The 144179-nt window shown below is 41.8% G+C and overlaps 1 protein-coding gene across 2 annotated transcripts; it reads right to left on the reverse strand.

Annotated features, from left to right (window-relative positions):
* Positions 1-19515: 19515 nt before the first annotated feature.
* On the reverse strand, positions 19516-99939 carry CANX (calnexin). Of its 2 annotated transcripts, none has more exons than XM_089654508.1 (15): positions 99785-99939; positions 77891-78124; positions 72795-72868; positions 71169-71227; positions 69913-70054; positions 63585-63666; positions 62124-62316; positions 54484-54673; positions 43917-44030; positions 43681-43837; positions 41893-42108; positions 39686-39805; positions 38972-39110; positions 37684-37763; positions 19516-21598 (listed from the first exon to the last, which is right to left on the reverse strand). In XM_089654508.1, exons 2-15 carry the CDS (start codon positions 78119-78121, stop codon positions 21545-21547), a joined length of 1851 nt encoding a protein of 616 aa, XP_089510634.1. In that variant the 5' UTR covers positions 78122-78124; positions 99785-99939; the 3' UTR covers positions 19516-21544. The 2 variants fall into 2 exon arrangements, with proteins under 2 accessions (XP_089510634.1, XP_089510635.1); XM_089654509.1 differs by having other exon boundaries at positions 99890-99909.
* Positions 99940-144179: the final 44240 nt, after the last annotated feature.

Below are 144179 nucleotides of genomic sequence, written 5' to 3' on the forward strand. Positions count from 1 at the left end.
ATTGCTTAGTTGCTGTGTTTGCTGATGCAGGGTGCTTGTTCCCCTTTGCATGGAACCTGGAGTGTGGTCAGTTCTCCTGCTACTTCCCAACTAGAGATTAAAGTGGTTCTAAAGGCTTATTTTTTCTTAAGTTAAAATAATAAACACATCATACTTACCTGTTCTGTGCACTTGTTTTGCACAGAGCAGCCCCGATCCTCCTCTTCTTGGTATCCTGCTGGTACATTTGGCCCCTCCCCCTTGCTGAGTGCCCCCAGAGCAAGCTGCTTGCTCTAGATGCACTCATGCGTGCTCACTCCCGAGCCACCTCTGTTTGTCTATGGGACACACAGAGCATGGCTCAGCCCTGTCTCCCACTTCCTCCTCACTGGCTGTGATTGACAGCAGTGGGAGCCAATGGTTGACAACACTGAACTTTATGCTTAAGGCTGTTGTCACAACATCTGAGCTGGTGGCTTTTTTAGATAACTGCCCCTTTCCCCAATTGCCTGCCTCTGATATAGCCACACTGAACTCCCCTATTACTATTGAAGAACTTACTGAGGCTTTGACAGCTGCCCCTTCTAATAAATCTCTGGGCTCTGATGAGCTCCCAGGTAAAGTATACTGTCGATATGGGGACATTATTTTACCCCTCTTTTTCTTGCGTTGTATGAAGCCGCATACACTGGGGTCCTTCCAGACTCTGTGAAGGAGGCAATAATTGTGGTGATTGCAAAACCCAGGAATGATAAATTATATCCAATCTCTTATCGTCCCATTTCTTTATTACATACGGAAGTAAAACTCCTTGCAAGGGTCATAGCCACCAGGCTCTCTAAAGTGATCGATAAGCTGATCCATCATGATCATTCAAGATTCATCCCCTGTAGGTCGACAGCCAATAATATTAGGCACTTGTTCCTTCACTTGCAGGTACCTGTGGACAATCCAGGAGGTAGGACCATTCTGTCTTTAGATGCAGCTTAAGCCTTCGACAGTGTTGAATGGCCCTACCTTTGGGAAATTTTGAGAGATGCCCCTTATCCCCCTACTATTCACCTTAGCATTGGAACCCCTGGCTATCCTGCTCTACAGGGACCCTTCTATTGTAGGTTTTTGCAGAGGCTCCGTAGAAGAAAAAATATCCCTTTAAGCGGATGACACTTTTGATGGAGACCATTATTAGATTTAGAGCCTTCTCAAGCTTTACCATAAATTGGACAAAGTCCATTCTTATGCCCGTTGATCCATTATCCTCCCCTCTGCCTGTGTGTGCAAGGTAAATCCCTGTAGTTACTTCTTTTAAGAAGCTTGGAATGGTGAACTCCCCCGAACCCCTCTATCTCCAATTAAATCTACAACCTTTATTAGATAGACAAAGACTAAAAAGCCATAGCTGGTGTAAACTTCCTCTCTCTGTAGTGGGGAAAGTTAACCTCATTAAAATGATATGGGCTCCTCAACTCCTGTATATTTTCATTACTCTCCTATGTGGATTTTACAGAAATGGTGTAAGCGGGTTGATTCCCAGTTTAGGGACCTTATTTGGAAACGGCAAAACACCCGGATAAGCTTGACTACCCTACAGTCTGGTAAAGACAGGGGAGGCATGGCAACCCCTCATGCTAAAATGTATTTTTTGGTTGTCCAGTTCCAGCAACTTGCTGGTTGGGGCTGTCAGAATAATTTGGATCCTATTATTTAGATGATCACTATCCCTAACCCAGATTTGCTAGCGATCTCTCATTTGGAAATGGATCTACAGGTCCTTCCCTGCTCCTGCTATACTGCTAATCTCTTGCTGAGAGTATGGAATGACAGAGTGGAAGTAAACTTTATTTTGCATCTTTTATCTACAGGTAAACTCCCTTTGCGCAATCAGATGGCCGCAAGTCGTGAACCTGGAAGGAAGACCAGTTGAAGATAGAAGGCTCGGGGAGCCATGACAGTGCTCTGTTGGAGGGCTTTGTTTTCAGGTAAGTCTTTCATAATGTGCTAGTATGCAATGCATACTACCACATTATGCTCTTATCCTGAAGGGAGAAGATTTTTTTTTTTAGATTTTTTTTCGCAGTTTACTAACATTTTAAAAGCTGCATTATTCATTTCTAGCTTCCTAGAATCCACCTCTATATGGCACAACCCTAGAGACCCAGAACTAAACAAATTAGAGGGATTTTCTGAATGGAGACAGAATTGTATTCTATATCCTACATTGCTCAATTGTTTTCAGATACTATCCTTAAGACTTATGATCAGTTAAGATTGGAGTTGTCATTAACCCACAAACAATTCTATAAATATCTGCAGCTTCAAAATGCAAAGAGAAAGAGAGTGTGAGTGTGAGTTCAAAATAATAGCAGTCAGACATCACTAACCTGATCAATCACTGTTTTTGGTAGAAATGATATTTCTACATGGCAAATAATTTACTAGCAGGTGTAGTAGAGTAATAGAAATCCAACAGTCCCAACCGTCATGACATGCATGCTGCTGATTCTGTGTAATTGAATCACTAATTGAAAGGGGCATGTTCAAAATAATAGCAGTGTGGAGTTCTATTAGTGAGTTCATTCATTCTTTGAAAAACAGGTGGCAATTATTACCCTTATTTAAGAAAGGAAGGCAGCAAATGTTGTACATGTTGGTTACAGTGCATTTCTCTCTGAAATTCTGAGGAAAATGGGTTGTTCCAGACATTGTTCAAAAGAACAGCGTACCTTGATTAAAAAGTTAATTGGAGAGGGGAAAACATATAAAGAAGTGCAGAAAATGATAGGTTGCTCAGCTAACATGATCATAAATGCTTTAAAATGGCAACCAAAACCTGAAAGACGTGGAAGAAAGCGAAAAACTACCATTCGAATGGATAGAAGAATAGCTGAAATGGCAAGGACTCAGCCAACAATCAGCTCCAGGAAGATCAAAGAAGGTCTAAATTTACCTGAGAGTACTGTTACAATTAGAAGACGCCTATGTGAAGCCAAGCTATCTGCAAGAAGCCTCCGCAAAGTCCCACTGTTGAAAAAAAGACATGTGCTGAAGAGGTTACAATTTACCAAAGAGCACATTGACTGGCCTAAAGAGAAATAGCGCAACATTTTGTGGACTGATGAAAGTAAGATTGTTCTTTTTGGGTCTAGTGGCCGGGGACAGTTTGTCAGACGACCCCCAAACACTGAATTCAAGCCACAGTACACTGCGAAGACAGTGAAGCATGGTTGCGCAAGCTTTATGATATGGGGATGTTTCTCATATTACGGTGTTGGGCCTATTTATCGCATACCAGGGATCATGGATCAGTTTGAATACATCAGAATACTTGAAGAGGTCATGCTGCCTTATGCTGAAGAGGAAATGCCCTTGAAATGGGTGTTCCAACAAGACAACGACCCCAAACACATCAGTAAACGTGTAACATCTTGGTTCCAGACCAACAAGAGTGACGTTATGGAGTGGCCAGCCCAATCCCCAGATCTTAATCCCATAGAAAAGTTGTGGGGTGACATCAAAAATGCAGTTTCTGAGGCAAAACCAAGAAATAGTGAAGAACTGTGGAATGTAGTCCAATCATCCTGGGCTAGAATACCTGTTCACAGGTGCCAGAAGTTGGTTGACTCCATGCAACACAGATGTACAGCAGTTATCAGAAACAGTGCTTATGCAACTAAATATTAATTAAGTGATTCAAAGGAAAGCAAAATCTTCAAACATTTTTCAGTTTATATAGTGAATGTTTGAGTTTGTAAAGAAGAATACAAACACTGCTATTTTTTTGAACAGTCTAATATTCACTTTTCTGCAATTTTTTTTAGAGGAGCAACACAAATTTGATATATTTTTCTGTTTTGATTTGGAATAGAATGTGTAGTGGTCCCAATGCATTTGTGTGTATGGAAATAAAAGCTATTAGAAGGATTTTGAGCTTTATTCACTTTTTTCAACACACTGCTATTATTTTGAACACAACTGTATGTATGTATATATATAGTGTTGATCTCCTCTATTCAGGATCCTGCATTGCTGAAATGTAGACCATAATAGACTGCAGATGTGGGAGAAATAGGTGCAGATCAATGGGAAATGGCTTTGGAGTCGGCCCCCGTGTCTTCTCTACTGGCCTCACATAAACTTTCACAATTTATTTTTCACAGGGATTATTGAACACCTATTAGATTGTATGAATGGGGTAGGAGAGATACACTAATATGCCCTAAATGTAGTGTACATAGAGGCAACTTTATACATATGATCTGGCATTGCCCAAAACTTATACGATACCGGGAGGGCATTTTGCACATTATTTCTTCACTCACCGAAGCTTCCATCCCGTGTGATCCATTAGTGTGTCTACTAGGGGCATTGGATACTGAATTATATCCAATAGGTACTTAGATTATGGTCATTCGCATTTTGTATCTAGCAAGCAATCGAATTGCTGGGTAATAGATGTCCTCCACATCACCTACTAGGAAACAGTGGGTGGATTACTTTAATTCTTTCCTACTTTGGGAACAATTTACCTACTGCCATTGCAATGCTATGCATACATTTGGGCTTATTTGGCAGAGCTGGTTAGACACCCCTGGCTTAGCCCCTCCATGGTTGGTAATGGATAAACTCCTACAGATGGGAGTGTTGATGGCTAACCTTATTAATACCAATAATGTTTATGCACTCACCAGCTGTTTGTGCTGTCCTTAATTTGACTATGTTTTTATGCTGGAATATGATGAAAACTTGATATCTTGCAGAAAAGGGCTGCATTTATGTTTGATTTGACGGTTTATTTTGTTTCTGTATAGTCATATCTAAACAATATCTTCTTTTCACTTGATTTTTGTGATGCCGGACATATATGTGGAATGATATGTTTCATTTTGCTCTTTACTCTTTAATATAAAAAAAAAAAGTTTTGATTAAAAAAAACAAGCAAAGTGCCAGCCGTTGTATCAAAGCCCTAGACCAGTAAAGCACTTTGCAGCTAATTAACACAATGAAGTTGATTTACTAAAACTAGAGAGTTCAAAATTTTGTGCAGATCTGCATAGGAATAAATGAGCTTCCAGTTATTTATTTTTTTTGTCACAGCTTAATTTTACAAGTGGACTTTAGAAGTTGTGTGGCTACCATGCAAAGCTGCACCAAGTTTTGTACTCTCCAGTTTTAGTAAATCAACTTCATGTGTTTAGAAACACCACAAGCAGCACACAGGTCCCAAAGGTCAGATTAAAAGCAGGCCCCATATCTTCATTATGGTGGGGTTCAAGGATATGCAGAGAAATAGATGCCCTGGAAAACTGCAAAAAGTGGATTTTTGCACTCACTGTAAAATTGTATTCTCCGAGTTTATTGAAGGACACAGTCAAACTTACTCACGGATGAGTTTGATGTCACCACCTTCAGGAGCAGAACACGATCTGCAACTTAAAACTAGAAGCATAGCCAAGGGGCAGCCCTCTGGTGGTAATCAAACCCCTTACCTGCAATACAGGATTCAATCAGGAGGCAGCAGCAATCAGGACAAGAACACCACAACAGTTAAAAAAAAAAAAAAAAAGACTGGGTGAGGCTGTGCCCTTTAATGAACTCAGAGAAAAAGTTTTTACAGTGAGTACAAAAATCCAGTTTTCTCCATCGTTCATTGAAAGCCAAACTTCGTCATGGATTGGCTGTCCCAAAGCAGTGCCAAAAAGACAGAAAGTAAGGGGTGGGCCCAAAACAAAAGAACAGTAGAAGAGAGAACTAACCCCAGGGGTTCTTTGGCTGCCAAGAATGTTTGATCATGGAGGAAGCAGAAGGCTTGGTGGTCTTGTCCTTGAGCAGAGAAGGAGGGTCCTGCCTTGCAATGGGAGTCCTTCAGTTTCCAAGCTTGAAGAAGGAAAGTTCTCCTAACCCCAAGTGATATTCTTGATGATGTCATCCACGAGGAACAGACTGTCACCTGCAAAAGGCATTTCCATAAGCACCTGCCCGGAAGACTGGTCACTTACAACACTTAAGCTAGAGCCGATGTCTTAAGAGCATTGCAAAGGTGATCATATGAGAGACCATCTGACCGGAGTCTACAGCTGCATTACATAAGTATTAGAGGCCCTGCAGTAGTTGATCTGGTAAGTCAATATAAGCAAGGGAGACTTGCTCAGTAGCCAAACACTGGCGTAGGAGCTTGGCCCACTCAGTCTGAGAAACCATAGCCAAAGCCAGGACCAGACGGATCAAGGCCCCAGAAGCCTCATACAGTGAGCATGCCGTGCTTTCCTTGTTGGAGGGATCCCGAAAGGAAAAAAGGGAGCCTTGTTCAGGTTAGTAATACAGGAGTCCAAAGGGGGGGGGGGGGCACACACATTTTTTTACAAGTGCTTCCTCAAACGGATAGCAGGCACAAGGGCAGGGGTCACAGCCTGGCTGGACGTGAGCATAGTTTGTAGATGAGATTGTCAAATGGGATCGTAAGGAAAAACTTTGGAGGTCTTTTTCCATTTATAATTCCCATAAGGGACCTGGGAGTCCATAGCAGGGGGCTAGAAATCCTCCATCTTCAGGGTTTTCTGGACCGCTGTAATAACATGCGAGACCAATTCTTTTTCACGTACCAAAGGCAGGTCCTCTTCACTATTCGAGGAGAAAGGATCTGCTATAGGAGAGTCTGGAGGGGAGGAATGGAGCAATTCTGTATCCAACTTGTCAGACGCAGATATGGGAAGAGGAGGACCCAGAGGAACCCAAAATAAGTGTAAACAGGATAGTATGCAGGAGCAAGGGAATGCCTACAATGAAAACCCAATGCACCCAGTCCCAAAACACAGGAGAATACTCATGGTCCTGAGGGCAAACCTGGGACTCTTGATTCCCTAACAAAGAAACAGCCAGGTTGGAGGGCAAACACCTCTGACCCTATAATAATCTGGGTATTGCGTAATATTCAAAGCCGTGATGGAAGAACCCGGTACAACGATTGTATGCATCTGCTAAGCAGTTGAGCCCCTGCCAGCCACCCTGCAGAGCAGAGTCTTCATAGTAGATCCCAATATAGTGAGAAAGGCATGTGCTTCAACAGAGACATCAGGGGTCATGCTCACTGTGCACTTCCTCTATAAACCTACTCTACTCTGACTCCTCAGTTTTGTAGCAGGCAATGCAGAGTATCCAATGAATGGAAGAGAGGGTGTCCTGTACTGTACTCCAAGATATGGAATTTACAGGTAAGTCAAACTTCCATATACAGTTGCAAGAAAAAGTATGTGAACCCCTTGGGATTACGTGGAGTTTTGCATGAATTGGGCATAAAATGTGCTCTGAACGTCATCTAAGTCACAGCAATAGAAGAACACAGTCTGCTGAACATAATACTACACAAACATTAGATGTTGCCATGGTTTAATTGCACATAACATGTAAACATTCACAGTGCAGGGAGGAAAAAGTATATGAGGCCCTAGCTTAATGACTTCTCCCAGAGCTAATTGGAGCCAGGAGTGAGCCAATCTTGACTCCAATCAGTGTGATGATATTGGATGTGTTGCTGACAGCTGTCCTGCCCTTAAAAAACACACACCTGTTTTGGGTTTACTGGTTTCAAGAAGCACTGTCTGATGTGAACCATGCCTCGCAGAAAAGAGCTCTCAGAAGACCTACAATCAAGAATTGTTGACTTGCATGAAGCTGGAAAGGGTTACAAAAGTATCTCCAAAAGCCTTGATGTTCATGTGTCCACGGTAAGACAGACTGTCTACAAATGGAGAAAGTTTAGCACTGTTGCTACTCTCCCTAGGCATGGTCATCCTGTAAAAATGACTGCAAGAGCACAGCGCAGAATGCTGCATGAGGTAAAGAAGAATCCCAGAGTGTCAGCTAAAGACCTACAGAAATTTCTGGCACAGGCTAACATTTTTGTTGACACATCTACAATAAGGAAAACATTAAACAAGAATAGAGTACATGGGAGGACACCACGGAGGAAGCCATTGCTGTCCAATAAGCATATTGCAGCACGTTTGAAGTTTGCAAAAGAGCACCTGGATGTTCCACAGCACTACTGGCAAAATATACTGTGGACAGATGAAACCAAGATTGAGTTGTTTGGGAAGAACACACAACACTATGTGTGGAGAAAAAAAGGCACAGCACACCAACATCAAAACCTCATCCCCACTGTAAAACATGGCGGAGGGAGCATCATGGTTTGGGGCTTCTTTGCTGCCTCAGGGCTTGGACGGATTGTTGTCATTGATGGGAAAATGAATTCCAGAGTTTATCAAGACATTCTACAGGAAAACGTACGACCATCTGTCCGCCAACTGAAGCTCCGCGGAGCATGGGTAATGCAACAGGACAATGACCCAAAGCATAGGAGGGTCAACCAGTTATTAAGTCCAAAGGTTCACATACTTTTTCCTCCCTGCACTGTGAATGTTTACATGTTATGTGCAATTAAACCATGGCAACATCTAATGTTTGTGTAGTATTATGTTCAGCAGACTGTGTTCTTCTATTGTTGTGACTTAGATGACGTTCAGAGCACATTTTATGCCCAATTCATGCAAAACTCCACGTAATCCCAAGGGGTTCACATACTTTTTCTTGCAACTGTATCCTAATCGTACAGGAGATAGGAAAAGTATTGAGACCTAGAACATCCCCAAGCAATGAATGAGAAGGGTGGCCAAAAACTTGGCAAAAGGAACTGTGCCAACAGGCCCAAAAGAAGGGTCAAAAAACCCAATTTCAGAATGCCACTGTAACAACCCTGCAGCCAAAAGCTGCAACCTCAGAAGACTGGACATCTACCTGGTAGAACTTTGAAAATGAACAGAGGACCAGGTGGCGGTCAGACCCTACTTAGACTGCCGCTGTAAGAACTTTGTGGCTGAAGGTTGCAACTGTAAAACACTGGATGTCAATCTGATCAAACTTGAAAAAGGTATGAACTGAAGACCAAGTGGCTGCCTTACAAAGCTAGGCTACAGAGGCCCGATCCCAAAATCCCTAGGAAACTACCACCAATCTGGTGGAACAGACATGTAAAAGCACAAATTTGTCCTTCAGAGTGTAACCTCTAGTAATCAGATTCCCTATCCATCTCACAATGCTGGACTTAAAAGCAGGTTGTACCTCGAGAGGTCCTGAGGACAAGGCAAATAGGGAATTCATCGGTCTGATCCAAGCTGTGGCTTTGAGGTAGACTATTGTCGAATTCCCTGATGCCCAACATTCAGCCCCCTGGAGAAGGGGGGGGGGGGTTACCTTTCACTGCCACTGACCACCAATGCAGGGGGGTGAGGGGGGGTTATTATTGCATTCACTGATATAATTGCTGTGGGTTATTATTGAACTCTTAGACACCAATGTTGGCAGGTCATTATTACATTCACTGACACCAATCCAGGGTTACTGTACACCAACTTGTGTGATAATGCTGGGGAACCAAATTATTTGGGCAGTGAAGTTCAAAGATGCATTGCTTTTGTGTGACTCTCTGGAAATGTCAGCGGCCACAAACGATGCCCTCGATCTTTTTAAAGCTGACCACTACTCTAATGGCTCAGACTACATCCAGGCAATTAAGAGACTTCTTTTGGATGCATCTGGAGCAGGGCATAAGGATGGCAGGACTATATTCTGATTGAGGTGTAGGACTGATACCACCGTGAAGAAAGGATGGTTTTGGGTTTAGGGCAAACTGGTCAATGTAAAGCATGAGGAACAGTCCTTACAAGAGAGCCACCAACTCAGACACATGTCTGACAGACATTATTGCAGCCAAAAAGGGTGGTTTCTGCAGGGCAGACAGAACCAAGTAGAGATCCAAAGAAAGCTGCGGGGTGCTGCAACAGCGATTTAAATGTGAAACACACAGCCCAGGTTCACATACAGTGCCTTGAAAAAGTATTCATACCCCTTGAAATGTTCCACAGTTTGTCATGTTACAACCAAAAAAGTTAATGGATTTTACTGGGATTTTATGTGATAGACCAACACAAAGTAGCACATAATGGTGAAGTGGAATGAAAATGATAAATGGTTTTCAAAATTTTTTACAAATATCTGAAAAGTGTGGAGTGCATTTGTATTCAACCGAGTCAATACTTTGTAGAACCACCTTTTACTGCAATTACAGCTGCAAGTCTTTTTGGATAGGTCTCTACCAGCTTTGCAAATCTAGAGAGTGAAATTTTTGCCCTTTGTTTCTGGCAAAATAGCCCAAGCTCTGTCAGACTGGATCAAGAGCGTCTGTGAACGGCAATTTTCAAGTCTTGCTGCAGATTCTCAATTGGACTTAGGTCTGGACTTTGACACATGAATATGCTTTGATCTAAACCATTCCATTGTAGCTGTGCCTGTATGTTTAGGGTCGTTGTCCTGCTGGAAGGTGAACCTCGACCCCAGTCTCAAGTCTTTTGCAGACTCTAACAGGTTTTCTTCTAAGATTGCCCTGTATTTGGCTCCATCCATCTTCCCATCAACTCTGACCAGCTTCCCTGCTGAAGAAAAGCAATCCCACAACATGATGCTGCCACCACGTTTCACGATGGAAAGGGTGTGTTCAGGGTGATGAGCAGTGTGTTTTCTGCCACACATAGCGTTTTGCTTTCAAGCCAAAAAGTTCCATTTTGATCAGACCAGAGCACCTTCTTCCACATCCCCCACATGACTTCTTGCAAACTGCAAATGGGACTTCTTATGGCTTTCTTCTTGCCACTCTTCTATAAAGGCCAGATTTGTGGAGTGCACAACTAATAGTTGTCCTGTAGACAAGTTCTCCTCCTTGAGCTGTGGATCTCTGCAGCTCCTCCAAAGTTCCCATGGGCCTCTTGGCTGCTTCTCTGCTTAAGGCTCTTCTTGCCTGACCTGTCAATTTAGTTGGACAGCCATGTCTTGGTAGGAATGCAGTTGTGCCATACTCTTTCCATTTTCAGATGATATATTGAACAGTGCTTCGTGAGATGTTCAAAGCTTGGGATAATTTTTATAACCTAACCCTGCTTCAAACTTCTCCACAGCTTTATCCCTGACCTGTCTGGTGTGTTCCTACATGATGTGGTTTGTTCACTAATGTTCTCTAACAAACCTCTGAGGACTTCACAGAACAGCTGTATTTATACAGAGATTAAATTACACACAGATAGACTATTTACTAATGAGGTGACCTCTGAAGGCAATTGGTTCCACTAGATTTTAGTTAGGGGTATCAGAGTAAAGGGGGCTGAATACAAATGCATGCCACACATTTCAGATATTTGTAAAAAATTTTGAAAACCATTTATCATTTTCCCTCCACTGCACAATTACATGCCACTTTGTGTTGGTCTAGATTTTGAGCTCGAAAGAGCAGGGCCCTTGAATCCCTCGTGTATTGTTTTGTTACTGTATTGTCTCATGTACTGTCCCCCACTATAATGTACAGCACTGAGCAAACCTTTTAGCGCTATATAAATACTGTATAATAATAATAAAATCTCAATAAAATACATTTACAGTTTTGGTAGTAACATGTCAAAATGTGGAAAATTTCAAGGGGTATGAATACTTTTTCAAGACACTGTGGATGTGGGCCAATTTTGACAGCGTGATTTCAGCCCCCTCCAGTGCAACTTTATCCAGTGGTTCAGTTGCGATTCAGCTGCGAATTGTCAAAATGGATAACAATGGAAATCACACCTGAACTGAGCTCAAAATCATAGCAGACTCCTTTGAAAAATGTGCTGCGGATGGCGTGCACATACATGAACCGGCTTCATTGAAAGGGATCTGCTGGGAAGTTCATGGTTAAAAATGCATCCAATTCGCATTTATGTGAACCGGGGATGAAGAAAAGTATTTACAAGGGAACGCAAAGCCAGAGGTCTTTGAATAAGAACGGACAAGGCTTAAGGCCAATTTCTGGCCAAGACCCGATTGTAGGAAGGCCAGAATGTGAGACACATAGTAATCTCTGGGAGTGATGTCCTTGTGAAAGAAACAAGTAGATCTTCCTGGAGGTGGCATTTCTTGCTTTTAGCAAGGCAGGAATGACAGACTAAGAGAACCCTCTAAGACCTTGGCTTCAATAGCCATGTGGTTAAAGTCAAAAACGGAGAAGCAGGCTGGAGTAGAGGGCCTTGATATGCTTCAGCTCTTGTCTGTTGAAGAGGTCAGAGGTTCTGTGCTAGAAATCTGAATGTCTGTCTTCTGGAGCAATCAGAATCACCATTTTCCCATTCTTGCTCTCTCTTTTTCTGAACAGACAAGGCAGCCTTTGCACTGAAGGGAAGATGTAGATTAGCCTGAACAGAGACCAGGGAGTTATCAAGGCATCCAAGTGCAGCATTGAGTATCCTTGGTCCTGGCTACAGAGGTAGTTTATTGTTGAGTCTGGAGTCCCCCATTTCTGACATATCAGATTGAGGATGTCTGGGTGAATGACCCATTCCTCTGGATTCAGACTGTGGTGGGTGCGGTAGTCAGCTTTTCAGTTGTCCACTCCTGGGATGTGGACTGTAGAAATCACTGAAGTGAGTTTCCGTTAGTGAGATTATCTGGCTTTCTTCCTTCAAGGCTGCATGTTCCCCAATGCTCCCTTTGTGGCCGATATACTAAGCCACAGTCATGTTATTGTCTCACTGCACTCTGGTTGGGTGTACTTGCAGAAGGAAGGGGTGGAGGGGGGGGGGGGGCAGTGTTTCAGAACCGTCCAAACTGCTCAGCTCCAGGATATTGATGGGGAGCTTAGCTTCCACAGGTGGCCATGTTCTCTGGACCGTGAGAGACTGGAACACTCCTCCCCGATCTGCAAGACTGGCAACTGTTATCACATTCCTGTGACAGGGAAGGAAAGCCTTCCCTACTGTGAAAGCTGAGCTGGAGATCCACTAAGTTAGGGAATTCCTTCATTGGCTGGACAGGTGCATGGATAAGTTGAGAGAAGGAACATGCTTGTTTCAGGTCAACATGATGTATTGGGAGAGGTCTTGAATGAAATTGGGTCAATGGTAGAGCCTTTAGGCTACCATGAAGTTTAAAACTCTCTTGCAGAACCTCATTGGGACATGTCCTCAATTCTCAAAATGAGAGCTCAGAGAAAGAACTTTTCTGGAAGGAAAACTTAAGATGCACCCAGGACCATACCCAAATATTATGGGTGAATGGGTTGGGTTGGGTTGGAGAGCAGTTTTTTTTTTTTTTTTGTTTACCGATTACCAAACCAAAGGTTTGGAACATCTAAATTGTCCCATGGATGTATTTGCCAACAGCTAGAAGGGAAAGGTTTTCAGAAGGTGGTCTGTGAACCAGTTGACCTGACGTCTAAGAGCAAGAAAAGGTGCGAGGACTTTTGTGAACCTGTGTTGTTGGTGTAATGGCATAACTACTCCCTGGGATAAAAGCATAGAACATAAGAACAGGGAATTACTTTGAAGGGCTTTACAGGTCTCTTTGTACCCAAAGGGGCAAGGTAAGACAAAAGGACAATCTAGCTGCACAATGCCAAAGCTTCTGCAATCAGCAGCAGTAAGCTTATCCATAATTAGCAAGCATATTGCATGAAGCAACACTTCAATCTGAGGAAGAATAATCTTTATTCCCTTCTGTGTCTGCCTCGTATAGGCCAGGCATATCAGGATACAACTCAGGTAAATAAATTGGAGTAGTAGATGCAAGGCATGGAATTTTTGAGCCCTGGGCCAAAGATGACTGCATTAAAGCTGCTATTTGTCAGAGGAATTGTGAGTTGGCTCCTGCTCCAGAGCAAGGGCTGCATCAGTTAAGATTGAGTGCTGTACAGGCCTTTGTTTGCCTGCTGTTTTGCAGTGGCGCTCTCTCTCTCCTGATCCGCCATAGCTAAATGTGAGGGTATGCCCCTGTGCAGTACTCACAGCGTAGGGTGTAGAATACATTGTGTTTCCAAAAAGAACAGCAACCCAAGCATAGATCACCCTGTAACAAATCCTCCTGGCAAAAGGGCAGGAGAAAGCACCTGAGTACCATTTAGAAGCTGTAGGTGGGAATGTGCAATCTGTGGTGAGACGTAACACTTGGTCATTCACCAGAGACTAAGCTCTGAGTGGTTGACTTTTAGCACAAATTTTGAAAAGCTTACATTGTAGTATATGAACTGTATTGTAATTGTACTGTCCTCCTTTATATTGTAAAGCACTGAGTAAACTGTTGGCACTATATAAATCCTGTATAATAATAATAAATAGAAATCAAATATAGCCCCAGGCTCATAGTAATGATCACAACTGCAAGGTGACTGCAAGGCTGGACAGTCTATAAAGTCAAGGCTCTGCCCGTCTATGTGGGCCTACCCCCACAGCAGGGTCTTTAGGGAGTGGGTTCCATAGGGATGGACCATGGCACTGAACCTGTACCCTGAAGCGGTCTATCTGGATTGCACTAAGTGCTATGGTGAAAGCCCATGCAAGATCCAGTGCCCAGAGCAATATTATAGGCTGTTCCCACAGCTTGGAGCCTGGGTATTATTATACAGAATTTATATAGCGCCAACAGTTTGCTCAGCGCTTTACAATATAAAGGGAGACAATACAGAAACAATACAGTTCAATACAAGAGGGTTAGGAGGGCCCTGAGCCTTGGAGCTTACAATCTAAGAGATGGGTCCCAAGGTTGCAGCAATCCAGATACAGGGCTTCTTAGTATTTTGAATCTCCTCACTGTTTTCTAATGCCCCAAGATAAAATAATGGACCCCCCCCCCAAAAAAAGAAAAAAAACTTACAACGCCTAAGGCCTTCTACCCTGATGTTGCTCTCAGTGTGACAGCAGGCCCGAGATCCTCTCCCTGCAGCTGCTGTCTCATTTCAAAAGCAGCATGGACGTGCAGGGCTGCGTCCACACGGCCATGTAATTCAGTTTCCTGTGAATGTATGAACTACAACTACCACCAGGCATTGTGGCTGACAGTTTGTAGTTCTAAATGGACTGTAAAGGTCACTGATGAGCAGCCTATGGCCGAATGGCGGGCGGCAAATGTCATCAGCGTTCCGGGTGGAACCTCCCGCACATGCACAGATTGCACTCCTGCAGAGCGGCGCAGCCTGTCACCGGCCGTGTACCTCGGACACGGCCGATGACAGATCTGAGTATCGGCCCAGTTGCTGGTACCATGTGACCTGCTGTGACCAATCACAGCAGGTCACATGACAGTTGTATACAATGGATGGCTTCATTCATGCCATCCATTGTATACTAGTGTCTAGCTGTGAATTGTCACAGCTAATCACATACACATGTCATGTGATTAGCTGTGGCCAAATCACAACTAAGCAAAAAAAAAAAAAAAAAGGAAAGAAAAAACCCTGAATGAATCGATGTCATTCAGGTACATGCTTGCTTATAGCAAAGTAATTCTTTGCTATAAGCAAATTGTATAAAAAAAAAAAAAAAAAAAAACACACACTGATCACTTCCCCAAAGTAGTACAATGTTACTATGGTAACATTGTACTACTTTTGTCATAGTGAAATATGAAAAAAAATCTTAAAGAAAAAAAAATGTAATAAAAAATAAAATATATATTTTTTTTTCATACTGTCACCAGTCAGTGTCCCTGATAACTGCCATGCCAGTTATATGATGACGCTGTACTGCACTGGTGACAATATGTAAAAAAAAAAAAAAAAAAAAAAAAAAAAAAAAAAAATTGTATTTTTTTTTTTGTCATTTTTCGGAAAAAATTAAACTTCAAAAAACTCGCCATGCCTTTTATGAAGTACGTTGGACTGTCTACTTTGCAAAAATGGGTCATTTGGGGGATACCTGTACTGTTCTGACATTCTTGGACCTCAAGAAATTAGATTGGCTGTCAGTACTTCAGGATTGATCAATATTCAGATCTATACCATAGTTTGTGAACTCTATAACTTTCCTATAAACTAAAAAATACATCCTAATTTGGGTTATTTTCACCAAAGACATGTAGCAGAATACATCTCGGCCTAAATTTATGAAGAACAAATTATTTATTTGCAAACTTTTATAACAAAAACAAAGAAAAACTGTTTTTTTTTTCAACATTTTTGGTCTTTTAATTTAGCAAAAAATAAAAACCCCAGTGGTGATTAAATACCACCAAAAGAAAGCTCTAGTTGTGTGAAGAAAATGATAAAATTTTAGTTTGGGTACAATGTTGTATGACCGCGCAATTGTCATTCAAATGTGAGAGCGCTGAAACCTGAAAACTGGCCTGGGCAGGAAGGTGTAAAATTGCCCGGTATTGAAATGGTTAAACAGTCAGACCACATGGAGGTATGGCTGAAACCTGCAGGAGTCTGGCATTGCACCCCTGATCCATTGATCAGGGGTGCAATGCTTTCCAGGCTCCTTAGGGAAAAAATAAATGCACATTAATTCCTGCAAAATATATACATGTATTATTTTTACCCAAAAGGTGAACTTATCCTTTAAGAGTGATTTCTTCATGAAAAAAAAAAGGGGTCCATCACCTTGAGACACTAGCACAAATATGAGGATTCACACAGTGGAGAAAGGTTATGTGGGAGGCACCTGGTAGTTGTGTCCTCAAAAGCTTGCCAGTGCCATTTACCCTATCGGGAACTACTGTAAAATGTTCCTACATGAGAATCAATTCCTGGACAGCTGGAGAACAAACAAGACAAACTACTTTCTATTTGGCTAATCATAGGACCTCTACTAGGACTGACTACATCTTTGTATGTTAAAGTACCCTCCTGCTCCTTTCCTCTGGCACTATTGGCTCCTTCACCTTGTCAGACCATACACTCTCTCGTTGCTGATTGATGCTGGGGGAAAAATTGTCACGAGAATGATACTGGAAACTGAATGAACATTTATACAAGACAATACCTATAGAGCTCAAATCTTGCAGGATTTGGACTCCTTCGCCACTAATGACATGGGCAGCATTAGGTCTTTCTGTCTATGGAAAACACACAAATGTGTTATTCGAAGAGTTAAATATTTACAGTGTTAACCCTTCTTTTTCAAGACCTCTGCAATTCACCCTGGCATGCTGTCAGTCAACTTCTGGGCCACATCCTGATGGCAGCCCATTCTTGCACAATTAAGGCTTGGGAGTTTGTCAGAAGTTGTGGGGGTTCTCAATGAGATTAAGGTCTGGGGAGTTTCCTGGCCATGGATCCAAAATTTCGGTGTTTTATTCCCCAAGCCACTTAGTTATCACGAAGGCTTTGTTCATCACCAAACTGGTCTTCGGTGGTTGGGAGAAGTTTCTTTTCGAGGATGTTTTTGTAATCATCCTTTATTCATAGCTGTGTTCTTAGGTAAAATTGTGAGTGAGCCTACTCCCTTGGCTGAGAAGCAACCGCACATATGAATTGTCTCAGGATGCTTTACTGTTGGCATGACACAGGACTGATGGCATCGCTCACCTTTTCTTTTCCGGATAAGGTTTGCTCCAAATGCCCCAATCAGAAAGGGGATTCATCAGAAAAAATGACTTTACCCCAGTCCTCAGCAGTCCAATCCCTGTACCGTTTACAGGAAAACATCAAGAACAGCCTGATATTCTGTAGAGTAGTAGCTTCTTTGCTGCCCTAACAATGTTAACGGAGGAAGAACAATGATTTCAAGCACCACCCTTCTTTTAAAGCTTCCCAGACTGTTATTCTAACTCAATCAGCATGACAGAGTGATCTCCAGCCTTGTCCTCGTCAACACTGACACCTGTGTTACTGAGAAAATCACTAATATGGCAGATGGTCCTTTTGTGGAAGGGCTAAAATGCAGTGGAAATGTTTTTCTTTTTTTTTTTTTTTTTTTTTTGGGATTAAGTTAATTTTCACGGCAAAGAGGGACTTTGCAATTCATCTGATCACTCTTCATAACATTCTGGGAGTATATGCAAATTGCCATCATAAAAACTGAGGCAGCAGACTTTGTGAAAACAATTATTTGTGTCATTCTCAAAACCTTTGGCCAGGGCTATAGAACAGGTGCATATGCACTCTCAGGCTCAACGGGTGGGGGAGCAGATCCAACACCTGCGAGATCAACTGCATTCTCTACTTACTGATAAAGCGAAGGCAAAATTTACCCGCTGTAGAAGGGAGTTCTATGAGTTTGGAAACAAGCCCAGAAGAATACTAACTAGCACTCTTAGGACCTCCACAGCAAGAAATATTTCACAAATTAAAACACAGGGAGATGTTCGAGTTCAATCATCACAGGTTATTGTCCAGGCTTTTAGAGGACTACTATGCTGCGTTGTAGAGTTTGGATGACTAGAGTTCCCCTTCCTTGCTGGGAGATAACTTCACAACAGCCAGGCAATATTTACATGCATTCCATAAATCTGGTAAAGCCACCATTCCTGATAGATATACCTTGGCTTATTATAAAAAAATTTTCAGACAAACTGGCCGACAGGTTCACAGCCGCTTATAGACTGATCAGGGTGTATAAAAGAAGGGATGTGTTGCAGCAATCAGGATTTATCCCAGATAGAGGGGAGAGAACACACAGCAAGTACTCAATGCCATATATTATTCTCAGGTACGAAATATGCCCTTAGAGCTACAATCTGCTGATTCTGGCCCTCATTGGTCATAATGCTATCTTGCACCAGCAAAAAAAAAAAAAATCCATAGTGCTCGTCAGCAACCTATAACTATGGAACATCTTGTTTGTACAGGAGAAAAAAAAAACAAATTGGGCAGCTTCAAGGCTACAGTTAACAAAATTGTGTAAAGCTGACCATGTGAGGATGGAACTTTAGCCAGCTCATCAGGGACTCACTGAAATTCCCTGAATGGGTGTTCCCTTTCACCCATCTTCCACAGGGCATCCCTCAAATGAAAAATCAGCTGGGCAGACGGTGCAAGATGGAATTCTATCCATTCTCCAATTTTCCTAGTCAACTGACCTCTAGTAGATTTTTGTGAAGGAAAAAAAGGGGAGTTCTTGATGGAGCCAACACCTTTAATGGGCTTTAAAAAAAAAATGCAGCCTGTGAAAGATATAAAAATATGAAGAGTGGGGGGGGGGGGGGGGGGGCGCGTGTAAAACCACAAAGCTAATAAAACCTTTGATGGGGACCTGTCACAGACCAAGTTCCCACCCAGCAGCTGCCACTATGCAATCCCCAGAAAAGTCACACATTCTGTGGTAGTGATGTACCATCCTCAGAACAGACGCTGGATCCAGAAGTCAGGCAGCGCAAGCACCCAGGATTGGATAAGAGTGTTGACTGTGCCAACTACCAGCCATCTTTACATGCTCCTTTAAAATGGCCCATATTTGGCTCAGAGCAGCATAAAAAGCCTTTTTTTTTTTTTAATAAAAGTTTTATTTTTTGTTCAGCTCTGAACCCTACATCAACAAGATAACTCATGATGCAACAACAGAAAATGAAAGAAACAAAAAACATGAACAAACCTTACATTGTTACAGCAAATTGGACTGTCAGCAACTATTAGAATCTACCCCAAATATCTGCTATGGTGAAGTTTTCACTTGCCCTAGGAAGCTCTTCCGCAGTCTCTCTGAATGAACCAAGTACACAGATGTGAAAACACAATGGACTCTGGAGAGGTCAATTATGAAAAGGTTTTATGGTTAAATAGTATTGGTAAAATACACATTAAAAAAAGAAGAGGAAGCTGCCACTGAAAGGCTTAATACATATGTAGAGTTTTCCCCATCCGTATATTAACGTGACAAGTTGTTTATGTTGGTCTCTACGTACCCTTTGCAGATATTCAGGTTAGATAGCAACTGCTGGGGCAGAAAAGTGTACCGGTTTATTACACACAGTATAGGCAGCAATTATATGGACTTGGTGCTCTAAATTGATAAAATTCTTATACAGTGACACAACTAGTGCAAGAGACATAAGGGTTATTGTTGCCCTTAGCAGCTACTTCTATATTTTTGAATAACTTAACCTGCTCTAGAATAATTACATTTTTTGACTTGTCATAATAAGCAATTGAAAGCGTCAGCTCACATGATACAGATTTTTTGTTTTTCGTAGATACCAGAAAGATGAATCGTTCCTTGCTTCTTATATCAACTTGGAACAGCAGTGGCAAGTTTTCAAAGTCTCCATGTCTTACTGTCTGTCAGGGCGGGTAGAGGGCTGTTATTCCTTATGTAGGATACACTTCGCTTAATTTAAAACAGACTATTGCAGAAGTAGATACCTTAGGTCAAGAAGAGCTAGGAATTCTTGCAAGTGATCTTGCTAATAGTCCAGGATACACAAAGCTATTTAGTTTGTGTAGCCCAGTAGTGTGTACCAGAAATATTACTTTTGATGGACTGACCCCTCAAATATTTTACACCTTAGGACTTTGTTTTAAGCCAAACTGAAACTACTACTATGTGTAAGTTAACAGTACACTTTACATGCAAATCATGACTATCACAGACCAACAGCAGGAAACAAACACTGAGTGTAAAATCAGTAAGATTGCAATGACTCCACTGGGCCAGTCCCTCTTAAATAACATCAAGTAACATACGAGATGTATGATTAACAGAACAGTGGAAACTCACAATAAAGAAAAAGTGCGATGGAAAGATTAAAAGGCCCCCTTCACACTATGCTGCACCGTTTGTGTGTTACTGTGCCTTGTATTACAAATGGCAGTGGAATTAAAACAGGACCTAAACATTTTTTTTAAAATGCAGTGCACCAAAATGCACTGTTGTAGTGTGCTACAGTGCAGGTCCATTGGTTCCTACTGTATTTGTGTGTTAGGGTGCCAGTGTACATGAATGATGCAGCAAATGCACCACACAGAGTACTGCATATAACACATGGCAACAAGCATGTTACAGTACAGCAATAGTGTGAAGCCAGCCTAAATGATGGTCAACTGTTGTAGAAGAAAGCACACAAAGCAAAAAGATATATGTATATATTTATATTTACATAAACTCACGCACACAGGAGAGGGACAAAATTCTAGAACCTGCTTCAAGTAGACCATTGTTTTTGGTCCATGAGGCCCACTTTTACCAGAGACCAAGGGCAGCATGCATGGAATCAGGATAGAAACATGCCTTAGGAACCAAATGAGAATGTACTGCAATAATTATGGGGATGGCTCTTGCTTACAAGAGAAAAAAAAAATCTACTGACATCTCAAAGAGGAGAGCGTTCTATTAATGTTGGTGGAAGGAAAAAAAAAATCTCTGCTTTTCATTTAAACATGGTTTCCTAAACATTTTCCTAATTGTTTTTCTAGGATTAATACATTTCATTACACTGACGTTTGGAAGATTTTGGCAATACTATATTGTTCTTTTAAAAAGCTCTTTAAAATCAAACAGCACAGTTAGTTTTCGTTACACTGCAAATCCCCACAGAGAAGTCAACTAATGTTAAATACAGAAAAGATGGATTTTATTTTGCTGCCACCTCGGTGACTGCAAATTCTAGACACACTGTTTAAATTCAGCTGCAACGCATGGGTGACAGCATTTCGTGGCTTCAGTGAATAGAGAACCAGGGTGATGGTCAGTTTGTTGCAACTCTGTAGAAACGGCAAACTTTTTTAATATATATTAACTTTGCCAAATATTCAAGTTCTAAGTTTGATATCCTTCCTAGGTGTTTAATCTCTTCTCGGTTTTCGATTTCTGGGAGATCTGTTCAAAATTTCTTCCTCCTATTAAACATAAAAACAATTTTAGATGTGGCTGCAAAAAATTTATACTGCAAAAAAAGAAGTGCATTTGTAATGAATCTACAATTATAAAACAAAGAAATTGCAAAGTATAGTTATATCAAGCTGACCGACAATTAGCAGTATCTGTCAATTGGTACATGAATCAAAGCAACATGAGTAGAGGTGGGAAGACCTGGGAAAAACAAGGAAAAACATTTTTTTCATAGCGGTTTGCTTTTTTCCAGAAAAGTTGGGGGGAAAAAAAAAAAAGTGTGGAATATTTTCCTTTACAATGATAAATATATCTATGACACTATATTCAAACTATATGACATGAAGACCTTAATGAAAGATTTCTGGGACTTTATGTACAATCTTAAAATATTGCAGGTTCCCTCCGCTGAAGACAAGGAAACCCTGGACCACAATTCAAGCAACACGGTACAGGGGTTGGACAAAAAAAAAAAAATATTAAAACACTACATGATTTGCAGGGTGTGAAAGTGACATGTTTTGTGTTGAAAGCGGAAGTGATGTAACATTCTTTGGTTCCCCTTGAGACACCTAGGTAATGAGGCTTCGCACCTACTTTTCATCATTCACTGTGTGTGCTCTGTTAGTAATTTAGAGTCATGTCAGGGCTTACTGAGCTTTAAAGAGGGCAAATTGTTGGTGCCTGCTTAACTGGTACCTCTGTGACTGAAGTTGTCAATTTATTTTCCGTGTCACTAGATACAGTATCAAAGGTTATGACGGCATATACAGTTTCTGGGAAAATGTCGTCCGATAAGCATAAACATGGTCGACATGGTCAACTGACTGAAACAAAAAAAGGACATTGCACAGGATTGTGACACTGAATTAGAAAACTGCTGCAAAAGTGAACACAAAGCTCAATCTCAGCCCCCAGAAGACAAAATTCAGACAAGAGAAGTATGCATTTCTGCCACTAGGGGAATGGCAGGGAAAAGGATCCAGTTTGGTATGGTTGTGGGCTCCATCTTGTACCTTCTACAGTTGGGTGATTGTTGGGATACAGTAGATGATAGTTTCTGTCCTCTCAAGCTTTCACTGACAGATAAGAGGGTACATTTTTCTGACAAATTATCTTATGTATGCATCGTTGCAGTAATTAATGTTGTGGGAGTGAAAACTGTTTTCATTCAGACGGATTCTTCAGTATAGGTTATTTTGAGTGAGTGAGGGTTATGTGTATTCAATTGGCAGTGTTCCGGGATACCACTGAGGCTGTTTAGCATGTGACTTCATGACCACTCTTATTGCAGGGGGTCATAGAAAGCTGGTAAGCGTGTACCCCATTAGCACTTTGGGTGAGGGTGTAAGTGGTGGCACTTTACGATGTCTAGAAGGAACGAATTTCTCATCTGTCAGCACCTTTTGAATGGGACTCTTTATATGAACTATTTTACATATTCTATATTATTTTACAACTTATGTACTAATATGTGTTTATGTTTGATTTATACATTTTGAACACATGCAATATTTATATATATATATATATGCAGCGCAACACATTTTACCTCCTTAAAATTCCAACTGCCTACTGCCAAGTGATAAACGAATGTATGTGTTCTTTACTGAATTGACTAATGATTTATCTTTTTTTTTTTGCTGTATTTACCTCACATTCAAATTTTGATTGACTTTGATTGACTCTGATATTTCTGAAAAATTAGTCAAGTAACCTCCATATCATATGCAGAATCTTTTAGCCACAGTTCCAAATCGCATGATAAGTCACACTCTATTGCCAGCAATAGAACAGTTCATACCACTGCGACTCACATCATAGCGATTATGAAAAGCATGCACTACTTTTTAATGATTTCATTGTGACTTGCATAGACTTCTGTTATATGAAGTTCTAATGATATCAGCAAATGTTAGTAGCCGAGTGACACGGGTTCTCCTTGAACTGCAGCCAGACAGAGGGAATGTACAGGATGAGCAAAAGATGAAAAACTGGCCTAGGCCTTTATCCACCTCATTCCAGCACAGGCTCAAAAGGGAAATAAAGTCCTGGTCTGGAAAAGCTGAAAGGTCAGACTCTCATTTTGCAAAAGCAAGGCATAACAGGCAAGAACCTCTTGATTGTGAAAGGAAGTAGAACTACCTCAAAGAAGTCAAAACAGCAGTTCTTGAGAACACAGAGAATCAAAGTTTGATCTCACAGAGTAACAAGGGACAAATGGGGGGGAAGAATATGGGAACCCTCAACACAAGATCTTAGCAAGGGATAGAAGATTAGAAAGAAAAGGTCCGGACTTGATAGTGCCAAGATCTGAGCTGTAGCCCAATCTTGTCTACAAGAAAGAAGACTGTTTGAGAGGTAAAGTTCCATGATAGCTCCTGTGGGAACTGTCAGTAGCTCTGATTCTCAGGACAGCACCAGGACAAAACTTTGTTACAGAAGAATAAAATAGCATTTTTCATTTACCTGTAAAATCCTTTTCTTGGTGGACATCACTGGACACAGGAATTTTATATCCATCACAACAGGGTTATGCTGCCATCTTCAGGCAAATGGACACTGCCATGAAACAAATTAAAAGGGGTGGGATCCCAGTGTCCTATGATGCACTCCAAGAATAGGAGTATACAAGTAAACCAAAAATTCCTTTAATTGTACATCCCAGGAAACTGGGTATCGTCATGTCCTCTTCAACAGGAATGTCCAAAAGCACCGAAAATGAGGTGAGGGCAACTCTGCAACAAGCCCCAAACAATTAAACCAGAACAGGTTAGAACCTCACACAGCAGCCTGCAAGATTCAATCGATGAAAGATTGCATCGTCAGAGGCTTGAACATCCACTAGGTAAAACTTTGGAAATGTCTGAACTGAAGACAAAGTAGTAGCCTTGCAGACTTGAGCTACTGAAGCCTGATGTCAAATACACCAGGAAACACCAATACTCCTAGTAGAGTAAGCAGTCACCGAAAAACGATGGAACATTGCTCCTTTAGACCCTAAATTCAAGAAATAAGCTGACAAATACATCAAGAAATGGTAGATTTTTAAGCTTCGTGACCCTTCCTTTGTGACGTTGAAGAAGCACAAAGAGAATCAGACTGACAAATAGCAGCAGCTGGATGAAATGCTAAGTTCACCTTTTGTAAAAAAACACACACACTCAGTATCATGCTGGATATCTATACTGATATGGACTGGGTAATGTGTTAGGAACGTAAGGATGCTCCATCCTTTGATGGAAATCAAATTGATCAACCTACACTGTTCACTACTGTAAGGACTCTTGTGGGGTTCTCTGTGGCAGTGCCGAGGCGGCGCCATGTTGGAGACTGGATTCTGCTCCTTCCTCTCTGTTCTGCCAGGCTCTGGAGGGACACAGGCAACTGTGGGTGGAAACAGAAGCCGATGCAGACGGTATTGCGGCCACGGAAAGGAGAATTCGAAAGATCAGCAGCGGGAGCTCAGTGAGGTGAATCCTCTCATGCTACGCTCGGCCACTGTCCTGCCTCCCAGCCCAGTCCGCCTCACAAGTTGGGTGCCACCACCTCCTCTGTTCCCCTCACCCTCCTGCCAGGCCCCGCTCCAAGCCACATTCCTGTCTAAATAATGTGTCCAGGTTTCAGGCGGACACATGATTCAGACCAACAGGGAATGGGCAATTTCTAGTCACCATGGCGACCTGGTGCCTGGGCTTTGTCGAGCCATGTGTATGGGTGTATATAGAGCTCCATTTACAGGAGACGGTCAGAGACCGCGGAGGGGAGGCAGGAGACGGTCAGAGACCGCGGAGGGGAGGCAGGAGACGGTCAGAGACCGCGGAGGGGAGGCAGGAGACGGTCAGAGACCGCGGACGGGAGGCAGGAGACGGTCAGAGACCGCGGACGGGAGGCAGGAGACGGTCAGAGACCGCGGACGGGAGGTAGGAGACGGTCAGAGACCGCGGAGGGGAGGCAGGAGACGGTCAGAGACCGCGGAGGGGAGGCAGGAGACGGTCAGAGACCGCGGAGGGGAGGCAGGAGACGGTCAGAGACCGCGGAGGGGAGGCAGGAGACGGTCAGAGACCGCGGAGGGGAGGCAGGAGACGGTCAGAGACCGCGGAGGGGAGGCAGGAGACGGTCAGAGACCGCGGAGGGGAGGCAGGAGACGGTCAGAGACCGCGGAGGGGAGGCAGGAGACGGTCAGAGACCGCGGAGGGGAGGCAGGAGACGGTCAGAGACCGCGGAGGGGAGGCAGGAGACGGTCAGAGACCGCGGAGGGGAGGCAGGAGACGGTCAGAGACCGCGGAGGGGAGGCAGGAGACGGTCAGAGACCGCGGGCGGGAGGCAGGAGACGGTCAGAGACCGCGGGCGGGAGGCAGCAGACGGTCAGAGACCGCGGGCGGGAGGCAGCAGACGGTCAGAGACCGCGGGCGGGAGGCAGCAGACGGTCAGAGACTGCGGGCGGGAGGCAGCAGACGGTCAGAGACTGCGGGCGGGAGGCAGCAGACGGTCAGAGACTGCGGGCGGGAGGCAGCAGACGGTCAGAGACTGCGGGCGGGAGGCAGCAGACGGTCAGAGACTGCGGGCGGGAGGCAGCAGACGGTCAGAGACTGCGGGCGGGAGGCAGGAGACGGTCAAAGACTGCGGAAAGGATACAGGAGACGGTCAAAGACTGCGGAAAGGATACAGGAGACGGTCAAAGACTGCGGAAAGGATACAGGAGACGGTCAAAGACTGCGGAAAGGATACAGGAGACGGTCAAAGACTGCGGAAAGGATACAGGAGACGGTCAAAGACTGCGGAAAGGATACCGGAGACGGTCAAAGACTGCGGAAAGGATACCGGAGACGGTCAAAGACTGCGGAAAGGATACCGGAGACGGTCAAAGACTGCGGAAAGGATACCGGAGACGGTCAAAGACTGCGGAAAGGATACCGGAGACGGTCAAAGACTGCAGAAAGGATACCGGAGACGGTCAAAGACTGCAGAAAGGATACCGGAGACGGTCAAAGACTGCAGAAAGGATACCGGAGACGGTCAAAGACTGCAGAAAGGATACCGGAGACGGTCAAAGACTGCAGAAAGGATACCGGAGACGGTCAAAGACTGCAGAAAGGATACCGGAGACGGTCAAAGACTGCAGAAAGGATACCGGAGACGGTCAAAGACTGCAGAAAGGATACCGGAGACGGTCAAAGACTGCAGAAAGGATACCGGAGACGGTCAAAGACTGCAGAAAGGATACCGGAGACGGTCAAAGACTGCAGAAAGGATACCGGAGACGGTCAAAGACTGCAGAAAGGATACCGGAGACGGTCAAAGACTGCAGAAAGGATACCGGAGACGGTCAAAGACTGCAGAAAGGATACCGGAGACGGTCAAAGACTGCAGAAAGGATACCGGAGACGGTCAAAGACTGCAGAAAGGATACCGGAGACGGTCAAAGACTGCAGAAAGGATACCGGAGACGGTCAAAGACTGCAGAAAGGATACCGGAGACGGTCAAAGACTGCAGAAAGGATACCGGAGATGGTCAAAAATTGCGGAAAGGATACAGGAGAGAGGGTCAAAAATTGAGGAAAGGATACAGGAGACTGACCATCTCTTGTATCCTGTTCGCAGGCTCTGACAGAGACTACAGACACGATACAGGAGATGGTCAAAGATTGCGGAAAGGTTACAGGAGATGGTCAGACTGCAAACATACTAGAGGAAAAGGTCAGAGACTCCGGACGTGATAAAGGATCAGTATACTGCAGAAGTAATGAAAGAGCTAAAATAAATAAATAACTCTGAGGATCAAATCAGACGGCAGGTTTGAACCTCACAGAGTCGACACCACCCCAACAAACCCCCCCCCCCTCCCCGCTTGAGCCCGCCCTCCCGCTTGAGCCTAGCCGAGACCGCCCTCCCAGCCGAGTACGGCCAAGATTTCCCCCCTGAAAAATGCCATCCAAGGCAAATGCCTTGTTTGCCATGCAGCAAATACGCCCCTGGTCTTGTCCCTGGTATCTGAGGCTGAGGACAGAAAAAAGCGAACACATTGTCTTAGTTAAGATGGAAAGAAGAGACCAACTTTGGTAAAAAGGACGGCTGAGGCCACAAAACTGTCCTAATGGATCACCAAGACAAAAGCAATCAATTCCAAAAAACCAAATGTTACGACATCTTGCCAACCAGGGACACTTTGCCCAGAAGAGCTCTTGCCAGCTGTTTACTTGATGGGAAGTTGCCCTGATATCCCACAAGAATGCATCAGGTCTAATGCAGGCCCATAGACTGTTCGTTTATCGGCCAATTTTTCGTCCGAAAGAATAATCGACCGATTTTCGCACAGGTAGTGGGGCAAAGGCATCGGCCAATTTTCACGGTTCCTCCTCATTTCGTTTATCGGTCATGCTAGAAAATTCGTGAAAAACGGCGGATTTTCGAAATCATTGGTGGCAACATCGGATTACAAAACGAACAATGCTTTGTTTTTCGGACGAAAAATCGACCGATAAACAAACTGTCTATGGCCTTCATAACACTGTGGCCAGCACCCTGGAGAACAAATTCTGCAGATTCATAGTGCGCACCTCATCAGAGCCAAAACAGCCTCCAAATTCTGCAGTAATAGCAGAAGACTGATTCCCCATCAGAGGATGAAACAACCCAGACCAGAAACAGTCACTGCAACCAATGATCCAGAAGCCCCTAGGACTGCAGGGAGATAAACTATAAACTCTGTGGGGGAGGCATGAGAGCACCAGCTAACACCTCTGCAGTTAGAGCCTGTCAGAAACTGGGTGAATGGGCCACAAAGTCTAGCATGACTATTATAGACCTCAGCTGACAAGTAGAGAACATTGCCCCACATGGCAGAGCTAGGGAGGACTCCAGAGATGAGGCTGAACTCATAATCATAGAACAGGATTCCAGATGTCAGCAAATTCAGAAGTCATTGTACAAGTGACCCCAGAAGCATTAACAAAATGTGAGTTGGGGGTCACCTACTGATTCAAGTCTGTCCTCTGTGTGACTAGATGCAAACAGGTTGTGGAGGCAAGACATCTTAAGCTTGGAGTATGAGGCAAGGCCTCAGTCAGTCACAAAACACAGACAGCCAGTAGCAGGTAAGGTTCAATTAGCTGGAGGTGACTATAGTCACTGTAGGTGGGCAGTAGAAACAACTGAAAATCAAAATTCCACATGGCATTTGGCAATGCAGGAGGAGCAGCAAACAGGGAAATACTGAATGGAGGAATAGAGCAAGGAGTGTACATGACATTCCACCCATCAGGTGATATCAGTGCTCAGTCCTTCTGTATTACCCTTTTTGCAGTCGAAACTGGCAGAAAGCAGGGATTTTAAAAGTGCCCAGCAAGCAAAACGAATGAGGTAGCTCACATCATCAGCCCAAATGGCCTACTCAAGAAGCAAGCCATCAAAGACAGGGCAAGCAGGGCGACAATGTTAACAGTTTTGAACGAAAAAAAGTGCTCTATGGCTAACTTATCAGAAAAGAGTCTGGAAAACACTTTACGTAGAACCCAAAGGTTTAGAGGGGTCAAGACATGGCACTCCGAAAACGAGGGTGAAGAAAGACTGTTCTGCATAGCCGCAACTGTAGAGACCAGTTCAAGCAGTTGTGTACAGTAGTCTGGATTGAAGAAAAAAACCAATGGGCTCAAAACATGGACGAAGATAAGTAACTTACTAAAACCGCATGTTTTAGGACACATCGGTGACTCAAAGTACTACTACTACAGCTAAAGAAAGCCAGACTAGCATTTTTTCAGGACGGCAATGGCAGCACCCATATTTCTGTTTCTTTCAATGTATGTCATTATGGCTATGCCGGAAAGCCACACAGGAGCACAGTTTATTTTGAAAATACCAGGGCCTACAGTACATGTGCAGCTAAGCATTTTAATTGGCACCGCTTCATAATGAAACCTGGCAAGTATTAGAAGCCATCAACAGTGCCACCTAGTGGGAGATTACAATAAAAGCACCTAATATTTTAGGGCAGGGTCACACAAGACCTTCCACAGAGATAAGAGTCTTAGTTGTGAACAAAATTTCACTTTTATTGCAGTGTGGATGTGCCAAAAATATTCTGTGCAGATACATTTATGTAACTGGAATGTAGACATTAAATTGCAGGAATAAAATTTGTATTCAAATGTCTGGCATTCTGCAGGTTTACACTGAGTAATATAACCAGTTTTTAAAGAGTACCTGGCCATGTTTAATCTGTTTGCTTGGACTATGGCTAGAAATGAAACATTAGAAATGCATTATGACTAGAGATGAGCGAAGAAATGAAAAATTCGATTCGGCTGATTCGGCGAATTCCAGTGTGAAATTCGATTCGATGCGAATTTCTCCGCTACGAAGATGACTTATTTAAAGGGTTTCTAGGCTTCAGAGAGCCTTTAAATTAGTGCAGAACACTGTACCTTTAATTTAAATGCCCTTGGAGATGAGGAAGGAGAAGGAGAAGGAGAAGGATGAGAAGAAGGAGAAGGAGAAGGATGAGAAGAAGGAGAAGGAGAAGGGTGAGAAGAAGGAGAAGGATGAGAAGAAGGAGAAGGATGAGAAGAAGGAGAAGGAGAAGGATGAGAAGAAGGAGAAGGAGAAGGATGAGAAGAAGGAGAAGGAGAAGGATGAGAAGAAGGAGAAGGATGAGAAGAAGGAGAAGGATGAGAAGAAGGAGAATGATGAGAAGAAGGAGAAGGATGATAAGAAGAAGGCTGAGAATAAGGAGAAGGATGAGAAGAAGGAGAAGGAGAAGGATGAGAAGAAGGAGAAGGATGAGAAGAAGGAGAAGGAGAAGGATGAGAAGAAAGAGAAGGATGAGAAGGAGAAGGATGAGAAGAAGAAGGATGAGAAGAAGAAGGATGAGAAGAAGGAAAAGGATGAGAAGAAGAAGGATGAGAAGAAGGAGAAGGATGAGAAGAAGGAGAATGATGAGAAGAAGGAGAAGGATGATAAGAAGGACAAGGAAGAGAAGAAGGAGAAGGAGAAGGATGAGAAGAAGGAGAAGGATGAGAAGAAGGAGAAGGATGAGAAGAAGGAGAAGGATGAGAAGAAGGAGAAGGATGAGAAGAAGGAGAAGGAGAAGGATGAGAAGAAGGAGAAGGATGAGAAGAAGAAGGATGAGAAGAAGGATGAGAAGAAGGAGGAGAAGGATGAGAAGAAGAAGGATGAGAAGAAGGAGAAGGATGAGAAGAAGGAGAAGGAAGAGAAGAAGGAGAAGGAGAAGGATGAGAAGGAGAAGGATGAGAAGAAGGAGAAGGATGAGAAGAAGGAGAAGGAGAAGGATGAGAAGAAGGAGAAGGATGAGAAGAAGAAGGATGAGAAGAAGGATGAGAAGGATGAGAAGAAGGAGAATGATGAGAAGGATGAGAAGAAGGAGAAGGATGAGAAGAAGGAGAAGGATGAGAAGAAGGAGAAGGATGAGAAGAAGGAGAAGGAGAAGGATGAGAAGAAAAAGGATGAGGAGAAGGAGAAGGATGAGAAGAAGGAGAAGGAGAAGGATGAGAAGAAGGAGAAGGATGAGAAGAAGGAGAAGGATGAGAAGAAGGAGAAGGAGAAGGATGAGAAGAAGGAGAAGGAGAAGGATGAGAAGAAGGAGAAGGAGAAGGATGAGAAGAAGGAGAAGGAGAAGGATGAGAAGAAGGAGAAGGATGAGAAGAAGGAGAAGGATGAGAAGGAGAAGGATGAGAAGGAGAAGGATGAGAAGAAGAAGGCTGAGAATAAGGAGAAGGATGAGAAGAAGGAGAAGGATGAGAAGAAGGAGAAGGATGAGAAGAAGGAGAAGGATGAGAAGAAGGAGAAGGAGAAGGATGAGAAGAAAAAGGATGAGGAGAAGGAGAAGGATGAGAAGAAGGAGAAGGAGAAGGATGAGAAGAAGGAGAAGGATGAGAAGAAGGAGAAGGATGAGAAGAAGGAGAAGGAGAAGGATGAGAAGAAGGAGAAGGAGAAGGATGAGAAGAAGGAGAAGGATGAGAAGGAGAAGGATGAGAAGGAGAAGGATGAGAAGAAGAAGGCTGAGAATAAGGAGAAGGATGAGAAGAAGGAGAAGGATGAGAAGAAGGAGAAGGATGAGAAGAAGGAGAAGGAGAAGGATGAGAAGAAAGAGAAGGATGAGAAGGAGAAGGATGAGAAGAAGAAGGATGAGAAGAAGAAGGATGAGAAGAAGGAAAAGGATGAGAAGAAGAAGGATGAGAAGAAGAAGAAGGATGAGAAGAAGGAGAATGATGAGAAGAAGGAGAAGGATGATAAGAAGGAGAAGGAAGAGAAGAAGGAGAAGGAGAAGGATGAGAAGAAGGAGAAGGATGAGAAGAAGGAGAAGGATGAGAAGAAGGAGAAGGATGAGAAGAAGGAGAAGGATGAGAAGAAGGAGAAGGAGAAGGATGAGAAGAAAAAGGATGAGGAGAAGGAGAAGGATGAGAAGAAGGAGAAGGAGAAGGATGAGAAGAAGGAGAAGGATGAGAAGAAGGAGAAGGATGAGAAGAAGGAGAAGGAGAAGGATGAGAAGAAGGAGAAGGAGAAGGATGAGAAGAAGGAGAAGGATGAGAAGAAGGAGAAGGATGAGAAGAAGGAGAAGGATGAGAAGGAGAAGGATGAGAAGGAGAAGGATGAGAAGAAGAAGGCTGAGAATAAGGAGAAGGATGAGAAGAAGGAGAAGGAGAAGGATGAGAAGAAGGAGAAGGATGAGAAGAAGGAGAAGGAGAAGGATGAGAAGAAAGAGAAGGATGAGAAGGAGAAGGATGAGAAGAAGAAGGATGAGAAGAAGAAGGATGAGAAGAAGGAAAAGGATGAGAAGAAGAAGGATGAGAAGAAGGAGAAGGATGAGAAGAAGGAGAAGGATGAGAAGAAGGAGAAGGATGATAAGAAGGAGAAGGAAGAGAAGAAGGAGAAGGAGAAGGATGAGAAGAAGGAGAAGGATGAGAAGAAGGAGAAGGATGAGAAGAAGGAGAAGGATGAGAAGAAGGAGAAGGATGAGAAGAAGGAGAAGGAGAAGGATGAGAAGAAGGAGAAGGATGAGAAGAAGAAGGATGAGAAGAAGGATGAGAAGAAGGAGGAGAAGGATGAGAAGAAGAAGGATGAGAAGAAGGAGAAGGATGAGAAGAAGGAGAAGGAAGAGAAGAAGGAGAAGGAGAAGGATGAGAAGGAGAAGGATGAGAAGAAGGAGAAGGATGAGAAGAAGGAGAAGGATGAGAAGAAGGAGAAGGAGAAGGATGAGAAGAAGGAGAAGGATGAGAAGAAGAAGGATGAGAAGAAGGATGAGAAGGATGAGAAGAAGGAGAAGGATGAGAAGAAGGAGAATGATGAGAAGAAGGAGAAGAAGGAGAAGGATGAGAAGAAGGAGAAGGATGAGAAGAAGGAGAAGGATGAGAAGAAGGAGAAGGATGAGAAGAAGGAGAAGGAGAAGGATGAGAAGAAAAAGGATGAGGAGAAGGAGAAGGATGAGAAGAAGGAGAAGGATGAGAAGGAGAAGGAGAAGGATGAGAAGAAGGAGAAGGAGAAGGATGAGAAGAAGGAGAAGGATGAGAAGGAGAAGGAGAAGGATGAGAAGGAGAAGGATGAGAAGAAGGAGAAGGAGAAGGATGAGAAGAAGGAGAAGGAGAAGGATGAGAAGAAGGAGAAGGATGAGAAGAAGGATGAGCAGAAGGAGAAGGATGAGAAGAAGGAGAAGGATGAGAAGAAGGAGAAGGATGAGAAGAAGGATGAGAAGAAGGATGAGAAGAAGGAGAAGGATGAGAAGAAGGACAGTTCTGTGACAGTTTCTGTCTATTTCTGACAGTTCTGGGACATTCACTCCATACAGCGGTTTCAACCGCTGTATGGAGGGAATGTCATGGAACTGTCAGAAATAGACTATTAATGACAGTTCTGGGACTGTCCTTCCATGCAGCGGTTGAAACATTGTATGTATTTGTTTCCATAAATGGATCCATTTATGGAAACAAATACATACAATGTTTCAACCGCTGCATGGAAGGACAGTCCCAGAACTGTCATTAATAGTCTATTTCTGACAGTTCCATGACATTCCCTCCATACAGCGGTTAAAACAGCTGTATGCAGTGAATGTCCCAGAACTGTCATAAATAGTCTATTTCTGATAGATCTGGGACATTCACTCCATACAGCTGTTTTAACCGCTGTATGGAGGGAATGTCATGGAACTGTCAGAAATAGACTATTAATGACAGTTCTGGGACTGTCCTTCCATGCAGCGGTTGAAACATTGTATGTATTTGTTTCCATAAATGGATCCATTTATGGAAACAAATACATACAATGTTTCAACCGCTGCATGGAAGGACAGTCCCAGAACTGTCATTAATAGTCTATTTCTGACAGTTCCATGACATTCCCTCCATACAGCGGTTAAAACAGCTGTATGCAGTGAATGTCCCAGAACTGTCATAAATAGTCTATTTCTGATAGATCTGGGACATTCACTGCATACAGCTGTTTTAACCGCTGTATGGAGGGAATGTCATGGAACTGTCAGAAATAGACTATTAATGACAGTTCCGGGACTGTCCTTCCATGCAGCGGTTGAAACATTGTATGTATTTGTTTCCATAAATGGATCCATTTATGGAAACAAATACATACAATGTTTCAACCGCTGCATGGAAGGACAGTCCCAGAACTGTCATTAATAGTCTATTTCTGACAGTTCCATGACATTCCCTCCATACAGCGGTTAAAACAGCTGTATGCAGTGAATGTCCCAGAACTGTCATAAATAGTCTATTTCTGATAGATCTGGGACATTCACTCCATACAGCTGTTTTAACCGCTGTATGGAGGGAATGTCATGGAACTGTCAGAAATAGACTATTAATGACAGTTCTGGGACTGTCCTTCCATGCAGCGGTTGAAACATTGTATGTATTTGTTTCCATAAATGGATCCATTTATGGAAACAAATACATACAATGTTTCAACCGCTGCATTGAAGGACAGTCCCAGAACTGTCATTAATAGTCTATTTCTGACAGTTCCATGACATTCCCTCCATACAGCGGTTAAAACAGCTGTATGCAGTGAATGTCCCAGAACTGTCATAAATAGTCTATTTCTGATAGATCTGGGACATTCACTGCATACAGCTGTTTTAACCGCTGTATGGAGGGAATGTCATGGAACTGTCAGAAATAGACTATTAATGACAGTTCTGGGACTGTCCTTCCATGCAGCGGTTGAAACATTGTATGTATTTGTTTCCATAAATGGATCCATTTATGGAAACAAATACATACAATGTTTCAACCGCTGCATTGAAGGACAGTCCCAGAACTGTCATTAATAGTCTATTTCTGACAGTTCCATGACATTCCCTCCATACAGCGGTTAAAACAGCTGTATGCAGTGAATGTCCCAGAACTGTCATAAATAGTCTATTTCTGATAGATCTGGGACATTCACTCCATACAGCTGTTTTAACCGCTGTATGGAGGGAATGTCATGGAACTGTCAGAAATAGACTATTAATGACAGTTGTGGGACTGTCCTTCCATACAGCGGTTGAAACATTGTATGTATTTGTTTCCATAAATGGATCCATTTATGGAAACAAATACATACAATGTTTCAACCGCTGCATGGAAGGACAGTCCCAGAACTGTCATTAATAGTCTATTTCTGACAGTTCCATGACATTCCCTCCATACAGCGGTTAAAACAGCTGTATGCAGTGAATGTCCCAGAACTGTCATAAATAGTCTATTTCTGATAGATCTGGGACATTCACTCCATACAGCTGTTTTAACCGCTGTATGGAGGGAATGTCATGGAACTGTCAGAAATAGACTATTAATGACAGTTCTGGGACTGTCCTTCCATGCAGCGGTTGAAACATTGTATGTATTTGTTTCCATAAATGGATCCATTTATGGAAACAAATACATACAATGTTTCAACCGCTGCATTGAAGGACAGTCCCAGAACTGTCATTAATAGTCTATTTCTGACAGTTCCATGACATTCCCTCCATACAGCGGTTAAAACAGCTGTATGCAGTGAATGTCCCAGAACTGTCATAAATAGTCTATTTCTGACAGTTCTGGGACATTCACTCCATACAGCGGTTTCCGGCAAAAAGTGTATGTGCAGAGTTCCTCTATTCTGCAGATACACTTAGAGGAGCTCTGCAGATACACTTAGAGGAGCTCTGCACATACACTTTTTTCCGGTTTGGAATTATTCTTATTTTCATCCTACTTCTTCTTCTTCTTCTTCATCCTCATCCTCATCCTCTTCTTCTTCTGAGGATGAGGATGAAGAAGAAGAAGAAGAAGAAGTAGGATGAAAATAAGATTAATTCCAAGCCGGCAAAAAGTGTATGTGCAGAGCTCCTCTAAGTGTATCTGCAGAGCTCCTCTAAGTGTATCTGCAGAATAGAGGAACTCTGCACATACACTTTTTGCCGGCTTGGAATTATTCTTCTTTTCATCCTACTTCTTCTTCTTCTTCTTCTTCATCCTCATCCTCAGAAGAAGAGGATGAGGATGAGGATGAGGATGAGGAAGAAGAAGAAGAATGAAAAGAAGAATAATTCCAAGCCGGCAAAAAGTGTATGTGCAGAGTTCCTCTATTTCTGACAGTTCTCTCACAGCTTCTTCACATGTACAGCGGTTGAAATATCTGTATCCTAAATGGAAACTAATAGATACAAATTGTATCTATTAGTTTCCATTTAGGATACAGATGTTTCAACCGCTGTACATGTGAAGAAGCTGTGAGAGAACTGTCAGAAATAGAGGAACTCTGCACATACACTTTTTGCCGGCTTGGAATTATTCTTCTTTTCATCCTACTTCTTCTTCTTCTTCTTCTTCTTCTTCTTCTTCTTCTTCATCCTCATCCTCATCCTCTTCTTCTGAGGATGAAGAAGAAGAAGAAGTAGGATGAAAAGAAGAATAATTCCAAGCCGGCAAAAAGTGTATGTGCAGAGTTCCTCTATTTCTGACAGTTCTCTCACAACTTCTTCACATGTACAGTGGTTGAAACATCTGTATCCTAAATGTAAACTAATAGATACAATGTTTCAACCGCTAAACATGTGTTCCTTCTGTCAGAGAACTGTCAGAAATAGCGGAGCTCACTGCAGGGACACTTTTGCCGGCTGATCGGGAAATGTTCGATTCGCGCACCCGAAGTAGGCAAAATTTCGGTTTCGACACGAATCGAATATTTCCTGAAATTCGACTCGAATTCCGGTTCGCCTAGTTCGATTCGCTCATCTCTAATTATGACTTATCTATTTTGGTTGCTACCTGTGGACCGAAACAACTAGTGATATCAGTCTCATGGAAATTCACTGGAAAGATTCTCCCTGGCAATACCCATCAATTTTCACAAGCTTTTTCCAAGGTTTCATCAGCACTTGGGGACCGTACTTACATTCAACACTAAGTAGCTCAACTATGTGCTCCTTCCCTGCTGTACTACCATCAATGAAACGTGATCTATGAAAGGACGACGGGTGGATAAAAGGTCAAAACCAGCCAATAGTACAAGGGACACCCCACATTGAATGCAAGTATCCTGCCTTGTGCTGACTTTTAATTATGCCTAAATGCAGGCTTTAAGAAACCCAGTGCCCCCAAAATGTGTACATTTTTCTGCACTATTATAACAGCATAAGAGCTCTACTTGCTGGGTTACTGCATACGACCAGCCATTTCTACCCTATTAAATTGGTTTTATATCTAAGACATGAAATCTTAACAAAGCACATATTTCTAGCGTTTATTTGCCTCTCTCCAAAGCACCAAGTGTCATTTTTTTTCTCTGTGGTCTCCTTCATGCATGTGTGTGGAAATGGGGGTCCATTCCTTCCAATCAGGGCTCTTGGTACAGTGGTTAACCTCAGCTCCCAGTCCACTGTTTTGTGAGTCTGAAAAATCCTTTTCAACTCTTGAGTTTTACAAGGATGTACAGGACAAATGGTTGCAAATAAAACAGCTACAGCTTATGTAGGAGGATTTATTTAACCTTTTTCACCTGAGGCTAGTCACTTCACTGGGTATAGGTATGGGTTTACAACAACCAAATCTCATAGGGTAGATCTTATTAACTTATGTTACTACGGGTCTACCTTAGTTGTGGACTCTTGTTCGTCTTCCTCCTCTTCGTCCTGGCTTCCTTGTCCAGCACCTTCTTCACCTTCTTCACATGCTGTTTAAACAAATTAAAACAACAAAATAAAAAAAATTGAAGAAAACAAGTCTTGTGACAAAATGGCTGCCAATGCTCACCTCTCCTTTGACAATACTTGCTTCTTGGCTGTTATGCCTACTCTCTGGCTTCAGTGCTCTTAAATTTCTGACAAGTACACAGATCTGGAAATCAGACTTTCCTAATCTACATGATTGTTTTGGGCCAGTGGCTGAAGCACTTTAGCACTGTGATGTCACCAGCACCTAGGCGAGTGGAAGGCTGTGGTCCAAGGTAAGTGTCTCTAAGATTTCTTTGGCCATGATTCTAACCTGTTGACCAGTGAGTATGCTGAAGGTAGAGAAATGACACTGCTGAATGAGGAAACAGATGTGTCCCCTGCCTGGCTATGTAGTGTGGTAGTGGTGTGCTACTACCAAGACTAGATGGCCTGAACAAATATGAATTTTACATGTGTATTTAGCTGTATGCATAGACTAACCCCGAATGTATAATATACATATGCATGTACACATTCAATATAAATAAGTATCAACATGAAAAAACCTTGTATTTGTCTAATGGTTGTATGCGAGCAGCTGCATTTCTTACATGCACAGGCTCTTCTTTCTACTCAGTAATTCTGCACGATTGCCTCTCAATGAAAGTATTAAAGAGTAGATGACAAAAAACCAATATAGTCGCTGTAGTTTCTAATGACATCAAATGCCCAATTGCTTGACTGGGTTTTTAGGTGAGCTGGCAAAGCAGCTTTTTATATACATGGCACACAAGTAGTATTTTTCTTGTCATAATTAGGTCATTTGCGAACACAGATATGTGCTTGTATTTAGTTTTGAGCAAATTTAGTGGCCTGCTTATTCAGCCACATTTTGACTGCCTTAGGTAATGCATATAAAACACACATTCAGAACAGCAGCAGTCTTTGTGAATTTTTACCTGGCTATTTGAAAGTAATCCATAGAGCCCCTTTCTCTGATCAGTATTTGTGCCAAGAGCTGCTCAACTCAGCTGCCTGGGAAGCTGGGAAAATGTCCACCCAGAAGGCTCATCTCCGGGTACCTCTGCTGAAATCTCAATTACCGAAAGTTGTTTCACTTAAAAACTATTTCTGTTTTGTTACAACTATATAGGAGTTTGTGGCTGCTTCAGCAGATCTAGAATACTGACATGCAACATTTAGTTTTGGTCTCTCAGCTAAAACTCACTCTGCTCCTCAGCCTGCTCTTCAATATTGTCTTGATCTGCTTCTTTGTTGGCCTCCTTCTCTTCCTCTTCTTCCTCCTCCTCTTTCACATCAGGCTGGGGGGAATCGGTTTTTTTGTGCCTTACATCTGCAGGCTGCTTCTGTAAGAACCAAGTCAAAGAAAAAACCCAAATATATTAAAAGGTTAAAATAAGTGAAACACTTTCCTTAAGTGCCAATAACTATGCTCTCTAAGATGTTTGGGCAATTCAATGCAATTACCTTGCATTTCAAATATACACGTTTAGTAGCAATTCACACCACTGCATTGTAATTTTGTGCACGGCAACGCACATTGTGAAGGGCCTCACAGTTCATCTATAAAAACACGTCAGCTGGCAGCACGCAGTGTTTTGGTGTGAATAAGCCCCCCAGACAAACACTTTTATGAAGAGTCGTAACCCCCCCCCCCCCCCAAAAAAAAAAACAACCCCACACAAACAAATGACTTGTGAACTATATCGACATCGAAAGTTTAGAGAAAGTCAAGGTTGTTTGAATAATGGATTACTAATTAAGTCTTTGCAGACTATATTTTCCAGCACTGCGGAGTGATAGGAACTTGGTAAAAGAGAAAAAATTGGAAACAAAACTGAGACGAATAAGATTCAATGTAAAGACTATTGTTCAGTACACAGCAATACATTCAATGTTTACAAACAGATCCTGTGCTTACCTTGCCTGAGCAGCAGAACAGAATGATGAGGAACACTGGCAAAGCCACTGTCAGGATGTAGACAATCCAAAGCCAGGGCCTCTCTTCAGCAGCAGCCATCATTTGACCCACTACGCTGGGCTGGAATAAATGTTTAGTAGTTAGCTACAGTAATATGTAATTGGCCCTCAGATATCTATGCTAATTATATATGTGATCCAAAGCAGGCAACTATTTTAAACTCCCATAAACCTCAATCATTAGGTCAAGACTTGAGAAATCCATGGGACCAAGCAGGTAAAGGTTTACACAAAGAAGCTATATATATATATATATATACATACATACACATACATACATACATATATATATATACACACACACATATATATATACACACACGCACACACACATACATATATACACACACACACACACACACACAGTTGTGTTCAAACTAATAGTGTGTTGAAAAAAAGTGAATAAAGCTCAAAATCCTTCTAATAGCTTTTATTTCCATACACACAAATGCATTGGGAACACTACACATTCTATTCCAAATCAAAACATGAAGAAAAATATCACATTTGTGCTGTTCCTATAAAAAATTGAAGAAAAGTGAATATTACACTGCTCAAAAAAATAGCAGCGTTTGTATTCTTCTTTACAAACTCAAACATCCACTATATAAACTGATAAATGTTTGAAGATTTTGCTTTCCTTTGAATCAATTATTTAGTTGTATAAGCACTGTTTCTGAGAACTGCTGTACATCTGTGTTGCATGGAGTCCACCAACTTCTGGCATCTGTGAACAGGTATTCCAGCCCAGGATGATTGGACTACATTCCACAGTTCTTCTCCATTTCTTGGTTTTGCCTCAGAAACTGCATTTTTGATGTCATCCCACAAGTTTTCTATTGGATTAAGATCCGGGGATTGGGCTGGCCACTCCATAACGTCAATCTTGTTGGTCTGGAACCAAGATGTTGCACGTTTACTGGTGTGTTTGGGGTCGTTGTCTTGTTGGAACACCCATTTCAAGGGCATTTCCTCTTCAGCATAAGGCAGCATGACCTCTTCAAGTATTCTGATGTATTCAAACTGATCCATGATCCCTGGTATACGATAAATAGGCCCAACACCGTAGTATGAGAAACATCCCCATATCATGATGCTTGCGCAACCATGCTTCACTGTCTTCACAGCGTACTGTGGCTTGAATTCAGTGTTTGGGGGTCGTCTGACAAACTGTCTCCGGCCACTAGACCCAAAAAGAACAATCTTACTTTCATCAGTCCACAAAATGTTGCGCCATTTCTCTTTAGGCCAGTCAATGTGCTCTTTGACAAATTGTAACCTCTTCAGCACGTCTTTTTTTTCAACAGTGGGACTTTGCGGGGGCTTCTTGCAGATAGCTTGGCTTCACATAGGCGTCTTCTAATTGTAACAGTACTCACAGGTAACTTTAGACCTTCTTTGATCTTCCTGGAGCTGATTGTTGGCTGAGTCCTTGCCATTTTGTCTATTCTTCTATCCATTCGAATGGTAGTTTTTCGCTTTCTTCCATGTCTTTCAGGTTTTGGTTGCCATTTTAAAGCATTTGCGATCATTTTAGCTGAGCAACCTATCATTTTCTGCACTTCTTTATGTTTTCCCCTCTCCAATCAACTTTTTAATCAAGGTACGCTGTTCTTCTGAACAATGTCTGGAATGACTGTTGGGTCTGTTGGATTTCTATTACTCTACTACACCTGCTAGTAAATTATTTGCCATGTAGAAATATGATTTCTACCAAAAATAGCGATTGATCAGGTTAGTGATGTCTGACTGCTATTATTTTGAACACAACTGTATATACACACACACACACACACACACACACACACACACACACACACACACACACACACACACACACAATATATATTTACACACATACATCACACGCTACTATGCCCCAAACAATAAAAGGGTACTGGTGTTCAAGTCATGAGGGACTTTGTTAGGTGACCCACACACCATAGGGTATGTTGCGAACAGTGGCTTTCATAAAGATCTATATGCTTTACAAGCTTGTTAAAAATGGCTCTACAATATACGCCATGATAAACATATGATCCCTGTCGATTCACCATTCTCCAAGTCACTCAGTGATCGATCACTTTCACTACCAGTCACTCGGTGTACAGAACAGGCATACATTTGCTAGTAGGTCTCAAGATGTACCTCAGCAGCTCCATCAGCAGCTTTCTTCAAGCCCCAGCCAGCATTTGCCCAATCATCAGCCACAGCTCTGTCACTGCACACAAAGAAGTTGTCAAAGAAGATATCAGAAGTCATGGACCACAGTTCCAGACCAATGGCGTAAAATGGAGTCATCTTGAAGGGCTCGAGATCTTCAAAGTAATCTGGATTTTGGATCTTGCGTGGTTTCCAGATACCCTGCAGTGAACAAAAGTAATGTTGGTCAATACAGATGAAAAATTACTTCTTTCCAGATAAGGAAGCTGCTTTCTTAGCCTTTGCTTGACCTGAAGTTGCCATGATGTTGCACATATGGTCAGGTATGACCTAAACCATTTGATGGCTTAACAGTTTGGTTGAGAGCAAAAGCAATGGTGACAATTATTCACAGCATCTACTGAATGCAACTTTTGGAACACTGTTAATTTCTGGGTTTAAATCCGTTACAAAACTGCCTTAACAATCAGCATTTCCCAGCAACCTACAGATTCAAGTGTTCAATCTGTAATGGTAGATTTCCAGAGCAGGTCTGAATTTGCAAAGCTGCTCTAGTGGAAAAGTGAAATTGCTTTAGACATCTCTTCTCTCAGACACTTTAAAGTCAGGCTGTCCTAACTGGCTTCTCCTACGTCTTGTGAATTCCTACTAACCAAAGAGGTGAGTCTTAGCTGCAAGCTCCAACACCATCATTAGCATGCCATGGCATTTGGCTGACAGGAAGGTTCAGAAGACTGCTGCATTTACCTCTAGGTGCATGCAATCTCATACCTGTAGCAGTTTGACCCCCTTATTCTAAGTGATAAGGTCTCTTTGTACCTACCTTCCTGATTGCTGTGCACAAATTCGCCACAGATGTGTACAGCTAGCAGTTCTTTTTATTGCTAGGAGCATGCTCACGTGGCACTCCAGCACTATAACAAAGCTGTCACGATAAAGCCAATCACAGTGATCGCATGATCAGAGGGGCTCCTACAGCGTTAATATTTATTTATTTCAGGTACTTCTATAGCGCCGTCAATTTATGCAGCGCTTTACATATATATTGTACACTCACATCAGTCCCTAACCGTCAAGGGGCGTACTAAGGTCCCTAACTCACATTCAAATACAAGGGCCAATTTAGACTGGATCCAATTAACCTACCAGCATGTCTTTGGATTGTGGGAGGAAGCTGGAGTACCCGGAGGAAACCCACGCAGTCACAGGGAGAACATGCAAACTCCAGGCTGGTGGTGCCGTGGTTGGGATTCGAACCAATGACCCTAGCACTGCCAGGTGGAAGTGCTAACCATTTAGCCACTGTGCTGCCCAAATATAAAATACCTGTTTAAGGGCGCACTCAGCTCCATGCAGAGCGGTTTGCGTACTTGTTTGTTTACAGCTCAGTGTTAGGGGGGAAAAAGGAAAAAAAAAAAGAAAACAGGCGGCTGAATGGGCTAAGTGTCCTTGTGAATAAGCACTAAAGAGCCAGCTCCTGCTGACAGCAAAAGGCTACGAAGTTCACAAGTTTATAAATTAAAAACATTTGGGACTTGCGCAAAACACATTTTTTGCCGAGAACTGGTTTTACACTCTTAGTCACCTACCAACAAGCAGTGCTGCTTAATATAGCCAAAATATACATTTTTTGCACATTTTTATTAAAGAAGCATATTCACTAATGCGCACAAAAATGTAAAGACAATCCTGCACAAAATCTTGCAAGATCCAAAAACTGCGCAAGAATTTGAGCACAGGTTAAAGGTATAACAACACTGTCAACATACAAACCTGGTAGCTGGGGTTGTCAATCATTGGTGCCTTCCATTTTCCTTTGTAGTTAGGGTTGTCAATTGTGGGGCGTTGCCAGACTCCACAGCCAGGTGCAGACTCACATTTGGGGTTTGCCACTTGAGGTGCCTCCCATTCTCCATCCATATCCTCATCCCTGTTAGATAGCAATAGTTGAATCTCAACAAAGCACAATTGTTTAAACAAAAGCACACTGGGAATTTAATTCAACCTACCAGTCTTCAGGCTTTTCGGCATCAGGGTCAGCAATGTACTCCGGTTCATCATCCAGCCAACCTTCGGGCTTTACTGCATTCTCATCAGGGACCTTTGCTGGAGCATCCTCATCCCTAGAAAGCAGACATTTCACAATTAGAAAAGCTATATAGGTACATTTTAGATATTTATAAACAGCATCATATCTATATTTTAAAAATCTTAATATACTAGAGAAGAATATCTCCATCTGGTAAAACCAGCTATGGTTACTTAAAGCGAAACTTAACCCAAAAGGGGAAGTTCTGCTAGTTTGTATCCCCCCTCCACTGCCACGTTTAGAATTTTTTTTGGGGGGTACGGGGTCAGTGGATACCTGGTTTTGACAGGTACCCACTCCCACTTCCGGTCAGATGCACTGCAGCGACCTGAGCCAAAAGTTCTGCCCCCTCCTCCTGGGATACAAAAGACTGCGGGTCCATTCGCACATGCGCAATAGGAAGCTGGATGTGTAGCCACAAGGCTTCACTGCCGGTTTCCATTACTGAAGATGCCAGCACCTGCACCTGAAGCCAACTGAAGAAATGGCTTGGGTGAGGAAATCGCTGGATCCCTGGTCAGGTAATGGCCTTATATTAAAAGTCAGCTGCTACAGTAATTAATTTTTTGGGGAGAGCCAGGAGCTCTGCTTTAAGCTGTATAAAGAGGAAGAAAATATAATCGAGTAGGAGTAAATGCTTCGTTTTCGTTAATGTCTCTATGAACGTCTTTGAATGACAATTATGCAGAGAAAAAGGTTGTATTATTGTTGTGGGACAGCACTGAAGCAATATCATGTGTCCCTGAGTCTGGGAGTTTAGCAGGCATAAGTGCTACAGAGGAAACCAGTCTGCCTGCAAACATATACTCATGTTTGTTTTGCTGAGCATCAGAAGGGGAACTGGAGGCCGAACAAAATCAGGCCTGCCATTGTGTCTGACAGACACAGAGCATATTAGAAGAGGAAAGACTGAAAAAAAATCAGGTCTGGATCCCATTTAACCAATTTCTGTCTGCCCTATAGCAGATTTACTGCTACAAGGCAGACGTTATATAAATGTTATTTTGCACTTCCACCATAGAGGGGGCGCCCGCCACCGTAGCACTGCATCTGCTGTGATTGGACACAGATGGAGCTGATCAACAGTTGCCGGCCAATGGATGAGCGTTGGCACCCGTTGATCATCGAGGAGAGTGACAGGACACAGTTCTGCCTATGGAAACAAGGCTCATCTGTGTCCTGTCAGCGGCAATCTGCTAGATTTTCTTTCCCTAAAAAGCAGGGAATAAAATCTAGCAGATTGCCTAGTAAAAACACCAAAACAGTACTCTAAAACTCACAGCTAGACACACAAATCATTTAATTGCCCTAGATGTTTAACCCCTTCCCAGCCAGTGTCAGTAATACAGTGATAGTGTATATTTTTAGAACTGATCACTATTAGTGTCACTGGTTCTCACAGAGTGCCAGTTAGTGTCAGACTGTCCGCTGCAGTATCACAGTCCCACTATAAGTTGCTGATCGCCATCATTACTAGCATAAATAAAAAAAATTCCAGTATATATATATATACACACACACACCATAGTTTGTAGACACTATAACATTTGCGCAACTTAATCAATATACGCTTATTGGGATTTTTTTTTACCAAAAATATGGAGAATACATTTTGGTCTAAATTTATGAAAAAAAATTAGATTTTTTAAATTTGTTTTTATTGGATGAGCAGAAAGTAAAAAAATATAGTTTTTTTTTTTTAATTTGTCTTTTTTCGTTTATTGCGCAAAAAAATAAAAAAAATAGCGATGATCAAATACCAACAAAAGAAAGCGCCATTTGTGAGAAAAAAAAAAGATATAAATTTAATTTATGTTCAGTGTTGCATGACCACACAATTGTCCGTTAAAAGTATCACAGCGCCATATAGCAAAAAATAGCCTGGTCATGAAGTGGGGGGAATCTTCTGGAGGTCAAGTGGTTAAAGCTGAAGTTTAATCTGCTTACTTGCTTGCCCTAGTTCCCCTTTCATCAAAAGAGGGGAACTAGGGCAAAAAAAATAAAACTAGGGCAATTAAAGAAGAAAAAAAAAAATTTAGATTTTTGTACTAATCATAAAATCTAAATTACCTTTCAGTTCATTAAAGGACACTTCATGATGAATGACTTCATGACAAAGCATTGCAAGAAAGAAGGTGCACCTAAAAAACCAAAACAATGAGGAACCACACCCTGGCACAATGCAGCCTATCGCCTACAAACCTTACTGGCCAAACACCAGCATCCACTGAGGCAGCCACATCCATCTTGTAGAACCTGGGAAGGCATGAATAGAAGACCACACAACCACCTAACAAGCTGACCAACAGAAGCAGAACGATGAAACATCCAGGACGGACTTAACGTCCTGATGGAATGTGACAGAGGTTTTGAGATAAGGCATATGCTTGAAACAGTTCAATCAAACCACCTACAAAGAGGAAGATGATGTCCTTTGCTAGGGACGACCGAGACAAGAAAGAAACAGTCTTCTGAATAGAGGCCGTGGAAGTAAGAAACTCATGAGAATGAGAGCACAGAGAAGATAAGACTGTCTTCAAGCAAGGAAAACAGATACCCCCTTTGGCAAGAAGGGCAACCAATGTAAAAGTACCACCGCACTGCTGTGTAGCTCCATAATTGGATAGTTACAAGCAAGAGGCACCAGCTGGAACACTTAATAGTCAGAAGTGATGGCCACAAGGAAGGCCACTTTGCAATACAGTGTAAGAGGAATATCACAGATTTGTTTCAGGAGGGGCTTTGCAAGGCTGACAAAAGTAGATTCAGGTCCCATGGTGGCAAGGAGGGTTGAAAAGCAAACTACCCTTGTGACTCCCTGGATAAAAAGTACAAACCAGGGAGAGAAAGCCAAAGGATGTTGACTAAAGAATGGCCAAGGCCCAGCATGGTTCATAGGGCCAAATGGTCCATGTGCCTGTGAAGAAAGGTCATGATACTAGCCCCCGAGAACCTGCAAGGAGAAACGCAGTAGGCGAAGTATGCTTCCCCAGTGCAATAACAGAGGAAACGGCAAGTGGACCTCCAGGCTAAAAGCACTGTGGAAATGACAGTCACTCACAGAAGGTAGTCATCCAACACCTGGCTTTGAATAGCAATGCAAAAAGCCAGCAACTGTGAGCAGGGTTGGAATTAGATCTTGAGAAAAAGATCTGGGCAGAGCAGAAGGCGCCACAAGCATTGGTGACCAACCGGATGGGATCTGCAACTCAGGCCCTGTGTGGCCAGTCTGGAGTCATGGAGTATAACAAGAAGCCCTCCCACTCCATGCTTGGCAACAACCAGAGAAGGCACTTCAGGGAAGGGAGGCATACATCAGGGATTACTTGAGTCACAGAGTGACCAGAAACATGAAACAACTTCCCAGGTAACCCTTGATATGGCTACAACAGGGAAACCTACCAATGGAGCGTAGATATAAGGAGATCTACACCTGAAGAGTGCCAGCATTGGAAAATCCATAGATGATATCCTAATGCAGTGACCAGTCTGCTTGATCCATGCTTTGGTGGTGGACAGTCCACTTGCCAGTAGACTACTCCTGGAATATGGACAACAGACAAGGCTGGGACTTGAATTTTAGCCCCACTGAGCTCCGAGACGACACCACGGTTACAGCAGAGCTCCTGGCGCCACTTGGGAATTCATGTAGGCCATAGTCATGGCATAGCTCGACAACACTCTGAATGGTCAATTGTCAAGCAAAGTTTCCCAATGGGAGCAGGAAGATTGACAACCTGGGTCCCAAGATGTTGATTGGGAGACCATTCGCTGCGGAAACATGGACTCTGAAGGGCCAATAATCCCATCAAGCCCCTCCCCAAAGCATAGACTGGCGTCTATGAGGACTAATTGCCAACTGAGGGGAAGAAAAGTCTAACCAGACAGCAAAATAGGGAAAAAAAGCCACCAGCCCGTGATGTCTTGTCAGGTGAGAAAGGTGAATAAGATGGTACAACAAACCTGGGACCCTGAGCCACTTGGCCAGAAACTCTTGCAGTAACAGTCAGCAAGTTGCATAAGCAAGCAATCCTAGAGAAGCAACCATGAGGCCAATAACCATGTGCAGGCATAAATAGATGCAGACCGAAGAGAGGACAGGTGAAGAACGAAGTCGCAGGTGCTGACGTTCCACCAGTGGAGGGAAACCCTGGCCACAGTGGTGTCCAGAACCAGAAACTATCTCTCCTGTGCTCTATGACCCAGAGCAAGGGTGGATGGATGGAACCAGAACTTGAAAAATTCGACCACCAATGCATATAAGGTTGTGCAGCTCTAAACAAGGATGGGGAAGCCCGACCAGTACTGCAAAGTGAAACAAAAAGAAAGCGCACCAACCTTGCGCATTACCTCAGCAAACCACAATTTTATTAAATTCAGAATAATATTCACAAACAACAAAGTATAGAGCTCTGATGAAGAAGGGACCCCCTTCGAAACGCATCAGCCGTACTCTGAGAATCTACCCCTATGATGGGACTCGCACAGGTTTCGCATTTCTAAAGTTCCTTTGAGGACTTACATGCTTGATTTACTTTGTTGTTTGTGAGTATTATTCTGAATTTAATATAATTTTGGTTCGCTGAGGTAATGCGCAAGGTTGGTGCTCTTTTTGTTTCACTTTGCAGTACAGTGGTGTCCAGAACCAATCCAAGTAAGGAGAAGGAAGGAGGAATGACTGAAGGTTCGGCATCCATTCCAAAGGCCTCCAGTGACTTGATAGTGAGGAATGAAGGCATTCCAGAACCTAATGCAAACTGTGTATGTAGAGCAGATATTCCAGACAGGCCACAACTGAATCTGGTGGTGACGCAGGAGAGCCATGACTGGAGCCAAAGTCCAAGAGAAGACTCACAGCATGTACAGCAGTCCAAGAGAAAAGGCCACAGACTCTCCCCTGCAAAAGAAGGCCTGAAGCTCTCCCCCTGCAAAAGAAGTGACCGTTCATGACTGTGGCTATGAGAACATGGGAGATAAACATCCTTGTTGTAAATACAGTATAGGCTAAAAAAAAATAAAAAAAAAAAAAAAAAAAAATCCCCTGATGAAGGGAAGCTACCAATGAGGGCACCGCTCCACCTGGAAAAAAAAAAAAGTGGGGTGGCAGCCCACACAAGTGCCGTGGTGTGGTTGGATAATCCCCTAATAGGGCCCGCAGTGGTCACCACCTCCCCCTGCCCATGTGAAATGAAACCTGAACTGCAAGTGCCTCTTGTGCTGCTACGCTGCAGCAGTGAGTGGGAAGGCTCTCTCCTGCAACTGAGTGCTATACCAGGATAAGCTGATGAAGCTCAAGCTGACCACTGCCCAGCTTCAATCTACAGCCATACGTGCGGCCTCGTGGATGGGGACACCTGCCTAGCCACTCCCGCTGGACAGAGGGAGAACCGCCCCTCCTCAAAGCTACTGGACCAACTCCAGGCAGTAAAAAGTTAAAAAGGGCAGATACCCACAGTAAGAATGGCAGCCGTGGGAGAGCTACAACAGCCCACCCTAGGCCACATGAAAGGATGCCTGGCACTGTGCAGCAGCTTCTGCCCACAGACCTTATCCTCTCCAGGACATACCCTGTCCAGTGGGAACACCAGTAAAATGACAGCCATGAAGTCACCAGTACTCTCCTCAGCCTCAGTGTCAATCCCAGCTGCACACAAGTGAACTTGCCTCCCAGCGGAGAACAGTCTTGGCCGAGGGTGGATTTGTTGGTGATATCGGAGATGGGGGGGGGGGCTGGTCATTGGGGGGGGGAATTTCTTTAAGCCACATACAAGAGCCGCCAAGCCACCCATACTCGCTGGGTAGAGACTCGAGTGGACCAATAGGATACCAAACTGTAAACCAACGCACCTGGGACCTGTATTCTTCTATTACTATATCAGAAATCCTGGGAGCTATGGCAGTGCAGTGAAAAAAATTGCTGCGTGGGGGAGAACCTAAGGAACTTTCACCTCAGGTAGACCCATGTTAACCATGCACCTACCCACAGGAGATCCATGCACACTCACCTATAGGAAACATGGGATCTGTAGTCCCAGAGGAAAAGACGAATACCTCTGACCCCAAGAGAATCGGGTGTTGCCAGCCCAATTGTGGCACGTGATGGAGTGATCAAGTCCGGTCATTGTACACATTCACTGAGGACTGGGGGGGGGGGGGCAAACTCCAGGGCAAAGGGATACTCGCATGTACCCGATGCACCCAGCACTCACCACAGGACAGTACTCATGGTAAATTAGACAAACCTGGACTTTTAGTTCTCCACCTATGAAACACCTTCAATGTTGGTCAGGGTGTCGTCGGCCCAAATGCAACGTTGCGTTGTAAGGATTAAGTCCAAATGGTGTACGTGTTCACTAAGGGGGTCAAGTTGCTCAGGGCCATTCCACAAAAGCAGAGTCTTCACAGCCAATCCCCCTAAGGTTAGGACAGCATGTGCTTGATGGCAATGTGGGGGTGACTACCCGTATTTATGATACCCGACCTGTCATTCAACACCAATAGACAAACATCCATAAAAACAAAAATATCTTCATCAGGAACATCTGGTCAAATCCATCGACCAGAACACAAAAATCCAACTACAGGTACAAAATTCTTGAACAAAACGGAGCAGAAATAAATTTCACACCCTACTCCTGAGACAAGGTATAAAAATCAGTAGGGGGCCGCCCCAGGGTGTGTTTAAACTTTTGGTTTCACCCAGCATCCTGCTCCCGCAGGTGGCGAATTAAAACCCATCCCTCAAGAAGTTAAGTGGAGTCCTTCAAAGGAACAAAAAAGAAAAAAAAAAAAAAAATTGGTTTTCACTAAATTCTTATTTAATATCATCATTAGTTTCTGGCATTTTCTATGCAATGCAGGCAGATCATGAATGATGGGAGGGGCCAGCAGCATGCTGTAGATTGCTAAAAATAACACAACAACCTGCTTCTGTACTCCTTTCAAGAGCCCTCGGAAGGCCGGGGGGCAGACTCCTGGGAGGAGTAATGCAACTACTAACCGCTTCAATACAGGGTACTTTCACCCTCATCCTGCCCAGGCCAATATTCAGCTTTCAGCGTTGTCACACTTTGAATGATAATTGCGTGGTAATACAACACTGTAGCCATATGACATTTCTAGCATTTTTTGAGACCGATAGAACTTTCTTTTGGTGGTATTTAATCATCACTGGATTTTTAAAATTTTCGCTAAACGAAAAAAGACTGAACACTCCCATCTCAAAAAAAAGCACAAACAAAAAACACAACCAAAAAAAAAAAAAAAAAAAAAAGTTTCTTCTTCAATGATGTACACTAATGATGAGGCTGCATTGATGGGCAGTAATGAGGCTGCACTGGTGAGAAGGCACTCATTATTACTGTAAACAAAGTGCTGACAGTCTTGCTGAGTATCGACTGTCTCTTCTGCACAGACCCAGCATAAAAGGAAGAGACTGCCGATAACCGACAAGTCTGTTTACATGTGATTGGAACAGCTGATCACATAGTAAAGGGCTGCTGTGACTGGACACAGATGATCACAGATCACGTTAAAAATGGCCAGAGGAAACAGTGATCGCAAAGCGTGCCCAATGTGAGGTGCGTTCTGGGAGGACATCTATAGATGCCCTCCCAGAAAAAGAGAACCACACTGTAGCCGTCTTTCGCCTTATTAGCGTGGTTAAAATACCCTGATGGGTAGATGTCAGTCCGGAGGAGTGGGCATTCTTAGGCAGGCCAAATTTCCATACAGACTGCTCTAGATATATGCCCATGTGATGCTGAATCACCATGACTAAAATACAACATAAATGGGGCCAGCCAGAGACATCAACGCTGAGGAAGAAAAGGCTGGATTGGTGCTGAATGTTCTCTGGCCAGCAAATGGGGTGCACTCTGACTTGCTGTAGCGTCGAATAAATTCTGCAATAAGCTCATAGTATGCAGTGATGCCAAGTAAGCTTATTTCAATACAAGAAGAGCCTACAGATGTGCAATAATAAAGGGTAAAGCTGCAGTTTAGCTCTTTTCTCAGTAAAGCAGTCAAAGACTGAACAGCTGAACCTCAAACACTGCTAGCAGGTCAAATTAAACAGAAAACAGCTGTGTACTGGGGGGACTAGGTATTTTTATTTTTTGTTTACTATAGGCATACATGTGCTTTAGGAACCAGGTAAAAAAGGACACTGAATTTTTATAAACAGTAAAGTCTGCATATGTATAAACACTTCAGCCTGGATGCTCTGCTTAAGTGGTGGTAGCTGGGTAGTCCCACCTCCCTGCAAACGGGTGATCAGTGCCAACTATGGATATTCACAGTGCAATCTGTAGACTACCCAAAATTTAAGGCTTCATGCGCACTGTATTCTATTGATGCTTTTTTCTCCTACAGGGAGTTTAGGAGCAGCAAAAAACGTGGAAAAAAAACAAGCAGCGTTTTTGCATGCACCTGGCATTAAGACATTCTACTGGCCAGAAATATGGGCGTTAGAATGCATTAGCGCAGGAATGCGCCATTACTGTGTGTCTAGATGGATGTCCTGAATACATTTTCTTCTGCCTCAAAATGCCCTGCTTCTAAACTTCTGTGTACATGGGTTATGCACTCTATACATGCAGGTAAAAAAAAACCTTAAGTGTGTAGCTCCACCTCAGCCCCTCCTATACTTACCTGAGCCCAATCTCAATCCAGGGATGTGCAAGAGAGCAGCGGCTCTCCCAGCCCTCTCCATTCTCATTGGCTCAGACACAATCAATCTCAGGCAGCGAGGAGGGATAGGGGGTGGGGCTGAACCACACTGTGTCGTAAGGCTAATTTACACATGCTTCAAAAATGTGGTTTCGGACATTTTTTTTTAAAAAAGCGCTTTGAATGCCAATCAATCAAAGCCCCTGTTACTAAATAAAACGGTTAGTTTACACATTGCTTTTGCCTCAAAAAATTATACCCCATGTCGCTTTCATGGTGCTTCAAAGTGTCTCTGAGGCCTCCATAGAAGCCTATGACAAAGCTTGCTTGCAGCACCTGCAGCTTTGAAAAGGCTTTTATTCAGTTTTAGCTTCACTTTGTTTTGGAAGTATTGCAGGTATAAGGATATCCCAGGCAACACTGGGAAATCTTTAAATCTGGATGGAAAGGTTCGATTTTTGCTTATAGAACCACTGATGGACTTTTAATTTCAAAATGTGTACTACTGAAAAAAATATATTGGGAATAAATGCAATAATTATATATATTAATTACATAAAAGGCTATCCTGTCTGTGTATTCTATTTCCCTTTTAACTCGATAGCAGGTTATGTTTCAGAAGTAACGTAATCTATTTCTAGCTCATACACTATATAGTTAAAGGTTTGTGGACACCTGACCATAATACCTAGATGAGCTTTTCAGACAATCCATTCCAAATCATATGCATGTTGCCACTATCCCCTCCCCACCCCTGCTTTGTGGCTAGAACAGCCTCCATTCTTCTGAAAAGGCTTTCCATGAGATTTTAGAGTGTTTTTGATATTGTACAACAGCTGGCTCTCATCTTAGAATGACGTCAGTTCAGTTGTATATATTTTGGAAGTGTCTGGTGCAGATGTCTGGTGCAGCAGGAAAGTGAGAAAGGTCTGGACCAGAGCGGAGCATACAACACACATGGTGTGCAACATGGGAACAATATAGTAGAAAGTGAGCGGGGATCCGAGAGAGAGGGCTGAGTGGCAGAGAATCAGCAGAGCTGGTGGACAGGAGCAGGAGAGACTACCAATGTCAAACGTGCTGTGCAGCATGGGTGCAATATAGTTGGAAGTGAGCGGGGACCAGAGAGAGGAGGAACAGCAAACCAGAGGATAAACAGAGCTGGGAGTTACTACTGAGTGGGAGATCAGCAAAGCTGGAGGTTACTACTAAATGGGGGATCTGCTGAACGAGGGCACCAATGAGCTGGGGATCTGCTAAACAGGGGTACTAATGAGCTGGGGATCTGCTGACTGGAGGTACTATGGAGCTGGTGCTCTACTGGGCTCCTTTAAAACAAACAAATGAGCTTTTGTGGACACACAGTCTGCTTGGGAGAGAGCACGCACGAGTGCCCCTGCACTGCAGCGAACGACCTGCTATGCGGGCACTCGGCAGGATCTTGGTGGGGGAACTGACAAAGGATTAGGACTGCTCTGTGCAAAACCATTGTACAGAGTAAGTACAACATACATGAAAATGCTCTAATGTAGTGAACAGAACTGAACAGTAGATCAAATTATATACACAGCTAAGAGGAGAGGCTCCGCCCTCTCTATTCTCAAAGGCAGACGATACTCCTGGGCAATATCTTTAGAAAATACAGGGCGGATGCTCTGTATTAAATATTTATAAACAACCATTTCAAAACTTGTAAAGTAAATTAAGAAAAATTAACAACCTGAACTGACCTAAAACCAAAAAAATGGCACATTAAAAACAAAAAATCCAAACTAACTGTATCAGAAGAAACCCCATTCTGATCCACCGATACTTACCAGTCTTCTGGTTTGACAGCGTCAGGATCAGGTATTTTTGGTCTTTCATCCCAGTCCTCAGGCTTCTTGTCGTCTGGGTCCTCAATCTCATTGGGTGGATTGACAGGGGGGTTAACGTCGTTTAGCAGGTTGCCACTGTTTACCACAGTTTGGTCAATCAGGATTTCAAAGCTGTTATCAGGATTCAAGACTGCAAGAGAATATATGCATACATATATTAGAATATATATATGTTATAAAAAAAAAAAAAAAAAAGATGTCACTGTCAATAGGAAAACCATTTACTTTTAAAACATAGTTAACATAGCCAATACTCATTTTCAAAACCAATTATATAAGCCTGGCATATTACAGAATTTTTGGAAAAGCTGCACTATCTTGAATAAAGCTGAACGTATACAGTAAGTAAGCAATTACTTTAGAGCTACTGTTCAAAGACATCAATTACTGATGTACATTCACATTTCAGGTCTCTTATTTTAGGCTAAGGCCAAAAGGGATAACTGGAAGAACTCCATTATTAAATATGAAAATAATTCATCAATAAACCCCCTTCAATCTAATAATAACACTACTACTACATTTTAAAAACGTTGCCCAAAACTATCAATTAATATACTTTTATTTTTAAAAAGGAGTCCGTAATCTAGGTTTTGTGGCCTTTCAAGGCAAACTGACCACAATCAATGGCAAAACATCTCAAACTTTTTCACTGAGGCCTAAAAGGCAATTTTCCTGTATGTCATATGTGAAAAAAAACACCAATTCAATTCAACATGGTAAAAAAAAGACAGACAACCACACAGATGCCTTGCAAACCTGTGAAACAGCGATAGAGCCTTGGCAGAATGAGCAGTAATGGGAAATGGAGGTTCTGACAAATCCACCAAGAAATGATAGCCGAGGCCCCTGGCTTTTATAGGATCACCTGTGACTAAGAAAGATCCATCTATCAAACAGATGCAGTATAATTCAGGTAAACCCTAATGGTCCAAACCACATCCAAAAAATGGAACGCCACTTCCTTGGAAAGGGATGGATTAGCAAACTGAGAATGCAAGACAATGTCCTCATTCAAGTGAAAATCCGACACAACCTTTAGCAGGCAAGACAACCAAGGAATAATTAACACCTTATCCCAGTGTAGTACCAAAAACAGTTGATTATAAGAAAAAGCCACCAGTTCGGACATCCTGTGCGCCACCAGGAAGGCCACCTTTTGCGAGAATGTTACTAATGGGATTTCCCTAATCTTTTCAAAGGAGGCTTTTTTTGGGGCCGACAACAAAGTTCAGATCTGACGGAGTCCGTGGAGGTTTTGGAGATAAAACAACATGTGTAACCCCCTGGATGAAGGTACAAACCAGGGAAAGTGAAGCCATGGGACGTTGGAAGAGTACAGCCAAAGCAGAAAACCTGATCCTTTCATAGTAGTCAGGGTGAAGAACTGGTTCACCACCTGCTGAAGGAAGGCCAAAATATGAGCAACAGCAAACCCGTGAGGATGAAAATTCAATGATTGGCACAAAGTGAATTAGACTTTCCAGGTATAATATTAAATGGGAGGTGGACTTACAGGTCTGAAGCATCATGGAGATAACAGAAGAAAGGCCATTGCACCTGGCTTGCAGCCGTCCTGTTAAAGCCAGAAACTAAAGCTTAGTGGAAAAGCCAATGCACATCAGCGATACGGTCCACTAATCAGTCTTCGTGCAGCCAATCGAGGACCACCAGAATTACTGGACTGCCCTCTTGCTCTATACACAACAATCAGGTTAAGAGCTTCAGAGCAGAAAAGACAAGAAAATGAGGATGTGCCTGTCCCACGGAGCCACTAGTGTATTTGATGAATCAGCCCAGGGATTCCCTCCTGCCCATGAACCTGGGAGGAAGGACTGCCTGACAACAGTTGAGGAAGAGCGAATCTACTGGGATAGGGAAACTTTTGTCAGATGAGAAAGAATACTGGTTCTGCCCAGAGACCCCAGAACCTTGTTCTATTTTGCCAGAAATCTCCTGATGTAGAATTCTGGTCTGATGTTATACATAGGCAACTGTTTTGAAGAAAGTGATCATCAGGCCAAGCACCCTCATACAACAGTGAATAGGGACAGTCTGGAGAGCAGACAGTTGAGTGATATGAAGAGGATGTTGCTGAAGATTCTCTGGTGGGAGAAACACGCTAGCCACTCTGGTGTCTAATATAAGGTCCAGGTACTCCCAACTGAAGTAAAGGGAGCAAGGCTGGCTTGTGAAGATTTAACATCTACCCATGTACTCCAGTGACTGAATCGCGATCAAAACATCATGTTACAGATACAGCGTAGGCTTCACTCGCTCAGATATGCCACAACTAAGATCCCACAGAGTTCTTATACAGGCTTTATATAGCACCAATTTGTGCGGTGCTTTACAAAATGAAGGTAGACATTACAGTTGCAATACAAGTTGGTACAAGAAGAAACAGATTACCCTGCTTGTTAGAGCTTACAATCCAAGAGCAAGGGTTGAGTGATACAAAAGGTAATAGCTAAAAGGTAATTATGTCAATATTTTTTATGTAAAAGGCAGTTTACTAGTTAGAAGCAGGATAGGCTTCTTTAAAGAGAAAGTTTTTTATAGTTAGAAGCAGGATAGTTGCAGTACAGCCAGCAGCTTGGTGAACACCTGAGGTGCAGATGCCAGACGAAAAGAAAAAAAGAACCATGAAGGGGTAATGAAGCTTCCTCACTACAAATCAGAGAAAATTCTGATGATTAAGGAACCAGAGGACGTCTGGGTAGGCACCCTTGGTGTTGAATGCAGCTGGGAGGTCCCCCTGGTGCAGACAGGCTTCCGCCAACCGCACGGTTTTAAATCCAAGGTCTTCAGATACAGAATGAGATGAACTTTTTTTTTTCAAAGAACACTAAGAAAAAAAAAAAGAAGGAGGACCAACTACTTAAAACCAAGCTCAAATTCCGTTGAGACCTCGATTAGAATTCCAATACAGTGTTCACCTGGAACAAACGTCTTCATGATATACCATCCCTCCTTAACATAGATCCCTCCATTGTACATCCCAATCATTGCTCCAGCAATCCATATGATCCACATCCATCTAAATCCTTCTCTGACACCTCTTTTTTCCGGAGTTGCTTCAAAAACAGCACTATCTTCCGATTCTGCACAGAAAACTACCTCTATTCATCCCGAGTCCACCCCGCATAAGACCAATGTTGAGGAACCAACTTCCAATGTCCCCCTCTTTCCCATAACCGATTCTTGACTCGGTGACAAAAAGCCCTTAAATTCCTCACTGATAATACAAATATTATCAAACCCGCAGTTAAAAGGTGGGGGTATAGTCCTCAAGACAGAACAGATTACATCACCAAGGCTATCCGATTACTCTCAGACCCCAATACCTATACCAAATTTAAAGATCCCTTACCTGAATTTCAAGTAGTAGCTAAATCTCAGGGAATAATTACAAAATTAGAAGCCTCTTTCTTATGCAAAACATTTAACAAGACCCCCTACTTCTACCATCTCCCCAAAACACAAGTGCCCTACAACCCCCCTGGTAGACCCATAGTTGCTTCTATGGACAGCATTACTAGCGGCTTTTCACACCATATTATGCCAATCTAGCCATGGGCTATTGGGAACACTTGTATATTTGGCACAATAACCCATTTGCAGCACATCTCATCTTTTTTGGTCGATACATAGATATCATCATTTGGGATGGAACCCCATCCCTTATAGAAGATTTAGTCGCCCACTGCAATGATAACCCTTTCGGCCTAATTTTCACATATGAAAAAAAACCAGATCATCCTGCCTTCTTAGACTTAGAAATGAGTCATGAAAATGGCAAAATCATAGCCAAAAATTATACCAAGCCGACATCAGGCAATTCTTTTTTACATTATCAAAGTTGCCACTACCCTACCTGGATACAAAACACATCTCAAAAAGTCAATTTTGCTGCTCCGGCAAAACTATACTAAAAAAACAGATTACACAGAAAGTATCACTCTCAAGAGAAAAGTTTGAGAAAAAGGGTATCCCAAAACACTTCTAGAAGAAGCCTATAACTCATATTTATTAGGCAAACCCAAAAACACTAGACCAATGGACAATTCCAACCACACAGTCAGATTCACCACCAGATTCCATAATAAACAATCGAAAAATGAGAAACATTCTACATAAACATCCTTTTGAAAGACCCTCACTTGAGAGATATTATTCCTTGTAAACCCACTATCACCTACAGAAGAGCTCCAAACCTAAAAAATAAAATAGCCCGTAACAAACTAAAATCTGTCCACTCCACTCCTGCACCTTCTTTATTTTCTACTCCCATTGTGGGCATGTACCAGTGTCGCAAGGCCCTAGGCAAAACATGTTCCTATGTTCAACATGGCCAAAAGGGTTTTAACCACAAAAACAAATACTACAAACTGAGTGATTTTTACAACTGTTCATCCAGTTTTGTGGTCTATTGCCTCACCTGTCCATGTGGCCTTTTTTATGTAGGTCGGACTACCTGGACCCTCCGATCCAGATTTGGCAAACACCGCCGCCTAATCGAAGGGGGGAAAGACTAACATAGCGTTGCCAGAAACTCTCTCGAAACTCACAATAAATCCACCATTGGACTTCAAGTTTGGGTTATCGTGGCTATGCCCACTGACCTCCCTCAAGCTGAGCACTTTCATAGGCTCTGCCACAAGGAAAATTTTGGATACATGCCCTTGATACTCTGTACCAACCGGCCTCAATGAGGAGCTGGAGATAGCTACTATAATCTAACAAATTATCCAACCTGTACAATATATCCATCTTTTTACTTTAATTCGGAACTATACACCCCCCCCCCCCTTTTTTTGACCTGGGGGTATTTACATTCTACTACCAGTTGGTTGATAGGTCTTTCATTTAAAGCACCACCAGCGATAGACAAAACATAGGATAATCTAATTCTAGCCATCTTATCACTCTATATCCTATCCTCCAATCTAATATTGAAGTGTACGCACATATACACAAATAGTCGACCTTATCCTAGATTCATGCGTGCGTGTTTATATGTGCACACATCTCTTGTCCTCAATGGTGTGTATTTATATTTCCCATCCATACTAATATTTATATCAGCTCATCCTTATAGCCAGCACAAGTATCTGTGATTTAAATTTTTGAGCTTATTCATTATTGTTTGTTCATAATTTATTTACTCATTCATTTATCTATCAACCTATCCTAGTATTGTGGATCGTAGAATATTAACCCAGCGGCATACATTATGTCTATCCAGTATCCCCGTTTATTATACCATTAGTATTAATGTAATTTATATGTACCCTCCCCCTCACTCTTGTTATGATTTCCCATTATGCTTTTATACATTATATTGTGTTGTGTTTTATGCATTGTTTTCTTATGTATTTTATTTTTTATATAGGATATTGAGACCATCTCCCCACATAACCAATTGTGATGCTCAGACAGACACCGTTTTTGCTATCTCTCTGTGGATCGTTCTCTTTCTCCTCCCTCCCTTTCCCTGTCTGTCACTTTGTTTTCCGTCCCATATAAGGCTCCCTTCTCCTATTACTCAAACTATGCCTGATGAAAGAGCACGCCGGTACACATCGGTCCCCATGCATGCTCAGAAACGCGTCGCATCCTGATGACATCAGAAGCCAACGCCGTAGCCCCTGAAACACCATAGACTCAGCCTGGCCTTCCATGCACAGCTAGCGCCTCCTGCTGACCGGCCGGTACTCACTCCTGCGCTGCATTCTACATCTGGCGATAGACATTACACATACTGATTCCTATGAGCCTTTTTGACTTAAACTACATGCGAGTAGTTAAGCTTACTTTTTATACAATAAACTGCCAAACAATCTGCACTTAGAGGCGCTGTGTCTTTTCTTCTGTTATGTCATATTCCAAAACTGATGACTACCTGGAATGTGCAGAAGTACAAGGTGTTGAGTCATGACCAAAGTAAGGAAGGCTGAAACCTGACCACCACTGAACAAGACACATAAGTTGAAATGTCAAGACTGGGAAAGAAATATCTGAAGAGATTTTTTTTCAAAGATTTTTTGGACGGATGAGAGGAGAGTGACTCATGATGGATCAGATGGATGGGCCCGTAGATGGATCAGTAACGGGCACAGAGCTCTACTTCTACTGAGACACCAGCAAGGTGGAGGTGGGGTACTGGTATGGGCTGGTATTATTAAAGATGAGCTAGATGGTTGAAGGTTTTCTTTAAGCAGTGGTACGGGAACAAACCTGCATCTTTCAAGAAGACCATGATATTTATGCAGGACAATGTTCTATCGTATGCATCAAAGTATTCCACTGTGTGGCTAGCCAGTAAAAGCCTTAAATATGAAATAATGGACATGGCCCCCTTCTTCACCTGACCTAAACCCTATTGGGAACCCGTGGGCCCTTCTTAAATGGGAGATTTATTGGTAAAGGAAAACAGTACACCTCTCTGAACAGTGTCTGGAAGGCTGTGGTTGCTGTTGCAGATCATGAAACTGACAGACTCCATGAATGGAAGGCTTAAGACTGTTATTGAAAAAAAGGGTGGCTATTTTGGTCACAGATTTTTTTTTTTTTTTTTTTTTTTTAATGTCAGAAATGTTTATTTGTACATTTTGAGTTATTATTCTCACTTTAACAGATGACAATAAGCAAGTGAGATGGAAAAATGTACGTTTTCACTTAGTTGTATAATAATTATGCACACTAATAGTTGCCCAAAAATTGTGCACACGTTCTCCTAATACAGACAAAACCTCACTTTTACTTTCTTAAAATATTCAGGTTTGAGGTTTATTAACATCCTGGATTGACTGAGAGCACTGTAGGTGCTCAACAATTAAATTAATCCTCAAAGGAGAGACTTGTTCTGAAGCCACACCTTGGCATACCAGTTTAGCTTATTCAGTGTCTGAGACACCAAAGTGGATGACAGAGTCGGACAAATGAAGGCTCCTGTACCTGTATACATGAAACATGCAGCACTTTCTGCCTTCCTATCTGATGGGTCCCTGAGAAAGGGAGACTCCTTAATCAGAATGATAGTGCTAACCAAAATCCATCAACAGAAAAACAAAAAAATTGGAAACAAAGTCAGAATTTTAGGTCCTAACTCCTCAGTACTAAGCAAAAAACTGGGCTGTGTGGTGCAGATCAAGGAGGGGAAAAGAAAAGGGGGGGGGGGGGTTGCGTTTCTCTACTCCTGCAAGTGGCATAACAAACCATCGGTCCGGATCTAAAGATCTGGCTGCATCCTTCAATGAACAGAAGCAAAACAAGACTTGAGGGGAACAAAATTAAAAAAAAAAACATTTCAAGACTTACTTTCTTATACAGAAGGCACATTTCACCTTCCTCAGAGGAAACTAACACCTCTGTGAACCCCACACTCAATAGCAATGTCTATTTTATCTACTGGATTAGTATTCAAAACACAGCCATCCTATTTCAGAACCAAAAAAAACCAAAAAACATCTGATCTAACAGTAATGCAATCAACCCCTAAAAATTGATTGGGATACGCCTAGCTCACAAAATTGCCTTTCATTGTCTATGGTGCACCATCCAAGTAAACCACCAACCTAGTGTGTAGAGATGAGTCTTCTTGTCAGAGAAGTAGGATTTCAAGTCGGTGTCAGGTCTCTTTGCGTGTTTCTCCTCATATTGTCCAGTTTTAGGGTTTTTGTGACGGAAAATGAAGTGCAACTTGTAATCTTCTCCACACTTGTCAGGACCAAACATAATGGTGTAAGGAGTTTTATCATGGAACTGATCCTGGGGGGAACAAAATCAATTTATAGCACAACTGAGGTAATGCAAAAGCACAGTTTTCCTGCTGTTAGATAGCATTGTGGCCATACAACAATAAAGACTAGTTTTATCTCTGCCTACACTAGCCAAAATTTAAAGAGTCTTGCCTATACATATACTTTTTTCTAACTATCAGTATGTTCTTGGGCTGCAAGACCAAGTCCTTGCTGATGGTGCCTGTTGAGAGTTGAATTCAAGACTATTTTCTGTTTGGGAGATATCCCTTCACGTCTTGTCCTAAAGACACAACACAAAGTAAGAGGAAATATCTGCAAAGAGATGTAAATTCCTCTCCCTAGAAGAGTGAAAAAGGGGAAAATCTTCCCATGGGGACATCAGTTCTGTTGACCCTGGTTACATCCATAATCACTTCACTTTGGAGGAAATAGCACTCATTTCCTGTTTTGTCTATGGGAGAGGAAGTGAAGGAAAATTTTTCCCAAAGACAGGGGTTATAACCCTCCCTTACTCTATAGAAAATGAAAAGAAAAGCTTTGCCTTTAGTTCAACTTAAACACAAACAGCGCAATTTCCATTGTACTTGCATACATTATTAGTAGACTAGTAAGGCTAGGTTCACACCTATGCAGTGTACGTTTGATCTGTTTCTGCATTGCGTTTTTGGCACATTTTTTATGTTTTTTTTTTTAAATTTGTTGCTAGGCAGATTTAAATCTCAAAACTCATAAAAAATGCAATATGTGCTTTTCTGCAGCATTTCCATTGAAGTCTATAGAACCAAAAGCACACATATTTGCATTAAAAAAAGTTCCTAAACCTTTCCAAAACGCTTTGAAAACGCTGAGATATGAACGTGTTCCATAGGAAATCATGTTAAATTGACTGTAGTGTGTTTCTGCAAAATGCTGCAGAATACACTTAGATGTTAACCCAGGGTAAGTGTGAATTTTACATGTGATACAGATGGTAAACTTACTGCTTATCCATTTGATTTGTTACTTGTGCTATACATATAAACAAATAGCCAGATTATTTTGTTGAAAACAAAATGTGAGTTGATAATATGAGTATATACACATGTACAACACACAAAATTGAGGTCAAAAGACACTTGTTGGCAAGTTGTGCCATAAAAAAAAGAAAAAAAACAAACAAAAACACTATACTTATGGATTTATACGTGCTATATACCATTTAGGACATAATCAACCAGTTTTCACTGAATTTCAGGGCTGGAATCGAGTCACGATACAGATAATTGATATACTAACCAGGTTCTGTTCAGGTGTCTTGGACAGCAGCTTTACATATGCTCCACCACACTCTATTCCACTCTGAAAATTCACTTCATACCTTTTAAGAGCAAACATATCTTATTATACAAACTACATCACAAGATGTGTAGACGCTATTAAAATATCTGAAAGTAAAACCATCACATTCCTCCATACATGAGAAAGGAATTGATCAGGCCTGTAAAATTAATGCTAGCCTTTAATGTAACCTTCAGTCTCAACCTACCCCAAATCTAATGCTTAAAGATATGACACCCCGTCCTTTTGCTAATTCGGGGGCCTTTGACACAAGAAAATCTTCCGGCAAAACGAGACTCTCCCTACTTAAAGCAGAGTTTCAATGCATATAAAATACAAAAAAAAAAAAGCCAGCAGCTACAAAATCTGTAAAAAAAAAACGGACACTGACTTGTCCCTCGATCCTGTGGTGTCGTCCCCCCCCCCCCCTCCTGTCCCCTCCCCCGCCAGTTTCACCGGTTGCCCTGTGTTTCCGGCATCTGCAGTGTGGGCACCTGGCTGTGACAAATCTTGTGGACAGGTGCTCGCTGCACTTTGTGAAGTCCCAGACTTAGGGAAAGGGGGTGGGCTTAACAACTTCTGTTTCTGATCGCCGCCTAGGCGACCTGTTAATTTCGAATAACAACTTCCCCCCCCCAAAGGTGCCAATCCTTAAAGGGGAACCACTTGCCCTCCTGAGGATTTATTCCCCCCCCCCCCCTCCTGACCAGGCCATTTTTTGCTCTTTGGCACTGCACTATTTCAAATGGCAATTGCGCGGTCGTGCAATGCTGTACCCAAACAAAATTTATGCCCTTTTTTCACACAAATAGAGCTCTCTTTTCGTGGTATTTGATCACCTCTGCGGTTTTTACTCTTTGTGCTATAAACATAAAAAGACCGAAATTTTGAAAAAAAACCAAAAAAAAAAACCAAGACAATATTTTTCACTTCTGGTTATAAAATATATCCAATGAACTCAAAGTTAGTCATAAATTTAGGCTAAAATGTATTCTGCTACATGCCTTTGGTAAAAAGAAAGAAAGAAAAAAATCTCAAAAAGTGTATATTAATTGGCATGTGTGAAAGTTATAGTGTCTACAAACTATGGTATACTGGAATTTGCGTAGCTCTTACTTTCTAACTGCCTATCACATTTCTTGAGGTGTTAAAATGCCAGGGCAGTACAACCTAAATGACCCCTTTTTGGAAAGTAGACACCTCAAGGATTTTGCAGAGAAGCATGTTGAGTCCATAGAAAATTTTATTTTTTGCCACAAATTTTTTGAATGACAATTTTTTTATTTTTTTTTTACACAAAGTTGTCACTTTAATGATATATTGCTCATGCATACATTCTTCTACTTGTTCTAAGTATGGGGATATCACATGTTAGACTTTTTGGCAGCCTAGCTACATACAAGCCCCCAAAACCCAAATCCATATTTCCTTATATCACTTCCTTACTATCTATCACAGTTTCGGAGGCTTTAAAATGCTAGGATAGTACAAACACTCCCCCCAAATGACCCCTTTTTTGAAAGGGGACACCCCAAGGAATTTGATAAGAAGCATGGTGAGTATATGTTGGGCATATATGTAACAGCAGAGAACACAGGCATATGATAAATTGTCTCTGTGGATCAACATGACCGCAATTCATTCTTTTCTGTAATGCCAATGTTGAGGGTTAGGCCCAAAAGAGTTTTAAATTCAGAAACCGTGATAGGTTTCCATGCGAATTGTCTGGATAGAGCTGAACTTGGGTTGGCGGCCATATATTGTTGTTCGTATTAATTACTTTGGCCCACAATCAATTGGTACAAACCTTCCATGAAAAACAGCAGAGGGGCTAAACGCTAGTGCTGGCAGCGAACGGGGCCAATCCTGCTAAGTCTGCATTTTTGTGGACACTATACAAAAGAGAAGTATACATAGTATACTTCTGTTCATGATCAATATATTGATCCGTACAAACACTAAAGTAGTAATGGCGGTGATCAGCGACCTATAGCGCGAGTCCGATAGTGTGCGGGCAATGTAACGCTAGCTGACCCTGGCTGGAAGGGATGCTTACTGACACTGATGCTATCTGATGTCGCTAGTGGCAGGAATACAGTGATCAGTGAAAAACTTAAGCGCCTCTTTGTGTTAGTACAGCCAGAGCGACGTACGGGTATTTCGCTTTGCCGGTAGCTGCAGCGGAAAGTGGTTGAAGCGTTTTAGTTTCGGATACAGTGGAAAGGTATTAGTACACCTGTCAGGACTGTATTGCTGCCCATGTCCACGTTAGTTCACCCTATTTGTTCGGTTTACCATTATCGCCCTGTACGGAGATCAACCCAAATGGCAAATTTTGGGTTATCACTAGAACAGGAATAGACAGGAAATTTTCTACTGCAGACAACCAGGGATTCCATAACTTTGGAGGGATTTCCACTTTGTTTTGGCTACGAGACAAAGTCCAGGGAAATCTCCACAATGGACCACATGAGAAAATAATTGACAGGGGTTATAAACTCTCCATTTGATTACCATCAAAAATGGAAAATGTTTTGCCTTAGTCGTACTTTACCTCTGTAACATGCAGCAAGCCATCACTTTGCTTTTTTGAAGAGCTACAGTCAAGCAAAAATGTCAGCATCTAACACACTTTTAGGTGCGTCAGACTGCTGCCTTACCAGCCTCCTACGTCACTGTGCAACAAAAGGTCCAGCAAAAGGAATCAAAAAGTGTGCATCTCAGAGCATGGGCATTGGACACTCCCAGAAGATGCAGAAAATCTGCAGGAAGCGGTAGTCCTTGAAAGCAAAAGGGAGGACCTGTTTTCCCACCACAGAAATGTGTAAAGTGATTAAAGGCATTCTATATGCATGAAGGTGAAAAACCTGTGTGCAGTGGCCCCCCAAAGCGTCCCCCAATCCCCAAGCACTGCTTGGAGGGAGAGAAGCCAGGAGTGCCAGCGGGGGACCCGAGAAGAAGAGGATCGGGGCTGCTCTGTGCAAAACCACTGCACAGAGCAGGTAGGTATGACATGTTTGTTATTTAAAAAACAAAAAACACCACACACGAGGCTTTAATACCACTTTAAAGTGTTACTAAACCCACAACAGTAAAATCAGTTGGTATATGCAGTAAAGCATGCTTGTTGCACTCACTGTGGAACCTAAAGGGTTAATCCTCTGGATTGTGTAAAAAGGCTGTTTGTTCCTTTCTTTTCTGCCCCTCCTCTTGTTGAAATGACCACCTGATACAGACTGAATCAGTAGTCACATACATATGCTCAGTTTAGTGTGTATTGCTAGAGAGGTTTTTTTTTTTTTTCTTTGGAGTGCATGTGACCAGCACAGGGCCAAATCAGCACTATCCAGACAGAGGGTTAGGGGGTTTCACGTCCTCCTAGAGCAGGAAAAAACCAGTGCTCAGCTGAAGTCACAAGACTGCTCTAACTGCTGATGAGAAAATGTATTTAGCAGTTTATATTTACTAAAGTTGCATTTCCATGTTCTGTGTACTCTGGGAGACCAGGTATAGTGAATGCAGGGTTATGGGTTTAGTAACACAGTCTGAAGATTCTTCTTTTGTATGCACCTTTAAATGTAAAAACCATCACAGATGCTTTAACTCACTCTTTATGTTAAGTTTATTCCAAGATTCAGTTTTAAAGTTAGCAATCTTCTTCAGCTACCTGCTCATTGATACTCCAGTGTGTGACCAGGGCAATGGTATCCACTTCAGACTGATCTGAAGCAAAAATGATCACACCTAAATGCAATGAATACAATAAAGGTGTTGGGAAATCTTTTACCTGTACACCTTTTACCAGAACTCACTTTTCAAGTGTATCAAAGTTATAGGCAAACAGTAAGATATATAGACGAGAGTAAGGATCTGAATAAATAACCAAATGTACTTATTTTCTTTATCCATTAAGGAGGAGACTAAAAAAGGCATTGGTGGATGGCTATTCTATTTGACAGGTTCTGGACTTCAATCATTAAAAGAAATATTCAAAGTAAACAGGTTTGACACATGCATAGCATACATGAACAATTTTTTTCAAAGCTACATTTAAAGTGTTACTAAACCCACAACAATAAAATCAGTCTGTATATGCAGTAAAGCATACGTGTTATACTCACTGTGGAACCTAAGGGGTTAATGCTCTGCACTGTGTAAAAAGGCTGTTTGGAAAAGGCATGCGCATGCTCAGTTAGGTGTGTATTGCTAGAGAGGTTTTTTTTTTTATTCCTTGGGAGAGTACATGTGATCAGCACAGGGCCAATCAGCACTGTCCAGACAGAGGTCAGGGTATTTGAATCCTCCTAGAGCAGAAAGAAAACTGCTCCTACAAGCTTTAGCTAGTGCTGGACACAAATAGAAGCCACAAGCCTGCTCCAACATCTGATCAAAGTATTTAGCAGTTTATATTTACTAAAATAAATTGCATTTCCATGTTCTGTATACTGTGGGAGACCAGATATATTGGATGCAGGGTCCGGGGTATAGTAACACTAACTTATGGCTAGAGAAGGGGATAGTTAAAAAGTATAAATTAAAAGGGATACCACCTAACTTTCTGTCCTGTCGACACAACAGAAAGCACGAGGAATCTCTCCAAAATAAGATCTATCCCTTAGACAGTTGTCACCAGAGTAAATATCACCATTGTAAGACTTGCCCTATAATCCTTTTCTGGTGAAAACTGCATTTTAGATTGTGCTCCCCCCACATTTTCTATCTACGTCACAATCGTGCAATATAAGGCAGCATGATTAGACAGCTTGTATCAGTGCACTAATAAACATGTAATTCTGTTTTTAAATGCTCAACTTTCTGAATACTTAACCACTTGCCGACCGCAGATAGCCAAATGACAGCTACACTGCAGCCCGCCAGTTCTGGGAGGAGGTCATATGATATCCTCTCAGAACGTGCCCTCCCGCGCACCCCCCGCGATCGCTGTGTTCTACGGACACAGCTGATCACGTGTGGTAAAAGGCCAATCACAGTGGCCTTTTACCACGTGATCAGCTGTGTCCAATGACACAGCAGATCAAAATAAATAAAAATAAAATTAAAATCAATGCTGTGCTGCTAATACAATATAAGATGAATAAAACATAAGTGTAATGAAGTGAAATAAAGCATAACTAATAAACAAAACATAAAGAGTCCACTGAGTGAGACAGTGTGGTGGCTGTGGAGTGTGCCAGGATTCGGGGATCACCCAGAAGCCCTCTGCTCAAGCTGGACGCCGAATGGTAGAAATCTCTGACCTCCAACCTCCTTAAAAGGGACCAGTCCCTGTTTTTGGCTTGATGTTTTTAAAAGGTGTCTGACCACTTTCATATGGTTGATGATCGGGAGAGTGAAGAGCCGTTTGCCTACTTGGTATTACAAAGCACAATTCTATTGCTCTGAGCTGTGAGTTCTGTGAGGGGACACCGTCTGCCTGTTTCATGGCACTTCCTCTGATGGGTTGGCTTCTGACCACATGAAGAAGCACAATAAGTTGTAAAGAATTATTATTGAACCACTACTGTTGATTTCACATTTATGGACATTCCAGTCTTATGTTTTGTTTATTATTTAGTTATGCTTTATTTCACTTCATTACACTCATGTTTTATTCATCTTATATTGTATTAGCAGTGCAGCATTGATTTTATTTATTTTATGGTTTTGTTGTGGGAACACAATTTAATGCTAGCAACAGCACCTTATTATCACATTGTTTTTTTTTACTTTATTCAGGTAGCGCAGGAGTTCTCTCGTTTCTGAACTCAACTAGCACCCTTTTTTAAATGTGTTGCATGTTGCTTTCAAATTTCCTACATAAAACAATTTTTTTTTTTTAAAGATTTTGGGTCTTGTTTGAGTCGCACACCATTGCAGTTGGAAATTTGCAACTCAAAATACTAAGTGACACTAAACACATCAGATCAATCATTCTAAAATATCAAGTATACAATGGCTCTTCTTTATCTTTTTAAAATAAGTCACTGACTGTTTTCAAGCTTTTTTTGTCACGTGAACTTTTTCTATCCCGCACTGATGCATCTCACTGCTACTAGTATACAGTGAGCAGTGCCAGTATTTCTGGTCACACACAAGGGGGGCATGGAGAATGAACATAACCACCACAGAACAGCAAGTTTGAGAACAGCAGAATAAAGCTTGCATTTGAGAAATGATGGGAGATAGAAGGTATATTCTACTTACATTTAGACATAATGCATTGATTTTTAAAAATGTAGTGTCACTTTAATCATTGTAATAGACAGGAAAAACTTGATGCACTTACTGAACAATCAAAGGTTTCTTATCAAAGATGAATGGCTTTTTAAGTTTGCTGCCTATAGCATGGTGTTTGGCTCTTGACAGCAGAACAAGTCCTTTGTCCCCAGGGAGTTTAGTCTCTTTCATCTCAGCAACTTCCCATTTGCCTAAACAGGAAAAAAAGTGTCAACAATAGCTTTAGTGTGTGCGCCTTGAATTGTCCTTAAGGTAATATGGTAACCATTATACTACTTCTGTGCTTTCCACATGATGAAAACTATTGTCCCAGAGCTACTCAAAATTAAAACGGACAATTATTTGAGCATATTTTTAGCTTTCAAAAAAAGTCATCTATTTTTAAACAAATGTAATACAGCCCTTCAGGGTACTTTCCGAAAGCGATATTTACTATTCAGTATCTGAGACATGAGAAAGTTACTAAAATTAGCATCCAAAATGTAAGGATATTATTAAAACTTCAATTAGCAGTTGAGTCAGCTGTGTCATTTAAATATTAATGTGATCTTTATAACTAAAGCAGTCAACCCCTTTTTAAAATTCTTTACGGAACAACTGGACTCTATTTGTAATAAACAGCTTGCCCTCAAACAGAAATGATCACATGTAACTTAATTTTTTTTTTTAGTTTTGTTGTCCCCCCAAAAGTTACCAACCCCTTGCAGAACATGGTAGAACCATCACTGCTACGTTTAGTTGATACTCTGAAAATGTATGATAAATACAATAGTATGAGAACAAGTAATGAAACATTTAGGCTCCATTCACACCTTACACACTCTAGGAACGCACACAGAATTATGCATTTCTTCGTGCGTTCTTGGAAATGTGGAAAAAACTTGGAAAAAAGCTCTTAATTTCCCATTGTTTCTTAATGGCTCCCCAAATGTGGGTGGAAAACACAATTTCTTGTCCAAAAATGTGCAAAGCTCACTGCCAAAAACGTACATGAATTACTTTGGCACGTTTGATGCACATAGGGCAGCCAATTCAAATGAATGGGCTGCACTATGCTGCAGTGCGACAAATGCAAAAAAAAATTTAAAAATGCACCACGCAGATGTGAATGGGGCCTTATGACTCTCCCAAGGCACGCAGAACCTGAAAATTTCAGGGTTTCTTTTGGGGGGGGGTCTACAGTCTTAGTTTTTAGTTTCATTAAGCAGACTCTGCAACCTGTATGGTCCCCTGAATGGCCCTGTGCAAGAAGCCTCCTTTTGTATTGGTACTTTTAAGGGGCTTTAGAAAGTAGAAGTTTCCTACCATCATATTTAGCTATCTCATCATCAGTGTCATCTTTCTTGGCTCTTGAGAGAATCCACCTACAGAAGAATTTTTTTGTGTCATTAGTACACCATTAAAAGTATTTGTGAACACATTGCATTAAAATGCCATTGTACTACAAGAATTACATTCATTTTCCATACATATACACTATATTGCCCAAAGGTATTGAGACGCCCCTCCAAATCATTGGATTCAGGTGTTCCAATCACCTCCATGACCACAGGTGTATAAAATCAAGCACCTAGGTATGCAGACTGCTTCTACAAGCATTTGTGAAAGAATGGGTCGCTCTCAGGAGCTCAATGAATTAAAGCGTGGTACCGCGATAGGTTGCCACCTGTGCAATAAGTCCATCCGTGAAATTTCCTTGCTACAAAACATTCACAGTCAACGGTTAGTGGTATTATAACAAAATGGAAGCCACTGGGAACAGCAGCAACCCAGCCACAAATTGGTAGGGAACATCAAATGACAGAGCGGGGTTAGTGCACATGGAAGCGTATAGTGTGCAGAAGTCACCAACTGTCTGCAGAGTCAATAGCTTAAGACCTCCAAACTTAATGTAGCCTTCAGATTAGCACAACAGTGCATAGAGATCTTCATGGAATGGGTTTCCATGGCCAAGCAGCTGCATCCAAGCCTTACATCACCAAGTGCAATGCAAAGCATTGGATGCAGTGGTGTAAAGCATGCCGCTACTGGACTGTAGAGCAGTGGAGATGTGTTCTCTGGAGTGAGGAATCAAGTTTCTCGGTTTGGTAATCCAACGGACGTGTCTGGGTTTGGCAGTTGCTAGGAGAACGATACTTGCCTGACTGCATTGTGCCAAGTGTATAGTTTGGCGGAGGTGGGGATTATGGTGTGGGGTTGTTTCTCAAGGGTTGGGCTTAGTTCCAGGGAAGGGAACTCTTAAGGCGTCAGCATACCAAGACATTTTGGACAATTTCATGCTCCCAACTTTGTGGGAACAGTTTGCGGATGGCCCCTTCCTGTTCCAACATGACTGCACACCAGTGCACAAAGCAAGGTCCATAAAGACATGGATGAGCGAGTTTGGGATAGAGGAACTTGACTTGCCTGCCTGACCTCAACCCGATAGAACACCTTTGGGATGAATGAAACCAGAGACTGCAAGCCAGGCCTTCTCGTCCGACATTAGTGCCTGACCTCACAAATGCACTTCTAGAAGAATGGTCAAACATTCCCATAGACACACTCCTAAACCTTGTGGATTGCACAAGTGTGATATATATATATATATATATATATATATAAAATATATATTTATTTATTAACACAAACACATATTGCCTTTTAATTTTCTAGGGTAACATACACTGACAAATTACAGAGAAGACTCTGGCCAGCTCATTTTGGTTAAACAGATGTTTAACTCCTTCACTTTCATAGCAATTTTTTCCCCCCTTACATCATAAAAACTGCAACATTAACAGATGTACTGCAAAATTTTAAAAATGTTATCTGTATTCTCAAACTGGCATTTTTAATTTGTGAGAATAACGAGCATTAACAGAATATACAATAGCAGCCTATAACATTTTACGCCAAGCATTGAAAGTCAGCGCAGACAGACATTCTTACCCTTCCAATGTGCCTTTGTCAAATGACTCTGCAAAATTAACATCACCAGTTGGGACTGGAGCTTTGTATGTAACCTGTAAGAAGAGGAGAGAAAAAAAAGAAAAAAAGTGAAACCATGCAATACAGCACAACAGAGCTAGAGATATTAAGGAAGTAATAAACCCAAAAACAAAAATGTAATATACTGCAGCCTACCAATCGTTTTCTTTTTTAAGAAAGGAAGAATCCTTTATTTCACCTATGATAGAGCCAGTAACACCATTCACATAGAATGCCTCTGGATGAAGTAGTAAAGCAGACACCTTTGGACAGCAGCATTGTCAGTCTGGGGAGAGGATAGTGTTAGACTTGACTAACAAATTGAAGTTGAAATCTAGCTAACACTTTAAGCAGTTAGAGCAAACAGTTTTTTCCCTTTTGTGTATAAGAATTTACATAAATGACTAAAAGCTGACCATTTTAAGTGTCCCAGTCAGTAAATGTTTTGTCTCAACCCAGTAACTGCTACTTTGTCTGGACAGCTGGGTCTGTTAAAGCAAATTGAAAAAAATAAGACTTCCTGGCTGGATCACCAGGTGAAAATCAATGGAAAAAAGCAAAAAAAAAAAAACTAATGGAGCCAACCACATCAAAGAATTGGTGAACTGCAATTTAATAAGTCTTTGTTATTGGGTTTATTAGCACTTTAAGGCTGCTTCTTGAAATGGTATTACAAAAACAATGAATGAGGTAAATGTAGATATATGCCAGAATATTTTATGGCTTAATTACAAGCGCTGTCACCGTAACCAAAATGACAATCTTCCCATCTGGGAACACACTGAGTTGGTGCCCATTGCCTCTGTGAAGGCACCCGGTTACCCAATCTGAAGCACAGAGGGACACGGCACCCACATGATCCAGCCAGTAGCAGCAATTCAAACCTACGGAGACCAATTTGGCCTTTACCATTGGTCCATAGCAGCACTTATTTTACTTCATGACTTGACAACAGGATTAGCGGAGTGGTAGTGAATTGGTGGTAATGTATGAGCCGCATCTTGCGGAGTTGCACATAACTGGAGACACTCCTTTTTACAATATAGGTCCATGAGATCTGAAGAAACTTGGAGCCCAAAGTCCAGTGTAAACAGCATTTCGTACATTCTTGGAATCATGCTTTCCACAAAATATATATATTCTTTACAACTTTATTGCTGCATTCTATGTCTCTACCTCCATGCTATTCACAGTACTTTACTTGAATGCTTTACATGTCAAATGTGGCTTTCATTATCAGCCAATGGATAACCAGGGACATTTGTTCTAATTAGAGGCTTGTTTACTTATTGAATGGGACTGAACCCTTTACTTGACATCAGTTTATAATGCCTCACTGACTCACACAGGGCCCGGTCCATAACGGAAATTGTTTCATGCCATTTAATGCTTATTGAGCTTTGAATTAATGTACCTTAATTGTTTTAGGCCTTATGGGATCACAGACTAGTATACAAGGGCTACCTTGATCTGTATGCGTTATACTCTTAGGCAGCATATTGCTGCGTTACGCTGCTTATATACTAGTATATTAACAAGTGTCCGGACGTGGATTTTTATTTATTTTTGAATGTCATGTCTGTGTTGTGTATTCATGTTGTTTACACAAATTGAACTCACAAAGTAAGTTGTCCTAGACCAGCAATGGGCAAACTACGGCCCGCGGGCCGTATACGGCCCGGCGGACCTTTTAATCTGGCCCGCGGAGCTAGGCTCCCGCTAGGCTCCTCTCACAGTCCGCCCTGAAGACCGGTGTAGCATGAAAATCTGTCTCCTATGAGGATCTGTCCCCCTCAACGTATCTGCGCATGTGCCGGAGATCGCCGATCGGCTGCTAATGCCTGAAACTGGCACATGCGCAGATACGTCGAGGGGGACAGATCCTCATAGGAGACAGATTTTCATGCTACACCGGAACGGCGCGGGAACACGGCGAGAGGAACGCGCGGAGCAAAGGTAAGTGAATTGACACAGGGGGGACTTGGGAACTTAATATGGGGGATGAATTAATATGGGGGATGAATTACTATAGGGGGGATGAATTACTATATGGGGCATGAATTACTATATGGGGCATGAATTACTATATGGGGCATGAATTACTATATGGGGCATGAATTACTATATGGGGGATTAATTACTATGCTTACTATGGGGGAATATTACTATACTTACTATGGATGACACATACACATCATTCATCTACTCTTGGTCTGGCCCCCAGGTCCAATATATGAACCCATTGCGGCCCTCAAGTCAAAACGTTTGCCCACCCCTGTCCTAAACCAAACCGTAATTTCACTTTCAAAGTATCAATACTGATAAACTTGATGTTTTAAAGACATTTGGTATCAAGGATTGATTTCTTAGAATCTCCAGCTCATATGATATCTGCCAACATAGCAACTACTTTTTTGCCCACACTGGGCAGTTTTCTTTCCATATTCTTCTTGAAATGGCCTTTTAGTAAATCAGTCCTCAAGATTCAGCTGGACCATCAGATTTGTACAAACTGATCATTAGTGAACCCCCATGTGAACTATATTACATATGTTAAATCTTTAACAGAAGTTCTCTTATTAGTACATAAATTGGATTTCCCTAGTCTTACTGTTCACTCTGAAGTATAGCGGGTAAAAGAAGTATTGAACATGACACTATTTTTCTCAGTAAATATATTTCTAAAGGTGCTATTGATATGGAATTTTCACCACGTCAGTAACAATCCATGCAATCCATATATACCAAAAAAAAACTAAACAAAACAAATAAGTTTAGAAATTAAGTTATGTGTAGTAAAATGGAATGACAAAATTTAACACTTCATACAAAATCCTTTGCTGGTAATGACAGCTTCAAGACGCCTCCTGTATGGAGTAACTAGTCGCATGCATTGCTCAGGTGTGATTGTGGCCCATTCTTCCACACAGTCTTCAAATCTTGAAGGTTCTGTGGGCCTCTTCTATGAACTCTGATTGTTCTTTCCATAGATTTTTTTTTGGATTCAAGACAGGTGATTGGCTGGGCCATTCTAGCAGATTTATTTTCTTTGAAATCAATAGAGAGTTTTCTTGGCTTTGTGTTTGGGATAATTGTCTTGCTGAAATGTCTACCCTCGTTTCATCATCATCCTGGTAGATGGCAGCAGATTTTTATTCCACTACCGTATGCGAGGAAATGGCCCCACACCATGATGCTCCCACCTCCAAACTACACTGTTGCTATGGTGTTTTTGGGGTGATGTGCGTTGCCATTTGATCTCCAAACATGGTGTGTATTATGGCATCCAAAGAGCTCAATTTATTTTTCATTTGACAATATTCTCCCAGTATTTCACAGGCTTTTCTAAATGTTGTGCAGCAAACTTTAAACAAGCTTCAGCATACTTTTTCTTCAGCAATAGAGTCTTGGGTGCTGAGCGTGCACACAGGCCATGGTGGTTGAGTGCATTACTTATTTTTTTTCTTTGAAACAATTATACCTGCTAATTCCAGGTCTTTCTGAAGCTCTCCATAAGTGGACAACTCTTCCAATAATTTTTTTCACTCCTCTGTCAGAAATCTTGCATGGAGCACCTGGTCGTAGCCGGTTTATGGTGAAAATGATGTTCTTTCCACTTCTGGATTATGGCCTCAACAGTGTTCACTGGAACATTCAGAAGTTTAGAACTCCTTCTGTAACCAATGCCATAAGTATGTGACAAGGGGCAGGATAGCTTTGTAATTACTGATAGATTTCAGCTGGTGTCTTGGCTTTCCATGCATTCAATACATTTTCCTTGTGTCATTCCATTTCATTACACATAACTATTTCTGAACTTAATTTTTTTTGTTTCTTTATACAAAGATACGGATTGCATGGGTTGTTACCGACATGTGGTGAACATTTCCTGTCAATAGCAGAAAATATATTTACCTAGAAAAATGGTGACGTGTTCAATACTTATTTTACCTGCTGTATCTGCAGCTGCTATACCCACATTTATATGACCATATAACCAACAGCCATATTCTTTTAATAACATTTGGTTTATATTAGCTGGGAGATAACCAACCCTAACGAAGGGTTGCTACAGCTTGAAAAATAGCAATCATTTTTTTTGCCCTGGTTTGCACTTGTGCAAACACAACAGCCCATTCATTTAAATGGGCTGCCGTGCCTGTGATTTCCACACAAAAAATGTGCATGAACCCTTTTAAAAACGTGGTAACAGGTGTGGCTCCCACACCTGGAAATGCGCTGCTGGCTGAGATGTGTGTGGGTGGCATTCAGAATGAATGGCAGCGCCTCACGTCTCATAACAGCAAAGCAATTTGGTTGGGAACAGAGGTGATTTCCCCACCCGCAAGCAGCCTGTACAGAGTGAACAAGGGCTAAGGCCTTCATGCAACTGTTTTCGATAAAGGATGGGTGAATGTCAGTCACTTAATGAAATTCAACTTAGTGACACGATTATCATTAAACAAAGCTACAGGGACTTCTCTGTCTTCCAATAAATCCTCCTTAGGTCTAGCTAAAGCAATTATTTTTGCCTGTTATATAAACCAAACCAGGTAACCCCTTCTTATTTGATTAGAAGAACAGTTCCTTCTTATTCCAATTAATTCACCCATTGAACAGATTTCCACGTGTGCAATGAATGACCATTAGAAAACTTTTAATGTAGAATTCCCTGTACATGACTTGTCAAAAGTGCACATGGATATAACACCTGCAGCCACATCACCACTAATGTGAATAAAGGAAATTAATGAAACTCATATTACACACACACACACACACACACACACACACACACACACACACACACGTAAAACACAAGGTCAGGTCATGTACATTAAAATACTGGACTACTGCTACTGTGACAAAATTGTTCCAGCATGCATATATCTAGCCTAAGGAACCCTAGACTAAAATGAAAAAAATATATATTAATTTTCCATTTTTCTATGGCTTACAGATGCCATTTGTGTAACTATCCTGAAGTTATACAAATGTCAGTTTGAATGTTTAATAATATGCAACTTTTTATTTTTTAAATTGAGGAAGGGACCCACCTTTGGAGCAGGAGGTGGAGTGCTGGTATCCAATTTTGACTCTTCACCTTCAACGATATCATCCAGATCATCTTCTATGTCTAATCCATCATCATGGTCGTGGTCGTGATCGTGGTCATGGTCATGATCATGATCGTGGTGGTGGTGGTGGTGATGGTCCCCGCCATGTGCCTTTATTGTTACTAACCCAAAAATTAGAAAGGTTGTGAAAAGTAGCCACTTCAGATCCATGATCTAAGAAAAAAAAAAAATATATATAAAAGTATTAAAGTCAGGAGATTAAAGCTGAAACTAAATCCAAAAGGGGTGCCACAGGCTCCATGCTATGCTATGGATAAAAACACTTTTCATTTTCCAAACATTTGTATGGTTTAGGAAGGTGAAAAATAAGTGATATGGGTTGGTCTACAGAGGACTTGGAAGAAAGTAAGCATAAAACGGTTCAGCAAATGATGTATCCTACCCAGGAAAACGACAGTCAAATATATACCTCTACATATTTAAACAAATCAATTATTATGAAATCCAGGTAAGATGTTGTACACATTTCAAACTAGTATCAATGGGTGGGTGTAAAATGGGAGCTTCTGGTAAAGGCCTGTGTGCCTTATGTCTAAGAGGTTAAAAACAACTGTTGAAGATATGGTTGGGGCTGCTCCAAGAGTCCTTTAAAGCTGAAGCATAGGTATGATCTTTATTGCCTAGTTACACTGGTCCACCTAGAACCCATCACTCGCTCAGCAATGACATTTTTTCAATGAAAAGATATCGCTGCTTCGCTTCTCAATCTTGTTCAATCAGAGACTGCCTTGTATTCATTCATTCAAAAAAAAAATAAAAAAATAAAAGCACAAGGCATTTTGTGAATGGCCGCAGAGGACCCGGAAGACTGCCGCAATCATTGTAGTAGCAGCGACTATTATAGCGAATGTCACCTTCCACAGTGCTCCCTCAGGTATGAAAATATGCATGCTTACATTAATCCAAGCTGAACCAATAATTATGCAATAAAGATCATACAGTGACTTCAGCTTTAAGAATTTCCTTCTAGGTGAGACTAGGGGTTGGACTGTTAGCCAGTGTCTGTTGCTGTGAGCAAAGGGAAAAAAGGGAATAGCAGTGACTTCAGAAAAGGAGGGGACAAGTAGGAAAGAATAAAAGTCTGTAGTAATATAGTAAGGCGGAGGAGGAATGAGCGGTGGGAAGGAGGAGAGGAAGCAAAGCAAGGGAAGTGGCATCCCCCTCTACCACCAATTGACAAATTGGAGGAGGAAATACACTAATGGTTTTGTCTGTATCCATTCAAGAGGTTTTGAAAGGTTGTAAGAAGGAGCCCCATTAGTTACGTGTAATGGTGTGTATCCCATTACTTGCTTCTCTATATAGACCCAATACGTGAAGATGGTTGGGAAGGGAAGTTTGGGGCTGGCTGACATAAAAAGGGGGTGATTTTTTATTCCCTCGGACACAGCGGATCACCGATCATGGAAAGGGCCGAAGATGTCGGCTCAGTCATGTGATCAGCTGTGTCCAATCACAGCTGATCACATGTAAACAGGGAAATGCCGGTTATCGGCATTTCTCTCTTCTCGAGCTGTCACGCTGACAGCTCGAGACGAGAGCCGGTAATCAGCTTTCCGCAGAGGGGACATCTACACTGATCATCAGAGCACTGATGATCAGTGTAGCCCCAGCAGTACCACCTGTCAGTGCTCATCAGTGCCTCGTGCCAGTGCCCATCAGTGCCACCCATCACTGCCAGTCAGTGCCACCCATCACTGCCAGTCAGTGCCGCCTAACAGTGCTGCCAGCCAGTGCCGCCTAACAGTGCTGCCAGCCAGTGCCCATCAGTGATGCCTGCCAATGCCCATCAGTGCCACCTACCAGTGCCTCCTTGTCAATGCCCATCACTGTAGCCTATCAGTGCCCATCACTGTAGCCTCATTAGCGCATATCAGTGAAGCAGAAAAATCACTTTACAAAATTTTATAACAAAAACTAAGAAAAAAACTTTTTTTTTTCTTCAAAATCTTCAGTGGTTTTTGGTTTAAGAAAAAATAAAAAACCCAGAGGTGATTAAATACCACCAAAATAAAGTTCCGTCACAAAAAAATTATAAAAATTTCATATGGGTACAGTGTTGTATGACCGCACAATTTGCATTCAAAGTGCTACAGCGCTGAGAGCTGGAAATTGGCCTAGGCAGGAAGAGGGTATAAGTGCCCAGTAGGCTAGTGGTTAAATCCTTAAAAGTTTCTCTAAAAATAAAACCACAAATAATTATCCATGTGTAGTTGATATCATTTGTGTGCACCACTATAAGCTCTCCAAAAATGCTAATCTTCAATAATATCATAAATACTTGAAGGGTCTCTCAGAATTGAAAAAAAATATCCATATGTACCACTTGATTTCTCCAAAAATGTTAATCTTCAAAAACACTTCTTCTCACATCACTTTCTTTTGGTGGTATTTAATCACCGCTGGGGGTTTCATTTTATTAACAAAATTAACAAAAAAAGACCAAAAGTTTTGGGGGGAAAAAAAAAAAAACGTTTTTCTTTGTTTCTGTTATAAAAGTTTGCAAATAAATAAATGTTCTTCATAAATTTAGGCCAAGATGTATTCTGCTACATTTCTTTGGTGAAAATAACCCAAATCAGGATTGATCAATTTTCAGATATATCCCATAGTTTGTGAACTCTATAACCTTTCCTACAGACTAAATAATAAATACTGAAATACTGACAGCCAATCTAATTTCTTGAGGCCCAAAAATGTCAGAACAGTACAGATATCCCCCAAATGACCCCTATTTGCAAAGTAGACAGTCTGGCATATTTCATTAGAGGCATGGCGAGTTTTTTGAAGTTGGAATTTTTCGGAAAAATGAATAAAAAATTTTTTTCGTTTTTTTTTTTTTTTTTACCTACTGTCACCAGCGTCATTATATAATTGGTGCAGCGGTGATCAGGGACACTGACTGCTGACAGTACGAAAAAAAAAACAATTTTTGTAAAATTCTTTTAAGATTTTTTTTCATATTGTACTATGACCAAAGTAGTATAATGTTACCATAGTAACAAGTGATCAGTATTTTTATTTACACAATTTGATTGATTATAGCTTTGCTATAAGCAAGCATTTAACTGAATGAAATCGATTCAATTTTTTTAGTGATTAGCTGTGATTGGCCACGGCTAATCACATGACAGATGGGCTGTGATTGGCCCAGCCAGTGCATGTCATCGACGTGACCATTCACAGCTAGACACTTGTATACAATGGCTGTCATGAAAGGAAGCCATCAGTTGTATACAACTGTTATGTGACCTGCCATGTCACAGCAGGTCACATGGTACTGGCAACGAAGCTGGTACACAGATCTGTCATAGGCCGTGTCCGATGTACATGGCCGGTGACAGATCACGCCACAGCGCAGCCCTGCGGGCATGCGCATTCTGAGAAGGAAGCCATATGGTATCCTCCCGGAGGGACGGAGTGTTGCCCGGCCGCCATTTGGCCATAAGTCAGGTGGCCACTGGTTAAATGTATAAATTATCCACAGGTGCCAATCCCAAACATATACTTTCATCTTGTGACCAGACCTAAAAGTATACAGTGCTCTCTGCTAAAAATGTATTCTTTTTATTACACTTCTTATACTTCACTTAAAAAGTAGTTTAGGGCTTTTACAATGGGATAACCTCCAACAAGATGGCCACCCGCACACTTTCAGCACCTCCGTTTTGAGTCAGGTTGCTGTTGTGGCTTATGAGATCCCCAATTAAAGGGGAAGATGCAAATGACCCAACTAGTTAGGGCTGGTCAAAAGGTGACAGTATATGTATGTTGGTGATGGGACTAACAACTGTAAATGATTTATACATTGAAGGTCACAGGGGATTTATGGAGAAATTAAAGTGATATGAGAAGTGTTCTAAAGATGATCATTTTTGGAGAAATCAAGTAGTACACATGGACACTTGAGTGGATAATTGTTTTTCAGTTCTGAAAGACACTTCAAGTATTTATATTATTTTAAGAAGATTAGCATTTTTGGAGAGTTCATAGTGGCACAGTTGACATCAAGTACACGTGGACAATTATTTGTTTTTTGTATGTTCCGTTTAATCCTCAAAGTGTCTCTAAAAATAAAACCACAGACAGTTTTGTTCATCCCTTTGTTTCTTGCTTTATTGTGTATTCTGGTACTTGTGTATTTTAGTTTTCATTTGTGCATATTTTCACGATACACATTTTCTAAGTACTGTGCAGCAGTGTTTATGTTTTACTGCTATCACAGTGATCTCCACTTACTTCTTGATCCCGTACTGAGCTGCTGCCCTACTGCATTCTGAACACAGGTCACCTGCTCAACACGGGTGTCATTCAGAGAATGTGGTGCATTCTCTAAACGAATGCAACATGTTCCCCAAATGGATCCGGTGGAGCGGCGGGGTGGTAACGTCACACTCTCCACTTCATCCAGAGAACGTTTTGCCATTCATTCAGAAAATATTTCTGTACTCACTGTTTTTAGAGAAAAAAACATGGAAAAAAATCTCCATGTATTGTAGAGATCTCTTATATTGTTTTACAATTTTGCTGAGACATAGGCTTTAACAATGTACCATTGAATAGAAAATATATTCGTCCAACCTTTAAGAAAAATATATGTCTAAAACACGCAAATAAAATGGTCAAAAGAATAACAGTACCAGCATCTGGCAGATTTAACACAAAGTAGGTCAGTAAAACACACTGATCTCCTTTATCTGTTAGTCTGTTCTGAATGTGAAGTGTAATCTACAGGAATGATGTTGGCATCAGTTAGTCAACTGGCCAAACTTTACAGTCAGTTGCTTGGAATGTTTCTGTAATGTTTTTAAATGAGAACGTGTTTAAAAAAAAAAAAAAAAAAAAAAAATGCACACATGTAGTACCATTCATTCCCTAGGGCTAGGTTCACACCTAAGTGATTGATGTGGCTTGCGCTTGCATGGGCACAGCAACCCATTGATTTGACGCACTGCATTTTCAGATGCGTTGGGTGCCATAGAGAATTAATGGCATCCCTGGGTGCCTGCTAAAAAAGCAAATGCAGTTTTCCTGCAGGTGCGGGAATTCGTGCGATTTACACACATTTGCATATATAAAAACCTAGCTTTAGATAATTTTGCTGGAAACTGAAGGCAAAACAATTATCTGCACTACACGTACCAGCGATAAGGCCAAAAAATCTTGACACTCAAACCTAGATTGTCTGAATAGCTGGGTGTTCAGATTTTCTGTGAGGCTAAAGCACCCAATTCACACCTAGCTTACATTTAGACATTCCCAAAGGACACAATGGGGTTGATTTACTAAAGCTGGAGAGTGCAAAATCTGGTGCAGCTGTGAATCGTAGCCATCCAGCTTCTTAAGCCTTGTACACACTGTAAGCTGGACTGAATTAAAAAAAAAAAAAAAAAAAAAAAAAACACCTGAAAGATCACGGTACTAACACAAGTAGTGTTGGTACAGCGATCTTCCCTGCTGTGCTATTGTGTTTTGACAGGGGGACTGCCCCCCCACAAGAACACACTGGTTTGCACTTTCAGCTATTGGCTGAACCCACTGATTGGAAGCCAATCGGCATACTTTTTTTGGTCATGCCCCTTCAACAGAAGCTGGACAAACATCTGGCTTCTGTCGGACTGGCAGCCAGACAAACAGGCCCGAATGTTGGCTGGTTTCTGTTGAAACAGCCGATACCGTCCGATATTTGGCCCATGTGTACTTAGCTTATCTTCAGCTTGTTCAATTAAGCTTTAAAGTGGTAGTAAAGTCTATTCTGCAATATTTTCATTTTTGGTAAACTCATTCAATGAATCCAAGCTCTTCAAAGCTGAGATAACATGCACTGCACTAATGCATTCACACAATTTCACAGTAACCATGAGAAAAAACATGAAATAAAAGAATTTGAGTAGTTCTCCAGCTATGTGTGATTAACCCATTACCCTAAAATCAGTTCTGATATCGCTGTTTTACTAACCTGACAGATTATTATTCTAAAAAGGAAACCTTCATTTGGTTTGCAAATATTAAAGATTCTAACTACCAGCAAGAATGAGTCAGAGTCCTTACATTTAAAGAGCACCTGTCATTTTAGATCCATCATGGCAGCGCCGGTTAGTGGGCATCCACTCACCTGCTGCCTCCACATCCCTCACATTGTTGTGTCACTGCCGCATCACCAGCCATCCCATAAAGTGAATGGGACTGTCGGTGAGTCAACTGCAGGTCAGAGGAGCCGCCGCTGGGGGACAGAGATGACAGTTGCTCTTTAAAAATTATGATTTAAATCAAATCCACCCTGGTACATACTCTCTGATGGAACAGTATGCCCGTGCCGTTCCTTAAGAGCTGTGTGCCGTAAGGAATGACATCACCGCGGCTCGGTCATTCAAGCCACCAGAGCCTGTGAACCAGGAAGGAGGACTGAGTAAAGATGGAAGCCCTGTCAGTGGTGACAGCATGCCGTTAGAGGGCTTTTCAATGCATACTAGCAGATTATGGCATTGTCTTGCACTTGAAAAGTATTTTTTTTATAATGATCTGGTTTACTACTGCTTTAACAAAAAAAAAAAAAACATGGAAGCTGAGCCGATCGGCACCACGTATTGCACTTTACAGTTTTAGTAAATCAACCCCAATGTTCAGCCCGTCCTTTTACTTCTTTACTCAGAATATACATAAAGTGTCTTATACTGGTAGAGCAAGCAAAGCTCTGGAGAAGCTCACTAAAAATTCAGCCTTTTGATGCTGAAGATGGGTCTTTTTAACCACTTCCCGTCCAGCCGTTGTATATAAATGGCCGGACGGTGGCAGTGCAGGGTTGGGTGGCCGTTTATAAACAGCTTCCCCACTCCCTGCTTGTGCGCGCTCCCTGTGACCACGCAGCACCGCGATCTGGTGCCCGCTGTGTCCTCCGGACACAGTGGAACACCGATAGTCGGACGGGAACTCTATGCGAGGTCCCGATCATGCAATCACTGATTGGCCAATCAGCGATCACATGCAGAGTAGTAAGCAAGATGTCACTTCTGACATCATTGCTTACTACGTGTGAAATCTGTGAATGATCACAGAGGTCACATGGTACAAGGCTATTCACAACAGCCTTGTACCATGTGACAAGCTGTGACCAAGCACAGCTCACACAGTAGTTCTCAATGGCTGCAAAAATGCAGCCAGAGAGAAGGAGAAATGATTGCTTTTACAGCCTTTATGGGTGTAAAAGCAATCAGTGTAAAAAAAAAAAAAATATTCATCAGCCCCCACAAGTAGTACAGTGTCACCATGGTGACACTGTACTGCTAGGGTGACAGTATGTAAAAAAACAAAAAAAACAAATATACAAAATAAAAGAAAAATGTAAAAAAAAAAAAAAAAAGGTTTCAAAATTATAATTTTTGGTTAAACTAATTTGGGTTATTTTTTTTTCTACTAAAAAGATAACGGAAAAAATTTTGGCCAAGATTTATGATGAAATGTTATTTATTTGCAAAATTTTATTTTTTTTCAAAATTTTTGGACTTTTTCATTTACATAGCAAAAAAAAAATAAAAATCCCAGTGGTGAATAAATACCACCAAAATAAAGCTTCATCTGTCTCAAAAAAATGGTCAAAAATTCATATAGGTACAGTGTTGCATGACCGCGCAATTGTCATTCAAAGTGTGATAGAGGTGAAAGCTGAAAATTGCCCTGGTCAGGAATGGGGTAAAAGTGTCTGGACAGGAAGTGGTTAATGGATTCTTAAGTTAATCTTTAATGGTCTAAAGAATATACAAATGCCCGTCATGCAATTATACAAGAACATCCAAGAAATAAGTCTAAGCCCTCATGCACACTGGACCTTTTGATAATGCTGGCAATGTTACCTGTGTAAAGTCATGTTAAAACGTGAGTTTTCCAGCTTTTATAGCGTTTTTGCATTAGTGTTTAGCAACGTTTTCTTGCGTTTGCAGTTTTTAGCGGGTTTTTTTCTTTTTGGGGGGTGTCAAAAAATTTCCAAAATCACCGGTTTGTGGTGTTTTACCGTGTTTTTCAGCGTTAGAACGTTTTTATAGCTAAAAAAAGCTACTAGTTCGGAGGGGTTTTTCCAGCCAAAAAATGCTAATTACAGTCTGTGTGTGTATGGACACATAGGATAACATGCTGGGGGTTTACTAGCTGTAGAAATAAAACATCAAAAGCCAAAAACAGCCGCTGTAAAAACGTCCAGTGTGCATGAGGACTAAAAGAAGTAAAAAAAAGCAAAAAAGTACCCTAGGAAACTTGTCAGATGGGTCACACTCAGAAGTGACACAGGCTACAAAATAATTCTCTGATGTCACAAATATTTATGATTTCTGCCTCGTCTCAATGAAGAAAGAAAAGTATATTGTGAGCAACACTTTTTACCTGTCAAAGCATAAAAGGTAAACTGCATTGTGTCCTAGGTCAGGCAGATGTCTCCATGATTGTCATACTTGAGGAAACTACTGCTGTTTACAGAAGAGAATATAATGCAGTGATAAGCTATGTAAATAAAATACTGGCATATACTAATAACAAATGTTAAGCAGTTAGGCATGTCCAAGCCAACACTCCTCTATCAAAAGGAACCAAAATCAAACAATACTGATAATATTAGCAAACAAAAGCCAATGGCAAATATACAGTAATACCTCGGTTTACAAATGCCTCGGTTAACGTCATTTTTGGTTTACGAATGAAAATCCATTGAAAATAATGCCTCGGTTTACGAATTATCAGTGCTCATTTTTAAATGCAATTGCCAGCTTTTTTTTTCTTCACTATAGCTCACAGAATTAGTTGTCACTTTCCCGGAGTTAACGGAAACTTTGTTTCTTTTAAGAAACTAAAATGAAAAACAATGTTTCTCTTAACTTGGGGAAATAAACTAAAAGAAAAAACTCTCTTTCCTTTAGCTGGGGTGACAGTGACAGCTGAATTTCTGAGCTATATTGAAGGAAAAAAAACAAAACAAAACCGGTAATTACATTTAAAAACCGGCACCATAATAATAATAAAAAAAAAAAAAACATGGAGTGGGGTCCCCCCTCCCATCCATACCAAGCCTTTCGGGTCTGGTATGGATTTTGAGGGGAACTCCCATGTCAAAATGTTAAAAAAAATAAAAAAAATTAAAAAAAAGGCGTGGGGGGTCCCCACCACAATCCTTACCAGACCCTTATCTGAGCATGCAGCCCAGCAGGTCAGGAAAGGGGGGGAGGGGCGAGTGAATGCCCCCCCCCTCCTGAACTATACCAGGCCACATGCCCTCAACCTTGTCCCTATGTTGATGGAGACAAGGGCCTCTTTGCCACAACCCTAGCCGGTGGTTTTGGGGGTCTGCGGGCAGGGGGCTTATTGGAATCTCCTTTAACAAGGGGGCCCCCAGATCCCCCCCCCCATGTAAATGAGTATGGAGTACATGGTACCCCTACTCATTCACAAAAAATGTAGTGTGAAAAAAACAGCAAGTCCTTATTAAAAGAAAAAGCTAAAAGAATGTCCCCTGCAGTAGATCCCATGTCAATCACAATGCCCGCAGTCACCGCCGTTGCCGACTTGGAAAAAGAATAAAAAAAATAAAAAAAAAGGCTCAGCTTCCGATGATGGCTTCCAGCCCTCTGCCTGCTCCAGTGGTTTGAGAGTTCTTAAATATGTAAGGGGCGGGGCCACCCGGGGACATCGCCCAAGTAACCCTGCCCCATGTGACATCACTGATGGCAGGCATCATGATTGACATGGGATCTACTGCGGGGGACATTCTTTTAGTTACTTCTTTTAATAAAGGACTTGTCAAAGACCGTGTCCTGTCTTTTTTCAAACTACACTTTGTTTTTTGTGAATGAGTATGGGGTACCATGTACCCCATACTCATTCAAATGGGGGGGCAGGATCTGGGGGCCCCTTGTTAAAAGGGGCTTGCATATGCCGATAAACCCCCTGCCTGCAGACCCCCACAACCACTGGCTAGGGTTGTGGGGAAGAGAGCACTCCCCATGTTGAGGGCATGTGGCCTGGTATGGTTCAGGAAGGGGGGCGCGCTCGCTCATCCCCCCCCTTCCTGACCTTCATGCTCGGATAAGGGTCTGGTATGGATTTTGGGTGGGACCCCCATGCCATTTGCCCTCAAAATCCATACCAGACCCATAGGGCTTGGTATGGATGGAAGGGGGGGACCCCTTGCCGTTTTTTTAATTATTTTTTTAATTGCCGGCAATTCTTTTACATTCAGCTGTCAGTGGGGAACCCTGCTGACAGCTGAAACATTAACACATGGTTGTCACTACTAAAATACTTCATGACTTGATAAAATACCTCATGCAGTATTTTTGTAGCTTTACTATTTTCTGACCTCCGGAACGTACTAATTGGTTTTCAATGCATTACTATGGGAAACGGCGTTTTGGTTTACGAATTTTTCGCTATACAAAAAATCCTGCAGAATGAATTAATTTCGTAAACTGAGGTATTACTGTACACTGCTCAAAAAAAAAATTAAAGGAACACTTTGAAAAGACATCAGATCTTAATGGAGAAAAATATCATGGATATCTATACTGATATGCACTGGGTTATGTGTTAAAAACGTAAGGATGCACCATCGTTTGATGGAAATGAAAATGATCACCTACAGAGGACTGAATTCAAAGACATCCCGAAAATCAAAGTGAAAAAATTATGCAGCAGGCTAGTCCATTTTGCTGAAATTTCATTCCAGCAAATCAAAATGGTACTCAGTAGTTTGTATGGCCCCTATGTACTTGTATGAATGCCTGACAACGTCAGGGCATGCTCCTAATGAGACGGAAAGTATCCTGGCAGTGTCGGATGGACCAAAACATGATGTCCCAGAGGTCTTCTATTGGATTTAGGCCAGGCAAGCATGGGGGCTATTCAATGTTATCAATTCCTTCATCCTCCAGGAACTGCCTGCATACTCTCACCACATGAGGCCGGGTATTGTTGTGCACCAGGAGGAACCCAGGACACAGCAGTTCTCGGCTATTGTATTCAGCAGCTTCTGTATACCTGAACACCCAATTGGATACAAGTGCTGTTCAGCTGAGAATTTTTGGACTGGCTCCTTCAGCTGAAAATCAACTGAAAAATGCACTTGTCAAGCAGGGGACTGCTGATAGGGAAACCTACAGCTTGAATTTCAGTCAGTTCAGCAGGAAATCTTCCTTTTGGACTGTAGGTAGATGAGGGAAAAGGCACCAGGGATGTTTAATTCTTATTGCCCGATACCCAGGATATGTAGTTTAGGGTGCCGGGCAAGAGGTTTCTTTTCCACATTTAGTCCTGCTGTGGGCGCTTAAGCAGTAGGGTCAAGAGCTGGAGGACGACCCCCCCTCCTTCAGCCGTCTGTGGGCTGTCCCATCTAGGGACTGTGGCTCTGAGCTCCAACTGCTCAGCTGGGGGCCAATTTTGTTGTGATCAAATGCTTTAAGGGCAGATAAGGGATCTGGGGTCTTACTGAACCCAGATCTCGCCATAAAAAGTACCTGTCACTGCCTATTGCTGTCACAAGGGATGTTTACTTTCCATGTGACAGCAGTAAAAGTGGAAAAATGAAAGCGACAGTATAAAAATAAATATTTAAAAAAAATTCTAAGCACCCCCATTTTAACACACAAAGGCGAACGCACAAGTTGGTCCTACGCACACAGCGATTGTCCCCTACACGTATCACCGCAAAACGTCAGATCAAGGACAGTAATTCTAGTACCAGACCCCCTGTGTAAATCCAAAGTGGTAACCTGTAAAGGCTTTTAAAGCGTCGCCTATGGATAGTAAAATGTACGTTTGTTGCCGATGCACGGGCTTGTGCCATTTTAAAGCGCAACATGTTTGGTATTCATTTACATGACGTAACATAATCTTCTATATTTTGCCCAAAAAAATGGGTTGTGTATTGTGAATTTTTGCATAAAAATTCAAAAAAGTGTATTGTAAAAAAAAAAAAAATTGCTTTGAAAAACCGCTGTGTAAATACCTAGTGACAAAAAATTGCAACACCCACCAATTTATTCTCTAGGGCAGTGGTCTCTAAACTGTGGCCCGGGGACTGGATGCAGCTCTTTCCTTGCTTTTATCTAGCCCCAAGGCACTTTTCCTCCCACTGACACCAGCGATGGGGCACTATTCCTCCCACTGACACCAACGGTGGGGCACTATTCCTCCCACTGACACCAACGGTGGGGCACTATTCCTCCCACTGACACCAACGGTGGGGCACTATTCCTCCCACTGACAACAACGGTGGGGCACTATTCCTCCCACTGACAACAACGGTGGGGCACTATTCCTCCCACTGACAACAACGGTGGGGCACTATTCCTCCCACTGACAACAACGGTGGGGCACTATTCCTCCCACTGACAACAACGGTGGGGCACTATTCCTCCCACTGACAACAACGGTGGGGCACTATTCCTCCCACTGACAACAACGGTGGGGCACTATTCCTCCCACTGACAACAACGGTGGGGCACTATTCCTCCCACTGACAACAACGGTGGGGCACTATTCCTCCCACTGACAACAACGGTGGGGCACTATTCCTCCCACTGACACCAACGATGGGGCACTATTCCTCCCACTGACACCAATGATTGGGCACTATTCCTCCCACTGACACCAATGATTGGGCACTATTCCTCCCACTGACACCAATGATGGGGCACGATTCCTCCCACTGACACCAATGATGGGGCACTATTCCTCCCACTGACACCAATGATGGGGCACTATTCCTCCCACTGACACCAATGATGGGGCACTATTCCTCCCACTGACACCAATGATGGGGCACTATTCCTCCCACTGACATCAATGATGGGGCACTATTCCTCCCACTGACACCAATGATGGGGCACTATTCCTCCCACTGACACCAATGATGGGGCACTATTCCTCCCACTGACACCAATGATGGGGCACTATTCCTCCCACTGACACCAATGATGGGGCGCTATTCCTCCCTCTAATACCAAAGATATATTGTTTACTCCCTCTGCTGCCAGGACAATTTCTATTCCCAATGACCACAGTCTGGCCCCCCTAAAACCTGAAGGACAGTAAATTGGCCATTTGTTTAAAAAGTTTGGAGACCCCTGCTCTAGGACCTTCACTTTAAAAAAAATATATGTTTGTGGGTTCTAAGAAATTTTTCAGCAAAAAACAACATTAAAAGTTTAAGTTGCCATAAAGCCCCAGACATTCCTAAAAGCATCTCTACCCAATAAAAAAAAAACATCAACCCTTCATATTTTCCATCCTGGCAATTTTCTTTTTTTTTTTTTCTACCAGTACAAGTAGATTGACGTGAGGGACAAGTAGACTGGGACCCCAATTTATTCCCTTGGACAAGTAGCTTTTTAACCGCTTGAGCTCCTGAGGATTTACCCCCCTTAATGACCAGGCCTTTTTTTGCTGTTTGGCGCTGCACTAATTCAAATGATAATTGCGCGGTCATGCAATGCTGTACCCAAACGAAATTTACGTCCTTTTCACACAAATAGAGCTTTCTTTTGGTGGTATTTTATCACCTGTGCGCTTTTTATTTTTTGCGCTATAAACAAAAAAAATTTTGAAAAAAAAACAATATTTTCTACTTTCAGCTATAAAAATATAGATCGTAAACTCAAAGTTAGTCATAAATTTAAGCCAAAATGTATTCTGCTACATGTTTTTGGTAGAAAAAAATCCTGTGCATTAGCGGGCAAACTGGCGCTATCTGGGAGGGCGCTAACACTATCGGAAGTCGCCAGCGACACTGATACAGTGATCAGTAAAAAATCGGTTCACTGATCAGTGACACTGGTGACAGGGCAGTAAAGGGGTTAACGGGGGGGGGGGGGGGGAGATTAAGGGGTTAAATGGGATTACTGGTGTACTGCTACATGTTTTTGGTAGAAAAAAATCCTGTGCATTAGCGGGCAAACTGGCGCTCTCTGGGAGGGGCTCTAACACTATCGGAAGTCGCCAGTGACACTAATACAGTGATCAGTAAAAATCGGTTCACTGATCAGTGACACTGGTGACAGGGCAGTGAAGGGGTTAACTGGGGGGGGAGATCAGGGGGTTAAATGTGTTCTAGAGTGTTCTAACTGTGGGTATGTGCTGTTTTACTAACAATTTGTATGTCTTCTTCTCTGTCTGGAACGGAATGTGTCCAGGCAGAGAAGAATGACATCATATCCTGTCCTGTGTAACTGTCAACACAGGACAGGATAGGACAGGGACCGATCATCTGATTTCAGCCAGACATCACTGGCTGAAATCGAATGATTGATCCCTCCGGGATCAAATGGTGTCACCCGCGGGTCGGTGGGAGCGCACGCGCGCCTCCTGCCCGCGAAAACGTCGGGAGCGCGGACCCAGTTTTAAAACATGCTTTTGTGCCCCAGTGCCGCCCTGCACACGTATATATGCAGTGGCAGGGCGGCAAGTGGTTAAAGAATTTCTACACCCCTGCTAATACCAGTGGTTTTAGCGTAGACTAGATATATTTACTGATGCAATTGTGAAAGCTAATTCTGCTTTCAATTTAGCCTAGCGCAAATATTTAAAAGATGCTTACTGCTGAAATGTTATGCAAAATATGAAGGTGCAATATATGCAAAATGAAGTGTCGATTACCATGGACCCTCAGCAGTAAAATCTGACAAGCTCGGCCAGTCAACACCTGACCACAATCACCTCCCTTCAACCCACTGTGGCTACAGTAAATGCATTGCAGTCAATCCTGCATTTAAAATATTTAGGCTGCAAAATGCTGCGAAGGACCGAATACCTCTTCCATGCAGCCACTTTCAAGTTTAAAAGCAGCAGGGCTGTGCAGTCAGCCATCACAGTAGACAGCTTTCAGTTCTCAACAGACTACAAGTATACTGATCAGCGCACTTGTAATCCACCGAATCTTCATCCAGCTTTCTAACAAAGCTTGTATGGAGGTACAGGCAGAAAGCTGGAGGGAGAGTGTGCAGGTGCCTGACATTGCACCAGTGATCCAATGACTTGGGATGCAATACATTGCAGGTTCCTGTGTAAAAGGAAAAAAATAAATAAAGAATAATAAATTTTTTAAGCTACAAACACATGTAAATTTATTTAAAGGTGAACTTGGTTAACACCTTCCTACCTGGCCTTTAGTCAAATGACGACTGCGCGGGACCATTCACCATTATGGGAGGATATCATATGACATCCTCCCCACAATGTGCCACACAGCGGTGCAATCTGTCACCTACTGTGTACACCAGACAGTGGATGGCAAATCAATGTTCCAGCATGCTGCGGTTACCATGTGATCGCTGTGACCAATCACAACAGATCACATGACAACTGTACACAACGGATAGCGTCCACAATCATTGTGTACGATTATATTAATCTATGTGATTGGTCAGAGTGATCACATGGTACAAATGGGTTGTTTGGCCCTTTTTGTACCATGTGATTAGCTGTGGCCAATTACAGCTAATCACAATAGTACACACTGAATGAACTGATTTAATTAGTTAAAAAGAAAAAAAAACCCACTGTTCTAAGCAATCAGTGTGCAGAAAAAAAAAATCCTGATCACCTTCCTAGAGTAGTACCGTAGTAACAATGTATTGTTCTGGTCATACTATATATAAAATATTGTAAAAAAAAAAAATAATTTAGAAGAAAATGAAAAAAAAAATATATATTTTTTTTTACATACTGTCACCAGTCAGTGTTCCTCATCACGCCCCACATGCGTTATATAATGGCACTGTACTGCATGGTTTTCTTTTTACTTCGTTTACAAAAAAAAAAAAAAAACCACCATGCCTCTTACTAAATACCTTGGACTATCTACTTTCCAAAATGGGGTTATTTGGGGAATATTTGTACTGTCCTGGCATTTTTGAGCCCTGAGAAATAAGATAGGCCAGCAGTACATTAGGATTGATCAATTTCAAATATATATCCCATAGCTTGAGCTCTAATATTCCTACAGACTAAATAATATACACCGATTTGGGTTATTTTAATCAAAGAAATGTAGCAGAATACATTTTGGCCTAAATTTATGAAGATTATTTATTTGCTAGATTTTATAACAGAAATGAAGAAAAACATTTTTCAAGAAGTTCAGTCTTTTTTCATTTATTGCTTATGAATAAGCACTACGGAGCATGAAACGCGTTGACTTTTTTTCCTACTGTATCATCATCTGTGTGCCAATGTTGTGACATGGATTCATTTATCATGCTTCACTAAACCTACACATTTTAGTGCAGCCAATTTAACTGATTTCCTGCTGTCTCCGGAGGCGAGCACCTCTACACGTGTTGGACAGATCCTGTTAAACTACCTGCAGCGGTGTCTCTTCTCATTGGATAACAGGTTCGTACAGCGTACAGCACTGCTTCTAGCAGGGAAACCTCCCTGCACCGATCCCATGCTGAGCAGAAAGTGGGAGAGAAGGGAGTGTGGGGATGTATATGTCAGCTATCAGGTGGAGGATGGAGGCAGATGTTCCGGATTCTCAGCTGTAGGCTTTCCCGTGGCTGTCTTCTACCTGCAGGGATGACAGTATGGACTAGAGGGCCTTTGATTGGTCAGCACTGTGATGGTGCTGACCAATCAGAAGCCATCTAGCCCGTACTGTCATCCCTGCACTGAGAAGAGGGAAAGCCAAAGGGATTTAAAATCTCCACGGATTTCTCTCCTCTCCTTGCAAAAACTACAGTACGGTCTAGATGGCTTCTGACTGGTCGGCACCCCCCTACAGGGAGCCATGTTAAATAGACTGGAGTGATTTTCTGCAAAATGCAATAAAAACCACATAGGTGTGAACCAGGCCAACGGCAGGAACTGAGGGAGATTCCTTTTTCAAGATGAAATACAAACTGAATTTCCACTTTTGCAGTCAAATTTGTTTATGTGTTCCTATTTACAGTGCACTCCCCAGAATAGAGCATCTATAAGTGTAGGCTGCAATTTTTTTTTTTTTTTTTAAGTTATGCAATGTGAATGGGGACATGTAACACAAAGTAGGCGCTATCCCAATACGGCTGCAAAAGTGGAAATTTACTTTAAGATGAAAACCACACAGCAAAGACTGAAGTCTGCAGCACTATAGGCTTCCTGCCAGGGTTTAGTGACACTTTAAGCAATGCATCTTGAATTTAATGGAAATTTTAATAGCGGGGGGGTCAACTGGATTTTAAAAGTCTATAACTGATCATATCTTCTGCTAAAGCAGTGTTTCTCAACTCCAGTCCTCATGGACCCCCAACAGGTCATGTTTTCAGGATTTCCCTCAGATGAAACAGCTGTGGTAATTACTAAGGCAGTGAAACTGATCAAATCACCTGTGCAAAATAATGGAAATCCTGAAAACATGACCTGTTGGGGGTCCATGAGGACTGGAGTTGAGAAACACTGTGCTAAAGGAAGGAGAGGGTACTTTTCTCCTCTGAATCATTCAGCTGTATGTGTATAATTTGACTAATCAGAGAATATGCAAGTTAAAGAATAGCATTGGCTTGGTTAAAAACTGGAAAGTATCCTTGAAAATATTTCAAAAGGACAGACAAAAGCACAGTCTCCACAACATGTCCATGGTCAGGGTTGAGCTTTTATAATTACTGGTGGCAAAAAAACCCTACTGCAGTGACAATGTTAGGTGATTATGCAGCAACATATGCAGCATTTACAATTATACAAATCCTCAGACGTCCTTTTTGACCTTGTTCTTAACTTGTGTACAGAGGCTCTTTAGAACAGAACTTCTAAATGGTAAAAACATGCGTTGGATTTAACATACTAGTACTAGCCTAAAAATAATTCTTACAGACAATGTCATTAGAATTTTTAATAATAACTGGGAAAAACCACCATGGCAAAAGAATGGAGGGAGACTACTGACTACTTCATATATCATTAGTAAGATTAAAAGCAAGTCCCTGGAAATCTGTGTGTGAAAGAGGATCACAGTAATTTAAGAGGCCTGAAATGACAGTTGTCCAGGTGGTAACTGATAATCATTAATTTAGCAGATGACATAATTCTGTCACACAAAAAAAAAAAAAAAAAAAAAAAAAATGATTTTGCGGGGAGCAGTTGAATCAGTAATAGAAATATTTTTTTTGGGCCAGCTTGGTCAAAGTAAACCTGGAATTCTACTTTGAAACGTGTTTCCACTTTTGTAGCCAAACTGGGATAACGCCTACTTTTTTCTTTATATATAAAAAGTGCTTACCTTAACCACTTGCTGTCCCTCTACTGTTTTTAAACGGCAGGACGGTGTCACTCTAGGGGCGGGTTGCCGTTCATAAACGGCACCCGCATTTTCTAGTTGTGCGCGCTCCCTCGGAGCGTGCAGCACCGCAATCCGGTGCCCGCTGTGTCCTCCGGATCGTCGGACGGGACCTCTGTGTGAGGACCCGATCATGTGATCACTGATTGGCCAATCAGTGATCATATGCAGAGTAGTAAGCAAGATGTCACTTGTGACATCATTGCTTACGTGTGAAATCTGTGAATGATCACAGAGGTCACATGGTACAAGGCTGTTCACAACAGCCTTGTACCATGTGACAAGCTGTGACCAATCACAGCTCACTCAGTAGTTCTCAATGGCTGTAAGAATGCAGCCAGAGAGAAGGAGAAATGATTGCTTTTACAGCCTTTATGGGTGTAAAAGCAATCAGTGTTAAAAAAACAAAACAAAAAACCTTAATCACACCCCACAAGTAGTACAGTGTCACCATGGTGCTGCTAGGGTGACAGTATGTTAAAAAAAAAAAAAAAACAAATATAAAAAAAAAAAAAAAAAAATGTAAAAATCTTTTTTAAAAAATTATAATTTTTGGTTATAAACTAATTTGTGTTATTTTTTTTTTTTACTAAAAAGATAACGGATTTTGGCCAAGATTTATGATGAAATATTTATTTGAAAATTTTTAGAAGAAAAACACTTTTTTTCAAAATTTTTGGACTTTTTCATTTAAATAGCAAAAAAAAAATAAAAATCCCAGGGGTGAATAAATACCACTAAAATAAAGTTTTATGTGTCCCAAAAAAATGCTAAAAAATTCATATGGGTACAGTGCTACATGACCGCGCAATTGTCATTCAAAGTGTGATAATGCTGAAAGCTGAAAATTGGCCTGGACAGGAAGGGGGTGAAAGTGTCCACACTTGAAGTGGTTAATAGAAAGGTTTTTTTGGAAACACCAGCATGGTAAAATCCTAAGTTATTGTATGAGTGGGCTGGGGAGCTAGATTTGCCATATTATCCCTATCTATACTGTGCTGACAGACCTCATTAGTTGTAATGGTTTGAACGCTGTCCATCCTAACAAAGGTTAGATATTAACCAACTGGGCTTCTCCATTGTATGCTAATGAAAGCTAGCCCACACTGTCCCTAAGGCAGGCCATAGACGGGCCGTTTATCGGCCGAATGTTCGGCCGATAACGAAAAATCGGTCGGCCCTGTTGCCGATGCTGCCACCCATGTCCACAAAAAACGGCCATTTTTCACGGAGTTTCCAGCATGACCGATAAAAATAAATGAGGAGATCCGCGAAAACGGCCGACGGCTGGCCCCACTAACGGCGTGATGTGCGGACGAAAGTTCGGCCGATAAACGACCCGTCTATGGCCTGCATTAAGCATGGTACACACCAAGTTTTTTTTGTTCAGCACAGCAGGCTGAACAAAAAAAAAACCTGACAGATCTCTGTACTAACGCAAGCGGTAGTATTACAGCGATCTCCCCCCCACTGTGCTATTGTGTTCTGAAAGGGGGACTGCCCGCCGCCAGAACACACTTATGTGGAAGCCGTTCAGCCAAACTTTTCTGGTCATGCTCCTTCGAACGAACATCCGACTTCTGTCAGCCGATTTCAGTTGAACTGGCCAATACCGCCCGATGTTTGGCTCGTGTGTTCTTAGCTTAAAGAGTGTTACTGCTCTGCTGAACACTGATAGAAGTCACAAGACTGCTCTATCTGCTGATGAGAAAAGGTGTTTAGCAGTTTATATTTACTAAGATAATTGCATTTCCATGTTCTGTGTACTGTGTGAGACCAGATATAGAGAATGCAGGGTCCTGGGTTTAATAACACTTTAAAACCTGCCATTCATGGACCAAAATTCTGCCGTTTCAGCAAGGACCAGATGAATCTCGAACCATGTATTGGCACTTTAGTTGTACAGAAGTCAATCTACTTCAATGGACTTCTGGAGAACAGCACTGATTAACCTATTCTGATGACAGTGAAGTCTCCCACCTATGAGAATGCAAACTCTCAGTGTGGAGTGTGTGAATGGGGAAAGCAAGTTATTTTGTTTTCATTTATCCTGCTGCTTGAACAGGAAAGAAAAAAACTAATCTATGGGATGCTTAAGCCTTTTTTATTGGGACAGATCACACTGAACTTGCTGAGAAACACCTGCAGTCACCCATGACAACTTCTCCCAAGAAACATCTAAAAGGTTTGATTGATTTATTTCTCCAATTGTAGGCACTCTGTGTGAATGGGAACAAACATAGTGGGGTTTTCTGAACTTTGACTGCAAATGTGGAAATACGCTTCAAGAAGGTAGCAGAAAGCAAGCAAACAGTGCCCACTTTTGAGCCGGCTATGGCACAGTTGTACACAAGTCTGCAACTGACAGTTAAATATAGAATTTGGAACAAACAGACAAAAAAAAAAAAAAACTGTTCTCCCAGAAAACACTGCACATTTAAAATTTTGATTTTTCACCCCAGCAGGAATTCTGAGGAAAACGTCTATAAGGGACACTTGTGCTGACAGCCTAGGGGAGTTTCTACCTCTTGGGAGAAATTTATTCACCTCCAGTTGTATCTAAGGAACAGGAAGGAAAGGAACTTTCCTGAATGGAGATGTGAAAAACCCTGACTGGGGTTTTCATTCTTCCCTATTAGCCAGCTAATGGGCCCCCTACCCGGACCTGGCAGCGCTACAAGGGGGCCAGGCAGCGAACCCCTGACCTGGAACAGGCAGCGAACCCCCGACCTGGAACAGGCAGCTCTACAGAAGGCCAGGCAGCGAACCCCCGACCTGGAACAGGCAGCTCTACAGAAGGCCAGGCAGCGAACCCCCGACCTGGAACAGGCAGCTCTACAGAAGGCCAGGCAGCGAACCCCCGACCTGGAACAGGCAGTGCAACAGGGGGCCAGGCAACAGGCCCTCGACCTGACAGTAAACAAGACACCGGTTCCCCGACCTGGAACTGGCAATGCTACAGGGGGCCAGACAGCAGGCACTCAACCTGACAGGAAACAAGACAACGGGCCCCCGACCTGGAACTGGCAGCGCTACAGGGAGCCAGGCAGTGGGCCCGCGACCTGGAACTGGCAGCGCTACAAGGAGCAGGGCATGAACAGTGTTCAGCGCTGCATCAGCTGTGACTGGCAACATTCATCCTCAGGCTTCAGAAACACAACATAGAAGAATTGGAAGTGAATAAGGTCTTGTACCATCATTATCACAGCACACATCTGGACCCACTATATATTAACTCTTTATCTTGTTCTAAAAACCAAATTGGTAAATGAGGGCCTGTAGTTAGAATGTGGTATGGTGAACATGCAGGCAGCTAAGGCAACTCATAGCAGACATGACAGCAGGAAAGCAGAATATGACCGGCTGTCTATTATAGAGACATGTTGTGTCCATCCCTACAATGTACAGAGACAAGAATATGGGTGAGGCCTACAGCACAGACAACACTATCCCTGTACATGTCTCAGTCAGGCCGCCCAGACCCCACTCTGCAGCCCACCCCCAGCCGCTTATAGTGACCCTCTCACCGCCGGGACACAGTCCTCCTCAGCCGTCACCCGCAAGTTACCGCCGCTGCACCAAACCGTCACGTGTCCTGCCGGGAGTGAAGCAGAAGGGGAGGAGTTACTCACTAAAAGGGAGGAAGCGCTTCCAGTAACCCCCTCCTCAGTGAGCACTTCCCTGCTCCTTTCCCGATTGGCTGCAGCGCGCACCCTCGGCGGGACTAACAGGAATCGGCAGACAGCGAATGGATGGAGCTGCTGCCACTCCTGCACTGGGCGGAGACCTTCCAGGACCTTCTCTTCGTGGATAGCACCGATTCGTTGGCGAAAGCGCTGAGCTTGAGAGGTGATTGGCTGCGGGAGACGGAGAAGGAAGAACAGTGATGCGGAAAGAGGAAATGAGTTCGTCAACGATTGCTTCTAGCGCTCCATTCATTCGTGTTTGGCAGGATTGTGTGGGGCTGGGATGGAGCTCTCGCTGGTTCAGCCCAGATAACGCCAAGGAAGACAAGACGGGACTTGCAGTCCGGATAGTATCGGGTTTTCTTTCTATAATACTGGTTTCTATAAAACCTATCACCATGCAATCATCCGCACACAGGAAGTGGAATCTGTCTTGGCAATGACCTCTGATGCAATGGGGGAGGTTTACTAAAACCGGAGAGTGCAAAATCTGGAGCAGCTGTGCATACAAACCAATCAGCTTCTAGATACAGCCCTGGAAGCTGATTGGTTACTATGCAGAGCTGTACCAAATTCTGTAATCTCCAGTTTCAGTAAATACACCCCACTGTGTGCTACAATAACTAGGAACGTGTTTGTGCTCAAATTCATTTCAAAGTGATTCTTCTTTATTTTTTTTTTAACATATCTATACTTACCTGTTGTGTGCATTGGTTTTACACAGAGCAGTCCGGATTCTCCTCTTTTCACGTTCCCCCACAGCTTGCTAAGCAGGTGTGCTCCCGAGCCGTGGTTCTGTTTGTCCATTCACACACACAGAGCTGCAGCTCGGCCCCACCCCTCCCTCTCCTGATTGGCTTAATGGCTGTGATTGACAATCAGGAGTGTCGTTTTGTTGATATTTTAAGACACTGTTGGTTTAGAGCTGTGCTTCTCCACCTTTTCTCAGTCAAGGCACCCTTCAAATTCCTGCACAGTCTCAAGACACCCCATTCTAAAATGTAAAAACCTATTCTTCACACATCCAGTACACCCAACGTTAGAAATGATTTGTTCTTCCAAAGCAAATACACCTTTGCACACTGGTACTGACTAGTATTCCAACGTGTCTCTTATTTCTCTCCCTAAGGCTGGCCATACATTATACAATTTTCTTGAGAATTTTGCTTTAGATTTACCAAAAACCATATAATTTGAGGTCAAACCTAAACGACACTTTCAATTGTATCCAATTAGGCAAGCCATTGCACTACATAGTTGAAGGTAAATTTAAAGGAAATTGTACAGAAATTTTTACGAAAATTGTATAGTGTATGGCCAGCCTTAGAAATGATTTGTTCTTCCAAAGCAAATACACCTTTGCACACTGGTACTGACTAGTATTCCAATGTGTCTCTCTTATTTCTCTCCCTAAGACTGGCCATACATTATACAATTTTCTTGAGAATTTTGCTTAATGCAGGCCATAGATGGGTCGAAAATCGGCCGATTTTTCTTTTAAAAAAATGAAAAATCGGTCGTTCAAGCACCCGACGTTACCAGCAATGGTAAAAAAAATCGGCCGATTTTCATCCCGTCTACAGCTGGCAAAAGTGTCCCTGCAGAGAGCTCTGCTATTTCTTTGACAGTTCCTTGACATTTATAGCGGTTGCAACAATGTATCTATTTGTATCCATTTAGGATACAGATGTTTTTATTTGGAAACAAATAGATACATTGTTGCAACCACTATAAATGTCAAGGAACTGTCAAAGAAATAGCGGACCTCTCTGCAGGGACACTTTTTGCTGGACTGGAATTCTGCTTCTTTTTCATCCTCTTCTTCTTCATCTTCCTCTTCTTCTTCATCCTCTTCTTCTTCTTCTTCATCCTCTTCTTCTTCTTCTTCATCCTCTTCTTCTTCTTCTTCTTCATCCTCTTCTTCTTCTTCTTCTTCATCCTCTTCTCCTTCTTCCCCTTCTTCTTCTCTTCTTCATCCTCTTCTTCTTTTTCTTCTTCTTTTTGTCTTCCTCTTGCAGGTCACGGCTCATGCGCAGATTTTTTTATCGGTAAAAAATCGGCCAATTGCCCATCATTGCCGCGAAAATCGGCCGATCGGCAAAATCGGCCAATTTTTTTCCAACTTTACCGATAAAAAAAATCTGCCAAAATACTGAAAACGGCCGAACAATTAGCCCACTAACGATCCGAAAATCGGCCAATTTTCGATACATCTATGGCCTGCATTAGATTTATCAAAAACTATATAATATGAGATCAAACGTAAACAACACTTTCAATTGTATTTCATTAGGCGGGCCCTTACACTACATAGTTGAAGGTAAATCTAAAGGAAATAGGACAGAAAATTGTAAAGTGTATGGTCAGCCTTAGACTGGCCATACACTATACAATTTTCTTAGTTTTCCGACCAATTTATGCCCAATTTCTTTTGGATTTACCTTCAACTATGTAGTGCAAGGGCCTGCCTAATAGGATACAATTGAAAGTGTTCTTAGTTTGACCTCCATATTATGTTTTTTGGTAAATCTAAAGCAAAATTCTCAAGAAAATTGTACAATGTTTGTAGACACCCCCAACGGGGAAGTATTTTATGTGCTTGGGTGTAACTTTAACTGCTTGCCGACCTGCCGCAGTGTTTTTACTGCGGCAGGGCAGCACCTGTACGCACAGTGCCGTCTTTTAACGTCGCTGTGCAAAACAGGTAGGGGGCGCGCGCCCACCCTACCCGTCCCGCCAATCATGGCAGCGGGTGTCCGTCACCGGCTCCCGGTGGGTCATTTCCTGCCGGGTGCCAGCGATTACAAGTAATCACTGACAGATAGCAGAGCTACAATATAAACAATGCAGCCGTGCTGTCAGTTCAGAGCATGCTGAACCGGAGAGAAGACTTTATCTCTCTGGATCAGCGTGTTCCTGTGAAGTACACACCCCCTGCCCCCTAGTAAAACACTCCCCTCACACAGTTAACCCTTTCTTTACCTAATATAAGTTAACCCCTTCCTCCCCAGTGCCATTCATACAGTGTCAGTGTGTTTTTTTTTTTGCACTTATCATTGTATTGGTGTCGCTGGGGATGTCAGTGACCCCAAGTCAGTTTTCCCCCGGTGTCAAAATGTCCACCGCAGTCCCGCCATAAGTCGCTGATCACTGTCATAAATTGCTGGTCACCGCCAAAAGTCGCTGATTGCTGCCATAAGTCGCTGATTGCCAACATTATTAGTAAATAAAAAAAAAAATCCCAGTATCTTTCCCATCATTTGTAGACTCTATAAATTTCATGTAAACCAATTAATTTACACGTATTGGGATTTTTTTTAAGCAAAGACATGTCGCAGAAATGTATGACTAAATTTGATTTTTACATTTTTTTTACTGGACATGTTGGTTATAAACTAATTTGGGTTATTTTTTTTTTTTTTTTTATTAAAAAGATAACTGAATACATTTTGGCCAAGAGTTATGAAGAAAGTTTATTTATTTGCAAAATTTTATAAGAAAAACACTTTTTTAAAAATGTTTGGACTTTTTCATTTATATGGCAATAAAAATAAAAATCCCAGTGGTGAATAAATACCACTAAAATAAAGTTTTATATGTATCAAAAAATGCTAAAAAATTCATATGGGTACAGTGTTGCATGACCGCGCAATTGTCATTCAAAGTGTGATAGCACTGACAGCTGAAAATTGGCCTGGACAGGAAGGGGGCAAAAGTGTCCGGACTTGAAGTGGTTAAACAATCTATTTGTATCCAGTCAGACAAGCCCCTGCACAACATAGCTGTTCGTAGATCTAAAGCTGGCCATACACTATACAATTTGATACGAAAACTCTGTACAATCTCTAGTCTTACCATACCTATGTAATAGGAGCAAAAAACAAAACATTGCATTTGTATCAAACCTGTCAGGCCCTTGCAGTACATGGCTATTGGTAGATCTGAGGCCAGGTTCACACATATGCAGCTCTGTGAGTCACGTTTTGTGTGGGCATGGCAGTCCATTCAGTTAAATGGGCTTCCATGCCTCCTGAAAAGCAGATAAAAGGTTCTGCAACAATTTAGAATTTGCAGCCTCTACAGAAACCACAAGTGGAGTGCGGATCCCAGTGCGGGAGCAATTTCCAGTGTGCATGGCATGCCATTAGGATTATTGGCACCAGCGCACATACATCTTGTTTTTCTGTGTGGGTGGTTGTGGCTGCAGGAACGCATGTGGATCCGCAGCTGGAACCACCCTCACAGATATGAACCTAGCCTCATGGAGGTTGTACAATCAGATTGTAAAGTGTATTCTCACCTTAAGGCTTCATTCACACTGGTATGCCTGCATTTAGCTTTTCTAAATGCACAAGAGGTGATCTGAGAAGCATAAACAACTTTCATGACACCCAGATAACTTTTTCTGCATTTAGGCCTCATTCACATGGGCAGTGAGGCCCATATAGAATAAATGGGCCTTTTTTTGCAAAATCTCTAGGCTCCAGGTGCTGCATGCAGGCATCTCATTGAAGTCTATTGGAACATCAGCTGCACAGACACAGCCACTGGCATTAATGTGACAGGCATGCAAGTGAGTGGCCCCAAATGCAGTGTCTGTGTCCATACAGCCACTGCATCCTAATTGACTTCTTTGGGCTGCCTGCACGCAGCACCTGGAGTAAAGGCATCAGAAAAAAACAGTCTGTTCCTATTATACGGGACTCATGGCTTGTGTAAACAAGGCCTTAGATGTTCCTACATTAGAGCAGGTTTATGAGTGTTTGGCAGCATTTACACGTGGTTACACATGTTTAGTTGCATATAGAGTTTCTAATTGGATCGATGGACAGAATTCTATTTTTTATAAACGCAGCTAAATTGCATATAAACATAGGTAAACTTTCATTGTGAAGGACCCCATTGAAAAATAATTAAATGTGTTCATACACATTTAAAAATGGTCTTTAAATGCATGTACAGTGCTCAGCATAAATGAGTACATCCCAACAGATTTGTCAGAAAACCTTTACTTTCCTTTCAGAATCAACATTTTCTATGGGACACTATACTACAAAATACTCCCACAAATGCAGGCCATTGATTGCAAACAAGATTTGTTAATTTTCACAAACAAAAAAGTATTTTCCTAACAAATTCATTCAAGACCATATAGCAAAAATAAATACACCCCAATGAAAGTCTTGGAAACAAAGCTACATTTTAGACAAAATCTTAGTTAACAAGAATTCAACTGAAAATTAGTCTAATTATTCATTAAACAGGTGTCCAGCAGACAGCTGAATTTAAAAGGGTGTTACTTACCAAAGAAAACCCTTCCCATTTTATGCTGTCAGCAATGGCACCACATGGAAGAGAAATGTCACAAGGCCTGAGAAAGAAAATTATTTCTTTACACAAGAAAGGTGAAGGCTACAAGTAGATCAACAAAGCTTTACTTATCAATCAGAATACTGTAGCAAAAGTGATACAAAAATGTAACTAAGATGGAACTGCAACCATCTCATAGAGACGTACATGCCATCCATGGAAGTTAACAGCTTGACAGGAACATCTTCTGATGAGAAGGATTGAAGAAAATCGCCATGCAAGTTCACCGCAGTTAGCTAGAGAAATAGAAAACCGAACTGGGGTGATTGTTTACCATTACACAATACGGTGTGCACTGCAGAGGAATGGCATGCATGGATGTCGTCCACCAAGGAAGCCTTTCCCAAAGCCCATGCACAAAAAAGCCCACCAAGGATTTGCCAGGGCCCATGCTGAAATTGAAGAAGAATACTGGGACTCTACTCTGGAGTGCTGAAACCAAGATAAGTGTTTCTGGAACTGATTTCTTCAAAACTGTATGGCATTGCAATGGTGAGGAGTACAAGGAAAAATGCATGGTGCCTACAGTGAAACATGGTGGTGGCAGTGTCCTTCTGTGGGGCTGCATGAGTGCTGCTGGTGTAGGGGAGCTGCATTTCTTTGATGGTATCCTGAATTCACAGATGTACTGCTCTATATTGCAAGAGAAGATGCTACCATCACTCTATGCCCTTGGTCGTCATGCACTTTTCCAACATGACAATGATCCAAAACACATATCTAAGGCCACTGTTGCATTTCTGAAAAAGAACAGGATGAAAGTGATTCAGTGGCCAAGTATGTCTCCTTATCTGAACCCAATCAAACACCTATGTGGAATTCTGAAGAGACAAGTTGAGCATCACTCTCCATCCAGCATCCAGGCTCTAAAAGAGGTTGTTCGAGAAGAATGAAAAAAGATAAATGTTGCAATATGTCGCCAACTTGTTCATTCCATGCCTAGAAGACTTGGTGCTATCCTTACAAATCATGGAGGTCATACAAAATACTAGAGGTATTAGTTTTTGTTGTGGGGTGTATTCATTTTTGCTTAAACTAATTTGAGTATACCTGAAGATTTTGTAATCCTAAATTTATATAATTAACCTTACTTTCATGTAATGAGCTAATTAAATGTTCTATAAAACCCAGTTTTGTCAAAATTTTTAAAATCTTACTTTTCAAGAGGGGCGTACTCATTTATGCTGAACACTGTAAATGCAGGATTGACCATGCCAGTGTGCATTAGTCCTTTCACCTGGGCTTGCTCCATTCCGTTCAGCTTGTGAATTGGAGCAGAATACAACAGTATGTTTTTTTGTGACATCCATACCCATTCATTTTTTTTGTCTACATTTTTACATTGGACGTTTGTGGACCTGTTTTGGATCTATGCATATAGATGTGAAGGGACTTGCTTCCATTTACATAAGGCTACATCTGCCTGCACATAGACTTGCATGGGGCTTCCAATCAGGTTCACCTAAAAAACTGACAGGCAGACCTGATCAAAAAGCCCATGTAAAAAGGAACCTTAGGTGGAAGTAGTGTGTATGTGGAAACAGTACAGAGTGCTGCTGCATTTGAACACAGAGGCATATCTAACCTCATTTGCCCATCTTTCCTTTCTCCTTGGTCCTCAAGCAGCCAACACTCTTCACTAATCTCCAATGCTCCAGGGATATGGGTAGACCCAGGGGCGGACTGGCAACTCATGAGGGCCTCTGGGCAATAGAGGATCACGGGGCCCCTGTGTCCTCGCCCACACTCAAACCACACCCAAAAAAGCCTATGAAAAGTACCAGGGGCATCTCATGGGGCCCCCTACTGACCCCGGGTCCTCGGGAAGTGCCCTAGTGCTCGAAAGGTCAGTCCGACCCTGGATGGCCCTCAGCATCCTCACTTATAATGCAGTTGTTTAAAAGGAAATTCAAGTGTTTCTTTTTACAAAATGGACTTTGTTGGTTAAAGTGTTAGTTCACGTTACAGAAAAAATTTAAAGGGAAACTAACACCAGACCTCCGTCCCTACCCCCCAATACTTGCTGTATTTACCTCCAGTGATCCTGAGCTGTCAGGGCTCCCACAGCCGGTCCAGGGATTTGAACCCCCCACTCTTCTCCATCAGCGCTTCCAGGATGGACCACACGGATTCTAATTGATCAGAGCTGTCACATGGGCCACCTGGTCCATCCAGGAAATGGTGACAGAGAAGAGGGGGTAGAACATGGGCTTCAAATCCCTGGACCGCTGAATTGGCTGCTTGAGCCCTGACAGTTTTTCTGTGAATGTGAATTAACCCTTTGAATCTACTATTTTTAAAAAGCAATAAAAAGGGATCCTGTCTAATAATAGGACAATACAATAATAAACATTCTCACATATTGTTATAATTGTATGATCCGAATGTATTCACTGGGTTTAATTAATTGGGAAGACTTGGGGGATTTAAAAAGCTTACCAGTGAAGGTTGTAAAGAATGAATGTAAATAGGATTGCTAAGTTGATGGAGGCCAGCTCGCTCATGTCATGGCAATGTACTGCATGAATGATGCAGGGAAGGTGGCATGCAGGGCCACCTCCAGAATTTCTGAGAATATGAAAGTCTGCCTACTCCAGACCTCCCATCCCCTGCCACACTGCTGTTCTGTGATAAGGAGACTCTGATGTAATGGGTGAACTCAAGTGTAGGGGACCTTTGATGTGATGGGGGAGCACTGACAAGAAGGGGGAATTATGAGGTGGTAGGAGGACCTCTGATATGATTGGGGGCCTCTGACATAAAGGGGGGACATTGATATGAAATGGGGGGACTCTGATGTGATGAGGGTTATCTGATGTAAAGGTAATACGTTTTTAATAAACACATCATACTTACTTTGTGCAATCGGTTTGCACAGAGCACCCCTGATCTTTCACTTCTTGGGTCCCCTGCTGCTTGCTATGGGGGCACTTGTGTGGGCTTGTTCCCGATCCGCACTGTGTAAGTCTATTGACACACACAGTTCATTTCAGCCCCACCCCCGCACTCTCCTCACAGGCAGTGATTGACAGCAGGGACTAATGGTTTCTGCTGCTGCATCTGAGTTCTGTGAGGAGGGAAAGAAAGAGCAGTGCTGCTGCTCTCCGGCACAGTGCTGGATTGAGATCAGGCTCAGGTAAGTAGTTAGTGGGAGCTGGTTGTAAAGGCTGAAGGTTTTTACCTTCATGCACTCTATGAATAAAGGTAAAAAAAAAAACTTCTGTTTACAGCAGCCCCCCCCCCCCCCAGTCCCCTTAATACTTACCTGAGCCTCATCGCGATCCAGCGATGTGAATGACAGCCTCCGCTGTCACTGGTCTCTGCCTCCTCATTGGCTGAGACAGCAAATGGGAGCCTTTGGCTCCCGCTGCTGTCAATCATAGCCAGTCAGCCAATGAGGAGAAAGGGGGCAGGGCCAAGCTGTGGCTTCGTGTGTGAATGGACACACGTAGCAGTGGGTGCCCCATAGTAAGCTGCTTGCTGTGGGGGCACCCAACAGACAGAATGAGCCAGGAGAGCCTGCGGGGGGACCCAAGAAGAGGAAGATCCGGGCTGCTCTGTGCAAAACCACTTCACACAGTAGGTAAGTATAGACATGTTTGTTATTTTACAACAAAAAAAAATTAACCTTTAGTATAGTTTTAATGTGGAAAATGCATTAAGGTAAAATAACCTTCTGCATTTAGAACCACTTTAATTTCATCATGGAAGTTGTGTTCATTGTCCCAGGCTCAGGTTTCCCACTGATAAGTAACATTTGAAACACTGAAAAAGAAGGCTGAGAAATGCTGGGCTCTATGTTAGAAAGTTTTTTTGGAAGGAGCGAATTTTTAATCAAATAATACATACTTATTCTTCAAATAAAGTGTGCGGTGAGTCAGGGGTTACTGTTTTTTATTTTTACTTGTTTTGAGTAGCTTTATCTTGCTTATAAGCTGTGTTAAACTCGTGTGGTTAGAAAAACAGTTGATATGCTCATGTACAAAGGAAGGTAAAAAACGTTTCTGACTTCAGAATTATTTTAAGCAGTAGCAATCGTGTGACAAGGGTCACTGTGAAAGACTATTTCTGGGGATGCTCTAATACATTTTTTTTTGCCTTGTGGATCACCAGAGAGAAAGTGCCATTGTTAATAATGTGCCTAATCACCTTTGTTCTTTTCATATTTCTTGTATACAGAAGCGTCTCTAGGGTTGGTGTCAGCCGGTGCAGTAACACTTGGTGACACCCCCTCCGACGAGCCCTGCAGAATGGATCGGATCTGCAGATTGAGCATAATGGATTGGACTCCGATCCATTATGCTCAATCCACAGATCCGATCCATCCTGCGGGGATTGTCGGCTTTCTTTACAACTTATCTTTTCTTGGAGCGGGTCCGGTGTCACCCCGTATAGGTTGCATGCAGACGATCCCCGCATGATCGTCGGCATGCAACCTATACAGGGTGACACCGGACCCGCTTCAAGAAAAGGTAAGTTGTAAAGAAAGCCGATGATCCCCACAGGATGGAATCAGATCTATCCTGCGGGGATCATCGGCTCGCTTTACAACTTACCTTTTTGTGGAGCCCGGTGTGACCCCGTGCGGTCGGTGTTACCCGGTGCGGACCGCACCCCCTGCACCTGCCTCAGGATGCCACTGCTTGTATATGTAACTTCTGTCATAGAACTTTAATAAAGTCTTACATACTCAACCACCCCATCTCAATTAATGGTCACACTTGACAACTAAATGATATTACTTTTCACTGGTCTTCTATGTTGACAGTCTTTAACCAATTTGGTTAGGCTGTCTACCTCCTGGCTAATCCCTGGCTGATGGTAGTGCTTCAGTGTTAGTACCTTCTGTCTTGTTGTACCAGCAACAACAGTGCTGTGAAAAAGTATTTGCTTTTGCCTTCCTTGTTTTTTTTGTTTTGTTTTTTTTGCATATTTGTCACACTTAAATGATTCAGATCATCAAACAAACTTTTTTACACAAATATAACCCGAGTAAATACAAAATGCAGCTTTTAAATGATGGTTTCATTTATTAAGGGAAAAAAGCTGTCCAAACCTGCCTGGTCCTTATGTGTAAAAGTAATTACGCCCTAAACTTAGTAACTGGTTGTACCACCCTTGGCGGCAACAACTTCAGTCAAGTGTTTGTGATAATTGGCAATGAGTCTTTTACATTGCTGTGGAGGAATTTGGCCCACTCTTCTTCATAGAATTGTTTTAGTTCAGCCATACTGGAGGGTTTATGAGCACGAACAGCCTGTTTCACCTCTTCAAGTCCAGGCACTTTCACCCCCTTCCAGTCCAGGCCAATTTTCAGCTTTCAGTGCTATCACACTTTGAATGACAATTGCACGGTCATGCAACACTGTACCCATATGAAATTTTTAGCATTTTTTTGAGACAGATAAAAATTTATTTTGGTGGTATTTATTCACCACTGGGAGTTTTATTTTTTTGCTAAATAAATGAAAAAGACCAAAAATGTTGATAAAATTGTGTTCTTCTTATACAATTTTGCAAATAAACAATCATTCTTCACAATTCGTGGCCAAAATGTATTCAGCTATCTTTTTGGTAAAACAAAAAAAAACAAATTAGTTTATAAAAAATTATAATTTAAAACCTTTTACATTTTTATTGTATTTTTTTTATATTATTGTTTATGGGTTTTTTTTATATACTTTCGCCTTGAAACTTCTGTGGATGCCATTTTTGCCCAGTGTCTTTCTTATTGTTGAATCATGAACGCTGAACTTAACTGTGGCAAGTGAGGCCTGCAGTTCTTTAGATGTTGTTCTTTTTGATCTCCTGGATGAGTCGTTGTTGTGCTCTTGGAGTAATATGGGTAGGCCGGCCAATCCTGGGAAGGTTCACCACTGTTTTCCTTAGAAATGGCTTTGTAACCCTTGCCAGACTGATACATGTCAATTACTATGTTTCTCATCTGCATCTGTTTCTCATTTTTAGATTGCGGCATGATGTGTTGAAATTATGAGATAGCATGCTTTACTGTGTCAAACAGCTTCAATTTAAATGAGTTCTTGATTCAAAAGGCATGGCAAGTAAAATTTAACTCCGCTTTCCAAAAAAATGTGGTTAATCACAGTTAATTTATTATTTACCAATGGGGATGGGGGCACCTTCTTTTTCACATAGGGCCAGGCAGATGTGGTCAGCTTTTTTCCCCTTAATAAATGAAATCATCTTTTAAAAACTGCATTTTGTATTTACTTGGCCTATCTTTGTGTAATATTAAACTTTGTTTGATGATCTGAATCATTTAAGTGTGACAAATAAGCAAAATAATTTAGGAAGGGGTAAATACTTTTTCCCAGCACTGTAGATACTTATATTTTTTAATACATACATTCTACCACTTGTGTATGTTTTGAAATATACCAACTTTGTACTTTTCGTATTCCTTGCATATGTAACAACTGTCATAAAACTTTAATAAAGCAAAACTGAACTAATAATGTACTTTATTTTGTCAATGATTGTGTGTGCGTACGTATATCCACTTGCCAACCAGCCACAGTATATACACTGTGGCTAGGCGGTACACGCAGGCAAAATCACATACATGTACGCCGTTTTTCCTGCTCCAGATCAGGGGTGTGCGGAGCCCCCCACGTGACCGCTGACAGCGAATTGTGGATCCCGGTACTCTGATCACAGTGCCAACAAAGCTGTTATGAATGAATTCATTCTGAAGAGCTGTGTTAACTAGGCTGTTATTGGCCCAGAGCTGTCATATGGTACCTGGGCCAATCTCAGCACCCTGTACCATTTAATTAGCTGTAGCCAAAAACAGCTGAAATTAATGTAACTCATTCATGATAGTTGAAAACATTGCTGTTATAATGATCTTCATTTTAACAGCAAAGTGGTAAAAAAAAAAAAAAAAATCACCCTCTAATAGTAGTACCATGTTATTATGCTGATACTGAACTACTCTGATGAAAGTATGTAAAAACAATAGTAAAAAATGAAAAAAAAAAACAGTTTTAAAAAATTGAATAAAAATGTATTTATTTATGTTTTAAACATAGTCACCAGTCAGTTTCCCTGATTACTGCCACACCAGTCATATGATGACGCTATACTGCACTGGTGAAAAAAAAATTGTGAAAAAAAAATGTTATTCAGTTTCTTAATTTTCAAAAACATTGTGACAAAAAATTACAACTTCAAAAAACTCGCCATGCCTCTTACTAAATGCCTCAGACTGTCTACTTTCCAAAAAGTGGTAATTTGGGGGACACTTGTACTGTCCTAGCATTTTGGGCCTCAAGAAATGAGAGGCCATCAGTACATCAGAACTAATCAATTTTCAAAAAAAAAAAAAAAAAAAAAATATATATATATATATATATATATATATATATATATATTAGTGGTGCACCAAAATGAAAATTCTGGTGCCGAAACTGAAACCAAAATGTGCAGTTTTTAAAAATGAATATATATTTTTTGGAAAAAAATACATTGATTAAAAAAAACAAACAATTTATTCCCCATTTGAGGGGCGTGGTTTTTTCGGCACCTGTATCAGTGATTTTTTCATTTCGGCCGAAAGGGGTGTTTTCGGCCGAAATGAGGAGTTTATATATTTACTTACATATGTATTGTTATTGAGTTGGCATGGTTGTTTGATGTATTTTTTTAGATGATTAATGGAGACTGTCTATATTTCCCAAACACCTTAGAAAACAGAACTAAACTCTCTCAGTCAACGTTAACTTTTTTTTACTCCTTATGCTGCTAGCCTTAGTAAATAGATAGGAATGTATATTATATTTACTTATTTTAAACATTTTTTTTACACTTTAGTTATTTCCTGGTTACTGGCCAAAGGTCAACATTATGTTATAGATCCCTTCATGGGCATTTATTTCTTTTATTTGAAGGGGGGGGGGGCTATGTTGCCAAAGCACACCATCCTGACTACATGCCTGAACGAAGGGCAGAATGATTCCTGGAAGTAAATGCTATATGAATTGTCTGCCCTTACTCAAGTTGGCTGCAGCTAGATATGCTAGGGGGTGATTTTAAAGGGAATTCTCAGTATATGAAGGATAGCTGACCTTGTAGTGGCAGCAGGACCCTGGAGCACGAGATTTTGTTGGTTTTATTAAACCTGCACTACCTGTCCATTTGGTAAGGTATATAGATTGACAGGTGTCACACGATTGATTGCACTGAGTGATCACTAGTTGTGTGGCGTGGCACATATCCACAGTGTATGGAGGAGCGTGGAACACACAAGCAAGTTTTTACTTATTTTGGGTAAGGGTAGGAACTTCAGTCACTGGATGTACATGTGATCACTGGGACACTTAATTTGATGTAAAGGCACCAATATCATCTGCATTAACCTCCCTGGAGATATTCCCGAGTGTAGCTCGGGGTAAAGTTTCAGCACCACAAGCAGTAACCCTGAGCTACACTCGGGAATACCTTGAAGTGCTGCTCCGGGATCTCTTCTTCACTTACCTTATCCTGCACTCCCGCGATGTCCTCCAGTGGATGCCGGCATCTGTCTTCTGGATTCCGTTCCAGGACGTGCGGGGATGGAACTGGCGGGAAATTTGAAAGTTGTAAAACTGACATTCACTAAATTCACTAAAATCACATAGTAAAACATTACTGTATCAAAGCATTTCACATACATTTTGTCCCTAGTGCTTTGTCCTGTGCCCTGCCTGCATTTTTACTGTTCTTTCTGCCTGGAAACTGAGAAATGTTCATGGCGTCCAAAAAGTGTCCCTTTAGGTCAAAATCGGTTTTAGACCAGCTAGAGAACAGCGATAGTAAATTAGAGCCACTTGCAGAATTGAGTGATAATGATTCGTGGGGAAATTTATCATCAGACACTGAAAATGATTTTGCGACTTTGCTCAGTGATGTGCAAACTCAGCGCTCTATTTCAAATTTCAGTGTATTTGGTTTGATTATATTATTTAATTAAATTTATTATTATTATATTATTATTTTTTATGATTATTTATTAAATTATAATTTATGATTTTGTGTTTCAAATTTTATCATACCCGAGATGTTTACTAGACTCTTGTTCGGATAGATTTCAGTGAGTTATTCCTAAAAATTACAGGCCTACAATAAAAAAACTACATATTTCCATGCAAAAAAATGTACCGCTTTGAGCACAGAAATATGGACATAATCAGACCGCTAGGGAGGCTACGGGATAATGCACTATGTTTAGTTTTTTTATTGTGAGGTACTAAGAGTTGAAGAGGATGTATTGGTTTGAGGAACATTGAGAATTGATGGAACACTATGACTGGTAGACTATAAGAAGACTTTATTAGGGTGTATGGGTTTATTCTGAATGATTTTCAATATATATATATATATATATATATATATATATAGTTTGACATTGGCATATTTTGAACACATCATTCATGGTGACCGATATTGTCTATATTTGATCTGTAACTTCCAGGGTGGAAGGATTTACCGTAGCGGTCCATGGGATATTGTTTCACTGTAGGTGGGTGTGGTTTGTCATATACAGAATTTTATCCTGTTCACAATTGGTGACGTGTGGTTTAGAAATGGTTCCCATAGAAGTCAATAGCCTGTAACCCGCACCTGAACCAGACCGCACTGCTCAGAAATCGGACAGGACTCTTTTTCAATCCGCACTTCCAGTGCACCAGACATACAGTATGTGAAAAGTCACCATAGGAAGCAATGTTATTTCATATGTCATGCGGATTGGATGTGGTTCAAACCACATCTAATCCGCATATATGTGAAATGGCACTCTGTTAAGGGATATCCACATAATGGATTATTGTACACTACTGTGCAAATGTTTTAGGGAGGTGTGAAAAATGTTGTAAATTAAGATTGCTTTAGAAATAGAAGTGTAAATATTTTGTTTTTTTTTTTATCAGTTACCAAAATGGAAAAAACAGATGGGAAATTCAAATCGTATTTAGAGTGACCAACCTTTACCTTCAAAACAGCATTAATTCCTTTTGGTACACTTGCACACCGTTTTTGAAGGAACTTGGCAGGTAGGTTGTTCCAAACATCTTGGAGAACTAACCACAGATCCTCTGTGGATGTAAGCTGCCTCAAAACCTTCTGTCTCTTTGTGTAATCCCAGACAGACTCGATGATATTGAGATGAGTGCTCTGTGGGGGCCAAACCACTTCCAGGACTCCTTGTTCTTCTTTACGCTGAAGATAGTTCTTAAACACTTGCCCTCCTATTTGTCTTTTTTATGCCAAAACAATTGTACCTATTTATAATAAAATGGTAAACATTTACTGTTTGTATTTGCTCTGTCACATGCAAAGTTCAATGGGCAATTTTATGTTTTTATGGAGAGTATATTTAGGGATGGAGGCATACCACTATGTGCATCAGATCATATTATATTTTTGTATGAGATACTAATGTACCCTAGAGGACAGGAGGAGTAAACACCCATAAACACCCCTACTGTGGGGGGGGGGGGGGGAGGAGTCGAAACATGGTGAAAAATTAATATCATGAAGTTTATGACTTATAACGTGAAAGGGCTAAACTCCCCCACTAAAAGGCATAAGATACTCAGGGAAATTCATCAACACTCCATAGATGTAGTTTTTCTTTAAGAGACACATATAACTCACAATACAAACATGAAGATTTTCTCAAAGTAATATGTAACGTGGTATTATGCAGACTCTCCAGTTAAAAGGGCCAAAGGGGTCACGATAGGGCTGTCAAAGAATATGAGTTTTATACTGGAGGGAAAAAGGGAGGACCTAGAGGGTCGATTTCTATTTTTGAGGGGACGTTACAAGGAGTTGAATATACACTGGTTAATATATATTGTCCAACAAAAATCCAGCAACAATCTTGGAGGGAGTGCTACTAGAGCTTTCCAAATTTAGAAGGGGTAGTCTGGTTGTGGCTGGGGATTTAAACCTGTGTATGGACCCTCAGATGGACGCGTTACCCTGTATGAGGAGAGATGGGGGAAGGAAATTAAAATCATTGAAGAGACTACTTTATCAAAGTCAACTGATAGATACCTGGAGAGGTAAACATCCAAGAGAAAAAGACTACACCTTCTTCTCTCCTGTACATGGATCATATTCAAGATTGGATTACATAATGATCGAGCATAGACAATTAGGTTCGTTGGTTGGTGCCAACATAGAGGTTATGTCCATCTCAGATCATGCTCCCATCACAATGAGACTACATGTGGGTGGGGATCAAGATAAAATAACATTGTGGAGAATAAACGAGATGCTTATACAAGTACAGAATTAGAAAAAAGTCTAAGGGGGTAATAGGGCAATTTTTTGAGACTAACAAGACAGAGGAGGTATCAGTAGCCATAGTATGGGAGGCACATAAAGCTTATATCAGAGGAATATTGATCTTGATGGGAGCAGAAAAATGAAAGAATGAGGGGAAAATATAAAAACGGTGATTGATGAGCTCTACAAGTTAGAACGGTCACATAAAAAGTAGCTAGGTACAGACGTGTATAAGACGATAAATAGTAAAAGAGAACTAAAAGAACTTATGGAACAGGAGTTGAGAAGGATATGTAATAGGGTCTCAAAGGAAAGATATCGTTGGGGGAATAGATCCAGAAAATATCTGATGAGGAAATTAAAGGAAAAGAAATCAAGAAATTTTATAGATAATATTAAAGATGACAGAGGTGAAATGGTGTATTCTACCACCGATATTGCTAATAGGTTCCAAAAATACTATAGCCGTCTGAGAGCCTTAGAGAGACCTATCACCCATGAGGAAATTAATCTGGCCTTAAAAAACATGGCTAAAGGAAAGATCCCTGGGCCGGACGGATATACTGTGGGGTATTATAAAAAATTTTGTGATCTTTTAGTCCCTGAAATGTGTGGCTATATGAATACAATAGGGGAAGGGCTGGAAATGAGAGAGGAGGCACATATAACGATTATACTTATAGAAGGGAAAGATAGTACACAGTGTGCCAGTAATAGGACAATATCCCTACTAAATTCCAACACTAAATTGTATGGTGAAATATTGGCAACTAGACTAAAGGATTTGATGCTGGAGTGGATACACCTGGATCAGGTGGGATTCATTCCTGGAAGAGAAGGTGTGGACAATGGCCTGAGATAATTCTTCCTGCTTCAAAAGGTAAAAAGTGAGAAATTGCCCACTCTATTCCTGTCAATAGATGCCGAAAAGGCTTTTGATATGGTTAACTGGGGCTTAATGATGGATACACTAGAGGAATTAGGACTAGGACCTAAAATGGTGAAGTGGATAAAAGGGCTCTATAGTGCCCCGTCAGCGGCAGTTAAGGTTAACGGGTCCCTCTCTCAGTTCTTTAAAATGTATAACAGAACTAGACAGGGATGCCCACTTTCCCCCTTATTGTTTGCTATATCCCTGGAACCTATCCTGGCGAGGGCAAGGAAGTATATGGATATAACGGGAATAAAGATTGGAGAAGTGGAGCATAAATTAGCATATGCGGATAATATGTTGTTTTATATAGTACACCCTATAATAAGGTTACCTAATTTAATGAAATTATTAAAACAATAGGGGGAGCTATCAAACTTGAAAATAAATCCAACAAAGTCAGAGATCTTAAATATTAACATATCAAAAGCTGAGAAGCAAAATTTACAAAAAGAATTCCCATTTACATGGAAGGAAAAGGAAATAGGCTACTTAGGAATAAAATGGACCCCTTCAATAAAAGCCTTGTACCATGCAAATTACATCCCATTAGTAAATTAAATAAAAGAAGAACTGGGGAGGTTGTCAAAAAGTGGTGCTTCCTGGATAGGCCGTATAAATTTAGTAAAGATGGTGATAGTAACAAAGATCTTATATAGGTTTCACATTAAAAATCAGAACACACGCTTAAAATATATTTTGAATAAAGGGAAATTGCACACTTTTTAGATTTAAAGGGAAAAAAGATACATTTTTTACACTAGATGAGTGTCGGTATGGTCAATTAGGTCACTTTGTTTCAACATTCCCACAACCACTGAGGATGTTGGAGGATCAGTACCCATTTGAGAAATTCTTGAATGTAACTATAGCCCCTAAACAGGGCACTTCTAATATTTATAAGATTCTTATGGATATAGAGGGTACCGATCCCCCCCCAGTACTTGGAAAAGTGGGAGCGAGAACTGGGATCAAAGTTGAACGTGCAACAGAGGAATAGTTTATTTAAATTAGCACATGAGGTAACTAATATGAGCACAGTGGAAATTAATTATAAATGTATGGCAAGATGGTACATCACACCGAGTAAAGAACATAGACAAGTAGATGTCTCACTTTATGTTGGAAAGGTTGTGGGGAAAAGGGTATGATGGCACATATATGGTGGGACTACCCGAAGATACAAAAATTCTAGGAGGGAGTATTACAATATGTTCAGGAAATATGTGGTATTATTATACACAGAGAACCGTGGATTTGTTTATTTTATAAATTCGAACCTTTGGAAAAACATCATAAGAACAGGGTATTATACCACCTAGCTAGTGTCGCCAAGGGCCTGTTTCCCAAATTTTGGTGTGCCCCTTACCCACCTAGCTTGAATGACTGGATAAACAGAGTAGAGAACATCTACAGGATGGAGGAGTTGTGTCATATTGGGGAGGATAAAACTGAACTATTTAGGAAAATGTGAAGTGGGTGGATGGTTTTTAAAACAACTAAAAGATATTTAGAATTGGTCAGAATATAAGTGGAAGAGTATTGGGGGGAGTCTTAACCTCCTTGGCGGTTTTCCCGAGTGTAGCTCGGGGTAGAATTTCTATACCAAGAACGGTAACCCCGAGCTACACTCGGGCTTACCATGCGGCGTTCTCTGGGGGTCCCTGCAGCACTTACCTTGTCCTTCGCTCCCACGATGGGTCCCCTGCAGCGTCCCCGTCCATCTCCTCCGGCGGATGCCGGCATCTGGCTTCCGTGTTCCGGTCCCCGTGACGTCAGAACGTTCGGGCGGCGGAACCGGCGGGAAATTTGAAATTTTTAAAAAATGACATTTTTGCTGTCATTGCTTTTTCACTGCACATACATTTTGTCCCCACTGCTTTGTCCTGCGCCCTGCCTGCATTTTGACTGTTCTTTCTGCCTGGAAACTTAGAAAAGTCCATGGCGGCCAAAAAGCATCCCTTTACGTCAAAAGCGGTTTTAGAACAGGGATAGTAAATCAGAACCACTTGCAGAATTTAGTGATAATGATTCGTGGGGGAAATTCGTCATCAGACACTGAAAACGATTTTGCGACTTTGCTCAGCGATGTGCGAATTTGCCTCTGTATTTCAAATTTCAGTGTTTTTGGTTTGATTATATTATTGAATTAAATTTATTATTATTATATTATTATTTTTTATGATTATTTATTAAATTATAATTTATGATTTCGTGTTTCAAGTTTTATCATATACGGAATGTTTAATAGACTCTTTTTCGGATAGATTTCAGTGAGTTATTCCTAAAAATTACAGTCTACAATTAAAAACGACATATTTCCATGCAAAAAAATGGTACCGCTTTCAGCACAAAATTCCTGACATGATCATACCGCCAGGGAGGTTAAAGGAGTGACTGATAGAGAAAAGGAGATAGGAGGAAAGGAATACAGATATAGACTGATAATTATGAGAAAGGTTAGAAATTAGGATTGTGGTGTGAACTAGGGAAAGGTGGGAGGGTGGGGGGTAATATGATATGATGCAGTTGGGATATATTGGTGAAGTGTATTTATCTGATGTTTCTTTTTGTATCAAAACAATTTAATAAGAGATATAATAAAAAAAACAAAAACACTCCTGCTGCTAGTATACAGGGGCCACTGTAAGACCTGAAAGACATGCACTTAGGAGTAACACATGCATTTACTGACCTTACATGCATTGTAGGTCAATAGAATGAGGTGAGCACGGTGTGAGCACATTGGTGGATGAGAGAAGTTGTAACTGTTCATGTGGATGAATTGAAGTGAAGAAAGCTTGTGCATCACTATAAAGCACTTATGAACTAAACATATCTCTGATCGTTTTGAAATTCATCACAAACTTATGATTTTTGTTTCTTATGCATTTATATACAGTATATGCACTATTTATAAGCTGTAATAATTTAATCACATTTTTATGGGTTTTTTTTGGCACCAGAATTACTATCAGCATGTAAAAGATTATTTCTGGCAGCGCACAGCTTTTACATATCTCTAATTATTAGTGTTGTGGACAGCATTTGCAACTACCATTTGCACATTTTTATTATTCACAAAAAGTAGTTTGTTTCTATTTTGGCATTTTACTAGTAAGCTCAGGAGTTATTTATTCTTTATCCGTGTTCCTGATTGGTACCACACTGGACCAGTGCTGCAAGCAACTGTTTTCCTAAAGACTGCCACACCACCCCCAGTGTCACCAGATCAGAGTATGCCAGCAACAGTGTTCCTTATAACTGCCACTCCAACCAGTGTAGACTCTGCTTGCCACCTGCACTACCCTGGCCTGTTTATTGACCACATTTCTGCCTGTTGCCTGGCTGGATTCTTTGCCATCCCATGTGGTTAACTGCACTCCTGGATACACAAGAACTCTTTTGTTCCTATCTTTGCCTCCTGTACTTCCTGGCAAGTGAACATGGTATTCCTGGGGGCACTCAGGTACCAGTAGGCTAGGCTTGCTTAGCTTATAGGAACAGAGACTGCTATAGGTAACGCTACATTAAGCCATATTCCCTGACCACTTGTATAGAAGCGAACATTACAGTACATTGCTTTTGATACATTTGATTGGTTGATTTGTGTGATACACAAGATACAACATCTAGTACATAATCAATCCAAACAATAAAAAGTCTCACGCATGTGGTATCACCATGCTCAGAAGGAGACGCAGAACATGTTTTAGGTTGTAATTCTAAATACGGCCATGCTATGTGTGAGAAATAACTTATTAAATTGACTGCTCTGTGTAAAAAAAAAATATCGATTTTCATTCCACATTATCTGAACACTTGTGGCAAAAAATTAGGTCTTCAAAAGACTCAACTTGCCTAATTTTGTGGGTGTTTCCATTGTCCTGGTGCTACAGGGCCTTCAAAAATGTGATAGGTAGTCAGGAAATTAGATGCAGAAAGCCCAAAGGTGCTTCTTAGCTTTTGAGCACCTTGGTGTGGCTAGTTTGTGAAAAAGTCTCATACATATGGTATCTCCATACTCAGGAGGCATAGCAGAATGTGATTTGTGGTGTAATTGTAAGTATGCCTATGCTGTGTGTGAGACATAGCTTGTCTCTTACTGAACACCTTGGACTGTCTACTTTCCAAACAGGTTGTTTATTTGGAGGTGTTTGTACTGTCTTTTTAGGGCCTCAAGAAATGAGAAAGGCAGTCAGTACATCAGGAGTGATCAATATTTAAATATATATTTATCATAGTTTGTAGACTTTACAACTTTCACACAGACTAACTAATACACACTGGGGGAGATTTACTAAAATTGGAGAGTGCAAAATCTGGTGCAGCTTTGCACAGAAACCAATCAGCTTCCAGGATTTACCCCTGGTTCACATATCTGCATATGAATGGACTCCCGTGCCCTGGGACACGCAGGGAAGAAGTCCCTGCACTTTGGAAACTGCAGTCCGCATGGGAACAGAGGTTCCCAGTATGGTTGCGATTTCCAGTGCGGGCGACGTACCATTAGAATTAATGGCACCCGTCTGCGGGTCCCGCATTGCTCTGTGCAGGTGGTGTGGCTGCAGGTATTTTTGTGCGGATCCCACAGCCGCACCACTTGCACATATGTGAACCTAGCCTTATGCAGGCCATAGATTGGGAGAAAACCGGCTGATTTTTCTTTTAAAAAAGAAAAAACGGTCATTCAATCGGCTGATGTTACCAGGAACGGTAAAAAAAATTGGCCGATTTTCATCCCGTCTACAGCCTGCAAAAAGTGTCTCTGCAGAGAGCTCCGCTATTTCTTTGACAGTTCTTTGACATTTATAGCGGCTGCAACATTGTATTTATTTGTATCCATTTCAGATACAGATATTTTTATTCGGAAACAGATACATTGTTGCAGCCGCTATAAATGTCAAGGAACTGTCAAGAAATAGCGGAGCTCTCTGCAGGGACACTTTTTGCTTCTTCCTCTTCTTCTTCTTCTTCTTCCTCCTCTTCTTCTTCTTCCTCTTTTTCTTCTTCTTCATCTTCTTCTTCTTCATCCTCTTCTTCTTATTTCTTCTTTTTCTCTTCCTCTTGCAGGTCACTGCTCATGCGCAGATTTTTTATCCGTAAAAAGATCGGCCGATTTGCCCATAATTGCCGCAAAAATCGGCCGAACGGCAAAATCGGCCGATCTTTTTCCAACTTTACCGATTAAAAAAAATCTGCCAAAATACCGAAAAACGGCCGACCTATTAACCCACTAACGATCCGAAAATCGGCCGTTTTTATTTTTGGCTAAAAAATCGGCCGATTTTTGACCCATCTATGGCCTGCATTATTGTCAAAGCTTAATTGAACAAGCTGAAGTTAGAAGATAGAAGCTGATTGACTACCATGCACAGCTGCACTAGATTCTAAAGTGCTAAAGTTTTAGTAAATCTCCCCCACTGATATGGATTATTTTTATAACAGAAATGTAACAGAATACATTTTGGCCTAAATTAATGAAGAGAGATTATTTATTTGCAAAATTGTATAACAGAAACTAAGCAAAATGTGTTTTTTATTTTTTCAAAACCCAGTGTTGATTAGACACCACCAAATGAAAAGCTCTATCTGTCTCAACAAATGGTAAAACGTCTGTTCAGGTTCAGTGTTTTGTGACTTAGTAATTGTCATTCAAACTGTGAGAGCACTGAAAGCTTAAAATTGGCCTGGGCAGGAAGGGGGTGAAAGTGTCAGGTATTGAGGTGGTGAAACACAATATTTGGTGTTTTCATTAATGCCTCTATTCTCCGCCCCTTTCACAGAGATGCTCCGATCTGGTCCGCCTGCTCATTTTTCAGGTGGACCCAATTGGAACCTCTATTCTTGTCTATGGAGCGGCGGGTGTAAACAGATATGTATCTGTTTACACCCGCCATTTGCACCCGCCGACATCTGTTTATACCCGCCGACATCCAATCTGATCCAATCTGCCAAAAAGAGATGGATGGGGATCCATTCCTCTTCCATCCATCGGATGGAATGGGATGGCAGTCGGATGGAAGCAGACAGGTGATCCATTTCCATGTGACTGCCTATAGAGGACAGTGGGCTGTGTCTGTGCCGCTCTGCATCGGAGAGGACACAGACCTGTCATCCGCCTGTTCAATGGGGATCAGCGGAGAGATCCCCCACTAAGCAAGTAGATCCACTGACGGGTCCGCCCTATGTGAAAGGGGCCTTAAACTCCTTGACTCCTCTGTGATGTCCCTATAATGAGAAAAACTTGAATGGCCACACCCATCAGTACCATCAATGATTTTAAAGTTAGATGACGATACTATGCTATTTTAATAAGTAGTTGTAATATATACTGTATAGATTTTTGTTTTTTATTGTTTATATATTTGACTACTCTTTCTGGTTTGTATTGATGTAGATATTCAGCTTCCATGTTCCTCCTAAGGAAGTAGAACTGTGGCCTAGATGTATAAAAAATTTCATATTTCTCTTTTTTAGTGACGTTGAATAAGACTAGGAGGCTATGAATTCAATATCAGGAAAACATAGAAATAAAACACTGGAAGCTCAGGGATATATGATTACATGTTAGCTGTTAAATATAGTTTTGCTACGTATATGTATCACTTTTTATCTGTTGGAATTATCTTAGTTACATAGATAGTCTGGCTGAAAAAAAACAAAAGTCCATCCAGTTCAACCACAGAAAAAAAAAGTTATAATCTTATACCCACAGTTGATCCAGAGGAAGGCAAAAAAACCCAGCAAAGCATGATCCAGTTTGCTCCTGCTGGGATAAAAATTCCTTCCTGATCGCGGAGAGGCAATCGGATATTCCCTGGATCAACTTTACCTATACATGTTAGTATCCAGTTATACTCTGTGTATCCAAGGAAGAATCCATGCCTTTTTTGAAGCAATCCACTGAGCTGGCCAGAACCAACTCTTGAGGGAGTCTATTGCACATTTTCACAGCTCTCACTGTGAAGAAACCTTCCCGTGTTTGGAGATTACATTTCTTTTCCTCCAGACGTAAAGAGTGCCCCCTTGTCCCCTGTGATGACCTTAAGGAAAAGAGAATACAGTAAAGGGTTGTGCTTTTTAATCAATGTTAAAAACAAAGTGATATCACTTTTAAATACCCAGATTGAATTATTCTACCATATAAAGTTCCACCTTTGTCATAGGTTTGCTATTGTTTAACATAATGGGATGTGGGTATACAGTAGATATGTATTGTGACCTTTTAAACCATGCAATTTCACTAAGCCATTATTTATATAAGCCTACGTTTAGTTTATGCAGTGCCTGGTTACATAGATTAGAACAGGCCTGCACAATACATGAGCACCTTGATACGTTATATTCTGCAAATATATGCAACTGAGACCTTTTCCATTTTAATCTAGAAACAGATGAGATAGGCATTCTATATTGGCTAGTGTGTCTGAGTACTGAGGAAGTGTATATATGTTTTCTATGGTACACTGCACTATCTAGACTTAAATAGAGTGGCTGCCATATTTCATGTGTTTGCACCACATGGGTGGACTGACGTTGCTCTAGATAAGACTGCTCCCCATTTACTGTGACCCCCTTATCAATGTGCTGTTATGTTGTAGTGCTTTACAGCATGCATGTTATTGTGCAACATTTTGGTAAACCACATGTGTAAGTGTGAATAAGCCATTTTTCCTTAAAGCAGTATTAAACCCAAAAGCAAACATTTATTATATTGCAACTTACCAATTCTTAAATGTGGTGGCTACATTAGTTTTCTTTTTTAGGTTTTCTTTCTTCTATTTTTTTTTTGGTGATCCAGCCAGTAAGTCTGCTGTTCATTAAAAAAAAAAACTTTTTTATAGATGTATTACTTTACAGGGATAAGCCAAACCATTTAACACACTGGCATGGGTGCTTACAATGATCAGCTTTTATTTATTAATGTAAAACCTTAATCCCAAAAGGAACAAAACTGTGTGCTGCAACTGATTATAAAGTGTGAGCTGAAGCTTGGCTTCAATTTGTGAGTGTATTTTAATCTGCTAGTACATTTAACACTACCCTCCCGCTAGATTGACAATGCTCCTGCCTGCTATGCCCCCTGTACTCCTTCATCCAGAGTGGGGGCACTCTAATATAGGAAGTATGTTACTGGCCAGATCACTAGGTGAAAACAGAGGGAAAAGAGCCTAAAAAAATTAAACTATTGCAGCCACTACATCTAATTATTGGTAAGCTGCAATGTTTTGGTTTTGGAATTAACCACTTGACCTCTGAAAGGTTTTACCCCCTTCATGACCTGGCCATTTTTTGCTATTCAGCACTGCACCACTTTAACTGGCAATTGTTCAGTCATGCAACCCTGTACGCAAATTAAATTTATATAATTTTTTCACACAAATAGAGCTTTCTTTTACTGGTATTTGATCACCACTGTTTTTTTTTTTTTATTACATGAATAGTAACATACCAAAAATGTTGAAAAAAGTTTTGTTTTCTGCTTTCTGTACTAGAACGTTTCCAATAAAATCAAATTTCTTCAAAAATTTAAGCCAACATGTATTCTGCATGTACTTGGTAAAAAAAAATCCCAGTAGGCATAGATTAATTGGTTTGTGTGAAGGTTATAGCATCTACACTCTATGGTATATTTGAAAATTGATCAGTCCTGTTGTACTGACTGCCTATTTAATTTCCTGAGGCCCTAAATGACAGGACAGTACCAATACCCCCCAAATGACCCCTTTTTGGAAAGTAGACTGTCTGACATATTTAGTAAGAGGCATGGCAAGGTTTTTGAAGTTGTAATTTTTGTTTTTTTTCCCGCACAATTATTTTTTACATACTGTCACCAGTGCAGTACAGCCTCACCATATAACTTGTGTGGTGGTGATCGGGGATACTGACTGGTGACAGTATGTTAAAACAAAAGAAAAATTCAATTCTTTAAATATTTACAACATTTTTTTAAAATGAAAAAAAAATTTTCTTATCCTTTCATCAGAGTAGTTCAGTGTCACCATGACACTGTACTACTCTGGGGGGCGTGTGATCTGGGATTTTTTTCCCACACTTTTATTGCTGATACAGTGGTACTGGCAATGGGGCCGGTACACAGATCTGTACTCGGCCATGTCCGAGGTATACAGACAGTGACAGATCTCGCCACAGCGCGGCCCTGCAGGCACGCACAAGGTGCGATCCGGGAAGGACATCATATGATGCCCTCCCGGAGGGACAAGAGGCTCGCCCGGCCATCATTTTACTATAGGCCGGGTGGGAAGTGGTTTATAAACCCGAACCAGAGAAGGATGAAAACATTGGTGGGGATTTACTAAAACTGGAGCACGCAAAATCTGGTGCAGCTCTGCATAGTAAGCAGCCAGCTTCCAAGTTTTATTGTCAAATCTTAATTGAACAAGCTGAAGTTAGAAGCTGATTGGATACCATGCACAGCTACACCAGAGTGCTCCAGTTTTACTAAATCTCTCTCCTTGTGCGCCAAGTGAAAGCCGGCCATGCATGGGTCGAATTCCGAAAGAATTTTTTGGGGAAAATCTCTTCTAAGAATATTCGCTTGAATTTCACACCATTAGTTGGCCACAGCAATGTCTGATTTTCGACCAACCATCGAATTTTAGTGATTGGGCATGTTGGAACTTTTTTTTTAAAAATAATGAATTTCTAATCAACGATGAGAGAATTGTGCAAGAAATGTAATTGAAAAAGAAATGAGCCTGAGCTGTGACTTGGAAAGAAAATAACATTTTTGTCTAGGAAAATTCTTTTCCGTAGCAACATGAAGTGAAATTGAAGGCTTGGTTGATCGAATTTCAAAATCAGATAACAAAATGCACTAAATATCCGATTTTCTAAAGAAAATTGGTTCGGAATTCATCCCATGTATGGCCTGCATTAGTGTGTTGTAGGATAACGTATCAATGATTATTGACACCTGCATCCTTCAGAAGTAATTGGCATATCTCTGCTAGACCCCAATGCCTTAGAAAGTTAACTGAAGGAGACAGCTTTGGGTATAGAATCATCTCTCCATTAAATACAAACCAGCCTAGATAAAATACATTTTATATGTCAGTATTTTCAGTATGCAGAATAAATCTGGATTGTTTCTCATAAGCAACCAGCTAAATTTGACTTGACATTTTTACGACTCCAGCTCCCATATGACACACTATTCACCTGCTCCTTTACAGGAACATCTTTAAGAACTGGCTTCCTGTTTAGCGTATCTAAAAATCAAAGGCTTTTAGAGAGATACAATAACCAGCTCTTAACTATAATGATGTGATTTGTGCTAGACTGGCCTCTGGGGATCCAGGCCAAATACAGGCAGATGGTGACACGGTGCCAGACCAATGCATGAGATTCAATCAGCCGAGGTCTAAACACTGTCTCAATATAAAACTTCACCCCTTCAGGGAAAATCACATGTTTCTTCCTATGTGTGAGAACAGCATGCTGCTTGTAACGTAACCACACAAGGCTTTAGAGTCTGAGCACATGACCTTGGGGTCATATTCTTTACAAGTCTTGGAATAAATTAGGCTTTGCATATGGACTCTGGCCAGATCTGGTAAGTTAGAGAATGACTTCTCAGTTACACAATAACTGAAATATTAGATGGTTTAACATATTCTTCATGTCTGTACAATGAAAGCTGTCAGTTATTCATTGATACTCTTCTGCTTAGATGTCCACGTTGCGTGTTAGCTACTTCATGCAAAGTATGGACCACTGCATTTGTAGCAAAAGTAAACATGGCTATACATGCTTACATTTCTCTCAGTCAGTCTTATGGGCTGAAGAAAAGAAATCACACGGAACTGTGTGGAAGGAGGAATCACTATTGTATTCAGACAGCACCCACAGCTGCCTGAATGCCCGAAAAATGACTGCATCTGATTGGATGCAGACAATGTTCAACCGACAATTTTCCACCCAGCTACTTCAACTTTGAAATAGACTTTTAAGTCGAGTATTGCCTGCTTAACAATCAAGAAACTGGTCAAAGATACATTTGTATGTAAATCTATAAAGCACAGAGAAGGGCAATCAAACTGATAAGAGGCATGGAGGAGCTCAGCTATGAGGAAAGATTAGAGGAACTGAATTTATTCTCTCTAGAGAAGAGGAGATTAAGGGGGGATATGATCAACATGTATAAATACATCAGTGGTTCATATAGTGAACTCAGTGTAGAGTTATTCACCCTGAGGTCATCACAGAGGACAAGGGGGCACTCTTTACATCTGGAGGAAAAGAAATTTAATCTCCAAACACGGAAAGGTTTCTTCACAGTGAGAGCTGTGAAAATGTGGAATAGACTCCCTCAACAGTTGGTTCTGGTCAGCTCAGTGGATTGCTTCAAAAAAGGCCTGGATTGTTTCTTAGATACACAGAATATAACTGGATACTAACATTTATAGGTAAAGTTGATCCAGGGAATATCTGATTGCCCCTCGGGGGATCAGGAAGGAATTTTTTTCTCTGCAGGAGCAAATTGGATCATGCTTTGCTGGGTTTTTTTTGCCTTCCTCTGGATCAATTGTGGGTATAGAATTATAACTTTTTTTTTAATGGTTGACTTGGATGGATGGACTTTTGTCTTTTTTCAGCCAGACTAACTATGTAACTATGTAAAGCAAGAGATGCCTGAAATTATCAAACAATCCAGGGCTTAAAGCGTTAAGCTGGACATATATTCTCAGGCTGAAACTTGAGCGGTGTATGACTAGCTTAAAGTGGTATTAAAGTGGTTCTAAAGGCAGAAGTTTTCTTTATCATAATGAATTCTATGCATTAAAGTATATGTAAACCCTCACCTTGTAAAACAACCCATTCAGTTTAACCTCCCTAGCAGTCTGATTATGTCCATATTTCTGTGCTCAAAGCGGTAAATTTTTTTGCATGGAAATATGCTTTTTTTATTGTAGGCCTGTAATTTTTAGGAATAACTCACTGAATTCTGTCCGAACAAGAGTCTAGTAAACATCCCGGGTATGTTACAATTTGAAACACGAAATCATAAATTATAATTTAATAAATTATCATAAAAAATAACAATAGTAATAATAATAAATTTAATTCAATAATATAATCAAACCAAAAACACTGAAATTTGAAATATAGCGCCAAGTTCGCACATCACTGAGCAAAGTCGCAAAATCATTTTCAGTGTCTGATGATGAATTTCCCCACAAATCATTATCACTCAATTCTGCAAGTGGTTCTGATTTACTATCGCTGTTCTCTAGCAGGTCTAAAGCTGCTTTTGACCTAAAGGGACGCTTTTTGGACGCCATGGACTTTTCTCAGTTTCCAGGCAGAAAGAACAGTAAAAATGCAGGCAGGGCACAGGACAAAGCACTCGGGACAAAATGTATGTGAAATGCTTTGATACAGTAATGTTTTACTATGTGATTTTAGTGTATTTAGTGAATGTCACTTTTTGTAATTTTCAAATTTCCCGCCATTCCGTCCCTCGTACGTCCTGACGCTCACAGGGGACGGAACCCAGATGACAGATGCCGGCATCCGCCGGAGGACATTGCCGGGGACACTGCAGGAGGGACATCATGGGACAAGGTAAGTGAGAACATATCCCGGAGCAGCGCCGCATGGTAAGCCCGATTGTAGCTTTTGGTACTGAAACTTTACCCCGAGCTACACTCGGGAATACCGCCAGGGGGGTTAACGTTTTACTAAACCCACAACAGTAAAATCAGTCTGTATATGCAGTAAAGCATGCTTGTTATACTCACTGTGGAACCTAAGGGATTAATCCTCTGCATTGTGTAAAAAGGCTGTTTGATCCTGTCTTCTCTGATCCTCCCCTTCTTCTGCAGTGTCCAATCCATCTGCTGATAGTAGAGAACTCTAGGAATCACTTTGTACATGCTTAATTTAATGTGCATTGCTAGAGAGTATTTTTTTTCTTTGGGAGGGAGCATGTGATCAGCACAGGACCAATCAGCACTGTCCAAACAGAGGGTCAGGGGTCATGCAGCCTCATAGGACAGTCATAGGAGTATGAAAACTCCTCCTACAAGATTAACCTGTGCTTGGCTGGACAGAAGTCACAAGACTGCTATTTACTGCTGATGAGAAAAGGTATTTAGCTTGATATTTAGTTTGATAAATCTATGTGTATAGTAAAAAATGTCATTGCTATTTGTTTGTAATAAAATATTTTTCACTTTTTAAATATTTTATTGCATCTCAGTGCTGCAGATCTCATATAGCCTCTTTGTAGTGACTCTCTGATGTCCAACAACCCTCCCTGCTGTTTAAGACCTATAGCTCTGAACTCAGCAGTGCTCCTGCTCCCTGCTGATTGGAGAGTAATATCTCTCCAATTCCTGCAGTAGAGAAAAATCAGGAAATACCGTATATGCCATATATATTTTTGTGTATTTGACTGGTTGCCTGGAGTTTAGCTTTAAAGTGTCTGTCCCCTGTTGTGAAGTCTGGCAGCTGCCTAGACATGACATTTTAAGAGAAAATATTTGGATATTTATATCTATTCCCATGCTGTGACTGTATTTTTTTTATAGCAACATCCCTATTGCTAAGCCTTGTCCTCCTTCAGGCTTCCTTGACAGCATCTATAGAGTGGGGTAGTGTGGTAGTAGCCAGAAATGTTTGTTGCAGGCCGCACAGGCAATACAGCATTTAGTCTGCCATCCAACTGTCGCAGATTTGTCAGGACAGTCCCTCTTTTTAGTCCATTGCCCCATAACAGCTACAGTGTCCCTGTCCTAGCACCAGTGGCAGAACTACCACCATATTGGCCACCATGGGGCAGATGGCACTTTCTATGTCTGTCATTATATAATATGTAACACCAACCTCTTGAGGGCCACTGAGTTTTTGGGTCCCCCCTAAGCTCTGCACAACCAGGCAACACACAATTTCTAGCACTCTCATCTGAAGTCAGTAAAACAGTCCTTGAGCTTGGTTTTGTTGTTTTTATTAGGGGTTAACAACTTGGATGGGGTCTAGGGGTGCCCAAGGAACTGTACAACATTGAGGACAAACTTAGCAAAAATGGACAGAAATCAGCAACCAATCTCTGTAAGGAGCACTGGGTCCCCTTTGGTGAACCTCCTCAGACCCCAAATGAAAAGCTCCTCATCCACCTTGCTGTCCTGAAAGTGTCTCTGAGCAAGGGATTCCAAGATGAACAATGAAGTAGTTCCAGGGAGAGCTAGTTGGGTATTGTATCTGATCGCCCTTTCTAGTGTGAGAAGTGCTCACACTATCCTGTTCCTGTAGCTCTATGGGTTACAGCTGCTTTTAGGCCTTGTGTTGGGCTGGCTCCTTACCAGCTGACAGGCTGTCTTTCCTAGTAGACTGTATGACTGTCCAGCTTCAGCCTGTAGGTAGCCCCCCCTCTGCTGGGGCTCTCTCCCACGTTCCTCACATTAGCTCTTTCCTTCACTACATCATCCACATGATTCCCCTGCTGTGCAGGCTCTCCCATATTTAAGGGCTGTCCTAACCACTACACCAGGCCTCCTTGCCTGGGGATTGGCCAGGTTCCCTCAAACATGCAGATCCAGGCCTCCTCCACTCCTCCTCCCAGGGGCGGACTGACCATTCGAGCACTCGGGCACTGCCCGAGGGCCCGGGGTCAGTACGGGGTCCCATGAAATGCCTATGGTACCTTTTTATAGGCTTTTTTGGGTGTGCTTTGAGTGCGGGCAAGGACACAGGGGCCCCATGATCCCCTATTGCCCAGGGACCCCATGAGTTGTCAGTCTGCCCCTGCCTCTGGCCCTCTTCTACAAAGTTCCCAGTTTCTAGAAGGGGGGGGTCTAGAATCCCTGACCTGTAGAGCCTCCCAGCCTGAACTTAGTTAACCTGTCAGGGCAGGGGCCGAGGAACGGACAGGCAGGCCTAACAATGTAACGCACTGGCTGACGACAACCACTACCCACAGACCGAAGTCCCTGAGGGCGCGGAGTCTAAGTCCCAGGCTGCCCTTCACCAGGGCCCCTGATGGTGGGGATGGACTTGACGCAGCCAGGAACCAGGTCGCGGCCCCCGAGACACCTCAGCTGCGGTAATGGCCGCCGCCAATGGCGTGTAGCTGGTGGAAGAGACAAAAGAGTAGCCAGACAAGCCGGGTCAACAACAACAGGACAAAACAGTACAGGACAGCAGACGAGAATCACAGGTCACGAGCCGGGTTCAGCAACAGAGGGTCAGATCAAGGGAGAATACAAAGAATAGTCAAGTCACAAGCCGAATCAGATACCAGGAGAGTCACGAGAGTCAGAACAGAGTAATAGCAACACAAAGACACAAAACACAAGTGCAAAGAGCATGTGCGGGCCACAGGCTTATATGTCATTAGCCACACCCCTCTGGGGGATGGACCACAGAGACCTGAAGGCATAAAAGGATTCCCATCATGCACAGCAGAATCCAAGATGGACGCCAGCACATGGAGTAACATAACCTCAGGGAAAAGGTAGGACCTTGACATAACCTCACTGCCTCACCTCCAGGCTGACTCATCCCAGGCTTCCCAGCCTGACTGACGTAACCTTACTGCCTCCCCTCCAGGCTGACTCATCCCAGGTTTCTAGCAAGCCTCTGACTAACAAATGTTAAAACCAGCAGAAGACATGAGTAGTGGAAGACTGCCTGGGCCCAGGGCCAGTGCTAGACTATTCTGTGCCCTAGGCAAGACCAGCTCCTTGACCCCCCCCCCCCCCCAAACAAAAAATACATTTTTTTTAAAACAGTAGAAAATATGAAATCAACAAAACATGAAACGGCTAAATTTCTTATAATTTGCAATAGTAAGTTCTATAAGATGCCACCAGCACCAATATTATACAAAATCAGTGTCATGGATAGACTGTATCTGTGGCTGGCAGTCGCATGGTAACAGCTCCAGTGAGTGGAGGATGATGGATCCACAGTCTTGACAGATCCTGGGCTTGATTCCCCCAGGCAATGGAAGGAGATAAAACGCTGTGACAGCAGGCAGCCCAGCCCACACACACACAGAGAATCTGAAAAACTGAGCAATCCCACACAGTGACAGATCTGACACAACACACCACCACCAACACTGACATCAGCAAGCGCAAGCTCAACTAGAAGAGCAGGCTATGGGATTGTGATAATGTCATCACTCACTGACACATTGCACATGTGATGGCTGGCCGGCCACCCGGGTCACACACAGACACGGGACATCAGAGTCAGATATTACCTTCCTTCACAGTCGCAGCTCCGCCTCCACTGATGAATGGGAAGAGAAAGGCTGGAACTCCACAGTGATCAGCAGCCACCAGCCAGCTTGCAGTAAGGGGCTGAGTCTGAGTGGAACACTGGAAGGAGTGGCAGCTCAGCTGCTACACTGGTCCCAAACACCGGGCATCTTTCTCTGTTTTTCTGTGTACTCTCCTCTCTGCCTCCCCTCCCCTCAGCTGGAGGATCATTCATGATGTGGCGGCATCCCACACAGAGAGGCCTAGGTGGCCTCCCAGTTTGCCCAGTGGATTGGCCAGGTTCCCTCAAACATGCAGATCTAGGCCTCCTCCACTTCTCCGCCCCTCTTCTAGACAGTTATCCCAGTTTATAGAAGAGTGGGGAGGTCCAGAATCCCTGACCTGTAGAGCCTCCCAGCCTGACTGACGTAACCTTACTGCCTCCCCTCCAGGCTGACTCATCCCAGGCTTCTAGCAAGCCTCTGACTAACAAATGTTAAAACCAGCAGAAGACAAGAGTAGTGGAAGACTTCCTGTACACAGGGCCGGTGGTAGACTATTTTGCGCCCTAGGCAAGACCAGCTACTTGCCCCCCCCCCCTCAAAAAATATATATTTTTTTAAACAGTAGAGAATATGAAATCAACAAAACATGCAACTACTAAATTTAGTTTAATTTGCAAAAATAGGTGCTATATGATGCCACCAGCACCAATATTATACAAAAGCAGTGTCATGGATGGACTGTATCTGTGGACCTAGGTGTATCTGTGGGCCTAGGTGGCCTCCTAGTTTGCCCAGTGGAAGCACCGGCCCTGACTGTACCTGCTTTGTTTACAAATGACAGCAGCATTTGGGTGAGCTGTCACAGCACGTCCTGCGCTGATGAAGGTCTGGGCTAGGATCATTCTTTAGTGTTTGGCCTGCAGTCAGCATCAGGGAGGTAGAAAGAGCCAAGCAGCAGCAGTAAGCCATTCCTACTGTGGTAATAACATAGCTGCCAGCAAACTAACATGTTGTACCTACTCTGCTCTGTCTTACTCTGCTATACACTCCCTGTCCCGCAATACTTCACTCCATATGCCATGCTGTACTTTTGCTAATCCACAACCCCTTAGTCTGTTAGCCATGCTGTAAATTCGCTATTCCGCAGTTTGGTTCCAGGTTTCCCCCAACCTGGGGGAATATGGCAGCATTAACTTTGCTCAACCTAAGGTTGTCAGAAGCGCCATAAAAGAACACCTGGTCCGAAGGTAATGGACACAAAAGGTGAAGGGGGTCTACAGAGAGGTCAAGAGTGTATGTAGATGGAAAGCCATATTAAAGCCAAAACTGCATAGTTATTCCAGATCTGTGCAGCCATCAGATCAGTGTACCATCCAAGCAGCTAGCATTTTTCAGAGGATGGGGGGTCAGCATTATCAGATTCTACATTTTCTCAGTAAGAAAATAATGGAGGCTGGCAATGACAAACTCTTTTGAGATTGCTACTTTCCTAGCTGGTGATTTAACTTTAATACTGTGTGAGACATTGGGGTTGATTTACTAAAGGCAAATAGACTGTGCACTTTGGAAGCACAATTGCACTCTGCAAGAGCAGTTGTCCCAGAGCTTAGTAAATGAGCAGAAGCTCTGCTGACTTTCATCATCCAATCATGTGCAAGCAAAAATTTTGTCTTTTATTTTCCTTGCATGTGATCGGGTATTCTTTGCAAAGTAAAGCTTTACCTCATTTACTAAGCTCTGGAGCAACTGCGCTTCCAAAGTGCACAGTCTATTTGCCTTTAGTAAATCAACCCCACTGATCCACAACAAGAATAGAGGTAAATTCTGACACTTTTCTGACACTCATATGCCATGCATGTTCCAGGTATGTGAACTAACAGTACTTAAATCTGACAAAGCCAGGCAACTAGGATTTTTAGAAGAAAGCAAGCAATGGCAACTTTAATACTTTTTACATGATGGCGTCATCCTAACCACTTGACAGATTATAAACTGTATTATTATTATTATACAGGATTTATATAGCGCCAAAAGGGTTGAGTGATACAAAAGGTAATAGATGTGGGGGGATGAGCTGATGGAGAAAATAAATGGCAGTTTACTAGGTAGAAGCAGGATAGGCTTCTTTAAAAAGAAAGGTTTTCAGGGATCATCTAAAGGTGGATAGATTAGGAGATAGCCGGTCAGATTGGGGTAAATTCCATAGGATGGGAGAAGGTCGGGAGTCCATGGGAGGAGGTGACACAAGAACTAGAAAGTAGAAGGTCTTGGTAGGATCGAAGAGAGCGGTTTGGTTGATATTTTGAGACCAGGTTGGTGATGTAGTTGTGGGCAGAGTTGTGGATGGCTTTGTAAGTGTTGTTAGTATTTTGAATTTTATTTGTTGGGCAACTGGAAGCCAGTGGAGGGATTGGAAGTGGGGTAGCAGACACTGAATGGTTGGTAAGGTGGATGAGCCTGGCAGCAGTATTCATGATGGACTGGAGGTGGGATAGCCTATGTAAAGGTAAGCCAGTGAGGAGGGAGTTGCAGTAGTCAAGGCAAGAGATAACCAGGGAGTTAATTACGGGCTTTGTGGTATCACTGGTTAAAAAGGGGTGTATTCTGGAGATGTTGCGGAGGTTGAGGCGGCATGATTTGGACAAGAATTGGATGTGGGCCTGAAAAGATAGTTCAGAATCCAGGGTTACTCCTAGCACCCTGGCATGCAGTGATGGATTGATAGTGATGGATTGATAGATTGAAGCTATCAGCTGACCCAAGGAAGAAGTTTAGATGGAGAATAGGAGAGATCCAAGGACAGAACCTTGGGGGACCCCGACAGTGAGAGGAGTAGGAGAGGAGGAAGTAGAGTTGTAAGCAGGGGCGGACTGACAACTCATGGGGCCCACGGGCAATAGGGGATCGTGGGGCCCCTGTGTCCTTGCCCAAACTCAAAAAAGCCTATGAAAAAGGTACCGGGGCATTTCATGGGGCCCCCTACTGACTCTGGGCCCTCGGGCAGTGTCCGAGTGCTCGAACGGTCAGTCCGCCCCTGGTTGTAAGTGACACTGAAGGTGCGTTGTTATCATTGTTATAATAGTTTTCCATAAAATAAGCCCATTATATTGGTGGTTTGTTTAATCTTCTTCAGATTGGATAATATTCATTTAGTCTATGACCAGGTTTAGGTGAGTAACAAAGAAAATATAAAACAGATTGCTAAATTCATAATGACTTTGCAAGTATAGAGATTTTCCATAATACTCTGATGCCACCTAGAGGGCAGTCTGGAGTTATGCATAAAAACGTTTGGTGACCTGAAAAAGTATTTCTTTGAAAAGCAATCAATTGGTTTTCAACTGTTGATTTTGCATTGATGAGCTCAAATTAAAACAGAGATTGTGAAAGACTATTATAGCTAATAAAAAAATCTTATATTAAGGCGTTTTTGCTACACAAGCCCCTCAGTTTACAGCAGCTTCATCACTTTCACAATAGCTACTCAGTATAAGTACAGACCACTAGAGGGCATGTTTTGGACAATCAGGATGGTAGCACATCACTACAGGCTGTATACATAGTCCCTATAATGAGAGTTTAGAATGAGTTCACTAACATGAGCCTTGCTTTCTTCTCAATTTTTGGTTGGAAAATGCAGGATATTGTTGCAGAAGCATATGTATTCATCAAACACTAGCCCACTAGGAGGTATGAGACCCTAAGATGCATAGGAATGGAAGCAGAAACTTAAGCTGTGACTTTCTGCAAAAGGAAGCACAAATCAGATATCCTAGTTAATTTAGGATTAGTTACATAAACCGGTACATCAGTCATGCATAGACAAGCAAATTTTATACTCCTAGTATTTGCTATGCACCCACAATGCACAAGCTCCAGGGTACATTCAGTAAATTTGCTAAAAAGTGTGGTTTGCTATGGAGTAAAAATTCCAGCATCTGAATGTACACCTAAAATAAAAGAGATTGTCTTTGTGTTTAATTAACAGTTGCTAGAGATTTTACATGTGCATCTCATCTAAGAACAAAACCGCATAAAGTGCATACTGATATGAATGGGACTGTAAGAAACGTGGTAAAATTAAAAAAGCCATAGTACATGCTCTGCTGGAGATATCATATGCCTACTCTAGCCATGGCACGCCTGTTTACGCATTTTCATATGCTGCTACCTCTGTTTCCAATGATACATTTTTGAACCTGCTGTTTTTCTTGACACCAGTACATTTCATTTATTCACAAGCTTGTTGTGTTCGTTTTTTTTTTAATCTATAAAAGCTGTAAAAATGTTGACTTGCACATCCTTTTTTGCATCTTATCAGAACAGAAGTCATGTATGTAACACTATTTAAATGTTCAATGCATGTGGCCTTTTAGATTGTAAGCTCCAAGGAGAAGGACCCTCCTATCCCTCTTGTATTCAACTGTATTGTTGCTGTATTGTCTCCCGTTATATTGTAAAGCGCTGAGAAGACTGTTGGCGCTATATAAATCCTGTATAATAATAATAATAATGTGGCAAACTAGGGCATCAGTGTATGTATTAAAGAGGAATTCCAGGTATGGATCCATGTACTATATGTGTGATCCTGCTAGAAGCTGGAAATTACTGTAGGTGACACAGCTACCACAGTGATCTCCACTATCTTCCTGTGCTAAGTGGCTGCTCTGCTGCATTGTTAACACAGGAAGTTACCTGCTTGGCACTTGCACTCTTCAGAGAATACTTTACATTTTGTCAATGAATGCAAAGCATTCCTGGACAAGGTGGACAGCATGATGTCACCACTCCACCTCTCCAGCTTGTCCAGTCAGAGAGTGCTTTGCATTCACTGAGAGAATGCAAAGCGATCTCAGAAGGGTGCCCATGCCATGTGGGCAACTTCCTGTGTTCACAATGCGGCATGGCAGCCACTCAGCACGGGACCTGGAAGCAAGTGAAGATCATTACAATAGCAGTGTCTACTACAGTAATTTCCAGCTTCTACAGGGATCACACAGGTATGGTATATACATAGTTACATTGGTCCAAACTGAACCAATGTCACTATTTAAAAGTAGTCATACCTGGTATTCTTTTTTAAACATAAATGTGCAATTCGCTAGATAAATTTTGGCATAATCTCTGCTATGTGTGTGCAGTGATCAAAACCTACATGCTGAGAACAAGTTGATCAAAGAGTGGCGCGTCCGGTAGACAAATCTCGTATATTTACACTCCTGAGGGCATCATCCCATAATAATATCAACCAAAAAATGAAAAAAGAGGTTTGACTGGAAGTTGGACTTCTTTGGAGTACTGGCCATAAACTGTTGTGGAGAATTTTAATCTTCTATCAGGGCTTTTTTTTCTCAGATAATAGGTATAGGAACTTCCCCCTTCTGAGTCACATCTTGCCTCCTCTCCCTACCCACCTCTGAGCACCATTCCTTGATTCCACCCCCTACCTACCTCCCAGTATCACCCCTTTCACAGAATACAGAACCAAGAATCATTTTGTAATGAAAAAACCTTTCGTGCTACTATGGATCAAAATTAAAATTACATCTATATTTACTACAATATCACCCCCCAAACTATATATGTAGCTGCTAAAACACAAGAAACCCTGTCTCATAAGTGGGCAAAATCAAGATGAGAAAATAAAAAATATTACTGTGCAGTGCTACACATCAAATATAAAGAAATAAATGAGTGAATACTATAAATAATAAAGATCAGAGAAAAAAAAGTCCCAATAAATTTCTTCTGAACAAATATCTTTCCTCCTATGACCACTGGTGCTCCAAAAACACAGAGAGAGTGCACAATTCCTCCACCAGATGTCTGCTCACCTCCAGCAGTGTGAACTCACATCATATAATGCTTGGTCTAACTGCACTTTTGGTCCCAAAAGGGACTCTGAAGATCAACTTGATGAATAATGGATCCCAATGGCTCACTCCAACGAACTCCTTTCACCGGTAGTAATCCTGCACAGGCTATGACCAGCTCTCCAACCAGCAGCACGGCTTCCCAGGGTCCAGCAGACCAGCTCTCCAACCTCCAGCACAGAATCTCAGAGTCAAGGATATCACCCTTTCTCGCAGCAGTAAATAAGGGGAAGCTCCCTGCTTATTGACCAATGACCACAATGTTAGGTTGTCCCCAGAACAGTAATAGAGAGGGAATCTTCCAATGGAGATGCTTAAATAATAATTTGCATGGAATTTGTTAATGATAATAGGAAAGGAAGATCCCCTGCGGCCGGCAACAATAGACTCTCCAGCAACAAAATATTACTCCCCCAGCAACAATAAATCCACACCAGCAACAATAGGCCCCCACTAACAACAATAGATCTCCCAATAGCCAACAGTCAATAAACCCTCCAGCAGCTAGAAACAATAGACTCCTCCCACAACAGTAGATTCCTCCCAGCTATAGTTGTTGCCCACCTAAGCAACAATAGATCCCCCAGCAACAATAGATCCCTCCAGCAACAACAGGTCCCCCCGCAGCCAACAATAGACCCTCCAGCACACCCCAGCACCCCTTTCCATTAAGTACATTAAGCTCTGGAGGTGCCGGAACTGCGTTCCCCTCTGTTCCTACTGAAAAAAAGCCCTGCCTTCTATCAATATAGAGTTCTAGCAGGGGCGGACTGACAACTCATGGGGCCCCCAGGCAATAGGAGATCATGGGGCCCCTGTGTCCTTGCCCAAACTCAAAAAAGCCTATGAAAAAGGTACCAGGGGCATCTCATAGGGCCCCCTACTGACCCCGGGCCCTCGGGCAGTGCCCGAGTTTCCAAATGGTCAGTCCGCCCCTGAGTTCTAGAGTTCTATAAGTTCATCTTTGGTAAACATAATAAAGGCACATATTTTTGCAGAAAGTGCATTTGTCAGGAGTCAGCACAGGAAATGACCAGATAAATGTAGATACATAAAGAAACTGGGACCAAACAATATATAATGAAGTAAATTTATTATCAGTATGCAAAAAAAATGTACACACCAGCAAATAACGAACATAAAGAATAAGTGACCCACTACCAAAAATGCCTAAGTAACAGAATTAGCAAACTAACTATATACAATATGTAAAAATATATACAATATGGGAAGCAAGGGTAACAGGTGCAATGCAAGAAAAAGGGGGAATCAGGTCTGGGCAAAGGAACAAGGCGAGTAGCAGTAAGGGAACAGGATGCAAGGATAGTTCAAGAGCAGGATGACTCTGGCAGCAAGCAAGGCAATTGAAAAACTGACGCAAGGTGTGATTAGAGACAAGCTTAAGTACCCTCCCAGCCCATACCACTGTATGAGCTTTTGTTTTTAAGCAGGAGGACATGTCAGTGGACTACAAGAGTGCTCAACAGTGCCCTCACAGACCACTGAAGCTACAAGTCGACCTGCCGCAGATGCAGATGGTACTTGAAGTTTGTTCATTTACAGAAAACTGTGAATGAATGACATGGCTGTGTGGATGGAGCTCCGCACACCCACGCACTTTTCAAAAAGTGGCAGTGGGTATGGGGAGAACAATCCCCGCTCTCTGTCAAGGGGGATTGGGAGAAGAGACAGCAGAAGCTGGAACATGTTACATGTTCCATTGTAAATACGGGTGGAACATGTAACATGTTCCAAAGGTGAACTTAACCTTTAAATATAGCAAAGCAGAGACAATACCCAGATGAAGGGTAGTGATTGGTCTTGTATAGTTAAAGGTTCATGCATTTGGCCTCCTGTGGCCAGTGAGGGCTTATTTGGCGTGGTGTTCTTCCTGGTTTTGGGATGTGGAGCAAAGGGACTTCTTGAAGGTGGAGGTGAATTAATTTGTTTTGTTCCATTTGGAGGACAGGTTATATTATTTGGTTATAATTAATTATATAATTTTGATTTCCAATTGTTTGGATTCATAAAATCTCACATGCTGTTTTGTAATTTTCTGTATCTTTGTTTTAATTTGTACATGACAATAAAGGTCTAAAGGTCCTGAAATAACAGGAGACCCCTGCTATGATATTTATCAAATCTGGTTGATGTCATGACTTCTGGGGATATGAGTGATGGAAAAAGAGTCTTTTAGCTTCCTGTCTTGATGAACCTCTTTGTTAAATTAACATATTTCTTATACAAATATTTTTTATTATAAACTGTAGTGTGGTTGACCATCTGAGGTATATGGTTACTCAATAAGAGTTCAAGATTCACCAGAAACAAGGTAGAAGGTACAAGGCAAGATTATCCAAAGGATGAAGCAGGGGGCTGTCCAGCATTCCAGGTGGCTCAGCAAGAAGAGCTACTGCCAGGTGTGCAACAGAGGTTGTGGGTTCAGATCCCGGTCCTGACAGTATGACTTTCCTACATGTCTTAGGTCCAGTTTTGTGAAACTTGGCCCTTGTTAATCTAGGGGCATGCTTAATAGTAAAATGTTACAGTGAGCGCTCTAAGAAAGCAGCTGGACATTCAAGGAAACCATATAAAACCTTGTGAAATAGCATAAAACGTAAAATGCAGCGCTAACAAATGAAAGGTACCAATGATACAGATGCACAAACAATGTAGTAAAATAAAAATTAATACAAATATAAAAATGGCACTGAAGTGCAATAAAGTTCTGTGAAGGTGCTCTCTGCGTTTCCAGTGCATATGATAGAAATGCGCACTAACCAGAAGCGTATTCAAAATACGCGGTGTGTAATTATCCTGAAGATCCCCCTCTCTCTGGTCAGAACATGGACTGGACCTGAAGAAAATTAGGAAGGAGCGCCCTCGTGTGGAGAAGATGGGATCCAGAAAGTCAGAGATCCCCTTCCAGTGATGTGTAGATAGGAAATCCTTGATGGTAAAAAAACTTTTCCCTCTCTGGAGCTGGTGGATCACGTCAGGGCTCTGAAATGTGAAAATCTCCTCACAGGAGACCAAGAGAAATACTCATAGTGTAATCTAGGGGCATGAACCTTCTCCTCAGGTTCCAAAGAATTTTTTTCTGGTCCATATCCTTCCCATCGAACCAGATACTGTAATATGTTCCTAAAGATCTTGGAATCAAGAATTTTCTCACCCACAAATTCTTCTTCACCTTGCACCTCAACAGACGGAGGGGGTGGGAGAATTCTCTCGGAGAAGGGATTTTCATGAAATATTTTGAGCAAGGATTCATGAGACACTGGGTGAATCTTCATAGTGCCAGGAAGTTTTAAGTGAAAAGTGACTGGGTTAATTTGACTTTGGTTAATTTAATTAAATCTGGAAAGGTCCCACAAACTTTTGATCCAGCTTTGCAGATGGGATGTGTACCTTCAAATTTTGGTTCATAACCAGTTTGTCACCCACATGAAAGGCAGGAAGTGATCTTCAATGTCTGTCAGAAGCATTTTGTAACATTCCTAGCCTCCTTTAAAGTCTCAATCAATTTCTCCTTATTCTCCTACAAAGTAGTTCATCTGCTGATAACAGCAAAAATTGGAGTTGAGATAGGAAGATCAGGAATAAAAACTGGATGATACCCAGTATTTAAAGGCTAAGTTCAACTTTTTTTTCTAAATTCCAGCCTCCCCAATGTACCAATATACCATTAATGTAACTCTTTTGCAGAAAAGAAAAAGCTTTCTATATGTCCTACACTGAGCCTTACCTCAGCCTCCAGATTGTTGTATAAAATACTTTTACATTACTTCCTGGACAGCCCTTAGGTTGGGAAAACCGTTAAGACATGGGAAAGAATTCACCAGCTGACCTCATTAAAGCGGAGCTCCACCCAAAAGGGGAAGTTCCATTTTAAGCCCTTGTCCCTCGCTCCCCAAATGGGGGGGGGGAATGGGTACCTGAGTTTGACAGGTACCCACTTACCCGCTGCGATCGCCTAGGTGATTGGAAGTTTTCCTCCTACCCACCCTCCACGTAGTCTTCTGGGACACATAACAGGTCCCAGAAGACTAAGGGGCCATTCACAAAGCACAGCACTTCTTGCACATGCGTAGTGGGCACCTGGCTGTGAAGCCGCAAATTGTCACAGCCGGGTGCCCACACTGAAGATGCCGGCACCAGGGAGAGAAGATGGCTGGTAAAACCAGCCTTGGTGAGGACACCGCTGGATCGACGGTCAGGTAAGTGTCTGTATTTTAAAAGTCAGCAGCTACAGTTTTTGTACCTGCTGACTTTTTTTTTCCAGGTGGAACTCCGCTTTAACACGTATCCTGCACCTGCCCTACCCTTCTAGGAGATGGCTCCCATCCACCTCTGTGCACGCATACAGTTAATGTCAAGGAACAATATTCTCACTGAATGTACACCACACCAAGTCACATCTTGCGTTCATCACTCATGGCAGAGTGTGATGGAGCTGAGTGATTACAGCCTATGTGGAGCAGAGCTTTAGTATTGAAAACAGGAGAAGTGTGTACTGGAAGTCTGTAA

This window comes from Staurois parvus, unplaced genomic scaffold (assembly GCF_062004578.1).
Source record: "Staurois parvus isolate SC_StPar_1 unplaced genomic scaffold, SC_StPar_1.0 ptg000770l, whole genome shotgun sequence".
Taxonomy (NCBI): Eukaryota; Metazoa; Chordata; class Amphibia; order Anura; family Ranidae; genus Staurois; species Staurois parvus.

Coding starts and splice junctions, on each gene's coding strand:
- CANX (XM_089654508.1), bottom strand. CDS start 78,121: ATGGATCTGAAGTGGCTACTTTTCACAACCTTTCTAATTTTTGGGTTA. Junction 71,228..72,794: donor GACAAAGGCACATTGGAAGG/GTAAGAATGTCT, acceptor ATTCTTCTGTAG/GTGGATTCTCTCAAGAGCCA. Junction 70,055..71,168: donor TGAGATAGCTAAATATGATG/GTAGGAAACTTC, acceptor TTTCCTGTTTAG/GCAAATGGGAAGTTGCTGAG.